At 57.3% G+C, this 131499-nt stretch overlaps 2 protein-coding genes across 18 annotated transcripts; one reads left to right on the top strand and one right to left on the bottom strand.

The window, feature by feature from the left end:
• Positions 1–9153: 9153 nt before the first annotated feature.
• On the top strand, positions 9154–30517 carry TBATA (thymus, brain and testes associated). Of its 12 annotated transcripts, XM_070057793.1 has the most exons (14): positions 9208–9248; positions 13055–13193; positions 18235–18389; positions 18707–18886; positions 19631–19866; positions 21394–21549; positions 22370–22449; positions 23595–23765; positions 24391–24451; positions 24698–25078; positions 25517–25598; positions 26330–26477; positions 27951–28003; positions 28978–30517. In XM_070057793.1, the coding sequence occupies exons 3-14, from the start codon at positions 18343–18345 to the stop codon at positions 29162–29164; spliced, it is 1782 nt and encodes a 593-aa protein (XP_069913894.1). In that variant the 5' UTR covers positions 9208–9248; positions 13055–13193; positions 18235–18342; the 3' UTR covers positions 29165–30517. The 12 variants fall into 12 exon arrangements, with proteins under 12 accessions (XP_051679769.1, XP_051679768.1, XP_051679760.1 ...); XM_051823809.2 differs by lacking the exon at positions 13055–13193 and having other exon boundaries at positions 9154–9248; positions 18713–18886; XM_051823808.2 differs by lacking the exon at positions 13055–13193 and having other exon boundaries at positions 9154–9248; positions 23598–23765.
• Positions 30518–38532: 8015 nt separating this feature from the next.
• On the bottom strand, positions 38533–122083 carry ADAMTS14 (ADAM metallopeptidase with thrombospondin type 1 motif 14). Of its 6 annotated transcripts, none has more exons than XM_051823819.2 (22): positions 122011–122083; positions 110783–111204; positions 87295–87454; positions 82444–82616; positions 66622–66705; positions 65847–66003; positions 64249–64354; positions 62640–62783; positions 61354–61486; positions 59012–59125; positions 56939–57087; positions 55074–55249; positions 52918–53051; positions 52532–52655; positions 51537–51617; positions 49662–49825; positions 47755–47923; positions 47184–47316; positions 45192–45399; positions 42624–42753; positions 42124–42234; positions 38533–40417 (listed from the first exon to the last, which is right to left on the bottom strand). In XM_051823819.2, the coding sequence occupies exons 2-22, from the start codon at positions 111083–111085 to the stop codon at positions 39942–39944; spliced, it is 3429 nt and encodes a 1142-aa protein (XP_051679779.1). In that variant the 5' UTR covers positions 111086–111204; positions 122011–122083; the 3' UTR covers positions 38533–39941. The 6 variants fall into 6 exon arrangements, with proteins under 6 accessions (XP_051679779.1, XP_051679774.1, XP_051679775.1 ...); XM_051823814.2 differs by lacking the exon at positions 122011–122083 and adding an exon at positions 112698–113045; XM_051823815.2 differs by lacking the exon at positions 122011–122083 and adding an exon at positions 112698–113044 and having other exon boundaries at positions 38533–40414.
• Between the last annotated feature and the right edge of the window lie 9416 nt (positions 122084–131499).

Raw genomic sequence — 131499 nt, 5'->3', positions numbered from 1 at the left:
GGGGAGGGTGTTTCGGGGGCCCAGTGCTCCCCAGTTGTCCTTTGGTCCCATCAACAAAAGATGGGGAGGGACTGGAAATGCACCGGGGAGCCAGCTGAGCCAGCCAGCCGGAGAGGAGCTGGAATTCCTGCCGATGACAGAGGCTGGGAGGGGTGGGCCCTGTAGTGAAGAGGGCCTGAGGCTTCCCTAGCGGCTTCTTTTGTTCAGGCTGGGAGAATCTCATGGAATGCTTGCCTCTGCTGATGGTTAAAACAATTCATGCTGGCAAATATGGTTCTGACTAAAATAGCCAAGTCTGTGACGTCCCTCCGCCTGGTTGTGAGCATATACTCTGTATTCTAAAGAGCAGGGGCACACTCCCCCACACTTCCACCCCTGTTTCTTGAGCACCCAGGGGTCTTCTTAGGAAGCTCGCTTCAGGACAGGACTGTACACAGACAGTGCAGCCTTTGCACTTGACCCGTGGAGAAGCAGCCCATAGAAAAGCTCCCTGCAGGAAACCAGCAAGCAGTTGGTGGAGTCCTGAACACCCAGGGAGGCCTGGAGACCAGCAGTCAGCTCCAGCAGCCAGCGGGGTGGCCACAGCACAGCCAGCTACAATGAGAAGGAGAGGCTGAGAGCCAGCCAGCCACGGGAGCACGCACCCCCAGCCCGGAGCAAGTGCACAGACACGGCCACGCCGGAATGAGAAGCGAGGGGCAGTGGGGCCACTGAGTTACGTTGATTGAGTGGGTTCCCTGGCCTTGCGCAGGCACCAGTCCAATCAAAACCAGAGTAACAAAACCCTCAGAGAACCAAGAGCAATTTCCCAAGGAAGCCCCACCTTTCTCAAAGAAGCTCTCCGTGGGCTGCACACTCACTCCTAGCGAAACATCAGAAACAGAGACTTTATCAGAAGACAAACTTCCTCTGGCACAAGGATGCCTGCTGTGACCTGCAGGGACACTGCAGGCAGGCAGAGGGGCCTTTACCCAGAAATCAATGCGTGGCTTTCAGCAAGTTCTTTCTCCAGGCCTTAAAATCTTTCATTTGCATATTGTAAGAAATGCATTTCCGCGATTGAAATAATTTGGGAAAAAATGGCACTGTGATTACACTGCATATTTTAGAGTGCAAGGCGCTCTGGACCAGCCTGGATTTTCCTCTAGATCTGCCATCATCGCACTTGCCTCCTCCTTCACCAGCGTCTACATGTGCTTTTCCGTCCTGCCAGCCAGACAGGCAGATGGGAGAGGCAGACTCAAGCCCCGTGGTTACTGGTTCTCCACTGTGCGGCAACACAGTCCTTTAAACTTAAGCCCCTCTCTCTGCAGCGTACACACTTGAACAGCTCAGGGAAGTAAAATGAGAAGGCACTGCTTGTGGCAATGCACCGTGCCTGCCGGCGGCTCACACCTCATTCTGGTCCTCCTGCTCGCATTTCTGTTCGGCCATTTCAACTGAAGGTAGCAGATTTTGCTATTGCATTTCTGTCTTCTTCCATTTCAACTCATCCTATTTCTCTGTCTCAGCCCTGGAAGGTTTGTCAGGTGTGGTGTGGAGGAACTAAAGCAAGGCCAGCGCGCAGAGTCCTGTCTCCCCCCAAGGTATGTTAACCGTCTGAGCCTGGGCTTCCTCTGTCGTACAACAAGGGTTAATAGCATCTATCCTGTGACTGTTGGGACAATTGCCAGAGGTAGATACATGTACTCAACACATACGGGCCTGACCCACAGTACACCCCGAGATCTGCTAGTCTACCCCACTCCATCTGCATCCAGGACGTGCTCAGATGAGATTCTAATCTGAGCTTGGATCGGTTCCGCCCGCCCAGCCCAGTTCTCACCTTATTGCTGAAGGTCTGGCTTCCATCCCCATCATGATCAGATCTGGACAAGTTGATTACTCCTGCCAACATGCCCCCGCCTCTTACAGCACCCCATGTCTCTCCAAAGCTTGTCTGAGAGCTACAGATCTACTGTGTTCCTGCACCATGCATTGCCGACAGATGGGCAACTCCCAAACCAACTGGATCCAACACAGCCCTGTTAATGACAGCAGTCTTGGGCCAGTGTTGCAGTACAATGGGTTAAACCACTGGCTGGGACACCAGGTTCCCATATGAGCTCTGGTCCACTCCTGGCTGCCCCACTTCCAATCCAGCTTCCTGCTAATGTGCCTGGCAAAGCAGTGGAAGATGACCCAAGTGCTTGGGTCCCTGCACCCCTGTGAGAGACCTGGGCAGTGTTCCTGGCTCATGGATTTGGCCTGGCCCAGCCCTAGCCATTGTGTCTATTTGGTGAATGAACCAGTGGATGGAAGATCTCTCTCTCTCTCTCTCTCCCCCCCCCCCTTCCTATCTCTGTAACTCTGCATTTCAAGTAAATAATTTTTTTTAAATAAAATAACTGTTTTTTCTAACTCCTTTGACTACCCTGGAATCAGATTCTTAGAAACTGTAAGGGAGTGAAACTGTGAGACCTTGTGAAGGTCTGATAAACTGACAGTAAACAGCTTAGCAAGAGAAAAACCATACAATTTATGACGTGCATATGCGCCAGTGTCCCATATGTCTGAGGTTTGAAGGAGGGCCAGATAATTGAAGGGATGACAGCATCCTACAGAAAGGAACAGGAACCTGGCCTTTGGGGATGACAGTGATGTTATGGGAGGGTGAGGGAGAGAAAGTACAGAGGAGAAGTCTCAGGTAATAAGCTGTCCCAGAGCGGCCCTTAGAAGCGCAGGGCCCAGCCAGTGACAAAGTCTGGGGTGTCCACCGCCAGCCTCTTGTCCTGCCACAGTGAGTGGCCCTGGCTGATGGGGTTCCCCAGGGAGGGGAGTTGTGATGACCCTGTGACATGACAGCTGACTTCCTCTTGGAAGCCTCTATCTTTAGACAGATAAGGGAGGCTCAAAGGAAGCTGCTTCCTTGCTTTGGGGTGAGAGAGCGGGGCAGCAGCAGGTCAGAGGAATTTTGGTTCTTTATTTTAAGGCCTCGGCACACCCAAGCGCCATGCTTGGGGCATTGGTTTCTGAGTCCCAACAGAACCCACCTGCACATGTAATTCTTCTTATAACGCCATATTGTACTCTAACTTTAACAGCAAATGTCAGGGCCGACATTGTGGCGTAGCTGGTAAAGCCTCCCCTTGCAGTGTCGGCATCCCATATGGGCGCCAGTTCGAGTCCCGACTGCTCCACTTCCAATCCAGCTCTCTGCTGTGGCCTGGGAAAGCAGTGGAAGATGGCCCAAGTCCTTGGACCCCTACACTCGCGTGGGAGACCCAGAAGAAGGCCCTGGCTCCTGGCTTCAGATTGGCCCATTGAGGCCGTTGCGGCCATCTGGGGATGGAAGACCTCTCTTTCTTTCTCTCTCTCTCTCTCTCTCACTCTTGCTCTCTCTGCTTCTGCCTCTTTCAAATAAATTTTTTTTTAAAAAAAAGCAAAGATCATAATACAATCATACATGAAGTGAGCAGATGCATCGACTTACAAGGCATCAGTGTGTGTTGAAGATCATGATTAGCTGAATGGTGGCACCACTTTTCCCCTTGTGTTAGACCTCTTTTAAAAAGATTTATTTATTTGAAAGGCAGAATGACAGAGAGAGAAGGAGAGACAGAGAGAGAAAGAGATCTTCCGTCTGCTGGTTCATTCCCTAAATGGCCGCAATGGTCAATGCCGGGCCAGGCTGAAACCAGGAGCCAGGAACTATGTCTGGGCTTCCCACATGGGTGGCAGGAACCCAAATACTTGGACAATCTTGCACTGGTTTCCTAGGCCTGTTAACAGGGAGCTGGATGGGAAGCAGAACAGCCAGAACTCAGACCAGGACTCTGATGGGATGATGGAATGATGGGCTGTCTTGCATCCAGCAGCTTAACCAGCTGTGCCACAGCGTCAGCCCGATTGTTCAACATTTTTAAATAAGGCCTGATAAAGGCAGTCATGTAACTATGTTCAATCATCATGAATGGGAAAGCTACAAGTGTAGACCAGGATAGAGCATTGCCACGGATGATATGATTCTCCCAACGCTGTGTGTTAGCAGCTGGTGAAGTTCCAAACGAGATAAAGGATAGCTTACAAGACACTTTCAACAGAGTAGGTGTGCTGCAGGAAGACTGTCTACCAAAACCGTGTCACATACACACACCCCTCCATGCCACACACACACTCCCATCTGTGCCTTGTTGACACAGATGGGAGCTGTGAAACCTGAGTCGCAGCTAAAGAGAGAGCCCATGGGGTCATCACAACCTCCTCCCACAGTTGCTCCTTGCCTGGCCCTGCAGAACGGGTTCCCAGGCTGACTCAGCTGGGTTGGGCTTGGGAAGGCTGCAGAAGCACCTGTACCCCAGTTCAGAGGTCAAGGGAGCCAGGGGTCACCCATCCTCATGGCGCCACGACGGAAAGCCCGCAGGTCTGTGAAAACTGGGTAGAAGGAGTTTTCTCTAAAAGGTTTTTTTCAAAATCTAGGGGCAGAATTACTCTCGATGCTCAGGCAATTGGCCTAGGCAGTGGAATCAAGGTCAGGGTGAGCTGAGAGTGTAGGACAAGCAGGAGTTAACCAGGCAGAGAGAAAACCTGCATGTGCCAAGGCCAGTGGCGGGGACAGGAAGGCCCACGTGGCCAGAGAGACAGTGGGGGAGAGGAGGTGGAGGCCAGCGCACGGACCAGTAAAAGCAGATGTGCAGGCCAGGGCGCCCCATGCACCTGCCTTCAGGGAGCAAGACTTGCCATTTGGGAATAGCGACCTCGGGCTCGTTCATTCGATTATTCCGTGCTGGTTGCGACAGCTTGGGCCTGGAATGGCTCACTGAGTAAAACAAAGGTCTCGTTCCTCACGCAACAGACATTGTGGTGGAAGTAGACAAAACAGCAGCATCAACGGGGAAAGAGCACGATGAGTTAGATGGTGCTGAGGGCTATGGAGAAGAGAGAACCTCCCGGAGCCCGGGAACAGGAAGCGGGGGCTTGGAGCCGTGTGCATGGATATTACCACTTTAACGGAAGGGTTTCTAGACCTCTCAACATTCCAAGGAAAGACAGAATCCAATGTTGTGCAAACTCTTTCAGCTTTAACGTTGTGATGTCCAGGAGCCCGCCTGAGTCAGGGATGTTTCCTGTTTTCTTTGCCAGGGCTGTGTTGATTGCTTGTTTGAAACGACGGGAACAGTTTCAGCACTCCAAGAAACAGCTCAGCCGAGGGCTTGTTGCTGCCCCACACATGCAACCTTCAGAGGTTACTAACGATGCCCTTTTAGCCTTTGAGGGAGAGCACTTCCCTTTTTCGTGTGCCCAAACTGCTTAGGACTTCCATTTAGGTGTGGCATTTGTTACAGGGATTAAGACACCACTTGCTACTCCAGTATGCCATATCGGAATACCTGGGTTCAAGTCCCAGCTCCACTCCTGAATCCAGCTTCCTGCTAATATGCACCCTGGGAGGCAACTGGTAATGGTTCAAGTACTTGGGTCCCTGCTACCCATATGGGAGACCCAGATTGAGTCCTGGGCCCCTGAGTTTGGGCTGCCCCCCACCTCTGTCCAGGTTGTTGCGGGCATTTGAAAAACAAGCCAGTGGTTGGGAGCTCTCCCCCTCTCTTTCCCTCTCATTCTCTCTCTCTCTCTGCTTATCAAATGAGTAAATAAATCAATTTAAAAAACACTTGCCATTTTCTTAGGGCAGACGGGAAGTCAGGGGCTGCTGCTTGCAAGGGGAACTACGCCCTCCCTGCAGAAATGATGCTCGGTGCTGCCTCCCACAAACGCCTTCCCCATCTCCTCTGGGTGCTGGGGCAGGTACCTCATGCAGGCCCTCCTTATTCTCTGCTAGCACCAGGAAATAGCAAGCCAACACAAGGACTGGACAAACAGGCACAGTGATCTCTTTGTCACAATCTGTGTAAGTGGTCTCGTGACCATGAAAAAAGGTCACAAAGGAAATATGACCAAGGGACTCCTAGGACTTTGGACAACTCATCAAAGTTTTGCTTGTCTGTTGATTTAATTGACCACACCACCTGCGCAGACAAGTCGCATATCAAAGGCAGAGGTGGGTGAATGCTCCCAGATCAAGCACAGTTGTCCAGCACCACCTAGATCCAGAACCAGCAGGACATCGCTGCTGCTACTGGGTTTAATTTTTTGTTTTGTTTTTGTTTTTTAATAAATGAAACTAAAGCTGGAATGCAGGCTTCAGGGTCTTGTAAGATACCGTATTTTGATCTTTGTCCAAAGAACAACTGCCATGGAGGGAATTTTCATCAAGGAGCCTAGCAGTACCACATTCGTGTTTGTTTGGAGCCAGCATTATTGCACAGCGGGTAAAACTTCCATCTGCAATGCCATAATCCCATATGGGTGCCAGTTTGACCCCCGGTTGCTACACTTCCAACCCAGCTCCCTGCTAATGCACCTAGAAAAGCAGCAGAAGATGGCCCAAGTCCTCAGGTCCCTGCACCCACATGGGAGACCCAGAACTCCTGGCTTCTGGCTTCAGCCTGGCCCAGTCCTGGCCACTGTGGCCATGTGGGGAGTGAACCAGCAGATGGAAAATCTCTCTCTGTGTGTCTCTTCCCTCTCTCTCTGTAACTCTGCCTTTCAAAGAAATAAATCTTTTTAAGAAAACTGAAAATTTTTTTAAAGATTAATTTCTTTAAAAGGGAGAATTACAGAGAGAGAGAGTGAGAGACATGCAGGGAGACACACACACACACTTAGGTTAATGCTTACTGATCTACCCTCAGTATTATGGGTTGAATGATGTCCTCTTATGTTCAACTCCAAACCTCCAGTACCTCGGAAAGTGCCCTTTCTGTGGGGTCGTAGCAGGTGTCATCAGTCAAGACAAGGCAGGGCTGGAGGAGACTGGGCCCCTGACCCGATATGACCGATGTCCTCACGGAAAGGGGAAAGTTGAACAGACGTGCCTGTACGACAAATGTCACATGAAGATGAAGGCAGAGAACAGGGTGATGACTTTGTAGGCCAAAGAACACCAGATTGCCAGCAAATCAGCAGCAGCAGGGGCAGACAGGGCTCAGACAAACCAGCCTTGCCAAGGCCTTGATCTCGGGCATCTGGATTCAGAACTGTGGGGCAATGCGTTTCTGTGGCTCAAGCCACCCCATGTGGTTACAACAGCCTGACTGTCAGACACACCTGTGTTCTCCAACGTGCCTTGCAGTGCATGAAAGTGTCCCTGGAAGCTCATGTGTTGGAAACTTGAGCCCTGGTGCCAGGATGTGGGACCTTACAGCGACGGTTAAACCAGGAGAGGTCTGCCTTTGTCCATGGGCCTGCGACATGGTCACGGGGTGGCCCCATTATTCCGGGTGGGTTCCTTACAAAAGAACGGGAGCAGCCTCCTCTTGTGTCTGTCGCTCACCATGGACTCTGTGGAATGATGCAGCAAGGATCCCTCCGCGGGTCCTGGCCCCTCCAGTCTGCTCTTCCCAGCCTCCCAAATAGTGAGCCAATACATTTCTGCTCATCATAAATCACCCGGTTTATTATAGCACCTCTAAGTGGACCAAGACATAGCCCCAAGCTTCAGTAGGGTGGCCAAGGAGGAGTGAGAAACAAGGTAACAGAGTCAGTCTCAGTGGCTTCCTGTCCTGCTCAGCATCCAAGTGGAAGAGCAGCGGCATAGGTGTGTGTTGGGGGGAGGCCTCCAGAGTGCTCCTGGGGCCACTGGCATGGCTTCCTGGTGGGCAAAGCTGCCTGCAGCTGGCCCTGCTGGGCTGCCCGGGGGAAACAGACTCTTTCATTTTGGGGTGCAAGCCGCTCCCTGCCACCTGCTGCCAGGAATCACAGGGGCCCTGCTGAGAAAACTGCTCACTGCATTTCAAATGCTCCCTCTTACTCTTACTCTCCGTTATCCATTAGATTCAACTGTTTAAATCACTTCCAGGGCCAGCATTGTGAGGAAGCAGGTGAAGCAGCCGCCTGCAGTGCCGGCATCCCATATGGGCGCTGGTTCAAGTCTTGGCTGATCCACTTGCCATCCAGCTCTCTGCCTTGGCCTGGGAAAGCAATAGAAGACGGCCCAAGTCCTTGGGCCCCTGGACTCACATCTGAGACCTGGAAGAAGCTCCTGGCTCCTGGCTTTGGATCAGCACAGCTCCAGTCTTTGCATCCATCTCGGGAGTGAGCCAGCAAATGGAAGACCTCTCTCGCCCTCTCTCTCTCTCGCTCTCTCTTTCTCTCTCTCTCTAAACCTCTGCCTCTGTGTAACTCTGCCTTTCAAATCAATCAATCAATCTTTTTTAAAAAAAAAAATCACTTCCAGTGTTTCCCAATCACACATCTAAACACCCTCCGTTATTTCATCACCTTAGAGGCAATTAAATTCATTTTATCTGCATTTTCTTACAAATTGCTTCAGTGCTCAGCTCACACCGGTCCTGGAAGACGAATTGTTTACAACAGCAGACCTATTCTTGACCGAGCTGCTCCCCGCAAGGTAAGCCAGCTTCGCTTAGCTGGGGACAGAAGGCCCTGTGGGGATTGCTCAATGTCGCAGCCTCACATCCACACAAACAAGTCAAAACCCAAGGCCGGCTGGCAGAGAATCAGCTATGGGACAAGCACAAACGAGGGTCAGCAGAGGCTCCCAGGCCTCGCCCCAGGCCGTGTGGAAATCACCTGCCCTGTGGGCACCTTGTAAATGATAGCCCACAGCAACAACCCCCTCCCGAGGCGTGCACCATGCGTGCACTATCTGTGACTTACAGCATGTCTGGAGGAGAAGACCGCAGAGGGAAGCCCTGTTAAAACATAGCTCTCCTTGAACTTGACCCACAGAACCCTTTGTGATCAGCACCCACCTCTCCACACCTCTGTCCCTGCCATTTCCGTCTCACCCTCGGACATCATACCCAGCCACACGTAGAGTGACCCAGAGAATGCACCAGCCAAGCTGAGACACTTCTAGATGGAGGACGTACTAAGTTTTCCAGACCAACAGCCATCTCCTGGACCGTGCCAAATAACCCAGGGCTTCTGGTCTCTCTAGCCACACAGAACTACTGAGAGGGCCCACAGCATGCCACGGGCTGTCCTGTGCCCAGTGTTTTGCAGAATCTCCTCCTCATCTTGATCCCCTCAGAGAGAATTCGCAGCCCACTCCTCTGTGGAACCTTCCCCAAGAACCCTGGGTGGGTGTGGGTTCTCTGCCCTTGTGCCTGCACGCTCCTGACACCTCTCACATTCTACCTTTGTTTCTCTGGCTCCCCATGAGGCCGACAACCACGTGAGGACAGGTATTACATCTTTTGATCCTTGTATCCTATAGTCGGTGTCATAGATACCTAACAAATAGGTATCTCATCAATGGTTTTGTGAATTTTACTCTTAACTTCAAGTGGCTCAAGGGTTGTCATGGCAAAGAAGGCCTAGATTAGATTTGTGTGGCCAGAAAGGGTAGAACAAGAATACCAACCAGAAATCTCAGAGAGATCTATTTCAACTAAATATTAACAACTTTCTGTCCAACGGACGGAACTACGTAGAAAACGAATGGTCAGCCTTGGGCAGTCGAGAGCTCCCTACCATCGGAGGTGATTAACTGAAAAATACTAGCAAGCATTTAGTGGGAATGAGGCAAGGACACAAGCACACAGCATGTGAATGATGTGGAGACACAGCTGGGATTCTGTGAATAATTGACTGATGGATTCATTCAGTGACGAGTGGGCACCAGGCTGTACCATGACTTTGAGTAGTTAACACCAAGCCAACATGCCCATGTCATCACCACACAGGTCAAGGTCCTATGTTCAGTGATAAACAAGATAAAGGTGGCCTCTAACCTTTTGGAGCTTACAGGATTGCAGAAGAGATACAAATAATTGCAAGAATTACTGGGCACTAAGAATGCAAGGGGCAAAGGATGCAGAGGGTCAGAAAACAGACATTTAAGTTGAAAAGGAATGAACACAGGAAGCTTGATTTGATCCGTGGGCCTAGACTTTCAGGGAGCCCAGACTGCTTCTTCTTACTCCGATGCCTGCTATTCCAGTCGAGTGACCTGGCTGAGCGCTGGCTTCGACCAGCCCATACATGTCAGCTCCCGGGCTCTGAGCCCTGCTCAGATGACAGGTAACCAGGTGACTTTGGTCATCCCAGGGCGATGGCTGGGTGAGCCATGGTGGGGGGGTCTATAGCTCACCCCCTATTTCCATCCTGTCTTCTCTGAAAGACCATTAGAACTTCTCTGCTAGTCACATAAACCTCAGGACAACAAAGACAGGCAATGCCTCGGCAGGTACACCCCAAGAGCCTGGCAGAGACTCAAACTCTCAGAATGGCCAGCCCTCATCAAAACACCCCATGATGCTGGCCAGAACCCAGAATTCCGTGTACAAAGCAGAAGACATAATAGCAAGTAAACCACGGGCCGTGTGGTCAGAGGATTTTCTCCCAAACACTGATGAGGAACAATATCAGAATACTGCAGCCATTCATGAAAGGTTTGCTTGATTTTGGTAGACAAAAACAATAGGAAACAAATCCCATTCATCAGGTCTTTACCACGGGCCAGGCCTGTGCTGGGCAATCATAGATGTACACCGAAGCTTAGAAATTGTCAAAATTTATCAGAGAAAAAGGGTCTCAGTATCTGCAGAGCTCATGCTTCCGTTGCATGAACACTCTCATAGGATCGAATAAACACCCATCAAAGCAAAGTGAGTTGAACGAGTTATGCTCTCGGAACTCCAAAGGCAGGAGTGAGTTCTCGGCACAGCAACACTTAGCAAGAGAGGAATCCAACTACCAGTCCACAGCACAGGCAAGGGCAAAATAAAAACAACGTAGAACAAAATGTTTTTATTGCTCCCATTATAAAGGGATACTTTTTCTAATATATAAATGTATATATCCAATGACTACCCAACAGAAAAACAGGTAAGAGATAGTTTAAAAGGTCACAGAAAATAGATACAAATAGTGCTTACACATATGAAAACACACTCAAAGGACTCACTGGAAAAATGCAGATTACAGCTACTCTAAGGTGACATCTATCTCCTATGAACGTGAGAAACTCGTATGGTGCAGCCATCATAGCCTTAAACATACAAAATGATGGAGGAGAGAGTGACTGACAGTCAATGACTTAAATATCCATCAATATCACAAACTATATAAAAAGAACACCAAGCTAAACCAAAAGACAAGAGGAGGATGACACGAAGAGGAACAGCAAATAAAAATTGGTTATTTGGAGAAAAAAAGCAGTAAAAATAATCCCAGCAGTACTGATTGAGAGAGAAAAAGAGAGAGGACAAGTCCAGTCCGATATGAGACACCGCTATAGTTCTAGAAACATCACAAATACGTAGCCTTCACTCGATACATTTGAAAATGTACATGATGTGGAAAAGTTCTTAGAAAAATGACTGAAAGTTAGAATTACCTGACAGATATGTTATAGCAGCTATGGTGAAATAGACATAAAGCTTCAATGAGCAATCAGAGCACAAATGAGATGAATGGGAAAAAACATTGTAAACAAAGAGCTGGTTCTTTGAAAAGATCAAGAAAATTGATCTTATTCCACCCCATAAGACTGATAAAGAAGAAAAGAGATAATGCAAATTAATAATATCAGGAACGGAACATGGAATATCAAAGGCATAATAAGAAAATATTACAACAACTTTATACAAATTAACCTAACAGTTTAGGAAAAATGGACCATCTTTTTCAAAAATACAAAAGGATATAAGTTACTCGATAAGAAATAGATCCTTCGAATAGTCCTATAACTATTAAAAAATATAATTTTTAATTTTAAAATTACCAATAAATAGGCGGGCGCCGCGGCTCACTAGGCTAATCCTCCGCCTTGCGGCGCCGGCACACCGGGTTCTAGTCCCGGTCGGGGCGCCGGATTCTGTCCCGGTTGCCCCTCTTCCAGGCCAGCTCTCTGCTGTGGCCAGGGAGTGCAGTGGAGGATGGCCTAAGTACTTAGGCCCTGCACCCCATGGGAGACCAGGAGAAGTACCTGGCTCCTGCCATCGGATCAGTGTGGTGCGCCAGCCGCAGCGCGCCGGCCGCGGTGGCCATTGGAGGGTGAACCAACGGCAAAGGAAGACCTTTCTGTCTCTCTCTCTCACTGTCCACTCTGCCTGTCAAAAAAAAAAAAATTGCCAATAAATAAATCTCCAGGTCCACATGGCTTCACTGGAGACATCCAGCAAGCATTTAGAGAAAAATGAACACAAATCTCGCCAAGAAAATGGAAAAGGAAAGAACACTTCTCAATTCATTTTATGAAGCTAATATTATTCTGATACCAAAACCAGACACAGCTGCTACAAAAAGGAAGTGACAGATCAATACCCCTCACGAAGAGTAATGCAGTAATCCTTAACAAAATACCAAACTGGGACTAGCGTTGCGGCACAGCAGGTTAAGCTATCACGTGGAACACCCACATCCCATAGCAAAGTGCTGGTTTGAGTCCCAGCTCCTCCACTTCTGCTCCAGCTCCACGCTATCACATCCTGGGAGGCAGCAGTTGATGGCTCAAGTGCTTGGGCCCACGCCACCCACAGAGGGTTTCAAGTGGAGTTCCAGGCTCCTGGCTCCAGCCTAGCCCTATCCTGGCTGTCGTCAGCATTTGGGGAGTGAACCAGTGAATGGAAGATCTCTATCTTCCTCCCCTCCCCTCCCCTCCCCCCCTCCCCTCTCCTTCCCTCCCCTCCCCTCTCCTTCCCTCCCCTCCCCTCCCCTCCCCTCCCCTCCCCTCCCTTCCCTTCCCTTCCCTTCCCTTCCCTTCCCTTCCCTTCCCTTCCCTTCTCTTCTCTTCTCTTCTCTCTCTCCCCCCCAACCCTGTCTCATGAGGGGAGAATATATTTGCCATGCAGAGAACTCAGGATTCCTCCGATCATGAATTTCCCCTTCTGTTTGATTAAATGAAGTAATGCATCTAAAGGGAAAAGTAATACCACCCAGGCAGTAATACTTTATATTGCTCCTCTCACAACTGGGGCATCCAGGCTTAGAACAGAACCAAGCTGTTCCCGGGTAGCAGACCTCTCTGCTCTTCCCCACGTTCCAGAGACGAGTCAGGAGGGCTTCTTCAGCTGCTCTTCTACAAACCAGAGTTGAAGACCTATCGTAAGGCACTCCCTTCCCAGCCCCCAGCTGCTGTCCACAGCAGACTCCGCCTTCAGTTCTGGATAACACAGCGGGGGCAGGTATGCATTTAGTGCAAGGTAAGACACTGATGGGGAAACCCACATGCCATTCGGGAGTGCTTGGGTTCAAGTCCCGGCTCTGTTCCACATTCCAGATTCCTGCTAATGCAGACCCTGGGAGGCAGCTGGTGATGGCCCAAGGAGTTTGATCCCTGTAGGAGACCTGAGTTGAGCTCCTGGCTCCTCGTGTTGGCCTGGCCCAGCCCTGGCTGTTGTGGCCTTTTGGGAAGCAACCCACCCCCAGATGGAAGATCTCTCTGTCTCTCCCTGCCTTTCAAATAAAATAAAAACTTGAAGAAGCAATTAAAGAACACAGGCACCCGGGTAGGGTGGGATGGGGTTTCCCTATCCTGTGTGTCAGCTGCACTGTGGAGAGTCCCCCTAGGGGAAGCAGCTGGCCCCGGGACAAGAAGCCTTCTCTTCTTTCAAGCGCAGTCTTGTTGAGCTTGACACTCCCCAGCGAGCCCAGAAGCATGCAAGAGGGAATGTTCAGGCTTGTTTCAAAGAGGTCGCCTCGTCCTTGGAGAGTCAGGCTGGGAAAGTCATAGGGTACCCGGGGCACACACTGACCCCTGTGAATGGAGAAGCCACTGGAACAAGGCCAAGATCAGAGGACCTTCGCTGGGCCACCACAGCGGTTTGCATTCAGCCCTCAGCTGGGAGGCCCAGAACTTGGCCTGGGCTTGGGTTTGGCCCCTGGCTTCCTGCCTTGCCAGGAGCTGAACCCAGTCTCAGAGCCTCGGGACACTGACCCATAGCAGGGGTGCTGACCACCCCCCCCCCCCAGTCTGAGGCTCAGCTAGTAGACACCGATTGCACTCCTAGAACAGCACCAAGTACTGCCACAGAGCTTTCATCGGTTACAGGGCCTCTGATGTCATCCCAGCCCTGTGGGCCGAGGACCAGCCTCACCCCCATTTAAGAGCTGCCCAAGTGGACCTCAGAGAAATAAAGTGAATTATCTGAGATAGCCCTCAGACTAGGACAAGTACCCCACTTTGTGATCCTACTCCATCGAGTTTGCAACAGCAATGTTGGTTTACCTGTTTAAGCATCTCTAAGGGGCCAGAAGTAGGTGAGGGTACCCAATGTTCAGGCTCAGAAGAGGTAATTTTTATTTATTTATTTATTTATTTATTTATTTATTTATTTTTTACAGGCAGAGTGGACAGTGAGAGAGAGAAAGGTCTTCCTTTGCCGTTGGTTCAGCCTCCAATGGCCGCTGCTGCAGGCGCGCTGCGGCCGGCGCACCGCGCTGATCCGAAGGCAGGAGCCAGGTGCTTATCCTGGTCTCCCATGGGGTGCAGGGCCCAAGCACGTGGCCCATCCTCCACTGCACTCCCTGGCCATAGCAGAGAGCTGGCCTGGAAGAGGGGCAACCAGGACAGAATCCGGCGCCCCAACCAGGACTAGAACCCGGTGTGCCGGCGCCGCTAGGTGGAGGATTGGCCTATTGAGCCATGGTGCCGGCTAGAAGAGGTAATTTTTATTTATTTGAGAGGCAGAGAGAGAGAGAGAGAGAGAATCTTCCATTCACTGGTTCACTTCCCAAATGGCCAGAACAGCCGGGACTGGGCCAAGCTGAAGCTAGGAGCCAGGAACTCCATTCAAGTCTCTCATGCAGGTGACAGGGGCCCAAGGACTTGGACCATCTTCCACTGCTTTCCCAGGTGCACTAGCAGGGAGCTGGATCAGAAATGGAGCAGCGGGGACTCAAACCAGTACCCATATGGGATGCCGACATCGTGGGTGGTGGCTTAACCCGCCGCACCTCAAAGCTGACCTCAGCTGTTTCTCTTTTCTAAAGCTTGTTTCTGAAATCCAGAATAACTATTTCAATCTGAATACCTTGCAGACTTTTTAAATCTTACTTTTAAAATTTATTTATTCACCTGAAGGACAGAATGACAGAGATAAGAAGAGATAGAGACAGAGAGAGATATTTTCCACCCACTGGTCCACAACTCTCCAGGTGCCCACAACAGCTGGGGCTAAACGAGGTAGAAGCCAAGAGCTGAGAACCCCACCCATGTCTCCCTCGTGGGTGGCAGGGGCCCAAAGATTTGGGTCATGGCTTGCTGCTTTCTCAGGCACATCAGAAAGGAGCCGGCTCAGAAGTGGAGAGGCTGGGACCCAAACTGGTGCTCCCATGTGCGCTGCTGGTACTGCAGGCAGCAGCTTAAGCCAGTGTTCCACAGTGCCAGCCCCCATAGGGGGTGATACCAGGAAGTGATCACGCTCGGTGCCAGGCATGATTCTGAACACCGTGATACGTATTCTTTCATCTAATATTCCCCATGACCCTGTGAAAAGAAGAGCAAGTATAATCTCCAGTTCAAAGATATGGGAACTGAGGCCCAGAGACATCAGGTGAGTTGTCTGAGGCCACACAGCGAGGAAGTAGAGCAGGGATTTGAACGAAGGATTCTTACGACTATTCTGCATCTCCAGCAGTCCAGGCAATTCACCAAGGTGACAGCTTCTAGAAGGTATCAGAGTCTGGCGAGAACTCCTTGCCTAATTGAAAACCCAGAGTCTTCGTGCCCTGCCGAGAGCCGCTCTGGGTCACAGGCGGCCGCCCCGTGTCTGGGAGCCAGCCTCTGAGGATTCACCCCCAGGCACAGGGTGCACAGAGGCAGATCTCTGTACACCAAGCAGGGCTCCAGCCTGAGCTACACCAGCGGCCAGCTCTCTCCATCTGCCTGCTGCTCGCCGCCAGAGGCCAGCCCCACACTCTCCTTCCCCTGCCTCGTTCCCACTGCAAGAGCTGCTGGGGAGCCAGAGCGGGGCCTTGGAGGGAGTCCTGCCTGCCCTCTGTGCAGGGGGTGAGGGAGAGGGGTGCTGGGGAACAGTTGTGCAGCTGTGGGGAGGAGTAACCTAGCAACCAGCAGGCTCAGCGTGGTCACAAAGCGGCCAGACTTGCCACAGAGCCCACGAGCCTTCCCCCTGTTTGCCCTCTTGCCCATTCCTGCTCTGGCAGCAGGTGCTCCTCACCCACAAGCCATAGCTGGCACCTTCCTTGGTGAGTCCAGGGGTCTCTCGGGAGGGAACAGAGGCCAGAGCCAGGTCAGGCCCCGGCAGAGGGCCCAGACAGGTGGCTATGGGAGGCGCAGTTCTGTGCTGGGAGCCTTTGGAGCCCCTGTGCCTGGCTGGCTGGTGGCCCAGGGACGGAGGCTGGGCGGGACAGGGGCAGACCACAGTGGATCCCATCTGTCCTGCGCTGGGGAAGGGGCAGGCCTGGCCTATTAGAGTGCTTGTCGACCTCTACACAGCAGCTGTGGGTTCTGACTCACGGCTGACTTATTAGATCATTCTGAGTGCCAGTGTGTCTCCCATGGAGCACGGGTGAGTACTGCTTCAGGATGCTATTTCAGCATCACGCTTACGTGCAGGTGCACACACACACACACACACGTGTGAACTGGGTTGTGATGGAAAACTGGATTTCTTCCATGGTCACAGTCAAAAGTATTTGAAAGTCCCGATTCTGTAAGGACCCTTTTCCTGTGGGCGGGTGGGTCTGGGGCTTGCAAATGCCCTGCCCGGAAGTTCGCAGCATCACACACCCTAGCACCCAGCCCTGTCCTACAGGCTGTCCCAGGCTTGCTGAGAAGGCAGCTCTGTTGATTGCTTTTAGAGGAAACATGAGAGGCCTGTAGGTCAGAGTGCCGGGGCTCCCGTCCCTGGCTGTGTCACTCAGCAGACATCTCCTCTTCCATGGTCTCAGACAAAGGGGACTCACCCCACCCCAACCTGACAGTGGCCGGCACTTGAAGGAGGGGCATCGTGAGCTCCCATGCAGGTTCTGGGACTCTGGGGGTTAATTCTCAGAATGCACCCATTTCCTATCCCAACCCCATCCCTAACGCTTTGGTTACGTAGATGTAGATGGACCACAATTCCTGATTTGTTTGGCTTTTTAAATTTTTATTTATTATATTTGAAAGGCAGAAAACCCATCCACTGGTTCATTCCCCTAAATTCCAATAATAGCAGGGATGAACCCAGCTGCAGCCAGAAACCAGGAACTCCATCTGGGTCTCCCACCTGGCAATCGGCAGGAAGCTGGACTCAGGAGCGGAGCGGTGGCTCGAGCTCAGCCGTGGGGCACGAGCAGCCCGAGCACACACACTGTTTCCAGTGCCTGCTCTGCAGTGCTTGGGTTTCACACCCGCCATCTCTCATCTTTTTAATTAATTTATTCAATTCTATGAACAGCCCTGGTGAACGCACCCCTAAGCCAACAACTAGAATGCTGCCACTCAGGTACCTCCCTACCCTCTTTGGCTGCCCTCTCCCCTGCCCCCCACCGAAAGATTTTGCACCCCCTTCCATTTTGTTGCTGTTATCACATATTTATGATTTTTTGTTTGCTTGCTTTTGAGCTTGTATTTTTATTTATTTTTTGAAGATTTACTTTGTTTATTTGAAAGGCAGAGTGACAGAGAGGAAGAGAAAAATCGGCCATCCACTGGTTCAAATGACTGCAACAGCCAGGACTGGGTCAGACTGAAGCCAGGCGCTCCATCCAGATCTCTCACATGGGTGGCAGGGGCCCAAATGCCCAAGTACTTGGGCCATCTTCCGCTGCCTTCCCAGGTGTATTAGCTGGATGGGAAACAGAGCAGCAGGGAACTTGAACTGGTGCTTTGGCATCAGAGGTAGCAGCTTAACCTGCTGCCCCACAACGCCGACCCCTGAAGTTTTATTTTCAAAAAGGGTCTGAGGCTCTTCAGTTCTCTGGAAATGGCCCTCCTTGACTTGACATGTGTTTACAGGATTCACCTGTGTCGCTGTGTTTCCATAGCAATAAAGAATCCCCCCTGTCTGAAGGCACCACAGCTTATGCACTTTTTCTTTTGCCAATGGACATTTGGTTTGTACCAGGTGTTTGCTGCATTTGTGCAACGTCAGTAGGAGTAGTCTTTAAAACACCCCCTATGTACATCGGCAAGCTTCTCTCACATCTGGGAGAGACGTTGCTGGCGGTACAGCGTGCAAATGTTCAGTTCCCAAGCTGCTGCCCTTTGTTCCCGCAAAGCGTCTGCTCCAGTTCATACGCGCCCCCATCAGTCCTCGAAACTTCCTGTTCTGCATCCTCAACGCTGGTGCCAGGGGCACTGGCCTGCACAGCGTCAGGAACTCTGCAATGGCTACGGAAGTGACGGCTCAGCTGGCTGAACACCCACTGCCGAGGTGAGGCCCTCGGAAGCTCCTCTGCCGACTGAGGGTGGCGGGTGGTGGGGAGGGGCAGAAGACCAGGGCGGCCTTGGGGGAGCTGGGTAGCCTGGGGCCCCGACACAGGCAGCTCTTCCTCGCCCTTCCCCGCCAGCCCAGGCCCGTGTTAGCTGAGGTTACGGCAGGGCCCCTCCAGGGCTGGGGAGAGCAGGGGTGGGCAGGCGGCAGGAGCTCAGCGCACAGGCACGCTGGGGTTTCTCTGCAAGGGATTTCCTCTGTTAGCTGGGGGCAGAGGGAGCCAACTGACTGCGATTTTCAGATTTTATTTCTTTAAGTCCCAGACTCTCTAGAGACGAATCGAGACTGGAACAGGAAACCCAGGGGCCGGGCCAGCGGAGTCCCCAGAGGGCCCAGGGGCAGCGAGCGCTGCTTAGCATATCCAGAGTCCATCTGTACTCCTGCAGAGGGACACCCTCCAGCCAGGGCCGCCAGCAGGGAGTGCAGACAGCCATCAGGCAGGTGCTCCCACCAGGCCCCGCCCGAGCAGCCCACTACAGCGTCCCTGCTGGGCCTGACTGGCCTCCTCCACGTCCTCCAGGGGCAATGTCCCAGGACAGGGGCAGGGTGTGTTGGGGAGGGTGGGGGGGGGGGACAGAATGCCAGAGACAAGCAGTCTCCAGCGAAGCCCAACGAGAGCTTGATGCTTCCCTGTGGCCTCTCCTGGGGGGACCTGGTGGGGGAAGGACCTGTCAGCCTTGGCTTTGGCTCTGGCTCTGGAGGCTGGGCATGGGGGTGCACAGCAGGGTGACGGCCCACAGCTGGCTTCTACAGGGCTGCCAACAGTTTGGCTTGGGGAAGCCCTCACTGGGGCCAGCCGCTTGCCCCCAGAGGCCCTATTTAAGGGGGTTTTGCTCCATCCCAGGTGTTCAGAGGGGAAGGTAGGTGTGGGCTTCTGTTTTTGCTTTTAGATTTGGTCTGTGGGAGCAACCAGGGGCCCCGGTTATTCCACCCGAGTTCCCGCTGTGGATCCCAGCTCCCTGTCCAGGAAGACTGAGGCTCGCAGGGGCTGGCGTGCTGCAGCCCCTCGGAAGGGGTTTGGGGAGGGCCCAGCTTTGGGCACCTTGGAGCTCGTGGTGAAATCCAGAAGTCGGATTTCAGGGTCGGCAGAATGGGCTGTGGAAGAAGCATGGAGCTCTGACCCAGGCGCGCACGGCAGCCAGCGGAAGCTCCACGCCCCTCTCTCAAACCCTCTCCTTCAGTCCAAAGGCTGAGCTGAAAGCCGAGAAGAAGCCAGGCCACAGGCCACGGAGCCAGGGGGACGGAGGGCCACAGAGAGAGCTGGTGATCCCAGGAGTCGTGGATTTTGAGCTGATCCCGGAGACGGTGACGACCCCCAAGCCCCAAACCCCTGGCTCCTACCGCTTTGGCCGCCTCAGCCACCACTCCTTCTTCTCCCGGCACCACCCTCACCCTCAGCACGTGACCCACATCCAAGGTAGGGACAGCCCGCCCTGGGGGCTGGATGGGGGCTGGGCGTGGGGGTTGGTCTGCGGACTGGGAAGGAATACGGGGCCCAGCCCCTCTTTCCAGGAGGAGGCCACTGAGTATGGGGCCTGGCCAAATCCCAGGGCAGCTCAGTGGCCGGGTGAGAACAGAAGCACGGGCTGCGAGGGCAGAGCACTGCCGCCCCATGGGAATTCCCTCACTGCCAGGTCCTGCCACCTTACACATCAGCTCTGCTCCGTCCTTGAACCCAGGCCACTCCATCTGCTGGACCACCCGGGGCCAGGCGGGGTGGGGTGGAACGGAGCGCCAGGGGTTTGGTATGAGTGTGAGCTGCCTCTAGAGGTGCTAGATCTGGGAGAGAGATAAGAGTGGGCTTCTAGAAGTTCGTGAATTCAAGGCATGAGTTGGGGCAGGCATTTAGCCTCCTGGGCAAGTTGCTGCCTCCTACGTCAAAGTGGCTGAGTTCGATTTCCAGTCCCAGCCCCTGATTCCAGCTTCCTCCAGTGCACACCCTGAGGGGCAGCAGTGACGGCCAAGTCTTCGGGTCCCTGTCTCCCACGTGGGGGACCTGCACTGAATTCTCAGCTCTCAGTTTCAGCCCGGCCCAACACCAGCTGTTGTAGGCATTTGGGGAGTGAGCCAGGGGATGGAAGTTCACTCTCTCTCAGTGCCTCTCAAATAAAAAAGTAAGTTTTAAAAAAAAGTTTGAGTTCATTTCGGCCCCCAAATTTTTTTCCTAAAATGCATATTATTAAAAAAAACTTGCATGAATTTGTTTAAAAATTTGCATCCAAAGAAACTCATACTTTTTTTTAAAAAAAAGGATTCACTCGAAAGGCAGAGAATCAGAGAGAAGGTGAAAGAGAAATACAGAGAGAGCATCCAGCTACTGATTCACTCCCCAGTGGCTGTTACAGCTAGGGCAGGGCCAGGCGTCATGACGCCAGAAGCCAGAAACGCCATCCAAATGGCCCACATGGACGGCAGGGGACCAAACATTTGAGCCATCATGCACTGCCCGTCCAGATGCATTAACAGGAAGCTGCATCAGAAGCGGAGCAGCCAGGACTGAAGCTGGTGCTCCAAAACCGGAAGCCAGCATAGCAAACGCCACAAAGCTGTCCCTTGAAAGCGTGCCTTTCATTCCATTTCCCGTGACCTTTTGGAAGTCCTGTGTACAGATGTGAGAGCCCCTTGAAGAGCAATGGCATTTCACCTGGTGTGCCTGGATGGGCTCAGGAGAGAAGCCCCGGGGCCTGGGCCCGCGGATCCCAAGATGAAGAGAAGAGCAGAGGCCACTGAGTGGGGAGGGGCCGACAGAGTACAGTCCTGAGTCCCGCAGGCAGGCAGCTCAGGAAGCACCGAGTCGCCTTGTCCTTGAGGGTGAACCATCAGGAATAACCTAACAGTCACCCAGACTCTGTGCCCTCACCTCTGGGCTGCCTGGCTCGCAGCCTTGCCCAGAGCTCCCGGGCGCCCCCACGCCTCCCATCCTACAGCCTGTAACCCTTTGCAGATCTAACCGGGAAGCCCGTCTGTGTCGTCAGGGACGAGTTCTCTATGGCACCCTTGCCTGAGTCCACACCCTTGTCTCGCTGTCTGATGGGGATGCCCACCATCTCCAGCCCCATCGGAGACCCCCAGTCCAACCGGAACCCTCAGCTTCCTTCTGGTGGGTACTGGGGCTCCACCATGGGACTCACCCCTCCTCCCCAGGCCTGGCCCACCTGGCAGGTGCTGGGAGCCCTGAGCAGGGAAAGGCCATTACGCAGCAGTGAGGTAGTTCCTCGGGCAGTTCAGCCCCACATGACTCCCCACCCCTGTCCCCGGGTCCCATTCCACAAAAACGTACCCCTGCTGGGACTGCAGGTGCATGGGGCAATAGCAAGCTAGAGTCGTGTGACTTATAGCTGGGCGGAAATGAGATTTGTGTGTTCAGCTAAGTCATGTGCTCAGGCGCTGGCCAATCCAACAGCCAGCCAGGGGCTGATGCGGCCTGCTGGAGGCCTTACCTCTCTGTCACGGGGCCAGAGAGATGCCAGGGAAGGGGCGGGGCAGCCCGTGCAGGGCAGAGAGACTGGAAGGCCAGCTCCAGGGCCCTTCACCAGCCTCTCCAGGGAGCAAGTCAATATCTTGATGACTCGTGTGGGCTTAGCACTTGGATCTCAGTCCTGACTTCAGGTATCCATGAGGGGCAAAGCTAGAGAAAGCCACCCGCACCTCGGCACAGGCAGCTGGGTGTGTGCCAGTGTCTCGCGGTGATGCCACCGGCAGGGCATCAGCTCAGTGCCTCGAGAAGGGAAGTCACATGATTCCCAATCCTTCCCCACCCAAGCGCACCCTTCCCCCTTTCCCTTGAAGACCCCAGCGGGCCAGGAAGGACAGGAGGCTGCCCTGCCCCAGGCCCTCCTGGCCCTCCCAGGCCTGGCATCCCAGGCAGGGGAGGCAGGGCCCCAGGTCCCTGTTGGCAGGATCTTGTCCCCTCCTCCCAGAGGCCTGGAAGAGGGAACTCAAGGAGCTGTCTTCCCGGGTGGCCACCTTCACCAAGGAGAATGAGCTGAAGACCCAAGAGGTAGGCACTCCTCAAGGGAGCCCCTCCCCTCGGGGAGAGAGGCAGGGCCCCTCCCTCCCTTTCTCGCCAAACTCCTCCCACGCCAGCTCCTTGCAAGGCCTGCTGTTGGCCCTGGGGAGGAGGGGGCCGACGAGTAGGAACACCTGGAGGAGGGTGACAGCGTGGGTGCAGAGCGGGGAGGGTGCCCGTGTAGGTGGAGGAACCCAGAAGGGTCCAGGGGAGACGTGACGCAGGCTGGCGAGGGGGGAGATATCCAACAGCTCAGGGGGGTGTCTGCAGGTGGACGAGCAGCCGCAAACACGGGGTGTCTGTGGGGCCCGGGGGTACAGACGGCAGCAGCCAGGGAGAAGGCAGCAGGGGGCTGGCTTTGCATACAGGGAGGAGCCACCTGTTTCTGATTCCCCGGCTTAGCCAAGAGTCTAATCTCATAAGGAGTGGAGAACCCCTCCAGGTTTTCACCCAGGATGGGGACTGGGCCTGGCCCACGTGGTCAAACAGTCAAGATAACTGGGAGGCTTGCAACTGGTGCAAGGACAGGTCTGGCCCTTTGCCGCGGAGTCTCTGCTCCTGGGCCTGGGCATTCAGTGGCGAGGCAGAGGCCGGGCTCCCAGGCCTGCTTGCAGCTCACTCACTGTGGCACTCTGCCACGCTGAGTCTCAATCTTCCTGTCTTTAAAATGGGGAGAAGGACACTGGCAGTCTTAACTGGAATCCCAAGAGCAGGAGGCTCCAAGCCTTGTGCTCAAAGGCCTGGCTTCTCAGGGCAGAGACAAGACACAGGGCTGAAGTAGGAAGACCTGGGGCTGCTGAGCTAGGCAGATGTGGGGCCTTGGCTCGGGGTGTGGTTTTAAATCTCTGATGGGCTGGGAGCTCCTGTATGGGAGCATCGTGGGGCAGCGTTCCAGGAGGAAGAGCCTGTTGGCAGTTGAAGCTGCTTCTAGTGGGCTTGCTACCGTGAGGGGGTGGGGAGGCCGGCCAGGGATGCCAAAGTAAGAGCTTAGCACGAGGTGGGGGAGGCCTGCGACACAGCTGTGGTGCTGGATTCGGGGATGCCCCGCACCTGAGACCCAACCTCCTCCTCACCCTCTGCCTTGCCCCCCCCCCCCTCCGCTTGCTGCCTGGAGTCTCTGTGCACTTGTGTCCCAGCAGAAGGAAGAGCCTCTGCGGGAGCAGGGGGCAAAGTACTCGGCCGAGACGGGTAGGCTCATCCCGGCTTCCGCCCAAGCTGTTGGCCGCCGCAGCTCCCGCCAGCGGAGCCACCGCGCGGGCAGAGATGGAGGAGTGCAAGGCTTCCTCCTGCAGGATCAGGATCTGCTGGTGAGCAGAGGCTAGAGCGGTTGCCACTCCCAGACTCCCAGCTCGTGGGGGATGGCTGCTCCTGGGGACTGCAAACCCCAGCCCACGTCGGGGTGACTCTTGCCCAGCTCTGGGCCTTAGTTCCGTGTTCCGTCCACACTGGGCGCTCGCACACATTACCATCAAAAGTCCTTCTGGCATTGCAGGCATTAATATAGGAAGCTGCAGGGATGGGCTGAGAAGCAGCAAGGTCAAGGTTCTGTCTCGGGTGCTCCCAAACCCTGCAGCCTGCAAGCCTAGCCCCAGCCAGGCCTCCTGCGCTCCTACAGGGGTTTGGCCTGTGCTTCGCACAGCACAGCACAGAGCCCGCCTCCTCCATGCTCAGGTGTCCCCACCCAGGTCTGAGACGAGCCCATGCCTCGCTCCCGCAGGCTGGAGCTATGGGGGGTGGTCCCTGTTAAAATGCGGATCCCTCCAGAGAAGGCAGCCCCTCGCCACCTCCCGGGGACCCATGCTTCAGGCGTTTGCGCTCTTTCCAGTGAGCAGAGCAGACAAGGGCGGGTCCTCCTTCTGCAGATGGGAGGCCCAGGCCCCCCAGGGAAAGAAGGGCACAGCCCGGCGGGACTCAGCGCTTTCTCCACCATAGCGCGACCTCGCCTCGCCAGGAATTAGGTTCTCAGGTCCCGTGGGGAGGGGGCACAGGGCAGGTAAGTTGGAGGTGGGGGCTGGAGAAGGGCCCGGGGCAGATCAGGGTGGGCCCCACAGCAGGGGAGAGGGGAGAGGAGGCGCCTGGGCGTGAGGGTGGGCACCAAGGGGGGCATAGGTCTGGGGAGACGCCAGGCCCAGTCCCAGTTCTGCCAAGGACGATGATCCCTGCCGGGGCTAGCCAGGCCCCTCTGCACCCCAGGGTGGGGGACTGACATCGAAGGCTGAGGGGACCCTGCCCCTCCCAGGACTCCAGGGGCTCCACCTCCCTCCATGGGCCCCGAGCCCCACCCGCCGAAGCCCCAGACACCCTAAGAAGGCTGGCCTAGGGAGCCCCCATAGCCCATCCGAGCCGGAACTGGACCTTTTCCTGATGCTACTTGGCTGGAGAGCACAGGGGAAGTTGAGCCCTGAAGTAGCAAAGACGCCACAGGAGGAAGAGGATGCGGCCAGGAGGGAATCCCACGCCGGGCATCTGGCAGCGGCAGCAGCCCACCCTGAGCCCCAGGCTGCCCAATGGGGCAGCCCCACCTCCCCACTAACAGCGCCAGACTCTGGGAGCTCCAGGGTGGGGAGGCCTGAGGGGGTCCTGAGATCCCCACAACAAGGACCCAGCCACATGGGACTCGGTGCGTGTCTGGGGGCAGTGGGGGGGTTGCTGGCCAGCTCTGACCACTTTCCCACTGAGGGACCCTGGGGGACAGCCAGCCCAAGCAGCCCCAGGGGCGGGGGCCCACCCATGTGGTGTCCGAGGCTTGGCTCCGCCACAAACTCCCTGCTAGGGGTCCCTGCTCAAAGCCAGATTCTTCCCTGTCCAGTGAGGGGTGCAGAATCCTCCCCCAGGACTGCTGTGAAACAAAGCCCTCTGTCCAGTGCAAAACCCCAGGCACAGGGGAGGAAGGGGCCCTGTGGGGGGAACCGGTTTAGCCAAGCCTATGACTATGGGAGCCCACTTCTGGAAGGGGGCCCCTTAGTGCCCCTGGAACCCATGTAGGCCTTTGCTCCTGGCTGGAGCACGCTATCCGGCCCCACTGACCAGGGCCTGTCCTCTGTCCTTCGGTCGGTAGGTCCTGGAGCTCCTTTGTCAGATCCTGCAGACAGACTCGCTGAGCGCCATCCAGTTCTGGCTACTCTACGCTCCCCCCAAGGGTGAGAACACAGCCATGAGGCCTCCTCTCTGCACAGAGGCTGCCAACATCCTGCCCTTGTTCCGCAACTCTGTGGGACTCACACACCACTCAGTTCCCAATCCAAAGCCTTCGGCCTGGGCCTCTCTTTTGGGGAGCCCCAAAGGAACCCTTTCCAGCAGGACAACATCCCTGCTTCCTCTTCCACGGTTCCTGTCCTGCTCCTTGGAGGGGACCCCTCCTCCATACTGGCCCCAAGCCCTGCCACCCAGGAGGGAGAAATCCAGAGATCATGCCTGGCAGACACAGCCCCTCTCACACCATAGTGGGAAATGCACAAATACACATGGGTGCTAACACACACCTGGATGCACACAAACACACAGGCAGGTGCACTTGGGGACAGTGAGTGGATTGAGTGGGAGGGGGAGGAGTGATGTGAGCCAGGAAGCTGATTGGAGAAGGCTTCTCAGACAGGAGAGTGGGGCAGGGGGCGGGGGCCGTCCCCAGCAGACTTCTCAGAGAGGGCCAGGGGGTGTGGTGGGCAGGATGGGGCAAAGAGCAAGGCACACGTGTGCATGTGCAACAGCAGGAATGTCAGGCGGGGGGCTCTGCACATGGGGCCCTCCCCACAGGGCCTGAGGCAGCATATGGGACGCTTAGAGAAAGCTGCCCTTGGCCTGGCTTGGGCAAGCGCCCACTTAGGGGCAGCAAGAAGGCTGCTGAGAACTCCGCCCGGGGCTCTGCTTTCAGAGAAAGACCTGGCTCTAGGACTCCTACAGACAGCGGTGGCTCAGCTCCTCCCTCAGCCTCTGGTCTCCATCCCAGCAGAAAAGCTCCTGCACCAGCTCCAAGAAGTCCAAGAACCACCACCACAAGAGAAGCCGCAGCCAGCTTCCAGGTGGGCCCGCACCTCTGCCTGCCCTTCTCTTCCCAGGACCACGCCCTCACCTGCAGTCACCTGTCTGCCCAGGCGAGGCCAGCAGGGCCCAGAGGAAGGAGCCCGGCATTGGCCCAGGGACCCTCCAATTCTACGCATGCTGTCCAGGGGCCCACACTGCCAGGGCAGACTCTGGCTGCCTGTGGTGGGGTGCCCAAGAGGGTCACCCATGTCAATTGGAACAAGACTGCTGCATAAACCCTATCAGAGAAGCCCCTGGCAGACGGGAAGACACAGGTAGAGAAGAAAAGCCACGTGAGGCTGGCTAAAGGACAGTCCCGCTAGCACCGTGTCCTAGGAGGCTGGAGGAGAAAGAGATGCATGGCTAACTGGGCAAGGGGAGCCTGCAAGGCAGCCGTAAGCGGAGACACGGAGTGCTCGCTGGTTGCCTGACGCCTGACCGCCGGGTGCTTTCCAGATTTCTGGTCCTTGTGACGACCCACGGGGGCTGTACCACCTCTGCCTTACAGAGGAGGAAGTTCAGGTTCAGGAATGATTGCCCGGAGTCTCCTGGCTGCTCACCAGGGGAGCCTGCCAGAAATTCAGGTTCCTGAGAGCCCAGCTCTGCAGGTGGCAGGGAAGGCAGGGGCTCTGTGTTGTCAGCAGTTATCCGGGACTTGGGGCAGCTTGCAGGGCACTGCACCGATGGATGGGATTTGAATAAGCAAATGTGGAGGTGGGAAAAGGCCATGCCAGGCAGTGGGACAAGGGTGGGGCAGACAGGAAGGCTCACACTCCAGGGAGTGTGAAGTCTGGGGTGGCTGGGGCAGTGGGCAGTGGGCAGGCTTGGTGAGAAGGGGCAGGTGGGAGTCAGGGAGGAGGGCTTAGGTTTGCTGAAGGCACAGGTCTTGCTCTGGCCTTGCACTTGCCTTTCTCTGCCGCCCTGAGTGACCAGAGGAGGAACGGCACAGAGAACAAAGCAGACATCCCTGTGACCTTGGGCAAGCCACAGTTTTACCATCTCTCAAAAGCCCCTTCCTAGAGGTGTAGGGAGGGAGGATGGCATCAGGGTGCGAAAGGGATTGGCAAAGTATAAAGCCTGGATCCGAGACCGGGGAGCACCGCCTATGCCAGTGGGGAGGGGGTGGGCGTGGTCTCCCGCACTATGTGTAGTGAGCGAGGGACTGGGGCACAGCTGGGGCTAGGGGTGCCTTGCAGCTCCAGGGGCAGGAGGTGCCTCGCTTCGCGGGGGGACAGCAGGCAGTGGAGTCTGTAGCCTGGGTCCTGCTGGGGGGATGCAGCAAGGCCACGTGGGTCTAGCCACAGTCAGTGGTGATCCGGTGGTCCAGGGGAGGACCTCTTGCCTCTGGCCAGAGCGGAAAGCTGTCTGCACCTGCACCACCGTCCTGGCCTCCCCACCTCCCGCCACGCAGTCCCTACGGCAGTGGCTTTCCAGCCTGACTCTCCTGGCCTCTGCTCTCTGTTTGGTTACAGTCAATCCCCGAAGAAAATGAAGACCCCACCTCTACCCAAAAGCGAAAAGCCAGGTAAGATTCCACACGGGGGCTCGTTCTGCGGGCTCACCAAAGCCCGCTCCGGCTTGATTCCCCAGCAGCTTGGCGATGGGCCCCTGCCCACAGAGGCTGCTCGTTCCACGTACTCACTCAGTCATCCAACAGTGGGCCCTGCGGTCCTGGGGGCAGGGTCCGAGGCCCTGCTGTCACCGAGCATATGTCCTAGTGAGGAGGCGCACAGACAACAGTAACAGCACCTGTGTGTGTGGCGGTGGGGTGGGAACGCTGTGTGCAAATCCCAGGGGAGTGGGTGGTAGATTCGAGAAGGACCAGTGGGCTGTGGGGACAGCTCCTGGAGCTGCGTGACAGGAAGGCTCCAGGCCCAGGCAGACCTGGGAAGGGCCTGCAAGCAGAGCTCCCACCCGCGTGATGTGTGGGCGGACAGCAAGCAGGCTGAGAGACAGGTGATAAGAGATGCAACAAGGCAGGCGTGCAGGGCCGGCCTGCAGGAGGGACCAGGTGTGTGGTCTCGTGCAGCAAGTGCCTGGGGGTTATCAGTGGGGGTGGGTACCCCCTCTGGCTGCTCTGTGAGCATGGGTGGGGTGGTGTGGGGCAAGAAGGGGTGAGGGGGACCAGAGAGGAGTCCACGGCAGCCTTCCCGGTGCTTCAGACCAGAGGCAGGGTGGGGCAGGAGGAGAGGGAGGAGGACAGGTGTCCTCGAGGGAGCTCGTTCTCCACCATCAGACGGTGAGGGGTTCTGAGTGCCCGGCCTGGAGGGGGCACTTCAGGGACGCTTGTTCCTGGATGCCGAAGCCAGGAGGACGATGAGGCTCAGCGGAGAGAATTGGCTCATCCCAGGTCCCCAGCAGAGCTGAGACTGGACACTGGGCTTGCCTCGGGCCTCCCAGCGGCTCTCCCACATGCCCTGGGGAAGGGGTCTACCAGGGCTCCTGGGCAGCTCTCGCCCTCCTCGTCCTCCCCTGCCTGCTGTCTCTCCCCTCCCCCAGAGTACATCGGGAAAGCGCAGGTCCTGCGGATGCCCTTGAGCCTGGACAAAGGCGAAAAACCATCAGAGGCAAAAGCAGGGAGCTGAGAAGTGCAGAGCCCAGCAAGGCACCTTGGCCCGCCTGGCACCAAGGCAGCTCCCAAGTCTGGGAGAACTTCGGCCCCAACCGCTTCAACAGCAGCTCCTAAACTCCTCGCAGAGTCTTCCAAATAAAAGTCTGTCTTCGCTTCGGGAGGACAGGCCCGCTCCCCCAACACTGAAAGCTCTGTGCTTGTGTTCAGCTGCACAGAACCAGTCCTCCCCAAGGGGCCGACCTGGTTCCAGAATGTTCCAAGAACCGCAGGGCAACTGGTTTAGCTGGGGTGGCCTGAGAAACAGGCCCTGCACCTCCCGCAGTCAAGACAGGGTTCTGGGGAGGCTAGGGCAGAAGTCAGGGAAGGGATGCACAGGGTGCCTTAGAGTGAACATGTTCCCAGTGCCCGAGTTTCTGCGGGCTGGGCACAGAGGCAGTGGCTTGGGTAACGGAGCTGTTTCACACACTGCATAAACAATGGCGTCTCCACAAAGCCCTACAAGGTAGAGGATCAGCCGCTCTGTGCACGTTTTGCTTTTTTTTCTTAACATCATAAAACTTCCACGCTAAGTGCACAGTGCAGCGGCATTCAGTGCGTTCACAGTGTTGCACGACCAGCACCGCCACCCTCTGCAGAGCTGAACCCGCACCATCAGGCAGTAGCTTCCTTGCATTATCTGGTCCATTTCTCAACGCTGCAATGAAATTCCTGCAGCTGGACAGGAGGCGCCAGGGTCCACCTCCAGTGATGCCCTTCCTGCACTGGCACAGGTCATCACATGGCGAGAGACAGGAACACACGTGGGTATAGTGTGTCTCTTCTGGCCTCTCTCCCTTTTCTTAAAAAAGCACCTGGATTCAATGGGGGAGCTCCATCCTAATGATCTGTAATCCTACTTGCCTCCCAAAGGCTGACCTCCAAACACCTTAGTTTAATGAATTAAGTTTCCTCTCTCTGAACACCAACACACGAACCCCAGACGACACACTGAAAATACGGCATCCCGCACCTGGCCCCCAAGGCTCGTGTCCCTTTCACAGTGCAAGACCCAGCAGTTCCTTCCCCAGCATCCCAGAGCCTCAACCCTTGCCAGCAGTCACCCGAAAGCCCAAAGTCTTGGGGTTGGCACTGTGGCACCAGTGGGTTAAAGCCCCCGCCTGCGGCACTGGCATCCCCTATGGACACCGGTTCAAGTTCCGGCTGCTCCACGTCCGATCCAGCTCCCTGCCTATGTGCCTGGGAAAGCAGCAGAGGATGGCCCAAGTGCTTAGGCCCCTGCACCCATGTGGGAGACCCAAAGGAAGCTCCTGACTCCTGGCTTCAGATCGGTGCAGCTCCTAACATTGCAACCATTTGGGGAGTGAACCAGCAGATGGAAGTCTGTCTGTCTGTCTCTTCTCCATCTGTCTCAACCTCTCTCTGTAAACCTGCCTTTTAAATAAATAAAATAAATTTTTTTAAAAAAAGGCCAACTCCTTGCCTTCCAACGAAGTCTCACGGCACGGAAGCAGGCAGCTAGGTCCTTCGCCCCGGTGTGACAGGGACGGCCTTGTCCACAGGCCCCTCATTCCCATCTCAGACTAGCTGCCCAGCCCCCAGTCCTCTAGCCCTCCCCAGAGTCTCTCGGGGTGCCCTGCTCACAGCATTCCAGCCCTTCTGCTCCTCCTCTACACTCTTCCAACCTCTGCCCACTCCCCAGTTCCAGGCGCAGCCACAGCAGCAGCCCTACTCCTCGACACCTGTAGGGGTCCACTCTCACCCGCGGATGAGAGACCCGCAGCTGGGTAACTTCTCATGGGAAGGGGGGTTTGTTTAGCTCACAGTTCAAGGCGTGGAGGGATGGCCTTGCTGACAGAGTCCCGGGCAGCACAGGACATGGCATGGCAATGTCCATTCACTGATGCACACTGGGATTGGTTCTGCTTTTTGGCGACTGTGAATAACGCTGCAATGTACAAAAGCAGTCAATATTTATATTGCAGCATAAATAATAATGAAGTAATCCACAGCACCCAGAGTACACTAAGGCCACAGAGACAGGACGTGGAGTCCTGGTTCCTGGTTCTCAGTCACCAGCAAGAGCCCTGTGTCTCCCCCTGTCTTCTGTTGCCGGAAGAAAATGCCCAAGGCTGGTGTATTATGAAGATAAAGGGCTCACCGAGCTCCCAGCTTTGGAAGCAGAGCGCGCACGATGGGGCAACCCCAAGTGTTCCGCCTGTGGTCAGGGCCTCCTGGCAAGATGGCTCACAGTGGCAGCAGGGTGAGTGGAAGAGACCCCACGGGAGACAGGAAGCCAGAGATGGGGAGGAGCCAGGCGAGCGCTTTCTAGAACAGCCTCCTCTTCAAGACCAGAGTTAACCCCTCCCCAGGCGCTGCCGCCAATGACCTGGCCACCTCCCACCAGGCCCTGCCTCGCCATGGTTCCAGCAGCTCTTGGCCACACTTTGGGGATGAGGCCACCAGCATGTAAACCCCATCCAGACACAGCCCCTGGTGCCTTCCTTCCAGCCATCCATCCCCTCACCCCAGCGTGAATTTTGCTGTGATCATTCAGCACCTGTGCTATTCCTGACTGCTGCCTTTTTTTTTTTTTTTTTTTTTTGGACAGGCAGAGTGGACAGTGAGAGAGAGAGACAGAGAGAAAGGTCTTCCTTTTGCCGTTGGTTCACCCTTCACCCTCCAATGGCCACCACGGCTGGCGCGCTGTGGCCGGCGTACCGCGCTGATCCGATGGCAGGAGCCAGGAGCCAGGTGCTTTTCCTGGTCTCCCATGGGGTGCAGGGCCCAAGCACCTGGGCCATCCTCCACTGCACTCCCTGGCCACAGCAGAGGGCTGGCCTGGAAGAGGGGCAACCGGGACAGAATCCGGCACCCCGACCAGGACTAGAACCTGGTGTGCCGGCACCGCTAGGTGGAGGATTAGCCTAGTGAGCCGCGGTGCTGGCCAACTGCTACTTTCAATTGACCTTTTCTCTGCCTTCAGGACACGTGGCTCTGTTGCCCCGTGATCATACCCATGACAACATGGCTGTGATGGGTTGTACATATAGATACATATACATGTGTTAAATATACACGTGTTGCAATTGAAGATGCTTCTCCATGTGCCACCTAAGCTCACTTACTGGACCATCAGGATAAGCTTAACGTGCCTTGGGAAACACTGATTAGCAATGATTGCCATTTGAAAAATGAGAACCCTGAACTTTATGTGCATGTCAAATATACATAACCTTCATTGGAGGGTGAACCAACGGCAAAAGGAAGACCTTTCTCTCTGTCTCTCTCTCTCACTGTCCACTCTGCCTGTCAAAAAATAAAAATAAAAAAAAATACATAACCTGGAATATTTGTACATTTGTGCCCAGCAGTATACTCCAGGTCATAGTTGTTTAAGCCACACAGGAATCTTTTTTTAAATTTTTTAGATTTATTTATTTATTTGAAAGGCAGAGAGTTGCAGAGAGACAGAGTTAGGCACACACACACAAACACACACACAAAGATCTTCCATCTGTTGTTTACTCCCCAGTTGGCTGCAATGGCCAGAGCTGGGCCAGTCTGAAGCCTGGAGCCAGAAGCTTCTTCCAGGTCTCCCATACAGGTGCAGGGGCCCAAGGACTTGGGCCATTTTCCACTTTTTCCCAGGTGCATTAGCAGGGAGCTGGATGGGAAGTGTAGCAGCCAGGACTCTAACCGGAGCCCATATGGGATGCTGGTACTGCAGGCAGTGGCTTTACCCACTATGCCACAGCACCAGCCCCCACACAAGAATCTTAAAGGTAGGTACCACTGTTAGGATAAGTTGACAGATAAGGCGCTGAACGCTGAAGTCATTTGTTCCAGATCATAAAGCAAAAAACGTGATTTAGGACTCAGGCTCTGGAAGTTACTTATTTTTTCTTAAAGATATACTTTATTTGAGAGGCAGAATTACATATGTAGGGAGGGAGAGACAGAGAGATCTTCCATTCGTTGGTTCACTCCCCAGATGGCCACAATGGCCAGAGCTGGACCAGGCCAAAGCCAGGAGCCAGGAGCTTCATTGGGGTCTCCCACATGGGTGGCAGGAGCCCAAGTACTTGGACCATCTTCCGCTGCTTTCCCCAGGCCATTAGTAGGGAGCTGGATTGGAAGTGGAGGAGCCCGGACACGAGCCAGTACTCATATGGGATGCCGATGTCACAGGCAGCTGCTGTACCCACTACACCACAGTGCCGGTCGTAAAACCTGGCAGTTTAAATGGGAAGAACCAGTGCAAGATACCAGTAGCATGATTCAGAAAAGTAGCCTACAGTTACACAGCTGACCGGCACCTCTCTCACCTGTGCTCGACAGGGGGTCCCGCAGTTCACCTCCACTGCAAATCGGCTTCATTTCTTCTGCATGCCAGGTGATTTTCTGCAGTCTGGCTTCCATTTCACTGCCATGGCTTTTTGCCATGTCAACTACACTCCTGACATCACTGTACAATATTTGCTAACTCCGCAGTGGTTCGTTCTTGGTCTCTTAATCCATACAACTACCTCTCCAACTCCTGGTACTGTCTTGTCTCAACTCTGAGTTTTTGTTCCAAAGAGTTCCAGTTATCTGTAAGTGCTTGAAGATGGCGTTCCTCTGAGTCAATCAACTAGAATTTTCCCCGAGCTCTCTGGAGGAGCAGACATCTCCGCTGGTATCGATTGCTGTGGATCAGCTCTGCTTTCTCCATTCAGCTAAGTTCTTGCTTACTCTCAGAGATCACTAACCTAGAGTGCTCATTGCTTAGCTTCTTTCCTCTGGCCAGCAGGAAGGGGACGATCAACAGTGCCTCTGGGAGCTTTCCCAGATCTGGCCATCTCTGGCAGGCTAGGGACAGGCCACTAAGAATTGGAGAGTTGGGCAGTTTGGGGGCCCACGCAGGAAGGTGGACAACTGTTCGGTTGCACAGACAGCACATCGGGGAAGGTCCTCCCCAAAACCCTGCCCCACACAGCTGTCCCTGGGCAATCCCCTCCTCTCCTGAGGCCTCAATCCAGGCCTGAGCTCACTAAGACCCCTGTGCAACACTTGTGTGAACCCAAGGACAGAATCCATGGTGGTTTCGCCTCGAACGAAAGCTGCCGTGGCCAAGCGTCAGCAGACTGAGTTCCTGGCTGGGAAGAGGCCGTGTGGCCAGGCTTCCCCTGCACCAGCGGCCTCTCGCCCCATGACTGAGCAAACCCTATCCCAGCCTAGAGGAGACCCACAGAGTGGAAGCAAGAGCATCAGGACGAAGGCTGGCTCTGTGTGCCAAGTGTCCCACATGTCCCACGTCCAGGACAGCTTGAGGCACACTGACGCTGCCTTGCTGTGTAACCGGCTTCCTGCACCTTCAGCTTTGAGAAAAAAGCAGTAAACTTTTTCTGTGGCCCCGAGTGCTCGGAGCAGCCATTCGGATCACTCTGAGGCCACCCTCCCAGGTTTCAGCCCTCACCTTGACGTTGAATAAACTCTGAATTTTCAAATGGCCTCATTTTACTTTGGTTGACATTGGATACTCTGTGATTCTAAGTTCCAGCTAGAAAATCATCTGGGGTAACCAGCAATAAAACTCACTAATAGGGCAGGTGTTTGGCTCAGCACTAAAGATGCCACTTGGGATACTCGCATTTCATATCAGCGTGCTGGGTTTCAGTCCCAGCTCCATCCCTGGTTGCAACTTCCTGCTCATGCACACCCTGGGAGGCAGCAGGTGGTGGCTCACATGCTTGGATCCTTGCCACCCACGTGGGAGACCCAGATGGAGCTCCAGGCTCCTGGCTTCCTCCTGGCCCAGCCCCAGCTGTTGCAGGTATTTGGGGAACTTTACCGGCAGATGGAAGAGCTCTACTTGTCTGCCTCTGTCTCTGCTGCTTTGCCTTTGAACTTGTTTTTCAACACTTCATTCATATTTGTTACATGCTTTCTGTGTCCTTGGTCCTACCCCTAGCATTGGACACACATTATTCCATGTAGTCCTTGTAACAATGAGACAGGATATTATTATTTTTCCCATTTTTAAGTACAGAAACTGATGCAGAGAGAGAACAATTAGTGTGATAGAGCTGATAAAGGGTGACCCACGCATGGAATCGACATAGCTTATTATGTCCCTAAGCGTCACGGAGGGGTCAAAAAGAAACCAAGGCACAGTGCCCCCTTCAGGCGCTTCCGGGGCCCAGGTCTGTGGCTTCCCCAGCTGCTCTCTTCTGGCGGCTTTTTCTCTCCAGAGCTTCCAGCTGCACACCTTGCAATCTGGTGTAGCAAGGGGTGCTCTGCAGCCTGGTTCCAGGCCCCCAAAGCCACCCGACTGGGAACTGTACATCCTGGTCTTAAAAGCAAGGTGGAGGCCAGCACCGCGGCTCACTAGGCTAATCTTCCACCTTGCAGCGCCGGCACACCGGGTTCTAGTCCCGGTCGGGGCGCTGGATTCTGTCCCGGTTGCCCCTCTTCCAGGCCAGCTCTCTGCTGTGGCCAGGGAGTGCAGTGGAGGATGGCCCAAGTGCTTGGGCCCCGCACCCCATGGGACACCAGGAGAAGCACCTGGCTCCTGCCTTCGGATCAGCGCGGTGCGCCGGCCGCAGCACGCCGGCCGCGGCGGCCATTAGAGGGTGAACCAACGGCAAAGGAAGACCTTTCTCTCTGTCTCTCTCTCTCTCTCTGTCCACTCTGCCTGTCAAAACAATTAAAAAAAAAAAAAAAAAGCAAGGTGGAGGAAGAGGAGAGGGGTGCTCCAGAGGTTTGCTCCTTTGTTCCTGGCACTGAAAGGGCCCAGCCCGACCGCCTCTGTTCCCACGGCCTCACAGCAGCTTTGCCCAGGTCAGGGGGACCGAGGCAGCGTGCTGTGGCCACAGATCAAACCCAGACCACCGGAAGATTTTTTGATCTCTGGAGCACATACCACTTGCTAACATTTAGAAATCAGTGTTTGATTCTTCTCTCCAAACATCAGGAGGCATAGAAACCCCTGATCCTTGCTCCACTTGGCCCAAGTCCCCCTTCCCATGACCCCCACCCCCCTGACCAGATGAGCCCTGAGTTTGCGGGCCCTGCTCTGGCGGTAACCTGCTGGCCGTGACCGCCAGGCTCCGGCTCACTCATCATCTGCTTGCTTTGCTCTCTAGCTCCCCCACCTGACCGTGCTGGTCTACTGCACAATGGCCTCTAGGCACTTAGCTGATATGAAATGCTTTTTATTTATTTATTTTTCTCTGAAAAGCAGAGCAATGGAAAGAGAAAGAGATCTTTCACCCACTGGTTCACTCTCCAAATGCCTACAGCAGCCAGGGCAGGCCCAGGCTGAAGCCAGGAGCCCGGAGCTTCACCCAGGTCTCCCACATGAGTGGCAAGGACCCAAGTACTTGAGAGTCACCATCTGATGCCCCCAAGAATGTGTATTAGCAGGAAGCTGGACCTGGAAGCAGGTCTTGAACCCAGGCACTCTGACGTGGGACACAGGTGCCACTTGCTGCTTTAGACACTCGTAACATTTCAGTTGCATTCTCTTATCTGTTTGTATGACGGCCCCCTCCTCCCACATGCGTCCCTTCTCTCCTAAGCTCACTCTTTGGAATGCGATTCCTCTGCTTACTTTGCAACCTCCGCTCTGATGAGCTACAAAGCACGACTCTGTAGGCCACAGGGCTTTGGCTGGTTGCTGCAATGCAGCACTGTTCTCTTGCAATGCCCTGCACCCTGGGCAACACAGGTAACCAGGACCACAGACAAGGCTGGGCCTCCCAAGCCCAAACTCAGAGTCAGGCAGCCTCGGGTGGCAGGAGTAGGAGACCCGGAGGGAGACTGGAGAAGGGGAGGAGCTCACAGGCTGAGGTCTGGGGACTCTGTTGCGTGGCCCACAGCTCATCTGTCCCCCAACAGGCCTGGGTCTGTTAAGCCTCACACACTCCAGGAATAACCCAGTGACAGGTGTCCCTCCTGGGAGGCGCTCTGGTCACTACAACACCTCGTGTTTCCTGGGCACACTGAATTCAAAGTGTTCTCACAGGTGAGGCAGGCCAATGCTTTCACCCCCACTTTTCAGATGAGCAGGTGGACTCTGGGACCCCCAGAACCTTAGAGCCCAAGGCTCCTTGGAGGTGTCTCGGCTCTGCCCTGAGGCTGGCCTGTGGAGAGGCTCCTTGAGGTTGGTTTCCCTATCCCTGGTCTTTGATCCAAGCCCTGCAGGCCTGCTTCCAGACGCTGTGCTGACGCCCCAGATGCTGAGAAAGGTCTCCAATATCAGAACATTTTAAATGGCCATCCCAGTGGGAGCAATGATCAGCAGCCACCATGCACAGGACCATGGAAAGAGCACCACAGATTCTTAGGGGAATCTGGGCTCAGTGGAGAATGGGTGCGGTGATGGATTGGCAATGTCTGTTATGGCACGGGAAGGGGTGCATCAACATGGATTTCCACGTGTGATCCCTGTCCCATGCAATGCACAGGACTGCTGTTAGAGGCGGGGTGGTAGGGCTCTTGGCGGGGAGGGCCTATTCTGCACTACACCCCTCCACAGCAAGAGCTGCCTGAGCCAAGTGGAAACACACCCAGGGCCCGTGATCCCCTCCGTGCAGGTCACACTCATTCAGGTCCCTGGCTGAAAGATCCTGAGCCCACTGCGGGGCGGGGCGGGGGGGGGGGGTGCTGTGCTAGCATCACTCTAGGGCCCTCCCCCTGAGGTGTGACCCTTCGCAGTACTCGCACTCCTAGGCCAATGGCAGCTGCTTGCCCAGAGCTAGCTAGCTCTGGAGGGACTGGCGTCTGCAGGAAGATCTGCGTGGCAGGGGGCTGGGAGGGCCCTGGGCTGGCACGTGCAGTCCTGGGAGGCACCAGGAGTGGGGAGGGAAGGGCGAGCACTCCAGCCTGGGGGTGTCTCTGTGCTCTCGGGGGTCCACTGATGATGCACACACGCAAACAGGGTGCAGTGACATCTGACAGGGGTGCAGCAGGTTTAAAATTGCACAGCATGGCCAATGAGACTCACTGCACCCATTCCACCTCCCACCCCACCATGTCCTACCTGGCATCCAGGTGCTGCTTGGGTTCCCCCAGGTAGGGAGCCTGCACCGCCTTCTCAGGAAACCCCCATCTGAACAGCTCTCAACACCAGAGCGCTCTTCTCTCAGCGGGCCCCAAAGTGACCTCCCAGCACCTCCACCCTCTGGACCAAGTCCTGCTGGTGCCTGGCCCAGGACCCCACAGCCCCTCTATGGTGCAGCCTGAAAGGGATCCTGGGCCCCAGCTCTGTTCCTGTCCCGCGGCCCTGACTTGTTGCTCAGAGGACCTCCCAGGGCCAGTGGGGCCGAGCCAGGGAGGCTGAGGGTCAAGGCTCCATGGACGCCAACCATGTCCTGCCCCTCCCCCAGCCATCTTGTGACAATGCAGCCCAGGCCCTTAGCACTTCATGGTCCTCTTCGTCCAAAAGAAAGAGAAAGGAAAACACAGCACAACCTTTTGGGTTCAAAACAACACACCAAGGGCAAGGTTAATAAATACACGTTTACAGGTCTGGATGTCCAAGGCACAAGAGTTCCCACCTGCAGGTGGGCCAGGCCCGCGCCCACAGGCAGAAGCACGCACCCCGGCATCCTGGGTAGGGGCAGGGCAATGGGGAAGACAGCACCCGAGGAGGCCGCGGCACCCTCGGGCTCCAAGGGGATGCAGGCCAGGGGCCTGCCGCTCCTCTTCCTCCAGCTGGCTCAGAACAGCCGCTGCCCTGGGAAAGAAGCACCAACAAGCCTCCCCGGGCCCCTCTCTGAGTGCACACCCTGAGAGTGAAGCCCTAGGAGGCACCCTGAGAGCTAGAGGGTCTAAGGCTGCTGCTTGCCCCTCACAGGTGACACAGAGGGAGGCTGAGCCAGGCAGAGGCCCTGAGCCCCGTGGGTCAGTGTGACCTCCCCACCTGGCCCTGGGGCAGACACTGGCATCTGCCTTGGGCCCTCAGCCCTGGTGACCCTTGTCATCCCCAGGCCTGGCTCCAGAGTTGGAGCCAGCACTTGCCCCGCCCCTCAGAGCACCACACACCTGGGCCCCACTCAGGCCAGGCAGGAGTAGGCCCGGACTCCGGCGGAGGCTGCGTCTGGCAGGGAGCATCTTCCAAGGGGTCCAGCCTGAGACCTCCCATCTCCTCTGTGTCCAGTCCCTTTCGCCACCCAGAGTGATGACCGAAGTTCCCTTCCTGGTCCTGCCAGGGGCCAAGCACCAGCGTAGAACCCCACAGACAATGAGCACTTGGGGTCCAGGGGGTCCTGAGCCTCCTCGGCTGGGAGGCCAGCCTGTAACCTGGAGTCACCAGAAGAATGAGAGGCGACGTCTGTAGGGCAGGATGCGGCCACGGGTGCTCCCAGACTCCACTCCCGGCCTCAGCTTGTGGAGCTGCAAGGAGCCCTTGGCCTCCTACCCACACCAGCCTGGCAGCAGGGAAGGCCCCCTGCCCCCACCCTCAGCCTGCTCTGTGTACAGCCTCCCTGAACCCCCGCCCCTGCTTTGCCTTTCTGGGGCATCCACTGGGATCCCCACGAGTTCTGGAGAAGCAGGCAGCCCAGACGGCTCCCAGTGTGGGTTTCAGACTTGCCTGGACCAGGCTCTGGGTGGGGGGGCAGCAGCTGGCCCTCGGTGCAGGCCGGAGGGACACACGGGCCCCGGGAGGCCCAGCCCCTGCTGGGCCACTTCTGAGGTATCTCGGGTTGGAGCTTTCCCTGATCATCCTCTCGCTCCCACCCCTGTCACCAGCAAAGAGTGTCACGGCCCCACAGGAGAACAAGAAGGAAATAACTTAGAAGGAAGTCTGTGCTTGGCCCGCCCCATTGCATGTCCCCTGAGCTGGGGCGCTGGGGGTGCCGAGGGGCACAGCATGTAAACGTGACTGGCAGGCCAGGCCAGGCTGGGCTCATGTCACTGGGGAGGTGGTAGGAAGGCTGGTGCCTCCATGTGTCGGGTCCTCCCAGGGCTGTCCTGTAACCTCAGAGGCTGGCACAGGTGCCCGGGTCCAGCCCCAAGGCAGTGCCTGGGGAGTGGTAGAGAAAAGGTCCCCAAATTCTCCAGGGCTCAGTTTCGGGGAAGCAGGGCGATGTTGGGTGACTGCAGAGCTCGCATCCAGAGGTCCTGGGGGCTCTGTGGATGGACTGTGCTGATGGTCATCTGCTCCCACCGGTCCTCCGGTGGGCACCGCAGCACCTGGGGAGGGGCCGCCAGGAGTGGAGGAGGAGGGTGGTGAAGCCGGGCTGGGGTCTGGGCTGGGGTCACGGGCTGAGGCCTTCTTGGTGCAGGAGGCACAGCATAGGCGGTGGTAGCCGGGGATGGAGCAGTAGCGATCAAGCACTTGCATCTGGCAGAAGATGGACCGGTCCCCCACGCAGGGCTCTGTTGCACACAGCAAAAGGCCTGTCAGCAGCCACGCCTCCCTCTCACCCTTGCTGGGCTCACCAGAAAGCACTCCCCCCTCAAGCCGGGCAGAAGAAGGGCGGGGCCTCAGGAGCAGCAGTTCCCAACCTGGGAGCCTCAAAACCGGGCATCAGCACCACCCAGAGGTTTCCTGGGAAATGCACCCTCTCGGGCCGTGCAGAGGCAGAAGTTGGGGCAGCACTGCATTTCAACCATACCCTCCAGGTAATTTGTGCACAGAGGAAAGGTGAGAACCACGGCCCTACGCAGTGCATCCTCACACGCAGCTGCACCCTGGGATCCCAAGGGAGCTTCACAAATGGCCAGTGCCCACCCTTGGCCCAGAGCCCAGGCAGCCTGGAGCATGGTCTGCACATGGGGCTGCCGCAGGCCTCGCCTCTCCCAATCGATCGGAAGGACCTGACCCACTCCACCCAGAGTGGACGCCCGCGTGTGTGAGAAGCAGGTGAGATGCCTGCCCCCGGTCAGCACACGCGGGCAGCAGTATGCCCTCCACACAAGACTTGCGATCAAGACTTGCAGGGTTGGGCTCGAGGCCAGGCCCTCCCACTAAAAAAAGGTCTTGGACAAGTCACTGAAGAAACACCAGGCTAATGCTGACGCTTGCCGATGAATCGTAAGTTAGCGTTCATACAGTGCCTGGCACAGAGAAGGACTCGCCATGCTAACATCACCTACAAATGCTTCTGTGCGAAGTCCAGGTTGCTCTTTCCAGACTGAAAGAAAGGTAGAGCTCTGCTTTCCCTGAAGTGTTGAGAAGGAGGGAGGGAGGGAGGAGGGAAGTGTGTAGGTTGCTGGTTTAGAACAGATCAGAGATCGGAAGGCCATGGCCCCTAGAGGGCGCCAGAATTCTGGGTCCAGAACCACCTTCCTTTCCTTGTGGGAGGCAGAGGAGGCAGACCCAGCAACTGGCCGGCCTGAGGCTGGGCAGGCAGCAGGGAAGCAGCGAGGTCAGAGGGCCATGGGACCCTGTAGTTCTACAGATGAGGTCACAAAGCTCAGAGAGGCACAGCGATTGCAGCAGGTCACACAGCCGATGGCCTCCCCACCAGGGGTCAGGCTCTCGTCTTTCCATTGCTCACCTTCCCAGACCTCAGGAGGGTGGGAGAGGGAAGCAGAGGCAGGGCCTGGGAAGGGGGCCCGCACAGAGCCTGGCACCTAGCAGGTGCTCAGAAGTCTTCATCCAAGGCTGGGCAAGCGGAGAGCTGGGAGTGCCGGCTCTCACGCAGCAGGGACCCTGCCGCCCTCCCCACAGCCTGGGCCGCCTTGGAGCACACCCCTGCTTATCCAAGAATCGCAGAGTGAGCTACGGCTCAGAATTCCGAGCTCCAGGGGCCAGAGAATTCACGCTCTGCATTGCTATGACAGCGCACTCACAGGGGGCATCCGGGGTGTCACATTGTCACCAAACAGGGCGGTATCTCCAGATTAAACAAGGAAATGATTGCCCGTGGGTTCAGGTCAGACTCAGCCACCCAGTGAGTGCGGGCGGCATGCTGGCAGTGCTTCAGAGCTGCAGGCACGGGGCCGCGGACCAGCCCAGCATGGGCCCTCCTTCCCTGCCCCTCCGAGGACTCTGAGGCTCGGGGAGGCTGAGCCCACACAGACAGGTGCGAGCTGGGTCTGCCCTGCTGCTCCGCCCACTTGGGGAGCGGGGAGGTACGCACCTGCCAGTATTTTGTCCGTGGGAGGTCGGGGCCCAGAGGGCGGCACCCACGGCTCTTCTATGGTCACAGGCTCCCGGGTATCAGCCTTCACTGTGGCGTTCGGGAGAGTCCCTGCAAGTGGGGAGAGGCAGCTCTAGCCCGACTGGCCCTTGGCCTCCAAGGTCCATGCAGCCGCGGAAGAAGCCAGCTGTGTGATGAAGACAGCTGTGGCTGTGAACTTGTTTGTCCTTTGTCCCAACACTACACAGAGCGACAGGTGCTCACACAGCATCTGCAACGTTAGGGGCTCCGCGGGGCCTAGGGATGATGTGAAGCAGACAGGAAGGCACGTGCAGGTTGTTCGCAAACACAAGACCACACCATTCGTACAAAGGACTGGCATGCCCGCACCAGTCCCCTGAGGACACCTCGGGCTGGTTTTCTCTGGGATGTCTAAGGGGCCGGGAGGCAAGACTGGGCTGGGTGTTGGGGGGCGGGCTCCCGTCGCCCCACCTGCTCACCTCCACAGCGGGGCAGGCTGCAGATCTGCACGGTGTCCGGCTTGACCGCCTCGCACTGCCCGAGACTGTTGGCGCTGCTCCGGCACACCACCTGCCGCTGCTGGATGCCTTCTCCGCAGGTGACGGAGCACTGCCGGGGGCGGGGCAGGTGGAGGGAGGGACAGAGGACGGGCCGGTGAGCTCACGGCCCAGCCCACGCGAGGACAGACAGCACACAAAGGAGGGAGCCCCATCTTCTCTGCACCAGAGGGACACGCAGCAGCCCTGAGTAGCCCCACCAGGACCCCACACCTGGAGCCAAACACGGCAGCAAAGAGCCGCAGCTCCACGCGTTGGCTTGAGAGGGTCCTCCTGAGCCCCATTCGAGCTACTCTCCCTGCACCCACGGGTCCGCTCTGTGCCCGTGTTCTCGGGTGCCTCGGGGCTCAGGCCACAGGCCCCCATTGTCACGCACTGCATGGTGTGACCAGGGCAGGTCCCTTTCCTCGATGACACCCGGACAGGATGCAGTAGGCTGTGTTGTCACGTCACCGCGTTGCTGCTCGGTTTCTAATTCTGGAGACCAGACAGCTGGGGACAGGGTCTTGGGGGCCCTTCTAGTTTTGACACCCAAGGATCTTGTGACTCAGCGACCCCACACCAGCCCACAGGCCCTGTCCACAAGCATCTCCTTCCCCGAGAGGGGAAGGTGTGGGTGCCACCACACACACTGTCCCCTGGGCTGCCCCGTGTGTAGGCCCTGTTCACAGCCTGCATGGGGAAGACCCCGCAGAGCTCCTCTCCCGACAGCCCAAGCCAGACTGAGGGCCAGGGCCACACAGCCCGGAGAAACCAGTCAGCCCGCCGCCAGCAGCAGTGGCAGTGGCGACTGGCTTTGGGTGCCTTTTCCAGTCTCACGGGGGCCAACAGTTTCCACCAAGCCTCGCCTCATTTGTTTCATTCCTTTGAGGCTCAGCAATCTGTCTGTATCAGAACAGACGAAGCTACAGATTACAGAGAAGCGTCTAAAACCTGCAGGCGCTGCATGGGCATTTGGGGTCTTTGAAAGCTGCCATCACTGTGTGATATTCCAAACACACAGAAAGCACGGAGGGCTGCCCACGAAGGCCTGTTCAGACATGGCCAGCACGTTAACAACCCAACCTCGGCACACTGCCTGACACCGTGGTTCAGGGTTCTCAGCTTCTAGAGGGCAGCAGGTCACACTGTGGTATCCTTTTCCAATCCCCTGCAGAGGGACACCTAGGCTAGTGCCTGGTGGTTGCTACGACAACCGGCATGGCTGTGCTTGCTTCCTTGAGCAAATGAGGTTTTAAAAATCAGGATAAAATCTCCCTCACAAGGTTCATCATAATCACATAAGAAAATGTAAGTTGGTGGGATTAAGTACAGTCACATTACTGTACAACTATCACCACCACCTGTCTCCATAGCAACCACTACCACCGCCCATCTCCATAGCAACCATCGCCACCATCTGTCTCCATAGCGACCGCTGCCATCCGTCTCCATAGTGACCACCACCACCACCCATCTCCACAACTTTTTCTTCTTCCCAAACTGGAACTGCAATGCCATTAGACACCAACACCCTCCTGCCTCCCTCCCTGCCGGCCCCTGGCCACCACTGTTTTATTTTATGTCCCTGACTTGCGGAGGGGCCTCACATCTGTGAACTCCTGCACCACTTGTCTGGCTTCTTCCACTTAGCATGGTGTCTTCAGGGTTCACGTCAGGCAGGTGTTCAAGAGAAACCCAAGACCCAGGAAGGCTTCCCTGCGGCAGTCTCTGGGGCCTAAGCCGTGCACCTGCAGGGCTCCACGGCCTCACCACCCACCCCCTTTCCTACTCCAGCCCCCAGCAGAGGGGGCTTCTGCAGAGCTGCCACAGGGGTTTCTGAAGCCAATGAAAGCCTTCCGCTGCTCTTCAAGTTAACACAAACTCCTCACACAGCCCTGCAGTGCTGGCTCCCCGTCCATCCTTGCAACGCTGCCCTGCAGCCCCTGCCCCTTCATTAAACTCCCAGGCCACTGTCCATTTGGTTTCTGAAATGCTGTGACACTGTTCCAGCCAGCTGCGAGACCAGCTCACCCCGCAGGTCTCAGCTTCAGACACCTCCTCTGAGAAGCCCTCCCCCTTGACTAAGCCCCGCCTTGATCACATGACCCTGATTACTCCCCATAATCTGGAGCAGCGTCTGCGATTGGTTGCTTTTCTGTTAGGTCTCCCTTGCTGGGCTGGGAGCTCGCGGAGGACAGAGCTGCCTCGCACTTCTAGGACAAAGCCTCGCCATGTAGCTGGCGCTCAGCAAGTATTCTTGAACGCACAAATGTGCTTGAGCTTCCTCCCCTGGGACATGGGACATTAACACACCCTCCTAGCGCTGGGTGAAGCTTCAGGGACACAGCACAGAGCCACGGGAGCTCTGACTTCGTTCTGAGAAAAAACGGAGCAGGAAGCTCTGTGCCCTCAGGGAGTGCCACTGAATTTCTCAGACCGTTCCCCCACCCCCACCCCCCACAGCCCCAGCTGCTCCCCAACCCCTCCCACCTCCGGAGGACAACTCACCTGAGACCAGGCTCCTGTCCGCCACTGGGCAGGGCAGGGCACACGCAGGCAGGGCCGCCGGGCCTCAGGCCGCTCGCCGGGGCAGGCTTTGGCGGGCATGGCCTTGCGGGTGCTGTTGGAGACCACCAGCAGGCACTGCACCCCCCGAGTCTGCACCCCCAGCTTCCCGCAGCTCCGGCTGCAGGCGCCCCATGCCTCTGTCACCCACCTGGAAATGAACAGAAGGGGAGGTGGGATGGAGGGGATACTTCCTCCCAGGGCCGCCTCCCACCCCCAGAAGAGCTGCAGGCTGCAGTCAGAGTGGGCTTTGCCTGGCTATGGGCCTCACTTGGGGAGTCACTGTTCTCCCCAGCTGCCCCTCATCCGAAAGCAAGTGCAAAGCGTTCTACGTCCTGGCTCCCAGAGTGACCGTGGGTGGGCTCTCAGTGCCTCGCAGCCTCAGCTACCCCACCTTCATACTGGGGGTGTTTGCACGCTCCTTACATAGCTGAGGGCCTACCACACAGAGGCACTGCCCTGGGTGCTGGATTCAGCCTCGCACACAAGAGATCAAAGCCCGGCTTTGGTATTCAGCACTTCTCCTGTGGGCTCCCACGACCATCGCGATCACTGTGATCACCCACAGGGCCATGGCACTCAGTCTCCGTGGGCGGCCACAGAGCGCCCTGCAGCAGCACCGTGATGCACTGCTCATCTGGGGTCAGCCCAGAGCAGAACCACTCTGATGGGAATGGGGTGGGGCAGCCCCAGCTCCTCATCCCCCTAGGCTCCCGGGGACATCTTTGAATGAGCCGAGTTTCCAGCTAAGTCAACCTCTTCATTTAAAAATCAGGACATAATCCCAAGCCAGGGTGAGAATGACCTGCCAGGATCTCAGGCAGAACCAACCCTGTGTCTTCCATGATCAAACAGTTGTGCAGAAAGCAGGCTGGGTGACAGCAAAGGAACAGACAGAAGGGAAGCCGAGGGGGCTGCGATGATGCTGCTGTCCTACGCAGGACAGGGGCTGGGCACAGCGAGGCCGCAGCAGGCTCTCGCCCTGGCCCGGACCACATCTGGCCCTGGGGCTCCCCTGTCTGCAAGGGGAGGAGCTGCTCTTAGTCAGGGAGGCCCCGCCAGCACCGAGGTTCAACCAGTGAGGACCCCAGGGGAAGCAGGAGGACAGAGGCCCTCTGGGGTTCCACCCTCAACCCTGCCTGGGGGACCAGGGAAGCTGGGAGGGGCTTGTGGACACCACGGGGCTGTTCTGCGATGGCTCAGAGACCTGACCGTGAACCTCCTTCCATCACAGCTCTCTCCCCTCCTACACGTAACCCCAAGAACACGACCTTGTGCTTGAAAGTGCCTGTGTCCTCCGGCCAGGGAGGCCCACTCAGGGGCTACTAGATCATGGCCGAGTCCCTGGACTCCTGATGGCCAGGCAGAGGGGAGGCGCCTCTGGGAACCGGAGCCAGGAAGCACTGAAGTGCACTTCAGCTCCACAGGCCCTGCTGGGTCACTGAGGGGAGGTCTCCACACTGGCCCTCAGCCTCCCCGTCTGAGAAGGAACGGCTGGAGATGCACGCAGCAGAAGCGACGTCCTTCTCCTGGAAGTGGAAGCTACTGCTCCAGAGGCCCCAGGGAGAACGGACAGGCCAGGCAGCTGGCGCTGTCTCACGCTGGAGCACTCACGTGGGCTGGGAGCGCTCACGTGGTCTGGGAGTGCTCATGTGGGCTGGGAGCGCTCACGTGGTCTGGGAGTGCTCATGTGGGCTGGGAGCACTCAAGTGGGCTGGGAGTGCTCATGTGGGCTGGGAGCACTCAAGTGGGCTGGGAGTGCGCATGTGGGCTGGGAGCACTCAAGTGGGCTGGGAGTGCGCATGTGGGATGGGAGCACTCACGCAAGCAGGGAGCACTCACTGGGCTGGGAGCACTCACGTGAGCAGGGAGCACTCACATGGGCTGGGAGCACTCACATGGGCTGGGAGCACTCACTGGGCTGGGAGGACTCACGTGGGCTGGGAGCAGGGCCGCAGGTTGCAGCCCCGGCGGATGGGCTTGGGCCTCTTCCTGTGGTCGCACAGGTGTTGCTGCACCATGTGGTGGTCCTGTCTGCGGCGGCAGCCGTACTTGGTGAACTGGATACCTGTGGGGCGGACAGGCTGTGGTGGGCCTGGTGTGGCCAGCACCGCCCCCCCCCATCCCCCTGCCTGGGCCAAGGCCTCAGGACAGCACCCACTGCAGAGCCTGGAAGACAAACCTCACCCTCTTCTCTCCACCTCTGCACAGTCCCTGAGCACCTTCCTTTCTCAGCCCTGATAACCTGACATGGAAGTGGCCTGGGCGGCTGCTTCTCCCACATCCAGGGAGCTCTCAGAGGGCAGCTGCCCGGCCCGGACACTGCTCAAGCAGCCTCCTTAGCCCTGAGCCCCATCCCAAAGACCCTGCCCAGGATGCTCTTCCACACATCAGAAATCATGGGGACACCGAGGCAGGAGCAGGCACACACTGAATGGAGACAACACCAGCCCCCACCCTCCTCTCCTTCCCAGAGCCCCTGGGGTGCTGCCAGGAGAGCCAGTACCTCCTCCACAGGTCTTGGAGCAGGCGGACCAGCTCTTGAGCGCCCACTCGTAGGAGTGCGTCTCCTCCAGGAGCACATTATTGTTCCCTATCAGGGGCAGCAGGTCCTCATGAATGACGTACTTGTAGGCCAGGCTGCTGCGGGGGCCGCCCTCCGCGGCGGGTAGCACCTGAGAGCAGATGAGGGAATGAAAATGTGAGCAAGGCCAGCATGAGAAAGAGGGGTGTGAGGTTGGCGCAGAGCAGGCAACACTAGGAGGCGGCGGGCAGGGGCGCCAGGCGTGGCCTGGGGGCATCAGACTGATGGGCCTGTGGCTCAGCACCTGCAGGGTGCATGCCCACTCCAGAGCCCACAGCAGCCTGTGCGCCAGGGAAGGGCTTCCCACTCACAGACCCGGGCTCTGACGCGGGCAGCGCCGTGTGCATCCACGCACCCGCACCCGCACCACCCAACTCGAGAAGGTGGTCAGCAGGCAGAGTCTGGACACGAGGCCCTCACCGGACGCAATTTGCAGTATTTCTCCCACTCTGTGGGTGGTCTGCTCACTTCCTTGATGATGCCCTTGGATGCACACTTTCAATTTTGATGAGGTTCAGTTTTTTTTCCCTGTTTCTTATGCTTTTGGTGCCATAACTCAGAATCTAAGGTCACAAAGACTCATCCCTCTGTTTTCTTCCAGGACACCTGTGGCCTTCGCCCTGAGATTTAGGCCTTTGAACTAGTGTGAGTTCCTATTTCTGTCTGAAGTCCTGGGGGGATGGAGAGCCACCTTCATTCTCCTGCCCTTAGATCTCCAGTTGTCCCAGCACCTTTGTTTGTTTTCCCCTTGAATGGCCTTGATACCCTTGCTGAAAATCAGCAGGCCACAGACAAGAGGGCGACACATGTTGTATTAGATTAATAAGTACGCTGACAGTGATCGGCCAGAGAGCTCATTCCACAGATCCCGCCCAATGGGTGAGGGTGGCACTGGGAACAAAGTCTGCCCCAGGCCGTGCTGCCACCAGCTGGAACTGAGGGCAGGTGGACACAGCACCTCAGGGCCTGTCTGGGCTGCTGAGTTAACAATCCTTGCCCTACAAGGCCTGGCTGGAGACGGTTCCCATCCAGGATGGTGGCCCCACCTCCTCTCAGGAGACAGCACCAGGGAGTCAGCTGCATTAAGAACCTGAAGGGCCGGCGCCGCGGTGCACTAGGCTAATCCTCTGCCTAGCGGCGCTGGCACACCGGGTTCTAGTCCCGGTTGGGGCGCCGGATTCTGTTCCGGTTGCCCCTCTTCCAGGCCAGCTCTCTGCTGTGGCCAGAGAGTGCAGTGGAGGATGGCCCAGGTGCTTGGGCCCTGCACCCCATGGGAGACCAGGAAAAGCACCTGGCTCCTGGCTCCTGCCATCGGATCAGCGCGGTGCGCCGGCCACAGCGCGCTGGCCGCGGCGGCCATTGGAGGGTGAACCAACGGCAAAAGGAAGACCTTTCTCTCTGTCTCTCTCTCTCACTGTCCACTCTGCCTGTCAAAAAATAAAATAAAAAAATAAAATAAAATAAAAGAACCTGAAGAAGCCACTCCTGGACCCGTCGTGGACCCTGCCATGATGCCCACCAATGCTGGCTGGTGGCAGGATAACTGGGGAGCCAGCCCTGCCCCACACCCATCTCCAACCCCCTATGAAGGAGCACAGACTCCCTGCGTGTGGCCCCTGGGGGTTGCCAGCCAGGAGCCACCCCTGCTCCCTCAGCAGCTTTTAAGCACAAGGGAAGAGCAAAAGCCAGGCCTTACCAGGCTCCTGAGGACCTAGGGGTGGGCGCTCTGCACCAGGCCTGTGTCAACCCATTGTGGACACACTGAGTGAGGCATGGGGGGGGGCAGGAGTGGGAGGGTGGCAGAGGCCACCACCCACAGTGGGACGCACCAGCACGGCGATGGCTTCGGGCAGGGGCCCGCTGGTTTTGAGGCTTTCCTTGGCGTCTTCCACCGAGTGCTCCCACTCCAGGCCCAGCGCGATGAAGGTCCGGCTCGGGGCCGTCTTGCCCTTGGGGTTGAGGATGAAGTTTCCCGTGACCTGGCTCTTTACCGCTGGCCGGGGGTAGCAGGGAGAAGGTCACAGAGATTCCTGCTCCCCTCCAGGGTTCAGTGAGTGTGACGGTCAAGGCCTTCAGTGGGGCCCCTCGGGTAGACATCTAGTCAGGATATCTACCTGCCACCCCTCCCCACTGGGTCCTCCCCCGACAGGTCTGCGCACTGCCCCCACCCATACCCCCACCCACACACTGGCCCTGCCCAAACCCTCGTGCACTCACTCCTCCTACTCTCACTGCCTTCGCTTCCCTTCTTCTGCCCAGAGCTATGGCTCCACACAAGGCCACCCCCAGTACAGGAAGCCGTCCTCAATCACCCAGCCCGGCGGGCATCGTAAGCTGGTGGGGCCGGCCTCTGTCATATGTCGAGGTGATGTTGCAGCCCACCTGCCCCCACTTGCGGGGTCTGAACACAGACACTTGGGGGAGAATGTAGCCACACCTAACACGTGAGAAGCTGCCTGCTGCCCGCTGCCCATGCCTGCCAGGATCCTGCTCCCAACATTGTGCATGGCTTGGTAATTGAGAGAACCACAGGCCACGCAGCGCACCCCAGAGAAGGGTGCAGTTCCGTGAGTTTTTAGTGTCTTAAACCGTCACCAGAACACGTTCATCACCACAACAGAAACCCAGTACTCATCAGCAGTCCTGCCCACCTCCTCCCACAGCCCGGGGCCCAGCGCGTCTACTTCCTCTGCCTCTGCAGACTGGCCTTCTCTGGACATTTTCATGTCTTTGCCCATTCCGTGTCAGCAAAAACAAAACACACAAAACCACCCCTGACATGTTGCTCTTCATTTGCATCTGTGATTTACTTGGGGGTTCTAATTGTTACTCAGCCTTGCCTTCACTGTTGGCAAGGGTAGATATCTCAGTGACTGTGTCTGGGTCTCATAACAACGATTTAAAAGCCTATGTGGTAGACTGCACAAATGACTATGAATTCCTCCTATCCCTGCACGTGACTCTTCTCCCAGCTGGAGGTCATCTGTTTTCCTACCCCTTGAATCTGGACTTGGCCATGTGACTGGGTCCAATGGGACACTGGGAGACACACTGCAAGTAGAGACTGGAAAAGCATTTGCATGCTGGGGCTTGCCCTCTCTTGCCACTCCTGGGGACCAAGTGACCAACACCGTGTGACTAATCTCAGGGTACCCTGTTGGGGCAGGGTCTGTCACCCTTAAGAACCTCAGGTGGCAGCTGGTATCAACCACCTGATGTGAGTGAGGCCATCCTAGACTAACCAGCACTAAACAGACCCACAGCTGATGGCATCTACCTGAGTCCATCCAGGCAGAGCAGAAGAACCACCCAGCTGAGCCCAGCCCAAGCTGATGACACACACAACTGTGAGCTCATGAATAATGTTTGTTTGGAGCCACTAAGTTTTGGGGTAGAAATGCTTGTTAGGGAGCTGATTGATAAACTCTGAAAATGGTTTTCCTTTGAAAGCCATCTACACACCCAAGGAAGTATTCCTAGTGGTTGCTCTGGGAGAAGAAAAATGCCCTGGGAGGCGGAGATGGTAGGGGGACTCTTCTAGCCAGGGAGTGGGTTACCCATTCAACATCCACTTAGAAATACAGGAGCAGGGGGTCCTCTTCCCAACATTCAAGCTTCTGAACTTCTTCTGGCACTAGAATTCTCCCCCAAACCCGAGGGCACAGCTGGGGCCCGGCTGCCCCTTGCAGCACCCCGGCACTCACCGATGCCATGGGGGTTCTTCTCCAGCCCCTCAATCAGGATGTGCCTGGCGCCGGCTGGGATCTGTACTTGCTTGAGATCTGCTGCCACAAGAGAGACCCAGAAACACAGTGGGCGCCCTGAGCTGGTGGCCCCACAGCCCGGTACCCACATCTCCCACTGGGACCCAGGAACATCCCATCAGATCCCGGAACTCTCTGAACCTCTGCTTCCTCATCTGTAAAATGGCGGTGGGGCATTCTCAGGGAGCAAGGAGGATCACTTGGGGGCTTCAAGCACCCCATAAGGGGCCACTGCAGGAGTGGGAGGCACTCTAACTTCCTGCCTTCTCACCTCTCCTGTTCCACTCCTCTTTGCTCCTCTGACTGCCCCTCCCCGCTTGTGTCTCACACCTTCAGCCACAGGAGGGATTTAGATGACACAGGTCACGAAGCCCCTACATGGCCGTTCTGGGCTCTCCCAATCCAAGGCCTGGAAACAAGCCTGGCTCACAGTCACCAACCTTCCCCCCAGAAATGAAAGGCAAGGCCAAGCTGTAGCAGTCCCAAAGAAGAAGCAGATCCAGCTCACACTACAGTGTAAAGGGCTGGTATCTGGTCATTTTCCACGGCAAGTATGGGCAGACTGGAGGTGGAAGGGGAATCAAGGAACTCAGAGATGCCAGACGTTCATACAAGGGGGTGCCACAGGTTTAAAAAGCGAAAGGTGGGAAAGGAGAGAGGGACAGTGCAGCCTTGGCCACGCCTGCAGGCCTGTCTGACGCACAGCCCTGGGGCCAGAGAGATGGCTGAGCTCCCAGCACAACCCACTGCCAAGCAGGAAGACACTCCTGGGAGCTGCTGGGCCCCCAACTGGGCAGCAGCATGCCCGGGAGCTGGCGAGACCTAGTGCAGCTCCCCGCTCACCAGCCCCAGCGGCTCCGGAAGCTCTCCTGCTCCCACCCTGCGGCACAGTGCACAAGGAGGGAGGGGGCGGTCCCTGCCCCAGCCCCACTCACCTGCCTGCTTGGAGGCCTTGCCCAGCGTCCCCTTCACAGTCCTGCAATGGGAGTTGTCGCCACCACAGACTCCACACTTGTCATCCGCTTTCATGGACCCCACTTCCTTGTCACAGCCGACAGGCTGAAGCCAGAGGTAAGGTCAGAGAGAGGAGGCATCTCCCACCCCACCCCCCACCACTACTCCCCAGGCCAGCAGCCCCTGGCTCCCTTCCAGTCTGCAGACCCCAGCCACACATCCCCGGGCAGCGTTCAGAGGGAGACTGGGCACATGACCTGGAGAGTCTGAAACCTGCGTGGGGTGGGGGTGGGGGTGGAAGGCGATGCTTATCTTCCCAGGGAGAAGGAGGGGCCCGCAGTGGGTGGCAGCCCGTGGGGCCACCTACCACACACTCGCCACGAGCGCAGACGCTGTACGGGTCCCGGTAGCTGCAGCGAGTGCCATCGTGCACCACCTGGTTCATGAACACCACGTCCCCCGTGTCCTCTGACTGGCAGATCAGCTCACACTTCTGGGAGTCTGTGGGGAGACGGGCCATGCTGAGCCCCAGGTGCCTCAGAGAAAGCGGCTGGCCGGGGAAGACATCAGCACCAGGGCCCTCTGGGAGAGGTCTGGGGGCGGGGCAGCAGCTAAGACGTGGACATCCCTATCTCATGCAGGAGTCCTGGCTCCGCTTCCAGCTCTGGCTTCCTGCTGATGCACCACACCCTGGGAGGCAGCAGGCCGCAGCACAAGTACTGGCGACCCTGCCTCTCACATGGGCAATCCAGACTGGGTTCTGCGCTCCTAGCTGCAGCCTGGCCCAGCCCTGATTGTTGTGGAACTTTGGGGACATGAACCAGTGGATAAAAGATCTCTCTTTCTCTTTACCTGTCTTTCAAATAAATAAACACAAATAAAAATTATTTTAAAGAAATGAAATCCCTGCTGTCCACTTACAGATCAGCTGTATGACCTTGGGCAAATGACTTGACCAATCTAAGCTTCAGCTCCCCATTTTACAGTCCATAATCAGAAAAATGGCTCTTCAGTTATCGATTAAAATCAAGCAATAAAATAATAATAATAAGCTGTCAGTTAATGCTTACTACACACCACATATTTCTGAAACGCTTAACACACTCTGCTGTGCAATTTTGAACACTTTGCGTGAATTAACTCAATTAACCTCTCAATACCCGCAGGAGGTAGGGTCTCATATGGCAGAGGAGGGAACCAAGGATTGGAGAGGCTAAGGGACTTGCTCAAGGCCACACAGCCACATGGGAAGAGGTTCAGTTCAGCCCAGATTCTCACCCAAGCAGTGGGCTGGAGTCTGCTCTGAGCTCTGCAACTTTCCCAGGCACAAGTGTGTGAACATGTGTGAACGTGTGTGAGCACCACAGGCTGGTGCAGCAGGCGGAGCAGAGCAGTGAGCTGTGTGTGCATCTGAGTAGGGCGGGCCGGGGTGGGGGAGAGGTCCTTTATGGTGTGACGACAAAAAGTTCCCTCTCTGGGCTGTGGATGTCCTAAGAAGGAGGCTCCAGAGGACACATAAACACTCGCTGTGCTTCTCAGAAAAAGCGAGGTCGGGGGCTTAGCTGACTTCCTGGAATTTATCCGAAAGTCCTGGGAGAAGCTGGTGTCCAGCTGCCCATGGGCCTCGGGGCTCCTCCCCGCCTCGCGCTGTGGCTGCTGGCTTGGTTTCTCAACGGAGCTGGAAGGCTCCAGAGCAAGCCCTGGCCACAGCCCACACCTAAGGACCCTGCTGGGCTCCCAGGACACCTGGCGACTTCCTGCCTGCAGCACCCGGACGCACCAGCACCTCGCCCCATTCCCGCCAGCACCTGGGCCACCTCTCTAGAACCCAGCGGATTCTGACTGGGGCACCAGGGCAGGCAGGCGTCCGGCAGCCATGGAGCCGGGCGACGGTGTCAAGGGAGCAGCAAGCTCCCCGGAGTGGGAGGAAGACATTCCCCAGCACTGGCAGGCTTCCAAGGCCCCTCCAACATAAAGATCCGATGATTCCAACCATGAGCAGGGAGCCCAGGGGCCTGGGGCCACGCCTCACTCGGGGGAGGAAAGGTGGTTCTCAGGGCAGCTGTCTGGGGCTGCAGGCTGTGTGGTAGGGAGTGAGGGGCCATAGAGGGGCCGGGGAAAGGCTGGTGGGCGAGGGGAGGACTTGAACACTGGAAAACACTTTGTCGCTTTGTCCCCCCTTCCCTGGCTTCTCCAGCAGCCAACACCGCTGCCAGGCTCGGTGGCACCTTTGGGGAAGGACTCCACCCCAAGTCACTCTCCTGGCACCTGCCAGAAAACTCCTGTAAGTAGACACATCGGGGATGACCTTGATGGGGCTGTAGCCTCAGAGGTATGCCGGGCATAGACCTGCAAGCCAGCTGACTACAGTGCCCCTTTTGGCACCGCTACTGTCCCTCTAGCTAGATGGTAGGCTTCAAGGCTTGGAGGCCCTGCCAGGGAGCAGAGCCCATGGCCGTGGCAGACATCCAAGGACCGGGCGGGTGGAAGGTTGAGGGGAGACAGGCAGCGGGGTCTGCTCACCATCATCAGGCTCGTAGGGGAGCCAGCTGTGCCTGGCATTCTGGTGGACGTAGTAGGAGTTGCGTTTGGCGCACTGCTGGGCCCGGAAGTCCTCGTGGGGCCCTGGGCACTCCTGGCTGTTGCAGACCTGGTACTCGAACATGGGCCCAGAGCATGGGCGGCCTCCATAGGCTGGGCTGGGCAGGCACAGAGAGAGCCGGTGAAACTTGCTGGCTGGGAAGGCTGGGGAGGGCCAGGCTTCCCCACGACCACCGGGAGCAGCAGAAGCATCACAAAGGGCTCTGCTAACTCCTAAGCTAGAGTGACCGCAGTGCGCGGCTGCTGAGTGCAGAGCTTCGGGATCCCTCTTCCTCCCTGACTGCTCCAGCCTTCAGGCATAGATGCCACTGTGGGAGAGAGACAGACAGACAGACAGACCGGGGACTGACTACCCTCTCCAGCTGGCTGGAAGCCTCATCAGTCTTACTCAGCTCTGCACATTCCCTCGCCCGCTGCACACGGGGCCTAGGGTGCAGCAGGTGCTCCACGAATGACCCCTGCACTCATGCCCACGTCCCCTGCCACGTAATGTCGTAATCAGCTCAGTGCTAAAAGAAAGCTGCCTTTGCAATCAGAAGAGCTGGCTTCCAAGTCCTGACCAGGCAAGCTCGGTCAAGTCACTCAGCTTTGCTGGGTCTTAATTCCCCCCTTGAAAACAAGGGACAATTTTATAGTCCTCCTATTGTGTCTGTGAAGAATAAGAAAAGATACTTTAAAGCAATCTGTAAGCTCCTCTCAGATAAGTGAAGAGGATTCTGTTAGCTAAGGCCATGGATACAAAGTGTCCCTGTGCGAAAGGCTGGCACCCTGCTCACAGAACTTCCTGGAAAATTACATGGGCTTAGGCACCCGTGTGCTTGCTCCCCTAGCACAGAGGAAGTGCTCCATACGCTGCAGCAGCAATTTTAACAGCAGCGGTCATCTACCAAGTGCTGAATCTGCCAAGAGCACACCCAGCATATCATTTCAGCCTCAGAAAAGCAAGAGTCACTGTTGCAAAGCTCAATAAATGGTAGCTTTGATCCAGGGGATGACTGTCAGTCGTGATTGCACAGGGGCTCGTCAGGGTGGGTACCAGAGGGCCGTGCATCCCTCCAGCTGTGCTGTATCCCCAACAGGTGGAAGCCATGGGCAGTCAGTCCCTTCGGGTTCACATCTGTAAAAGCCAACGCTTCCGCAGGCAGTGAGCTGCCCAGCCCTGGAGGCAAGAGCAGGATGTGAAGGACCAACCCTGAGGATGCTGGAGTCACCGCAGCCCTGCGATCACACCACCTGGTGCCACAGAGGGTCGGGTGAGGCCCTCTCCCTGGGGAGGGTCCTGAGGCCACCTGATCCCCCACAGCAGCCTCCCCCAGACCCCGCTGCGCATGAGGCTGTCCTCAGCAAGCTGCATCAGCTTGGGAGAGGGGCAGGGGCCTTCGGGGCTCAGAAGTTCCAAAACTACAGAGTAGGGGAGGGGATGTTACAGAGAGGGTGAGAAGGGAGAAACAGACATTTGACATTTGGCGGGGTAGGGAGGACCGAGGTCATCACAGAGCGCTGTGGAACTGGAAGGATCGCGGCCCACCCCACCACTCAGGGGAAGCTTCTACACATGAGAACTTGAGAATCACTAATTTGGACACACTCACAGGGGTCAGACCCAATGGGCTATTAGCAAACACAGGCAGGAGTGCCGTGCCTGCAGCAATGTGGGACCAGCATTCATTAAAATGCACCTGCTACCCTTAGGTGGGTTGAGCAGAAGCCCTACTCTCCCACACCCTGTCTCCCCAGGCCCTCCTCCCTGGGCCCCTGCCCTTCCCACCCCAGCCAAGCACACTCACGGGGGGTTGTCGCAGCTCCGGCTGCGGGATCGCACCCCGCCCCCACATGACCGTGAACAGGACCCAAACTTGGTCCAGGAGCTCCAGCCTCCGTCCTGGCCGTAAGTCTGCTCGGGAGACTTCCAGACGCAGTGACCCTTGAAGCACCACTAGGGGGAGTAAAGGGCACGAGATCACCACGGGCCACTGCAGCGGAGCCCTCCATGGAGGGTGCAGAAGCGGCCATACGGTGCAGCTGGTGGGCACCACGGGAGAGCCCGGAGAACAAGACGCTAACAGCCTGAGCCTGGAATCCCACCTCTGCCGTGCGCCGAGCACCCTCAGCTGCACAGTGTGGGTGACGGCACCTGCCCATGGCATTTTATGTGACAAGGCTGGGGACAAAGCCCTCCAGAGATGCCAGATATGATCACCAGGGAGAACAAATCTGCAGTGACCTGTTTCGTCACCCTGGGAGAAACAAGGGCTGACAGGGAGAGAAGACACCGTCTCCCCACCCTGTCTACAGCTGACCTTGGCTTGTATTTGTACGGCGTTTCAGGGACCATCAGCAGGCAAGCCAGTTGCACAGGAGGTCCGTCCATGCAGCAGGCGTGTCCGGGTTTAAATCCCCACTTGGCCATTCCCAGCCCTGCGTGTGTGGCGGGGGTGGGGGTTCTGCTCCACCTTGCTGTGCACTCATCTGTTAAAACTATGCTAAGAACCCAAGGCAGCAACGCCTACAGAGACCCCAGCACAGGGCCAGGCGCTGGAAGGGCTCAGCTGCCGGGAACTCCCTCGCCTCTTCCTGGAGGCACCAAGCAGGAGCCAGCAGAGCTCCCGGGTCTTCCTCCAGAGACGCACTCGATGGTTCTCAACCCTGGGCTCACTCAGCTGCCGGGCTCAGCATCTCCAGAGGCAGCGACTTTGTGAGAAGCTGTGGGAAGGCATAATTCACATGCCTAGAAATCACTCGCTTCGAGTGTACGACCCCACACAGTTTCACAAATTCAGAGTTGTGCAACCATCACCACCGTCCATGGTCAGAGCATTCTCTCTCCCCTGAGGACGCCCTCTGCCTGGCCACAGCCCCTCCCTAGCCCAGGCTGGGGATTTTGAAAGCTCCCACAAGACAGCAGCAGGTAGCCAAAACCAAGAACCATGGATCAACTGTCCTGTGAAACTGTGACCGGGAGAGCTTGGAATGATGAAAATACCTGGGAAAACCGAGGTGAAGGAAACACCTGGAGCAGGTATAACCGGACTCTGCGAGGACAGCCTGCAGGTGTGGAGCCCACAGGGCCTGGGCAGAGCCGTGGGTTGCCCACGTGAAGCGACAAACCCGGGGGATGCTCAGCATGGCAGATGTGGAGGGGGAGAGCCTGGCGAGGGTACAGGACCCCAGGCAGGTCATGGGGTAGTGCGTTATGGCTGGACTCAAGCAGACACTGAGTCTCTTCCCACCCCGCATCTTCCCAGCACTCCCGGTCACTCTGACCTGGCCCAGCATCTCCAGAGTAGCCCTGGGAAGGGCAGGATGCTTGGCCAGGGCTCAGCAGGGCCAGAGAAGTTCAACCAAGGGCCCGAGGTCACCACACAGTGATCAAGGTCAAGGTCGGCATAGAGCAGAAGCAGCTTTCACACCCCCACTGAGCATTCCCAGACCTAGCCCCCAGGTCACCTGCCCAAAGGGGGCCTGACACTCACACAGGCATGAGGAGCAAATATGGCAGGAAACACGTGTATGTGAAGGAGGATCAGAGACAGCATGGAGTGGGCAGCAGGAGTCAGACCCTGGAGTCTTCCCTATCTTTCTTCTCCCTGTGTCCCCAACACATTTATTAACCTGTTGGGGCCCCGTTCTTCTCATCTGTAAAATGGGAGTAAACCCTCCTGCTGACAGGTCTGTGAGCTCACAGTGTACTCAGCCAACTGTAGAGGCTGAGGGCTGTGGTGTGCGAGAGAACCCGGGTGTTCCCGGGAGACCCCTCACACGTCAGTGGGAACACTGAGTGCCTCCCCCACTGCCCCCCACATGGCAGGGCATGCTGGACGACCCACGCCCCAGGAAGGCCACTCCTGCCACCCACCTACCTTTCCCGGTGCGCAGTCGGTCCCATCCAGTGGGGGCCCCTTCTTGGTCTTGCAGAAGTAGGGGTTGTCGGGGTGGCTGCACCACAGCTGCCTGCAGGGCTCAAAGGTCCTGAACTGCGTGGCAAGGGGACAGGGTCACTGGGCTGGACTGGAGGGGACAGGGTCACCAGGCTGGACTGGAGGGGACAGGGTCACCGGGCTGGACTGGAGGGGCAGGGTCACTGGGCTGGACTGGAGGGGACAGGGTCACTGGGCTGGACTGGAGGGGCAGGGTCTCCAGGCTTGACTGGAGGGGACAGGGTCACCGGGCTGGACTGGAGGGTCAGGGTCTCCAGGCTGGACTGGAGGGGACAGGGTCACTGGGCTGGACTGGAGGGGACAGGGTCACCAGGCTGGACTGGAGGGGACAGGGTCACCGGGCTGGACTGGAGGGGCAGGGTCTCCAGGCTGGACTGGAGGGGACAGGGTCTCCGGGCTGGACTGGAGGGGACAGGGTCACCAGGCTGGACTGGAGGGGACAGGGTCACCGGGCTGGACAGGAGGGGTAGGGTCACCAGGCTGGACTGGAGGGGACAGGGTCTCCGGGCTGGACTGGAGGGGACAGGGTCACCGGGCTGGACTGGAGGGGACAGGGTCTCCAGGCTGGACTGGAGGGGACAGGGTCACCGGGCTGGACTGGAGGGGACAGGGTCACCAGGCTGGACTGGAGGGGCAGGGTCACCAGGCTGGACTGGAGGGGACAGGGTCACTGGGCTGGACTGGAGGGGACAGGGTCACTGGGCTGGACTGGAGGGGACAGGGTCACCAGGCTGGACTGGAGGGGACAGGGTCACCGGGCTGGACTGGAGGGGCAGGGTCTCCAGGCTGGACTGGAGGGGACAGGGTCACTGGGCTGGACTGGAGGGGACAGGGTCACCAGGCTGGACTGGAGGGGACAGGGTCACCAGGCTGGACTGGAGGGGCAGGGTCTCCAGGCTGGACTGGAGGGGCAGGGGCACTGGGCTGGACTGGAGGGGACAGGGTCACCAGGCTGGACTGGAGGGGACAGGGTCACCAGGCTGGACTGGAGGGGGCAGGGTCTCCAGGCTGGACTGGAGGGGCAGGGGCACTGGGCTGGACTGGAGGGGACAGGGTCACCAGGCTGGACTGGAGGGGACAGGGTCACTGGGCTGGACAGGAGGGGCAGGGTCTCCAGGCTGGACAGGAGGGGCAGAGGCACTGGGCTGGACTGGAGGGCCAGGGTCACTGGGCTGGACTGGCTCCGTTGTGGCCCTGCATCTACAGGCTAAGGGCCTCGATGGAGCTGGGTGGGGAGGGTGTACTGGAACCCAGGATGCAAAAAAGGCAGAACCCCACATATCCTCAGGCTGTACCCCAACTGCCAGAGGCCTCCAGGGACCCCTGTCTCCTGACTGAGAAGGGGCCCAGCCCAGCCCACACATTTCCCTGACCCACGAAGCCCCTGTCCTCTCCCTGGGCCTCCTTCCTCGCCCTTGCAGAAACCACTGTCACTGGGCTAGGACTTCTCTAGGGTTTGGGCTCCAGGAAGGACTGGGCCCTGTGCACATGGGTGCACAGCAGAGCCCAGACAAGGATGGCACTCCCAGCCCCTGTGACCTGGATGCCCACAGGCCAGAGGTTGGCAGCAGCGTTCTCCCAGACTGTCCAGGAATGCCTGGTCCCCTCACTATTCTCTCCCATCACTCCCTGCCTCCAGCAGCCCCAAAGACAGTCTCTGGTTATGCACATCCTATGCCCTGTTCCTCCACCCCAAAGCAGGGCTTTGTTGGAGCACGGGCCCCAGTGCAGCCTGGACAGGGGAAGGGGCCACATACAGGGGCCTCTCGTGGTAGCAGCAGGCCCTCCTGCTCTGAGGAGGATGGGAAGAGAGCTGTTCTCTCCTCCCAGAGCCTGTCCCTGCCCTGGCCTCGGCCTGGGCCATCCGCAGCTGTCAGGATCTCTCCTGGGCAGCTGGAGCTGATCTGGAAGGGGGGACAGGGCTATGCTCCCTGTCTCTACGTCCTCAGGGGCATGGACAGCGTACAGGCACAAGAGGCAGGGATCAGCCAAGCCCTTTGGGTCGAGCAGCATCCTTCACAGAGAAGCTGCCAGGCAGCCAGCCCGGCCAGGACCCCCTTCCCACCTTTCCCAAGGCCACTGCACACACCTATCCCCCACAGATGAACTTGGCAGGCCCTGTTCACCTGGCATCCCCCATGGTGGCGGGCTCTAAGTGGGTCTGCAGGCCCATCCCCAGACCCACTTGCTGGCTGGGTGGGCGGGCATCCTGTGAACGAACAGCCTGGCATGCCTGGCTGGGCAGAGGCTGGGTGGGTACTCACCGCCAAGCACGTCTGGTACCCACTGCCGAATTCGAAGCGGCACTGCTCGTCCATTGGGTAGTTAATCCCAGGCAGCTCCGGGGGCTGGGGCCAGGTGGGTTCAAAGGGGTCGTCGAGGAGGCAGTCGTAGGAGCTGCCAGCACAGACCAGGGAGGTGAGGCAGGCCAAGGGCAGGAAGCCCCAGACTCCCCTGCCTGGGGGCTGGACATTTGAATGGGCACAGAGGGCCAGCAGGAATCTGAACTCTGTGCCCTGTACTTGGAGCTGTCTCTTCCTGTGCTTGCTTCCACCAGTGAGAGCAGGCAGGGGTGGGGGCAGTGGGACTGGGGTTAGGTACTCTGCAGATAGCTGGCTGGGGGTCTGCTTTGCCCACAATTCAGGGATACACTATGATCAAGGTTAAGAGTTGGCTTGTATGTTTGTGGCATAACAAGTAAAGCTGCTGCCTGTGATGTCGGCATTCTATGTGGGTGCTGGTTCAAGTCCTGGCTGCACCACGTCTGGTCCAGCTCCCTACTAATGGCCTGCAAAAGCAGTGGAAAACAGCCCAAGTGCATGGGCCCCTGCCACTTACATGGGAGACCTGGCTCCTAGCTTCAGCCTGGCACTGTACCAGCAGTTGCAGCCATCTGGGGAGTGAACCAGCAGATGGAAGCTCTCTTTCTCTCTGTCTCTTCCTCTCTCTGTAACTCTGACTTTCAAGATGAATAAATAAATCTTTAATAATAATAATGATAAGAGTTGACTTATGGACAGTGTGAAGCTCCTTCTGCACTGGGGGAAGAAGGGAAGTCCACCTACCAGGCAGGACACCCGCAGGCGCCCTGGCCAGCTGCTGCACAGGGTTGGTCTGCCTCCACCTGCCCCATGCAAATCCACTCTGACCCCCATTCTTGGGCCTTGGGTTCCAGAGTCAAACACTCATCATATAGTTATCCCTGGAGACACAGGAGCTGACCAGCCAAGCCAAGAATCGAGTGTGTGTGGCTTGAGCCAAGACTGGGGTTAAGGGAAGGGACGGGAAGCGAGCACCCTCCTGCCCCTTCTCTGTGGCCCTGGGGGACAGGGATACCCCAGCCCCCATGCTGTGGCTCCTGGCCTTCAGCAAGTGCTCAGTGAATCCATTCCCCCAGCAGATTCTAAGTCAGCACCAGGGCGTCTGTGCTCTTACTGAGTACCTGGGCCTGCTTATGAACACGAGGCCTACCCCCTTGGGGGCACCTGGGGGGCAGAAGAGTCAGGTGAAGCGGGGCTGCGGGTGGCAAGGGCACATGCGGGGGACCTACGGGAGGTAGCGGCTCAGCTCCAGCTTGCTGCAGCGGGACCAGTGGAAGCGGTGGAAGGAGGCCTGCACCAGCGGGGCCATGACACTGCCCAGGCTGGTCTCATCTGCGCAGTCATTCCCCTGCCCGTCATGCTCCATGCCGAGCCTGGAGGGCGGGGGGAACAGAGGGAGCCCTGAGTCACACTTAGAAGGCTGCCCCTGGGACACAGGCAGGTGGGCCCCGGATGGGAGACCCTGCCCTGATAGGGAATCCAGGGTGTGCCTCCTGGGCCAGTTTCCCCACCCTTCTCCCTGCAAGGCCATGGGGCGGAAGCAGCCCCCAGTGAGGTCAGGTTCATTCCATTTGCAAGGCTTTGTCCCACTGTTCTCTCCTCCCGGACATCTGCCCCCTCCTCAAACCCCATCCACGTCTTCACAGCTTCCAAGGCCAGTCTGAGCCTTGCTCATGCTCCAAGACCCCAGCTTTCCCTGGGCTGGCCAGAGCAGACACCTGCCCCAGCATTAACAACACGTGACACACACTGTCTCCTAGACCAATGGGAGCAAGGGGCGGGTCTCCCTCAACTCGATTCAGCCTCATGCATTGAGCCCCTCTGAAGCCTCTCAAGACCCCATGGGACTAGCGCTAAGCTAGCTCTTCATGGTGGCACCTGCCATGACGGCTAGCACCTAACAGTTCTCTCCTCACCAGTAGCATTGAATGCCAAAGTCCAGCACTTCTACTTCTTAAATACTCCCACTAGACAGACTCGGGGACCCTGAGCTCAGCCATATCTCTCCAAGGTCAGGGATCTCGGCCTTTATAGGAAGACAAATGCCTGGCTCCAGAGTACTTGGAACCATGGCTTCCCGGGCAGGAAGGGACCCCAGAGGTTTCCCTGGTGTTGGCCTGCATGTTGCAGATGGGGAAACAGACCCCAGGAGAGGAGCACAGCTGGGATAGAATCCTACAGGGCCGATGGCATCCCTTAGCCTGGCCTCTGTGGGCAGACAAGGCTGGGGGCATGGCCGTGGTCTGTCACCGGACAGTGGCCCATCTAGGTTCCCATCTAGCACGTGGCTTCTCAGGGGCTCCTCTGTCCAGTTCTGCACTGAAGCCCCACCCTGGGCCACAGTGGGTGCTCAGGAAACATGACTGAATGAATGGGCAAATGTGCTGTAAACAGAATCCAAACCCGAGGATGCCAGTCCCTGCCTGGCCCTGGTGCGCCTGCTTAGGATGGGCTCGGGTCAGCCCTCCAGTGAGTGCCAAGTGCTGGAATGGGCTGGGCCTTGAGGTGTGGATGGGATGGAGGGAAGCCAGGGAAGGAGACCACCCAGAGGGCAGGCCCCGCCCTACGGCAGGGACAGTGTCACTGACCCACCCTTCTGCTCTCCGTGGTTCAGGGCAGAGCCCTAACTGTCACAGGCCTCTTGGCACCACCCCCCAACACTTCAGGGCAGGGTCTCCCGCCAGGTACTGTTCTCCCAGCTCGGTTGTTATCTCCCAGGACAATGGGACTGGAGGCTGGACCTGGACACAGCCTCCCCCTCATAGACCTCGCCAGAGCTCATAGCACAGCCCATAGCACAGAGCTGCCAGTCCTGCCCACCTTCCTGGCACCACTTACACGTGGCCAGTCTCGTGGGCCACCACGAAGGCGGAGGAGAAGCCATCCTCATGGCTGAGAGCACAGCTTCTCAGGGGGTGGCACATGCCGGTGACAGGTGCATACCCTGGTGGGGAGAGGAAGAGAGTGCGGAAGGAGAAGTCATGGGCAGGTGAGGTGGTCCCGGTCTGGTCAGCGCGGGGGGCCGTGGGGGAAGAAGGCTCCCTAAGCCCCACCCACAGCCCAGCAAACCCAGGGCCCAGCTGCCCTTGCATGAGGCTTGGTGGCCTCCCTCCTGGCTCCAGGCTTTCCCAGCCTCCCCCTGAACAAGGCAGTAAGATTTCTAGGCAGGACCCGAGGCTGTGCACTCGACCTCCATGCTGCCTCCCCTAGTCCTGCAGTCAGTCAGTCATCAATCACGTTGGGAGGGCTTTCTACATGTTTGGGATGGGGGGTCAGGAGTGGCCCTGTCTTAGACACTGGGGTAGGGGGACAGAGGAGAATCAGACCCACCCCCAACGTGGCCCACAGCCGCTACAGGAGATCCAACTTAGCAGACAGACGGGTGATGAGCATAGGGGGTGTGGGCCTCGAGGGCCAGAGTTCAGGGAGCAATGTAGGGTACAGGGGTGATCTGGAGGAGGGGGACAGGAATGGCTTCAGCTGAGGGGGTGGAGAGGGACCTAGAAACAACTGATGGGGGCAGCAGATTGGGCTGGAGGACAGGACTCGCGGGAGGTGGGGACACAGGTGAGGTGCAGGCGAGCCACATGGGAACGGGCAGGACAGCCAGGCTGGACCAGAGCAGCAAGGGCAGCAGCCACTGTGTGCACAGCGCAGCAGGGTGCAAGGCCTGGGTGCTGAGGGGCCCAGGCACAGGCTGGGAACGTTGCTGGGCTGGGGAAGACCCCTGAGGCGGAAGTGACAATGGAGGGGACTAATCATCCGGCCTTAATGCTGACTGAAGGGGGAAGTGGGCTTTTAGTCCACAGCCGGTGGAGAAGTGCCATGAGCGGCTGCAGTGGGAAGGCGGTCTCGCGGCCTCTGTTGTTCTAGAGGTCTGGGATCTGCTCTAAGTGTGGTGCAATTACACGCAGGAGCCTGTGTGAGTGTGTGTGTGTGTGTGTGTGGACAGTGTGTCTCTTGTGTCTATAGTACTGTCCTTTTCACACACGTTTCTGGCTGCATGTGTGCATCTGTGCGTGCAGTGTCTGGGTATATGTGCATGTCTGTACTTTCACGGCAGTGTGTGTCTGTGTGTGCACAAAAACCATACCTGGGATTTCAGCGCCCTTTGGGTAGGCAGGGCTGGCTGACTCGTTTCCAGCATTCCACCAGAAACAAGTAGGAAGCCTCAAGCAGTCAGTTCTGGGGCAGTAGGTACAGGATCCAGGGTGTGCCCACTCATAGCCCTCTGCAGGCTCCATGGAGACAGGAGGCACCAAGTCGGGCCCTTTTCTTGCCCTGTTCCCCACAAAACTATTCCGAAGCTTGCTTACTTGTCACAGATCTGGTCCTCCCTGTGTCCCTGGAGAGAGCTCATCCATTTCCAGGCCCTGCCCTGAGCCTCTGCCTCGACCCCACCAGCTGCACACACCTGGCCACGGCAAATACAGTACCTTGCATACCTGAGGGCCCAAAGTTCTGCCGGGTGAGGAAGATCATGTGGTCGTGGTGCTCAGCATGGCCGGGGTCCTGGCGCTGCTGGGAGTGAGCCCAGCGACACACCTGCTCCAGGCTACGTGCAGGGTTCCCACGCTCGATCAGGCTCAGGGACTGCGGGAGCAGCAGAGCAGCTGGGTCAGAGCCCGGGACGCAGCAGGCCTCTCTCCTCCCAATACAGGTAGAAGGGAACACCGAGGCCGGGGGGCTACAGGGTCCGCCCACTCAGCAGCTGCTGGCACGTCTCCCTCCCCCATGCCAGGGCATGTGTCATTGGAAAAACCTGATGCACGATGACCTCACAGGGTAGGTGCTGCTCCGAGCGTTTCCCCCATACTTCCCATTCCCTGTCTTACAGAATCTCTACTTGGAGGAAGGTCAGTTGTCGCCTGCCTCCCCCCAGAGGAGAATGAGTGGCAGGTCTAAGACTGCAGAGCCCAGGCGCGAGGGCTGGACCACAGCAGGCTGTGTCTCTGCAGCCGCCCATCCAGGAGCCCCAGTCTTCTCATCCGTCCCTCAAGGAGAGGGGTCTCTGAGCACAAGGATGCAAGCTCTCAGCTTCTCCCTGAGGCCGTGCTCACTGCCTCCAAACACCTATACCACTGCGGCCAGGGTCTCTTGGCCTCAGGGTCGTGATCCTGGATGCTGGTCCCTCCAGGTCACCCCATGACTGCTCCCATACTCTGGCCCCACAGCCCATCCCCCTCCAACCATGACAAGCCAGGTGCGTACCTGTCGGTAGCCGACCATGACCAGGCGGACAAGAGCGATGTTCACGTGGGTCCCCAGTGACTCATCGTGGTAAATCTCGTCCACCTACGAGGAGCCGAGAGCGCGGTGTGAGAGCCAGCTACACGCCGGGTCCTGTGCCAGGCACCCAACATACCCCAGTTGCACCTTCACCATGACCTTCTCTTAGCCCTGCTGCTGAGGTGGAAGAGAGGCGCGAGGCCATGTAGCGAACCAGCTACAGAGCTGGGATTCAAATCCTGGGCTGCAGCTCAGTCCCAACCTCAGGTCTTTCCACAAAGCTGGAGTATGGGGCAGCCTGATCCCAGAGCCAGCAAGACAGAGGCTCATCTTTGCACATTTCTGAAGAGCACCCTCCAGAAATGTCCCCCGGCCCAGGGACCCCCGCGAACGCTGCTTGCCCTAACATCTGTGTGCCTTTCCACATGCCACAGGCCTGGGGAGGCAGCACCAGGCTTCTCTGCAGGGCAAATGGCTTGGACCAGCAGCATCAACATCACTGGGAGCCTGTTGGAGATGCAGAGTCTTGCGCCCCACCCCAGGCCTCCTGCAGCACCAGAACCTCGTTTGTGCCAGATCCCAGGTGCTTCCCAGGCACAGCCAGCGTGAGGGGCATTGCTCCCTCAGGGCTGGGGTCTGTGGGCAGAGCCTCACACAGCTCATGCAGATCCACTCTCCTGTGGGCCAGGAAGCCTCCGAGCAGTGGCCAAGGCCTCGTGTCCACCTTCAGGCCAGGGAGCTGCTCCCTACTGAGGATGCCCTGGTCCCCTGCACTGTCCCACTACACACTCCAGCTTTTTTTATTCTAAATAACTTTTCCCCTCTAAGTATAAAACATTTCACCATAAAACAAAATTGAGGGGCCAGTGCTGTGGCTCCGCAGGTTAAAGCCCCAGCCTGCAGTACTGGCATCCCATATGGGCACAGTTCGAGTCCTGGCTGTTCCACTTCCGATCCAGCTCCCTGCTAATGCACCTGCAAAAGCAGCGGAAGATGACCCAAGTGGTTGGGCCCCTGAACCCACGTGGGAGACCCAGAAGAAGCTCCTAGCTCCTGGCTTTGGCCTGGCATAGGCCTGTCTGTCACAGCCATTTGGGGAGTGAACCAGCAGATGCAAGATCTCTCTCTGTGTCTCTCCTTCTCTCCCTGTAACTCTTTCAATAAATAAATAAATCTTTTTTAAAAATTGAAAAATACAAAAAACATGAACGCTATTAGCCAGATTTAGAATACTCACAACTAACACGCTCCCTGCCAAGTGTACACGTGTGAATCCCATCTTACAAAACCATGATCGTACTGGAGACACTGTTCTGATTTTGTCTGTGCTATGAGGCAGGACTCTGTGTAATGTTAAAGATTTATTTTATTTATTTGAAAGGCCGAGATACAGAGAGAGGGAGAGATGGGGGAGGGGAAGAGATCTGGTTCACTCCCCTAAATGGCCACAACAGCTAGGGCTGAGCCAGCCCAAAGCCAGGAACCTGGAACTCCATCAGGGTCTCCCATTTGGGTGGCAAATACCTAGGCCATCTTCCACTGCTTACCCAGGCACTTCAGCAGGGAGCTGGATCATAAATGGGGCAGCCGGGATTCAAAGCAGTGCCCGTATGGGATGCCAACATCACAGGCAACGGCTTAACTGACTGTGCCACAACTCTGTATTTAAAAGTGTGCTAACACCTGCATGTGAGGGGCTGTCACTCATGTAACCAATCCCCTAATTGAACCTAAGACACTCAGAGAAAAGAGATTTTGCCCAAGAGGAACAATGCACCCAGCTCAGGGGGTCCATGATAGGACACAGTTGTGGGTCAGCACCCGCTGGGAGTCCTGAGTTCAAATTCCAGCTCTGCTTCTTATAAGCACAGAATTGGGTGGCCTGGGGCACAGCAGGGAACCCCTCAGGGCCTCTGTCTTTTTCCGCAGATTTAGAATCATGATGGCCGGCACGGTGCTGGCGTGTGTAAATGACTGGGAACCACGAGTGAGCCACAGAGTACAGGGGCCCAGAGGCGCTGCCAGCGGTCAGCACTGCCGAGTGGAAGCCAATCCCTGGCTCCTGGCCGCTGCCTTCCCGGGAGCTGGCACGGAGCCTCACGCGTGCGCCTGTTCAGCCACCAATTCTTTTCCACTCCTAGGCAAAGGAACCAACCTACAACCCACAAAGGGACTGCTGTCCATCAAGCAAGGAGGAGCAGCGCTTCCCAGCACACGTGTGTGAGCATTCCACGGGGTGGGGGGCCAGCAGGGGACTGGACACCTGCTCCCGTGCCCATGTAGCCCTCTGGGCCAGCCAAGGACAGAGCCAGGCTGTGGGCAAGGAGCCTCACGGTCAGCAGAAGCTGCAAGCACCCAGAGCCCCAGCCCCAGCCCCCTCATCTCGGGGCCCAGAACTGGCAGCTGCCCCAGTGCACGAACGCGCAAGCTTAGCAGCAGCCAGAGACAGACTTCCGGCCCAGGCCTCCCAGGCGCCCACGGCGGCATCCAGCTGAGCGGTGAAGACCAAAGCCCACGCCCACCCCCTGCCACAAGGAATGATGGAATGACGGAGAGGCCAATAGGGTAGGGCTTCCTTCCTGCCCTCCTGCCCTCTCTGGCGGGAGCCAGGACAGCTTGGGAGCAAAGAGCTCCAATGCACAGCAGCTGTGTCCTTCTGACCTGCACGCCCCAGACTTATCCTGGGAGGGACAGACGGTGGGGGCGGGGTCCCGCCAGCCACTGAGGCTTCTCTACTGATGCATCTGCAATAGCGCCACTCTGAAGCCGCCCGACTTCCCATCCCACCAGCACTGCAACACGCCTTCTTTCCACACCGGGGTGCGGTCTTTGGGGAACTCCCTGGTGTGCTTCGTGAGTAGACCAAGCAGGGATCACAGGCAAGACACACTGTACACAGCCATGTCTGTGCAACACACACACGGGGAGTCCAGCCATCACCCCAGGGCAGCAGACGGGAGGAGGCTCCAGGACCTTTGGGCGGGGGGAGCATGTGCAGGGCCGCTGGGAGTCTGCAAGTATCCCAGGGCCACTGCCCTCTAGGTGTCCATCTCACAGTAACTCCGGAACAGCTGCCCCACCCAGCCAATCCACTCCTCAGCCCCCCAGTGACCCTCACTCCAACAGCTGCCACCTGCAGCTTAGACGGCGGGGGGTGGGGTGGCTATGTCTGAGTAGGAGGTAGAACCGACTGTTCAATGCCAGCGGGAGGTTGGATGGGGTCCCCAAATGCCCTGCCACTCTTGGAGGCGTCAGGTCACGAGAGAGGAGACATGATGAGGGGTGCTCAGGTTCTGTACAAAGCGCCCAGAGGCTGAGGGTGCAGCAGTTAAGGGGCTACTTAGCCAGGAAGTGGGCTCTCACTGACACCTGCTGGGGCCCGGGTCTCAGAATTCCCGCCTGCACAAGTCTGAGAAACAACGGTGCTGTTCAGAAGCAGCCCGGTTTCCGGTATTTGGGGAAAATGCACCCAGGCCTCAGTGCCTCATCAAGCCGGCTATTTCTTCCCAGCCAGGGCTCACACAGCTCCAGCAGTGCAGAGCGCTCAGCTTCTGGGAAGTTCTCTGGGCCCAGAGTCCCATCGGGCCTCCCCATCCACCCCCTCCGCTGGCTTCACGTCTCCCCACTGAAGTTTCGCTGAGCACACCTGCCCCTTCCTGGGCACAGATGGTGGCCAGTCTCCCAGGGCTTCTCCCTGAGCACACTTCAGGCAGAGAGAGTCTGACAGATCGCTCGCCCGGGAATGCCCACTGCGTTGGTGGAAGACACTGAATTAACACCATCAAGCACCAAGATAAGAAGTTGCCAACCTGGAATCCTGTACCCAGCAAAACTTTTTTTTTTTTAAGATTTATTCATTTATTTGAAAGGCAAAGTTAAAGAAACAGAGATCTTCCATCAACTGGTTCTTTCCCCCAAACAGCCACAACAGCCAGGGCTGGGCCAGGCTGAAGGCAGGAGCCAGGAGCTTCATCTGGGTCTCCCACATGGGATCAGGAGCCCAACCACTTGGGGCCATCTTCTGCTGCTTTCCCAGGCCATCAGCAGGGAGCTGGATCAGAAGTGGAGCAGCTGGGACTCAAACCGGCACCCATATGGGATGCCAGTGCTGCAGGTAGCAGCTTAACCCACTGAGCCACAGTGCGGCTCCAGCAAAACTGTTGAAGAACCATGATGAAATGAAGACAGTAGCAGGGAACCATGCTGTGGCTCCGTGGGTTAAGCCACCACTTCAGACACTTGCTTCCCATACAGGACTGCTGGCTGGAGTCCCAGCTGCTTTGCCGCCAACACAGCTTCTGCTAAAGCACCCGCAATCGGCACGTAAGCCCCTGCCACACACGTGGGAGACCAAGATGGCGCCTGGCTTCGGCCTGGCCCAGCCCCAACCATTGAGACCACTTAGGGAGTGAACCAGCAGTTGGAAGAACTCTCAATATCTCTCACTCTTTCTCACTCTTTCTCTCCCTCTCTGAATTTCAAATAAGTAAATAAATTTGTTTTAAGAAGGAACAAAGACAGCATCAGAAAAACAAAAACTGATAGAATTACACAGGCCCCCATTGCAGAGTCTCCAGGAAAAGGACCCCAGAAACAAAGCCCAACAAGGTGGCCGGCGCCACAGCTCACTAGGCTAATCCTCCACCTGTGGCGCCGGTACCCTGGGTTCTAGTCCCGGTTGGGGCACCCGTTCTGTCCCGGTTGCTCCTCTTCCAGTCCAGTTCTCTACTGTGGCCCGGGAGGGCAGTGGAGGATGGCTCAGTCCTTGGGCCCTGCACCCGCATGGGAGACCAGGAGGAAGCACCTGGCTCCTGGCCATTTTGGGGGTGAATCAACGGAAAAGGAAGATCTTTTTCTCTGTCCTCACTAACTCTGCCTGTAAAAAAAAAAAAAAAAAAAAAAGCCCAACAAGGTGCAAGAACGAATACTGCTGAGGCTTGGATTCAGCAATGAGCAATGCGAGGCGGCCTGCTCTTTCTTACTAGCAAAAGGCATATTATGAATAAAGTACTTATCTTCGGCTCCCTTTCCCTGCCACTAAAAAAAAAAAAAAAAAAAAAAAAAAAAAAAAGTGAGGTTGGCTCCACCATTCCGGGCCCCTGGTGCAGCCCTGGCACACTCGCCTGCCCACAGCCTGCCAGGCCAGCCGCAGGGAGGTGCTAGCTCTGACTCCGCTAGAGCTGCCTCATGCTTCGCACGGGCCAAGGAGGTGGCTGGACGGCTGCAGCTGAAGAGGCCGCCTGGCACACGGAGTCACGGTCAGGGGTGTGGCTCCCAGGGAGACCCTCCTGGAACACGTAGAGGCTCCCTGCCTGGCTCCAGCCTGGCTGCGCACCCAGGGCCTGGCTCTGTCAGCCCCGGCCCCCATGACTGCCTTCCAAATGCCAGCAATGAGGTCAGGGCCTGCTCAGGGCAGATCAGGAACTGCTTCCTGTGCTGGGCACAAGGCAGGATGGCCACAGACATGCCCACGCCCACGCCCACACCCAGAACTGTGTGTGTCTGCTTTGCTTGCTTCCCACCTCTGAGCATGCTCAAGGCCCCCCGCTGCCCCTGGTTAGAGTCTGACATCACAGGCTGGCCTGAGAGAGCTGGAGTGTGTACCAGATACACAAGCAAAGACCAGGACTCTGACCAGGAGGAGCCAGACAGCGGAGGGAGAAGAGAAGAGAGCTCCAGGGTCGGAGGATGAGCTGAGCACCTACCACGTGCTAGGCACTGTGCTGAGACAACTTCACAACCACCTTCTAAAGAGAGTGATTTTCCCATCTGAGGTTCAGAGAGGTGAAGCACTTGCCCAAGGCCACCCCACTGGGAAGTGGGAAGGACAGGATTTGAACACAGCTCTCTGTGACTTTAAGGCCCCTCTTCTTACCACTGCAGCAGCCGCCCAGAACCCATTTCCAGGGCAGAGTGGCCAGGGTGGGCTGACTATGGCCTAGGGGAGGTGATGAGGAGAGCTCATGGCTCAGAGCAGGAAGCTGATCCTTCCCCTGGACGCACAGCAAGCAGGCAGGACTGAGCGCCGGAGGCCTGGCTGTGAAGGTAGCCCTGCCCGTGGCCTGGCCGCTCCATCAGCTGTGCTCTTCCACCCAGATCGCCTATCCTGACGCAGGAGAACGAGGCCCCCAGGCTCAGGTGGGGGCCTGGAAAGAACCCTGCCTCAAATCACGGCAGTTACTGAGTGCTTAAGTCACACTGAGATGCGCAGAGGTGAGCAGGGCGCAGGGGAGGGGAGATCAGGGCGGCCAGGAAGCTGTCCGTGCCTGGAGCCAGAATGCGGGGTGGCCTGCAGAGGGCAAAGGCTGTCCAGCGCAGAGGCAGGCCAGGGAGGGAGAGGACTGCCCAGGGGGGCAGCAGGCAAGGAGGCGCCCCAGCGGGGAGGGGCAGGGCAGGCGCTGCTCCCAGCGCCGGGGCCAGGGTCACTGGGCTTCTCAGCCGGCTTCACGACACCCCCTCTGTTGTCCACGTCCATGCTGTCCTGTGACTCACAGAAAGGCCTCCTTGGTCCTCAGTGTGGGAGGATGTGGGATTCCCCTCCCAGTGAACAGCAATGTGGTCAGCCAGGGGCACTGGCGGGAAGCCTTTCTCTGATCTGCCATCGCCACACGTGGCCAGGCCCTCCCAGGTCTCCTGGTCAGCCCCAGTGGTGTGGGAGCTGGGCACCACTTTCCTGCCCAAACAGAGAGTCAGACCCAGCTCCAGCCTGGGGCTGGAGAGGGGAGCCAGGCCCCCAGGGAGCCTGTGGGAAAGTAGCAGGACCTGCCTCTCTGTGGCAGGATGTAGGGTCTAGGGCCAAGCCAGGACGTGGCTCTCTGTGACAGAGGGGGCAGGGGAGCTGGGCAGAGAACGGCCTCAGGCCACCCCAAGCTCCCTCCCTACTAGGGCGCATTCCCCACCCCACCCCACCTCAGGAGCTCCACAGCAGGAAGTCCACCTCCTGCCCAGCAGCCGGGCTGGAAGCAGGGCCCTGGGTGGGAAGTCCACCTGCGCTGGAACAGAAGTGGGCACACAACCTCCACCGAAGAGCTGGCACAGCCCAAGCTGTCACCTGCATCACGGAACCCTCCCAGCCAGCTGCCCGCGCGGCAGAACTCTCCCTTTGATCGTTTTCATTACGGGCTGAGCCTCCCTGATCTGAAAACCGAAACAGCTCCAAAATCTGCAACTCTAAACACTGACAGGAACCACGGGTGGGAAATTCTACACGCAACTGTCCTTCCTCGAGCCTTAGGACACAATAACGATGCAGAGTCTCAGGCCCTCACACCAAGCCCTGGATCTGCAGCCCCGGCCCTTCTCACAACACACACGCCGTCTTTCCCCAAGTCCACGGCGCCCTCTCTGTTCACATGTGCAGTAGCTCCTGGTGGCTTCATGGAGACAGCTCCAGCCCTCATCACTTCAAGCAAGGAACGACTCGAGGAAGAAACTCAAGTCCCAGCCAGCCCTGGAAGGCACCAGCATCGGGGCCTGCAGGGTGGTGCCCGGGCCTGGGCAGACACATGGAGAGAGCGGGGCCCTCGGGTGGCACCATCTATGCTCCTGGTGACACGGGGGACACAGCACCCGCTGTGTGCTCACCAGTGACTGGGAGTGACCCAGAGGTGAGGAGGCTGTGGGAACCCCTTCTTCCTTGTGCGGTCATATCTATACACACGAGCAACTTGATAAAAGCCCAAGTCTAAAAGAGGCTAAAAGGGGTGGGGCGCAGTGGCACACTGGGTTAAGCCTGTGACGCCAGTATCCCATATGTGATCCATCTCCCTGGTAATGTGCCTGGAAAAGCAGTGGAAGACGGCCCAAGTACTCGGGCTCCTGGCTTCAGCCTGGCCCAGCCCAGCCATTGCAGCCATTTGGGGAGTGAACCAGCAGATGGAGGCTTGCTCTCTCTCTCTCTCTCTCTCTCTCTCTCTCTGTTTCTAACTCTGTCTTTCAAATAAGTAGATCAATTTTTAAAAAAGAAATAAAAGAGGCTAAGAGTACTCTTCTAATAAATATGAAAATGCTAAGCAATGAAGCATTACATCAGAATGTATTTGGAAGGACTTTTTTCTTTAAGTGCATATATTACTGGGGCTCTGCCTCCTGGTGGGGTCTTAGGTATGATGAGACTGCCTTCTCTGGTCCTCAGGGGATGACCACACAGTCACCAGGGCTGGGCCTGCTTCCCCTCCCCAAGGGGCCACACTCCCTCATGAGGCACAGCACAGGCTCAGCCTCCAAGGTCACCCTGAGATCCCGGAGGCTGAGGCCACGCTCAGGGCAGCAGAAGGATGGTGCTGAGCCTCAGATCTGTTTCCCAGTTGCCCTAGTTCATGACCATGGCCCTGGTGTGGGCTACAAGTGCACACTTTCCTTTTGAAGGTGTGGCTGCCTCTAGGGCAGGCCGGCGGGGGCCTGGGAGGTTCTCCTGGCATCCGCCTGCTCAGCTCACCTCACCACCAGGCTGTTTGGGCAGGGTGGCTCCAGCGGGCACAGGGACGGACCCACCCAGCCCAACAGAGTCTCTTTCACGAGGCCACAACGCTCAGCATTTATCCCCACGGCCTGTTTGAAAAACGGAGCGGTGCTCCTGTCGTGGGCCGGCCTAGCTGTGCGGAAACAGGGGCAGGGCGGGGGCCTGGAGAGACCCCCGCTGCTTGTGCTGCATGAGCTCAGCCCGAGCTGGCTCTGCTCCCGTGAGGGGGGCGCATGCACGCCCTGCAGAGCATGGGGTCGCGGAGGGCAGGCAAGTGTCAGGCATGGACAGCAGGGCTGGCATCCAGCACGGGCTCCATCCACAGCATCTGTGGATTTAAAACTTCCGCTTGCCTCTCTGGGAGCTGAAAAGATCACCCTAGGAACAGGTTTCCGGGGGTCTCACCTCCAGTCCACCGAGTGAGGTGCTGGATATAACATGCTTTGTGCACCGTAAGGCTCCCTCCACCCGCAGGGACCTCGTCATGACCGCGTCTCGGGGGCCAGGAACCGCAGCCTCTGTCCTTCTGTGATCAGTACCTTCCCTGCCCAGTGGCCTTGCTTTGAAAATATAAATACCTGTGCGTGGCACCTCCAGCTGACGCCCTCCATTTGGGCTTGCCAGTGGGCCCCTGTGCACAGTGACACCGATCACCCTCTGTGGGGCTGTCCTGGGCACCCGAAGCTGTTCTGTACCATCCCTGACCTCTGCCCTCCTGAAGCCAGCAGCACGCTGCCCCTCCAGCTGTGACAGCCAAAAACTAACCCCAGACATGGCCAAATGTCACAGTTAAGAATCACCGCCTGGGGCTGGCATTGCGGCACATCAGGCTAAGCCACCACCCATGGTGCCAGGGTCCTATATCGGTGCCAGTTTGAGTCCCTGCTGCTCTACTTCTGATCCAGTTCCCTTCTAATATGCCTGGGGAAGCAGCAGCAGATGGCCCAACTGCTTGGGCCCCTGCACCCACATGGAAAATCCAGATGGGGTTTCTGGCTCCTGGCTTCTGTTGCAGCCATTTGGGGAGTAAACTAGCAGATGCAAGACTTCTCTCTCTGTGTCCCCTGAAGCCCCCAACATGGTGCCCTGCCTTTCAAATAAATAATAACTCTTTTTTTTTAAATCACTACCCTTGGGGCCAGCACTGTGGTGTAGCTGGTTAAGCCGCTATCCGCAGTGCCAGCATTCCATATGGGAGCCTGTTCGTGTCTCAGCTGCTCCACTTCCAATCCAGCTCCCTGCTAATATGCCTGGGAAAGCAGTGGAAGAGGGTCCAGGTACTTGGGCCCCTGCAACCACATGTGAGACTTGGAAGAAGCTCCTGGCTTTGGCCTGGCCCAGTCCTGGCTGTTGCAGCCATTTGGGGACTGAACCAGCAGGTGGAAGACCTCTCTCTCTCTCTGTCTCTCTGTCTCTTCCTCCTCCATAATTCTGCCTTTCAAATTAATAAATCTTTTTAAAAATCGCTGTCTTCAAGCAAACACATTTTTGCTTTTAGTAAGAGCAGTGGAAGGTTCTGGGGGACAGATGAGAAAAAGACCAAGAGGAGGAGCCGTGATCTTGGGGCAGGCGGACAGGCTGCCTCGCAGCTCTCTCAGGAGTAAGAGGGCAGGCAGCGCCGTCCGCTCATCTGGGAAGCCGTCTGTGCGGTGCTCTCGGCAGCCTTCATGATGGCTCTCACACACATCCGGCGCTGACGGCCCCACCCTCCCATGCACCCCAAACCTCCCGGGGCCAAGAAGGGGTGCTGAGCTAGTCCCTCTGCACAGGCCTCGGGATGGGCAGGTTGGAGCTGGGAGGACGCGACTGTTGGCACAGGCGGCCACCAGTGTTGCCCCAGCAGCTGGGCAGGAGAGCATGGGGAGCAGAGGGGGCCAGGTCGGCTGCCAAGAGGGGTCCCCAAGAAAACACAGAGCGGAAGCTTCTGGCTGCAGACTGTGTTCTTCCCCCTCCCTCTGTTCCAACTCTAGGCCCTAATAGGACCCCAGTATCTCCATGTCCACGGGGGTCCTCATCCCCAGGCAAGGAGAGGGCCCCAGCTGGCGGAGCCAGGCCCAGCAGCAAGGTGCCCAGGGAGAAGTCCCGGGAGCCTGACTCCACCCGAGCCTATCTCAGAGAGAGGCTCTCCCGGACAGGGGCTGTGCTCCTCCCAGCTCCCTCCCCACAGCCCAGGGTCTGCAGCCTCCTGCCTGCCCAGCCTGCCTGGTCCCAGGCTCTGCCACCGCAGCCGGGGAGGAGAAACAAGATCAGAATCCTTCAGATCCAGATTCGAATGCTGAGGGGCAGGGCCGACCTGAGCCGGTCCCTCGGCCCCTGGGCTGCAGAGGTTAAGAGGATCTGGCCATCCAAAGTTGCGTGGTAAAGATTGTGTAAGCCATGTGCAGGGTGCTCAGTTCTGCAGCTGGCGTAAGACCACACTGTAAAGACAAGCAGTGGTGGACAGTCCCTCCCTCCGGGGCCTCTCCACTGGGCCCATCGCAGCCCTAGCCAGCCCCTATCTCCATCCTCTCCTCCCCGCAATGCAGCTGGGATCCACCATGGAGCTGCTCCTCAGGCATGGAGCTGCTGCCTCACGCACCTCCCTGCCACAGCTAAAGTCCCAGGAGCTCACAGCAAAGCCTCTGCCACCCGCACCCTCCTTCCTGCCTCCACAGCCCTGCTGCCATCACCACGCTCAGCCTGCACCCGCCCTGCCCAGCCCTCCTCTCCTCAAGGCTGGCTCAGCTCTGCCTGCCTCTAGAAAGCCTTTCTCTCCTTCTGAGCTCTTTCTGCTCCATCCCCCATGTTCCCTCTTCAATCCAGGGCACCAGGGTTGGTTTTGCAGCCAGATCAAAGCTTCTTACAACAGTCTGCCTGTGACGCTCGGTACATAGCAGGTGCTCACTAGGTGCTGAAAAGAATGATCCCCCTCAAGTTGTAAGGGACTCACGGGTACCCCAGTCCTGGGATTTGAAGAAGCCTCAAGGAAAGGGACATGGTAGAGATGGGTAAACTGAGGCACAGGGAAACACAAGTCCATCCAGGGAGGGATGAGGGTGGGGCCTTGCACCTGTCTGCAGCTGCAGGAGTATCCATAGCTTGTCCCTGGGTGGATGGGAAAGAAGGCGGGAGGCAGCACAACACAGCTGCCCCGACACCCTCAGAGCCAGTGCGGGGGCCTCATCTCATCATTCTCGGAGGTTCATCAGCGGCCTCCAGCCCCTCCTCCCTGGGTTAGCACAGCGGAGCCATCTGTCCTAGGAACCAGATATCTTCCCCTGATCCTGCCCTGGCCCGAGAAATGAGAGGGCTTCCGTTTTCAGTGGCTCTGGGAACCCCCATGGGGGTCCATGCTCCAAGCATCGCAGGGAAGTCAAAGCGCCCACACGATAGGCAGGAAGCTGCTGCCCCTCGGGGAGGGAGAGGGTGTCCGAGGCCCAGCAGCTCACCTGCAAGGGCAGGGCCTGCAGTTTTGTAAGGCAGCCACTCCGGAAGCCGAGCCCCTCTCTCCCCTATACTACAGGACAAGGCAGCCAGGAGCTGAAGCCAGCCCCGCACAGCCTCCCGCAGCCTCTCCTCCTCCCCCGCCTGCTGGAGGCTGTGAAGAGAGCAAGGGAGAACACAGAGCAGCTCCCTGGGGAAGGCCTCAGGCAGGGTTTTCCCTGGAAACTCCTGATTCCAGCCCACCCTGGCCAGATGGAAGCCCAGCAGTCACCGCCAGCCTCCACAGCCCGGCTCTGTGCAAGGGCATTGAGGACACGCAGACCTCTCACGGGGCCCCTGGGAGACTTAAGTAAATGAAGCCCCGTTTATGGAGTCTGGCTCTCACGCTCCTCCAGTGATGCCCTTGGCCATTGTCCTGGGCACCCAGCAGTGGGCACTCCAAGGGCAGAGGCTGCCTTTTCTTCTCTGTGTCCTGTGTGTGGTGGCCCTTCCTTCTGGGTGCCTGCCTGCTGGGAACAGCCCCTGCCTCACCTCACCCCCACGCACCAGGCAGGCCCAGGCCAACCTGGAAGTCACACCAGTGACTCCAGGGGAGCCCCCAGGAGCCACTCTTCCACAGGAGGGAAGAAAGGGTCCCGGTATTCTTTGGTCCTAAGAGAAGGAAGTGTGAGGACCTGGGGTGCCCGTTTCCCACCAAGCACAGGCCAGCAGGGCCGGGGGGAGGGGCATCCCGATGGGCCTGAGGCTGTCCTGTCCTGCAGCTCTTGCACTCTCCCAGAATCTCCTGACACCTCGGCCACTACGAGTCATCCAAAAAGCTGAGCAAGAGGATTTGTTCAACAGGGGTAGCCCTGGGTTTCTCTGAAAGACCAGAGCAGCACACAAGCTCTGTGGTCTTTCTCGGCTACTCATCCTCGACCACTCCCCACCCTGGATGCCGTCTCACACCCGGGCTCCCAGCCAGAACCCAGAAAAGGGAGCAGCAGGTGGCAAGGGAGGGGGGAATGCAGTCCTTGCCCCCCGCCACCCCTTGGCTCTGCTCAGGGCTGTTCTAGGATCGGCACAATCCCCTGGGCATCCTTTCCCTTCCCCTTTCTGGCCCCTGCTCCTGCTCCCCACTTGCTGGCCCCAGGGGCCCACCCTGGCTCTGGCTAACAGGATTCCTCCTCCGCTGTGTGGTCTGGGGCTGGGCCTGCGAGTTACAGAATCTGGTTGGGTGGTCAAGCGTTCCAGGGGTGGGGGGGTGTGTGCTCCACTCCAGCATTCTCTCCTCCCCCATCAGCTCCAGGAGGCAGCAACCACACACCAGGCTAACGGGCCAGGACAGCAAGAACCCACACAAGGAGGCCCCGGGCCAGACTTCCCAGGGAGCCTGTGGCGCCGAGCCTCGCTCCCGCCTGTGGCAGGTGCTGGCAGTGTGGGTAGGAATCTGCCCTCTGCTCCTTTCCAAGGGCTCTGTCACAGACACCATTCTCTCCCATGCTTGCCCACCACCCACAGGCTTTGGACACTGCACCGTGCACCGTCGGGGCCGCAGCCCATCCGGGAAGTCGCCGTCACAGACTCAAGCACACATTGCTTTACCCAGGACACCAAGCCAGCTGATGGCACCAATGCAGGGACGGAGTGCTCACCCTGCCAGCACCGTGCTGACTTCACACTTATCTAACCTTCACGACAAACCAAATGGCAGCGGCTCCCCCCAGCGGTTAAACTTTGCAGCAGAGACAAGCTGGGGTGTCCATCCACCTCAGAATGGTTTCCCGGGGGCCATATCCCTCCCTACATTTGGAAAACTCTTTCCCTGACATGGTGATTGGCCAAAGGACAGTCACGTGACCACATCAGACCAATCAGAGTCTTGCCCCAGGAATTTTGTCTGGGAACTGGTGGGAAGGCTTCTTCTGCCTCTGACCACAGAGCTATGAGGATAGGAGTTGGCCTCGTGTTGCTGGTGGTCAGGCTCTGCCTTGCAGAGAACTTGGTCAGAATTCGGGTGTTTTGTTTTTCTCTCTCTCTCTGCCTTTCAAATTAAAAAAGGAAATCTTAGAAGCAGGAAGAAGAGACTTTTCTAAAGAGCCCTGAACAACGCAGGTCCCACAGGTCCCCCCGCGAAGCTCACGCAGCCCCGTCCCGGCAGCCACAGCACCTGAGGTGCAGGCCCAGCCATGTTAGCCATCATCAGATCAGCTGCTCCCAGCAGTGCCCAGAAGTGCATCACCACCGACTGCTGAGCTTCAGGACGGGGCCCTGCTCTGCACCTGGCCCTCTGGTAACGCCCCCCAGAGCCCCACATGCCACTCTACCGGGGCGGCAGGGGAAACCCAGGGGGATCAGTAACATGCCCAAGGTCACGAAGGCAGGAAGGGGCAGAGTCTCTTCAAGGCTCGCACACTGCTCCTAGACGGAGGGTAAGCTGGCTCTGTCCCTGCCCGGGCCCCAGGAAGTCATCCTGTGGCTGGTACAGAATGCCGCTAACCAATTTCTTCATCCTCTCCCAACAGGCCCGAGGTGCCTAGCTGTGTCGGTGTGGGACCCGAGCCCCTGGCTTCGGAGACGGGTGCCACTCAAGCTCTATGGAGGCGCCAGTTTCCCTCTGGCCTCCTTCTCTCGCATCCCAGGTGAAGGTTCATGATGAGCCATTAGCCTGGCCACCGGCACAGACTCAAGCTGACGGGCACCTGCCCTGCTGCCTTGTGTGGATGTGGCATTACCCAGCAGCCCTGCGTGCTGCGTGGGGTCTGAACCCAGCACATCACCTGCCTTCTCCTGGGGGCCTGCTCACCTTGCCAGCGTCTGGCCCAGGCCTGTGCTGGTCCCACCACGCCCCACTCCACCAGATCGGTCCCATCCTTCCCAGAGCCACCTGCCCAGGCGTCTGCCCAGAAGACAAAGGGGGAGGGTCCTGCCATCCATTGCTTTCTCGCGTCTTCCCTTCCTGACCTCCCCTCTGCCGCTTCACTGTGAGGGGCTTCCCTGCAGGCCGGATGTGGCACACAGCTGTGTTTTCATAGGTTTTCTTTGATTCCAACACTTAAAAAATTCAGAGTTTTGGCCGGCGCCGTGACTCACTAGGCTAATCCACCGCCTTGCGGCGCTGGCACACCGGGTTCTAGTCCCGGTCGGGGCGCAGGATTCTGTCCCAGTTGCCCCTCTTCCAGGCCAGCTCTCTGCTGTGGCCAGGGAGTACAGTGGAGGATGGCCCAAGTGCTTGGGCCCTGCACCCCATGGGAGACCAGGAGAAGCACCTGGCTCCTGGCTCCTGCCTTCGGATCAGCGTGGTGCGCCGGCCGCAGCGCGCTGGCCGCGGCGGCCATTGGAGGATGAACCAACGGCAAAGGAAGACCTTTCTCTCTGTCTCTCTCTCTCACTGTCCACTCTGCCTGTCAAAAAAAAAAAAAATTCAGAGTTTTCATAGGACTTAAAATCTTGAACCCTTTTTTGAGAAACTTCATTTCTAATTTTTCTTGGGAAACTGGCCTTTCCATGTCTCTGCAGGCACAGCCACCAGCAACACCAGCATGTTGGGCCAGGCAAGGGCTCTCTGCTTCACCCCAGTCTCAAATCTGCACCTGGTCCTATTCCCCTTGCCTGTCTGGTCTCTGGGAACAGCCAAGGCCTAGGCCGGGGCTCTGGGAACCCCTGCAGAGACCGCCAGCTTCGCCAGCCTGGGACTGGGCATCCACCTCCAGGTGCCAAGTCTCAGGGAAGAGACCCCAGGCCAGGCCTGAGCCAGACTCTGAATGTGTCCACACACGGAAGCTACCGTGCACAGGCTATGTCCCCGATGGCCAGTGGCCAGCTCAGCATAGGCACGCACACACAGGTCACTGCAGGGCTCAGCCAGCCAAGGCCTCCCTGCTAAACACCAGGCCCAAGAGTCCACCCGGCCCACCCAGCCCTGGCCACAGGGCACTCACGATGTTCATGAGGGTGAGGACGTAGTTCTGCACATGCTCCCTGCCATGGAAGCGCACCACCGAGTCGTCTACCGCCAGCAGCACCTCGATGCTGTAGCCACCAGGCCTGGCGTGCCGCCGCTTCCGCTCTCCCACCGGGCCCAGCAGGTTGGGAAGGTCACCCAGGCCGAAAGCTGGAACAGAACAGGAAGAGGACGAGGAGAGACCCATGTGAGAGGCCGCCACTGCGCCACAACCCGCCACGCACACCCCGCCCTGCCTCCAGGAGCCACACCAGACCAGCACAGGGGCTCCACGCTCTTCCTAGCAGGAGGCCATGGCTGAGCCTTTGATGCAATGAGTAGTGGAGGAGTGAAGAGCGGCCCAGATGAGGGACCTGGGTTCCAGGGACCACTCACCCCGTCTCCCTGTGTGTCCCGACCTCTATCTCCTCGCCTGTACAATGGGCAGGAAGAATCCCTGATCTCTTCCCTGCCCCCGGCCCCGCAAGGATGCATTAGAATCAAAAGTGGTGGTGGCAGAGGTGTCTTCATAAAGAAAGAAAAGCACAGGGGGACGGGACCCACGCAAGGCGTCTTGGGGACCCACCCGCACCTCTCGGACCCCCCCAGGCACTGCCCGCTGCCCAGCCTTCACTGTCTCAGCTTCGCCCACCGGGGAAAAGTGACACGTTTCCTTATTGTGCTAGCACGTACTGACTGGCATTGCATAATCCAGGTGCTGTCAAACCTTTTTCACTAAATTTCAAGGTGGTGACATGGTTCTGAGTCACCCGGTCTGTGTCGCGACTCTTAATGGTGCTGTTGGAACACAATAGCAACCGCGGACGTACACTCATGCGTTGACAGCGTGTGTGTCTGCGCTCCAATAGGACAGCGTTTCAAAATTCAGGCAGCAGGCTGCTTGTAGCCAGCGGGCCATGGTTTTCCCGTCTCCTGATCCAACCTAATCCTGACGGTAACTCTGCCCACCATACAGGTGAGCAGACTGAGGTTCAAAGACGTCACACACGCAGCACACCCGGGTCTGTCTGAATGAAAAGCCCATGCTTTGTGGGGGGCTTTTGAAAGAGCAGTCGGGACATCACTGAGGATGCCCACGTCTCCCATCAGCATGCCTGAGTTAGTCCTGGCTCCACCCCCAGGTCCAGCTCCGGCTGATGTGCGCCCTGGGAAGCAGCAGGGGATGGCTCAACTAGCTGGGTCCCTGCCACCCATGTGGGAGACCCACATGGAGCTCCTCAATCCTGGATGTGGCCTGGTTCAGCCCCAAATGTTGTGGGCATTTGGGGAATGAACAGAAAATGGGAGATTTCATCTCATCTCTCCTCCCTGCCTCCATCTGGTGTGTGTGTGTGTATGCACATGTATCTGACTTTCAAATAATAAAACAATACGCCCATGGTATGAGACATCGCCAAACGCAAGACCACTTATAAAGGTAGCACCTTACACTACTGTCAGTCATTTCCAGCTTAAATCATTGTCAGTCATTTCCACTTAAACTGTTGTCAGTCATTTCCACCTTAACTCATTGTCAGTCACTTCCACCTTAAACTGCTGTCAGTCATTTCCACCTTAACTCATTGTCAGTCATTTCCACCTTAAACTGTTGTCAGTCATTTCCAGCGCAGCCCCACTGAAGACTGGCAGTGGAGTGAGGGTACTCAGGAAGCGGGGAAAGCTCAGGGAGAGGATGGGGGGCAGGGGTCCCTCAAGAAGGCTGCAGAGCCTTTGCCACCATCCACCCTTGTGCCGCTGATTCCTAAGAGTGGTCACTGATCCACTGTTAGCCAGGACCCCCCGGACAGAGGCGTCAGGGCCGAGGACATGAAGCCGCTGCCACCACCCCACCAGCCTGAATCAGGGGTGAACCCACCCCTAGGAGATGGATGGGCCATGGGTGATAAAGGGAGCCCCCTCACCCCAGAGCCCGCCAACTACACAGCAATGTCCAGGGCGCTCATGGGACCAACTAGAGAAGACGTCCCCAGCACTCCAGCTGGGGGAGGCGGGTGGGGAACACCTTAGCTGGAGCTGATGGGGAGCAGGAGGCGCCCTGCTCCGGCACGGGGGTACAGAGGGAAGCCCCTGGGCGCCCTGCTCCGGCACGGGGGTACAGAGGGAAGCCCCTGGGCGCCCTGCTCCGGCACGGGGGTACAGAGGGAAGCCCCTGGGCGCCCTGCTCCGGCATGGGGGTACAGAGGGAAGCCCCTGGCAGCTCCCGTGTGGGTGCAAACTCAGGCACAAGCCTGTCTGCTGGGGTTCTAGCCACACTGGGGTGGGAAGGAACAGGAGCCTCTGCAGAGACCCCAGCTCTGCGTCCAGGCTGCCCGTCCACATGGTACCGGGGCAGTCTGAGGACAGAGCGACAGGCAGCCACAGGGCTTGGCGGCCGTTTCTTTTCATTTCCTCTTTGGCTGGCGGTGTGTGGTGCGGAGGAAAAAGTACCGGACTCCAGGGCTGGAAGAATGAACGCGTGGCCGACGGCCTGGGGGGACGTGTGAAGGGCGGCTGGCCCCTGGGAGACCACAGCCTGGCGGGTTTGGCTCCCACTCAGCCCTGAGGCCAGCACCTCTCTGTGCAACAGCATCTGTGTTCTGGCATCAACACCCAAGGGTGAGCACAGCCCACAGGTTCCTGGGAGAAAGGAGGAAGGGCCGTCCAGAGGGGCTGAGCAGCGCCTGGGGGTTTACGTGCTGCAGGTGCAGTGCTGAACCTCAGTCTTCACAGACCCCCTGCCAGGTGGAGCCCAGGGCGGGAGGGCAGGAAGTCCCTCACAGCCACAGCTGGGCTAGAGAGCTGATCTGATGGAGCCCCTGAGCCTTCCAGAAGGCCAGGCACCCCACACCAGGGAGAGGGGCCACAGGAGCGACACAGAGGCAACGCGGTGTCTTGTGCCTTCCAGCCCATGTGGAGGAAAGGGAGAGCCCAGAGCATCCCAGCATCTGAGGGCCCACGGCAGGGGACACCTGCACAGGGCCAGCAGGTGCCCAGGCTGAGGGAGAGTCCTCAGAAGCCTCTTGCTGGCTGCCGGGCAGGCTCAGAGGCTCTCCCGATGTGCAGGGAAGCAGGCCCAAGGGCTGGGCTAACGCGCTCATCTCGAGGGTGCATGTTAAGCAGAGACAGGCACGGCCCGAGAGGTGCCACTGCAGGCCCACAGACAACAGAGCACAGGGTTACAGCACCAGGCCTGGCCCTGGCCCCGCTCACTGGCCCCTGGGAGTTTCCACCACATTGTTCCCCTGGGCCTGAACTCAGCTACCAGCCCCTGACCATGGGCCAGGAGAGGCTGCTGGCTCCCAGGTCACGGCCACGGAGCTGGACTCTCCCAGGGTTATGCTCAAGAAGGAGATGTAGGCCTTTTGATTCCGAACTAGCCTCAGATGCACAGAGCCCCCAGGAGACTCTGCTGCTCTTCCCAGCAGTGGCAGAGGGAACAGTGCCCCCCCACCCCCCAGCACAGCCTGAGATCCTCAGCCCCAGGGCCTGCAGACGCCTCCGCCGGTCTCCAGTGAGGGGCACTGGAAAGAAGCTGCGGCTTCAAAGTCGCACTGGGGCAGGGACAGCTGGTTTCCAGGCATTCCGTCACACTAGGCCCACCCCATAGAGCCCTGGCGTGAGGGTGTGGCCCACTCACCACCCAGTTCCGTCCAGGGCCTCGTCATCTCCTCCTCGCCAAAGGGGCTTCATGAGAAAACTCTGAAGTCGGCCCTGGGCCCAGGACCCACACCCATCACATCCACCGTTGCACCTGTTCAGTCACATGTGCTGAGCACCACCTCTCTCTGCAGAGCAGGGGCGCCCCTGCCCTCGGGGTCTCCCACCCTAGCACGTCTGCGGTCACCCAGGGACAACACCGAGATGAGTGCTGCCACTCACCAAGCAGCCACGCACGTGTGTGCCAGGCTGCATTCTGGGATTTGCACACACACTGCCACTGACATACACACACGACGGCTACAGCACTGATCACCCCCATTTGACTGACCAGGAAACCGAGGCTCAGGAACGTTAAGGAACTTGCCTGGGGTCACACGGCAGACACAGCCAGAAGCAGGACTTTAACATGGTGTGTCGAGGGCTGGCGTTGTGGCGCAGCAGGGTAAGCCGCTGCCTGTGACACCAGCATCCCATGTGAGCACGGGTTAGCATCCCAGCCACTATACTTCCACTCCAGCTCTCTGCTAACGTGCCAGGAAAGGCAGAGGCAGATGGCCCAAGTGCTTGATCCCTGTCACTCATCTGGGAGACTCAGATGGAGTTCCTGGCTCCTGGCTTCAGCCTGGCCTAGCCCTGGCCATTGCAGTCATGTAGGGAGTGAACCAGCAGATGGAAGATTTCTCTCTCCCTCCCTCTCTCCCTCTCTCCCTCTCTCTTTTGAATAAATAAATACTCTTTAAAATAAAATTCCATACAAGGCTCTATTAGACACAAAGCTGACCCTGATGCCCTGACACCAAGCAGCCTCCCTCCCAGTTCCCTGAGAACAAACTTCCTGGGGATCCCACAGGACTCGGGAAAGAACACGGCTTTTCCACCCTGGCCCTAGCTCAGAAATAGCCTGGAGGAGCAGTGCTGAGCACCCCCAACACACACACACACACACACACACAGCCAGCTCTGGAGTCCAGAGGCCGAGACCACAATACACGTGGCTACTGGGTCCCCAACTCCAGCTGCTTGTAGCAGCTCCTCAAACCCAACAGGGTTTCTCTGCTGGTGAAGCAGGTGTATACACGGCCCAGTTCCGCTTTACGAGAAGACTGAGACCAGGCACTGGGAGCTTGAGGCCAGAGGTCACCCGGGGGTGTGCAGAGAGACAGCGCTCCGGGCCCTGCCCACAGCCTACCTTCATTGTGCAGGTCCCCGTGAGGCTCTGCCCACGGCCGCCGCACGGCTTCCCGGCGGTACACCACGTGCGTCCTCCCGCCGGCCTCTTCCTCCTCCTGCCGCCCCCGCTCCAGAGGCTCGATGAAGTAGTCGGTGCTGTCAGTGCGGATGAGGCCAGCCTGGCAGGGACACAGCGAGCCGGAGAGGAGAGAAGAGAGGTATGAATGCACTACACGGGTGAGCATTGAGAATACAATCAGGCGTGGCTGTATATGTGAGCAGGCTGCTTCTCCAGGGCCTCGGGGGCTCTGTGGAGGCCCTGGCTGGCGGTGTGTGGGGGGGGGGGGGCACTGGGGGAGTGCTGCTGAGCCTAGGGAGCCCACCCACATTGGAGGCCAAGCAGATCCACTTTCCCTGTGCTGTGCACCTGTGGATTTCTGGCTAAAGCTGCATGTTAACAAGGACTTCCAGTGCTTGAAATGGGGACAGGTGTGGAAGCCACTGCCACCAGGGACATGCACACACCCCAAGGCAGTGCGTTCCAAGCCCAGGCACAGTACGTGGCTCTGGCCCTACTCACAGCAGAGGGGGACGTCCCGGCTGCAAAGGTTAATGATCCCTGGGGGGTGCTGCCCCCCACCCTGACCCGAGGTGCTGTTATTTCAGATTTCGAGCACGTGAGCAGGCACGGGGGTGGTCAGCCACTGCTCGCTGGGGAGAGATGAGCCAGTGCAGAGCACCGGGAGCGCATGTTCTGTTTTCAATCTAATTTTTACTTGCATCAAAATGTTTCCTTAAAAAGAAATCAGGTGTTGGCCTTAGAAATAAAAACACAAAAGCACAAGCTGATCCAAGCCCAGTTATTAGTTACTGATGAAGGCAGTAGTAAACAAGCCGTTAAAACACATAAGCCAGGGTGAGAGCATTGGCGTGCTATGGGTTAAGCCGCCGGTTGCAATTCCTGCATCTCATATCAGAGTGTCGGCTCAAGTCCCAGCTACTTCCTGCTTCTCATCCAGCCCCCATCAATGCGCTGGGGAAGCAGTGAAGATGGTCCAAGTGCTTGGGCTTCAGCTACCCATATGGGAGACCTGGATGGAGTTTCTGACTCCTGGCTTTGGCCTGGCCCAGACCTGACTGTTGTAAGCATTTGCACGGTGAACCAGCAGATGGAAGATTTCTCTCTCTCTCTCTCTCTCTCTCTCTCTCTCTTCTCTATCACTCTGACTTCAAATAAATCAATAAATCTTAAAATAGCATATAACTGGGGGCCAGCACTGTGGCATAATGGGTAAAGTCACAGTCTGCAGTGCCGGCATCTCATATGGGTTCTGGTACAAGTCCCGGCTGCTCCACTTCCGATCCAGCTCCCTGTTAATGTGCCTGGAAAAACAGTAAAATATGGCCCAAGTGTTTGGGCCCAGGCCACCCATGTGGAAGACCCAGAAGAAGCTCCTGGCTTCAGATTGACCCAGCTCCATCCACTGAGGCTACCTGGGGAGCAAACCAGTGGATAGAAGATCTGTCTCTCCCTCTCTAACTCTTTCAAAAAAATAAATAAATCTCAAGAAATGCATAACTAGATATGAATTAATCTACACATGTCTGTGTACAAGCACATATACCTCATTGCTATAAAGTAGTAAGATCTGCTCACCTAGATTGCATGGAAAATAGTAAGATTTAAAAAAGAGATATTTGCTGGGTTTGTTCACCTATTCAACAAATACCTACTGAGTGACACCAGGCCCTGGGGGTCAGGCTGGGGACACAGAGCAGCAAGCACAGCCACTCCTGGAGAAGCCAGCGGCACCTTCCACCACCACCCCCCAACATGGGGCCGCTCCTCTTCCAAAGCTGCAGCATAGCGCATCTCCGTTCCGCCCACGTGCCCACCCGCTTTGTTCTGTGGGTGCACCCGAGAAAGCCCCTCTCGGGCCCACTGAGCACCCACAGCAGGAGCGGCCCCGTTCATGCCCCTCCACATCCTTCCAGCAAACTGGGCAGAGCATTCGGCCCAGAGCCAAGGCTGCTTTCTGGGCCTCATAAACAGACCTGAAGCAGAGGCCGAGAAAGGCGAGGAGGAAACTACAGCGCCATCGTTAACAGGTCTGCGGCCTCCACAGCCAACGCCTCACCCGGTGACGCTGGGGGGCGTGCAAGAGTCCTGGAGCGCACATAAAATGTCAGCACCGAGCCGACCCTGGGCACAGGTCCATGCATTCAGAGCCCTCTGACTGCACCTGCCATGCACCCCGCACAGGAAGCACAGGTAAACAAAGCCCGGATCACCATGGCCAACCCGGTCCGAGGCTCCATACATCAGCCACATCCCCAGTTCAGGAAGCTCCGAGTTCTGCGGGGATGCCTCCCTCCAGTGACAGAGTCCCCCCTGCAGGTGTAACGCACCAGGGCGAGCATGGGTCTAGGAGTTAAGACACTCACATCCCATCTCACAGCACTGGGTCCCAGTCCCGCCTCCAGCTTCCTGCCGATGCCACTCCTGGGAGGCAGCAGTGACGGCTCAGGTGCTATCCACACCAAGACCTGCACTGAGTTCTTGGCCCCTGGCCTTGGCCCAGCCCAGCCTTAGCCATGGTGAACATATAGAGAATTTCTGTGTCTGCTCTCTCTCTCTCTCAAATAAATGAAAACACATAAATAAACATCATTGAAACATATATGTAACATATTCTGCATAGGGACACTCCTAAATTTTATTGTATAGAACACAATCCCCTTCCTCTCACCCCTTACAGGGATTCCTGTTCTTTTTTATTAAAGATTTATTTTATCTGAAAAGCAGAGTTACAGAGCACCTAAAAGGAAACCTGTTGAAGTGAAATGGACACTATGAGAAACAGTGACTTGATCAGCCCTTGTCCTGATTGTCGAGGAACAACTTAATACTTTATTCTTTTTAGTATTTTTTTTTGTTCTACTTAATACCATTGGTTGAATTCTTTAATTAACACAATTTTTAGGTGTTTAAATTGAACTGAAAAGTGATCCCTGTTAAATGTAAGAGTGGGAATAAGAGAGGGAGGAGATGCACAGTTCGGCACATGCTCAATCGGACTTACCCCTAATGGTAGAGTTAGAAACATGCCAGGGGGCCTGCTCCTATTTCTTAGCTTTTTATACTGACTATTCTAGTAATTAAAAGTGATGTATGGCCGGCGCTGCGACTCACTAGGCTAATCCTCCGCCTTGCGGCACCAGCACACCGGGTTCTAGTCCCAGTCGGGGCACCAGATTCTTTCCCGGTTGCCCCTCTTCCAGGCTAGCTCTCTGCTGTGGCCAGGGAGTGCAGTGGAGGATGGCCCAAGTGCTTGGGCCCTGCACCCCATGGGAGACCAGGATAAGTACCTGGCTCCTGCCATCGGATCAGCGCGGTGCGTGGGCCACAGCACGCCGGCCGCAGCGGCCATTGGAGGGTGAACCGATGGCAAAAGAAGACCTTTCTCTCTGTCTCTCTCTCTCTCACTGTCCACTCTGCCTGTCAAAAAAAAAAAAAAAAAAAAAGTGATGTATGGCCGGCGCTGCGACTCACTAGACTAATCCTCCGCCTGCAGCGTCGGCACCCCGGGTTCTAGTCCCGGTCGGGGCGCTGGATTCTGTCCTGATTGCTCCTCTTCCTGTCCAGCTCTCTGCTGTGGCCCTAGAAGGCAGTGAAGGATGGCCCAAGTGCTTGGGCCCTGTACCCGCATGGGAGACCAGGAGGAAGCACCTGGCTCCTGGCTTCAGATCGCACAGCGCACCGGCCACAGTGTGCCAGCTGTAGCAGCCAATGGCGTGGTGAACCAACGTAAGGAAGACCTTTCTCTCTGTCTCTCTCTCTAACTCTGCCTGTCAAAAAATAAATAAATAAATAAATAAATATAAATTAAAAAAAAGAAATGTGCCAGGGGATTCCAATTCAATCCCATCAAGGTGGCATGTGCCAATGCCATCTCAAAGTGATCAGTTTCAGTTCAGAATTGATCATAATGATAGGATTAAGTGTCAAAGGGATCACATAAACAAGACTAGTGTCTGCTAATACTAACTGACAGAATTAAAAAGGAGAGAACAATCCAACATGGCAAGTGGGATACACAGCAGACTCAGAATGGCAGATGTCCTAAACAGCATTCTGGCCTCAGAATAAGTCCTTAAGGCATTCGGATGTGGCTAAAAAGCCCATGAGAGTATTTTAGGTATGGAAAGCCAAGACACTCTGGCAAAAAAAAAAAAAAAAAAAAAAAAAAAAAAAAAACCACCACCACCACCACCACCACCACCACCACCACCTAAATCAAAGATCTCTGTGAGTGAGATCCTAGCAGAAAGAACGGGCCATCAAAGAAAGAGGTACCTTTCTCTGAAGGGAGGAGAGAACTTCCACTTTGACTACGGCCTTGTCTAAATAAGATCGGAGTTGGCGAACTCAAGAGGCTTCAATAGCCTTGGCAGCTCATGACAAGAGCCTAGGGTGATTACTGACATCATAAGTAAGAGTGTCAATTGCTAAATCAACAACAGGAGTCACTGTGCACTGACTCCCCATGTAGGATCTCTGTCCTTAATGTGTTGTACTATGTGAATTAACGGTATAACCAGTACTCAAACAGTACTTCATACTTTGTGTGTCTGTGTGGGTGCAAACTGTTGAAATCTTTACTTAGTATATACTAAATTGATCTTCTGTATATAAAGATAATTGAAAATGAATCTTGATGAACAATGGGATGGTAGAGGGAGTGGGAGATGGGATGGTTGTGGGTAGGAGGCTGGTTATGGGGGGGAAAAGCTGCTATAATCCAAACGTACTTTGGAAATTTATATTTATTAAATAAAAGTTAAAAAAAAAAAAGCAAAGCAGAGTTACAGAGAGACAGGGAGACACAGAAAGAGCTTCCATCCACTAGTTCACTTCTCAAACAACCACAACAGCCAGGACCAGGCAAGGCTGAAGCCAGGAGGCTGGAACTCCCGGGTAGGTGGCGGGGGCATAAGCTTGGGCCGTCCTCCACTACCTTCCCAGGTACATTAGCAGGGAGCTGGATGAGAACTGAAGCAGCTGGGACTCGAACTGGCGCCCAAATAGGATGTCAGTGTTACAGGCAGTGGGTTAACCTACTACACTACAGCACCGGCCTTAATCTTCTATTACTACTACTATTAACAACACATTACTAGTGCCACTTCTATTCACATATATTTTCTTATAATTTTCATTTTAGCAGCCCTATAAGGTAGGCCCATTTCACAGATTAGAAAGTAAGAGGTTCAGAAAGGTTAAGTAACTTCCCAGAGTTACCCAGCCAGTAAGGCTCAGCACTAGAACAGGTGCCCAGTTCTGAAACCTGGCTCAGCCCTGTTACCTGGGCCTGCTTCTGCTGTGGGAGCAACCAGGAGCAACCCTGGGGCCCTGGTCTGCTCTGACAGATGCTGCTGACTTCCCACCTCTACACAAAACCCTCCTCCCTCCATGGACGTGAGAACAGACCTCCTGGCCCTTGGTCCTCAGGGTTCGCAGCCCCACACAAGCCTTCCTGCTCCTCTGCAAAGAGGAAGCCGCAGGCTCCTGGGCCTGCTCTGCCCTGCGCAGATGGCTCCCCAGGAGGCACTGAGGATTCTGCCTTTGCCACCGCAGCTAACTGCTCAGGACAAGAGCTGGCCCAAGCCCTGGAACTCGCAACCTGGGACACCATTTTGTAAAACCGTTCAGGACTGTGGGTCCCATCAGCCCCCCAGGGATTCAGGGCCAACCCTGCCCTCCGAGATAGTCTTTGTCCCATTTTGTGCATTTTGCCCCAGCCTTGACAGGCCGGTCTTGTCCCAGGCTCCCCTGGGCCTTGGCGACAGTCCTCCTGGACACAGGATGGAAAGGCAAGCTTGACCTTCAGAGCAGGAGGGGGCTCAGGCCCAGTCCCATCCTCTCCAGCCTTGGTTTTCCCACCTGCACGACGAGAGGCTCGGCCCGAGTTCTCGTGAACCTATGCCCTGGCCAGGAAACCAGGCAGCACGCAGGGCAGGACGACGGGCAGGCAGGGAGAACTTCCTGGCTCTCGGTCTCCTCTCATCTCTCAATTTACAAGATGTTTATATTTCTGAAAAGTGGTGGCTAATTTTAAAGCACTAAAAAAAATCAAATTTCTGCATTAAAAATAATCAAGGAAAAGGGAGAAAATAAATCCTAGTAGGCTGCAAAATAAATAGCAGCCCTATTTATTCCCACCCGTGCTGTATTCTGTGTAAATGGCACAGAAGTCGGAAGTCTAGACTAGCGGGTTCTTCACGTAGCACGAATCCAGCACAGAGCTGCCGAAGGCGTCCAGCGGAGCCTTCAGCCAACCCTCCAGGGCAAACCCTCAGCCTCAGCCTCACGCTGAACTCCCTTCGGTGTGGCTGCTTCCCAGACGCCTCTCCTGGGGGGGGGTGTGGCTGGCTGCGGAGGGGGAGGGCCGTTTGAATCGTCCAGTGGGGCATCTTCTGCTGCCTCTTTATCCAGAGACCTCCAGCCTTGCTGAGGTTTTCCAGATTCAGGGGAAGTCCAGGCATCATTTCTGAAGAAGGCACGGCCACATGGCAACTGGGGGTGGGCGGTGAGTCCTGGCTGAGACGTCTGTAACTGGACAAGTTCAGCTGGTCACCAGTAGGTAGCCGTCTACCAGCGGGATGGGGTCTCTCAAATATTTTTTGCAAATAACTGAAGCCAAATTATTTTGAAATTTGTATGTATGGGTGCATGTGTGCATATATAAGTGTTTGTTCTAAAATTGCATGTATGTCATGTAAACTCGGGCGTGAGGGTACATGAAGCCAACAATAAACAGAGCTCCAGGGCAGCCACAGGAGGCCTGGGGTGGGGAAAGCCAAGCTGGGACATGGGCAGGGCTCCTGCTAGGCCAGATCAGGTACAAAGACAACAAGCAGAGACCGAGCCTGGGGGCCTGACAGGTGCAAGTGGCCTGGCTCCGGAAGGACAGGTGCAGGCCCTCTGGGGAAGGGGGATCCTGAGACCCCCTGCCACCCCCTGCACTTCCAACCTTCACTAAAGACCCAGGAGCAAGGACTACATCAAGACAGCAGCTCCAGTGCAGCCAGCTGAGGGGTGAGCCAGGCCTCCTCTTTCTCCTTCCAAGGCCAGCCTATCTGGAACACGGCAGGCCACCACTCAGCCACCTCCCAGGGAGCGTGCATTCTTGGGCCTGAACTGGTCCTAGAAATTCTGTTACCAGGGTTTCACTGTCACGGGAACCCATGGCCAGCTGGGCTGGGTCAGGTTCTAGGCTCCCAGCAAGTCCAGCTTGCTGCTCCACTGAAGGAGACAAAAGCAACCCCACAAGTAGAGGTGAGTGAGGATGAGAAATGGCTCCCAGCAGATTGCAAGGGGGTGCCTGGCTTGCTCCATTCCAGCAGCCACCAAATACCTGCACTACTCCCAGCCACCCTCACCAAACCGTAGCACCTGCTCCAGCTACTGTTAAACTCCATGGGTCGGTGCCACAGCTCAATAGGCTAATCCTCCGCCTGCAGCACCAGCACCCCGGGTTCTAGTCCCAATTGGGGCACCAGATTCTGTCCTGGTTGCCCCTCTTCCAGGCCAGCTCTCTGCTATGGCCCAGGAGTGCAGTGGAGGATGGCCCAAGTCCTTGGGCCCTGCACCCCATGGGAGACCAGAAGTACCTGGCTCCTGCCTTCGGATCAGCGCAGTGCGCCGGCCGCAGCAGCCATTGGAGGGTGAACCAACAGCAAAAGGAAGACCTTTCTCTCTGTCTCTCTCTCTCACTGCCCACTCTGCCTGTCAAAAAAAGAAAAAAAAAAAAAAAACCTCCATGAAGACCTCCAGGCGTGACCCACTGCTTCACCCTCCCTCCAAGTCCCCACTTCCCTTCTCACCACCTTGGTCTAGATACACAATAATTCTCACAAGCATCCCTAACCTGCTCAGCTCCTTCTCCTGTCCTGCTCCCCTAGGGAAGTGTCTCTGCCCAGCTAAACCCGCCCGCCTGTGCGCTGTGCACTGAAGGAGATGACACACACATAGGTGCCCACTGCTCTCTGGTGAAACTGACGACCACAGATCTCCTATGATTGCACCACTGGCCGGGGTCTCTGCTGCACCCCAGGGGCCCGTGTGCTCCACCTCTCCCAAATGGCTCAGGTTTCCACCTCTACCCCACCCCCACCATCCTGCTGGGGACAGCCCCCATGCAGGGTCCCTCACCCCTCCACCCTGTGCTAAGGGCTGCCTCCTCGAGCACCCGGCTCCTGCAGTTGAGGACCTCTTCCCAGCACCAGCACGCACCCCTCCTCCCAACTAGACCCTTCCCTTCCCGCCAGCAGGCAGGGGCACTAGAGTAGCTCCCATCTTCGGAACTCCCTGTCTGACACCTGCCCCCGTCTCGGCTTCCCCTCTGCAGTGGTGAAAGGGTCATGTGTGCTCACTGTCTGTGCCCCACCGCCCTTCCTCCCCCTGCCCCACACAGTCTTCGAGAGCCACCACTTCCTGGAAACTGGGAACCTGTGACCATCATGCAGCCAAAGCCGGCTGTCCCCGGTCTCCTCTGACCACACCCCCACCCCAGGCATTTCCCCAGCCTTTAAGGATCAGGCACTTGCTAATAACTCCCAGGTCACATCTGCCGTCTGCCTGCGCAACAGCCTCCCAGACAGACCTGGGCCTCCACTGGGAATCTCAAACCCTCAAGCCGGGCTCTGCGCTCCTGTCCCAGATTCGCTCCTTTCCTGTCTTTCCCATCTTAGCACACAGCACTACCTTCTTCCCAGCTCACTAGCCAGAAACAGAGGTGGGATGGGCTTTAGGGACCTGGGTCTCTTCAAGTCCCCTGAGCACTCTCTGGGACAGGGCAAAGTCAGCTGGGCAGAGAGCAGCACCCTCTGTAACCCGCGGAATCCCGACCCCGGGTTCAGCCCAGCACAGACCCCACCCCCTGGGACCGTGCCTCCTGCCGGCCCTCTCCCAGGTGGCCAGGATCTCCTCCTCCTTGGATTTGTTCTTTGGCCTGAATGAAGCACTTACTGTGTGCTAGGCTTATGGGGGTGGTGCAGAGGGTAGAATATGAGCCTCTGCTCTCCTGGGAAGGGACTTGTGTCTGCAATGTGTAAGGAACTCCGACAACGCGATCACTAAGACGCCCCGACTTTAAAATGAGCAAAGGCTCTGAAGAGACACTTCTCCAAGGAAGACACACCTGCAGCCAAAGCACTCGTGAAAACAGGATGGGGGCTCCTCGGGGCGCTCTGCACCAAAGCAGAAGCTGCGGCTGCCACACATCCAGCTTTAGCTTCCCAGAGTCTCCCTTGGCCAAAAACGCACTAAGTTGTCTCCAAGCCAGAAGCCTTCGACAATGACAAGACAGAGCCACCAGACACACACACCCGACAGAAATGGGAAGATGGGGTCAGCTATGGAGCCACTTTCTGACTGCTACAGGGACCTACGCAAGCAGCACAAACTAGAACAGAGCAGAACCTGTCCCCTGCAGGCACAGTCACCCCACAGGGATGGAGACACCAGTAATCAGCCAGCCAGTGTGACACTGAACGCTTCAAAACCAACACACAACTGATGCCAAGTAAAAGTGCTGCCTACCCTTAGAAGACAGCAATACTGAAGAAATGAAGTCCATTCTAAACCTTAAAAACAAGACGCTCGGGGGCTGGCATTGTGACACAATGCATTAAGCTGCCTGTAATACCCGCCTCCCACATGGATGCTGGCTGCTCCACTTCCGATCCAGTTCCTTGCTAATGCGCCGGGAAAGCAAGAGGAAGGTGGCCCAAATGCCTGGGCCCCTGCAACCACAGGAGAGACCCAGATAGAGTTGCAGGCCCCTGCTTCAGCCTGGCCTAGCCCCGGCCATGGCAGCCATCTGGGAAGTGAACTGGAGGGTGAAAGCTCTTTCTGTCCCTCTCTCTCTCTCTCTCTCCCTCTCTCTCTGTAACTCTGCCTTTCAAATAAATAAATAAGTTTTTAAAAAGAAAAAGGTTTTCAGCATCATTAGTCTTCAGGGTAATGCAAATCAGAACCACAAGGAAATACTCGTTCACACCCCCTAGGAAGGCTTGAACCATGAACCCCAGTGGCAACAGGTCTGGCAAGGAAACTGGAACCCTCATGTGTTACAACTGGAGAGAGGGGGCCGGCGCCGCGGCTCACTAGGCTAATCCTCCGCCTAGCGGCGCCGGCACACCGGGTTCTAGTCCCGGTCGGGGCGCCGGATTCTGTCCCGGTTGCCCCTCTTCCAGGCCAGCCCTCTGCTGTGGCCAGGGAGTGCAGTGGAGGATGGCCCAGGTGCTTGGGCCCTGCACCCCATGGGAGACCAGGAAAAGCACCTGGCTCCTGGCTCCTGCCATCGGATCAGCGCGGTGCGCCGGCCACAGCGCGCTGGCCGCGGCGGCCATTGGAGGGTGAACCAACGGCAAAAGGAAGACCTTTCTCTCTGTCTCTCTCTCTCACTGTCCACTCTGCCTGTCAAAAAAAAAAAAAAAAAAATATATACAACTGGAGAGAGGGAAATAGGGCAGCCTCTTGCAAAATGGCCTGGCAGCTCCTCAAATAAACAGTTACCGTGGCATTCAGAAATTCCACTCCTAAGTATAGACCCAGGGAAACAAAAGCTCGTGGACAGAAACTTACAGAAGCACTAATCATAGTAGCTCGGGTGGAAATAACCCGAATGCCCAGCCGTGGATAAACAATGGTATATGAACAAAATATGGCCCATCCATTCCACAGAACATCATGTAGCCATCAAAAGGAATGAAATTCTGACATGTGCTTCAAGAAGGCTGGACCTAGAAAACACTAGACCCAGTGAAGGAAGCCACCCAAAGAGACCACATGTGGTAAAAATGCATTTCTGTGAAACACAGAACAGAGACATCGACAGGTGGGAGGCCAGTGGTTGCCAGGGCCTGGAGTAACGAGGGCGTAGGAGGTAGCAATGAAAGGGCACGTGTTTCGGTCCCAATGAAATGTCCCAAGATTGATGGTGGTGAAGGTTGCTCGTATCTGTGAACATAACAAACATCCTATGAACTGCACACTTTGCATGAGCGAACTCCATCTCCACGGAGCGGTTCACGCAGAAGATGGGGGGAGGGAATGCACACTCAAATGGCACACGCGGCACAGAGCGGCCGCCGGCCTCAGAGGCAGGAGTCAGCGTGGCTCAGACGGAAGCCTGTGGACACGAGGATGCCATCTAACTCACACCCGACGTGGGAGCCCAGCCCCGGGAGCCCTGCTCGAGGCTGGGGCAGCCAGGGCAAATCTGACAGCTGATCAGGAGCGAGCTACCGTCTAGGGCTGGGCAGAAGAAGGAGCCTGCAGTGAGCCCACTGTGCCTGGCCCCACACTGGCCACGTGGCAACCCAGAGGCGGCTCAAGGCGCAGACACGACCCCAGCAAGCCAGCGCCTCCACCGGCTCAGCTCCTGGGGACAGGGCCTCTGTGGGCCCCACACCCTGGGATGGGCTGGGTGAGAGGCTACCGAGGTCTTGCTGGGCCCCACCTATTTGTAGCAAGAATCCTTCTCAGAGGAAAAACAATATGGTGGGTGTGCAAGGTAACAGCAGAGACCCTAGACCCAGCTCTGCCACTCCCAGACCACGTGATCCTGGACGGGGACGGGACACCTCCCACTCCTGTACTTGCGAATTACAGCAGTGCCTGTCCGGGGGGTTGCCCTGAGAAAGTGGCATCCACAGGGCACCTAGAGTTCTCCAAACTTGCAGCAAGGACTGTGTAACTGCATTTGCTGTCATGCTTGTCATGATCATCAGACAGTGCCTGGGCACCACAGAGTCACAGGAGGGTGCTCTGCACCGGGCTACATCGTGGCTGGGCTTGGACACGCTCAGATCCACTCCCCACCCCCGGCCCCATAAAGGGGAAGAATGCTCCAAGGAAGAGACACCAAGGGTTAAGCATCTTTAAAAAAAAAAAAAAGATTTATTTATTTACTTTAAAGTCAGAGTTACACAGAGAGAGGAGAGGCAGAGACAGAGAGAGAGAGGTCTTCCATCCAATGGTTCACTCCCCAGATGGCCGCAACAGCCGGAGCTGTGCCGATCCGAAGTCAGGAGCCAGGAGCTTCCTCCAGGTCTCCCACGCAGGTGCAGGGGCCCAAGGACCTAGATTATCCTCCACCTCTTTCCCAGGCCATAGCAGAGAGCTGGATTGGAAGAGGAGCAGCCAGGACTAGAACCGGTGCCCACATGGGATGCCGGTGCTTTAGGCCAGGGCATTAACCCACTGTGCCACAGCGCTGGCCCCATAAGCATCTTAAGGGGACAAGCACTTGCCAAGGAAAAGAGCCTGGCTGAAGGAGGTTTTCAAGGAGAAAAAGGAAACGTGGAGAAAACAGGTTGGAGGGATGTAGCCTACTATTGGGAAGGTGTCTCCTCCTCTTCACGCCTGCAGGTATCTTTCTAACTTTTCTGATCTCCTGATCCGAGAAGCAAGCCCCTTCCGCACAGGACGTGCGCCCTCTGCGAGGGACAGGCAGAATGCACCACTGCCCTCCCCTACGACGAAGCTCTCTACAAGGAACACAACCCCGCCCTCCAAACTTCCCTGTAGTCACAGGAGCTGCACTGGGGAAGGAGACAGCAGTGCCCCTCCCCTTTCAAGCCTCAGTCACAGCACCTGAGGCGCACGGAGTGAGGTCAGCAACAAGGAACGCCCCTCCTGGGGCCAGGCCCCGAGGGAAGTAGGGGCCATCTCCTCGCCTGCCCACCTCGGCCCCTGTAACTGACCCCAAGTACACGGCGGACTCTGCAGGAGGCCAAGCAATGGTTCCCACTCCACAATGCTCGTTAAAGTCACTGGGGAATTTGCAAAACGACCGCCACCCACGCCACAGCCCAGGCCACAGGGCCAAATCTCAGTGGGTGAAGCTTGGACATCAGCGTCTTGGAGCTGTCCAGGCGATTCTGATGCACAGCCCAGGCTGAGAACACTCATGTCAATGCCAGAGGCTCCCAAGCCAGGGGGCGGCACTCAAAGGAATGTGTAAGTGGTCACCGCGTCTCACAAAGAGGGCAGCAGCCGCAGAGCGATTCCTCAGAATGGATGAAGGGAGAGGAAGCGAGTGGACAATAGCGATGGCCCAGAACAGGGGCAGCGGGGGGAGCCCAGAACAGGGGCAGCGGGAGGAGCCCAGAGAGGCTGGCTTGGCGCACGCCCTGTGCATTATGAGCATCTCCCCAGGCTGAGCAGACCCGAGGGCCATCTGGACATAGGTGCTTATCAGAGCCTAACCCCCCACCCCCACAAGGTGCAACACCTCCCAAAATTGCCCCAAGAGGAAGGCAGTGGGTGGGGGTGGCAGAGGAGGGTCGGGAGACGGCAGGGGCCCAAAATCTGCAGGGGAGCCAATCGCAAGTTAGTGACGTCACAGCTACCCAAGCCGGGGAGTCCCCAGGGCAGAGGAGGTCAGTCATCAGGAATACCTCTATGCCAATGTCATTGATGAGGATGGTGATGATGACGAAGGTGACAAGGAACTCTGTCCTCTGAGAACAGGTCATCGTAAGCTTGGTAAATGGGACTGAAGGAGGAGTGGTCACTTTGCATTTCTACCCTCACCCCACGTCCCCAGCGGCAGGGTCCCTGCATAGAGGCAGGGCAGCATTCATGTCTGAAGTGCTCAGAGACTCTGCTGCCACAGACCCTGCCCTGGTGCCTGGCCGCCGGCAGGGCAGACCATGCCAGACTGGTAGCCACCCCCAGTTTCCATTCTACAGGGCTCAGGAGTCACGTCGCCTGAGGCTTTGCTTACCCCCACCAGCCCCCACCCCCCACCATCACCACCACAGCCCACCCTGCTCAGGCCAGGCGCTCTGCCTGGCCCCCTGCTTGGCCCTGAGCCCTGGCAGTGGCTGTGGCTCCGGGAAGAGGAGACAGGAAGCAGCCCTCAAGCGCCAGGAGGCAGCATGGCTGCCAGGCCCTGGCTGAGGACCAGCTCCCTGCTTCCAGACCCTGCAGTCTGCATCCTATGGCTCAGATGCAAGCCAGCGGGCGGTGGCACAGCACCAGGGATGGGAGCAGCCGGTGCCTCCCCAGCCAGGCCTCCTCTCCAACCCAGCCCTACAGCAGCCTGCCCCAGGATGGGGGCGACTGGGCCCTGAACCAGGCCTCCCCCGGGTGAAATCACACATGTAAATGTTTATCACTGCATCTGACACACACCCAGGTCTGCAGTGAGCAAGAGAGGGCCTTGGTGGTGTCTAGGGCAGAGGCTTCAATGGGGAGCGATGAAGCCCGAGACACCTGGGTCCCTGCACCAGCAGCTCTGCTCCACAAGCGTCGCCCTGACAACACCTGACTCAGGGTATCGCTGGTCTCCCTGGCAGGGCTTGAGAGAGATAAAAGAAACCTGCTACCCAGAAAGCACCGGCAGACGTGGCACATGACTGTCCCCAGCCGTGTGCAGGAGCCGGCCCCACAGCACGGGTTCCAGATGTCCGAGAACTCTGATACACGACTGTCAGCAATGAAGCCAGCAGTTCCCCGCCCACTGTGCGTGCTCACGGAAGTCCCTGTAGTTTACTTCTCTTCAACCTTTGCCTGCAAGAGCCCTCAGGTGTCAACCCATTCATCCACGGCCAAGCAGGCTCCGTCCTAGGTGCCGGCAATGCGGCCAAACCTCCCGCTCCACAGGGAGTCAACAGAAGTGCGTGAATAAGCAGAACTGGGTGACGCCGAGTGGAAACCGCCACAGCAGAAAGGAGGCAGAGGACAGAGAACCGGAGGTGCAGATTTTAAATGAGGTCACGGGGAGGCAGTTACCACGAAGGTGATGTCTGAGCAGGAGCCGGAGGGAGCTGGGGCCGGTGCTGTGGCACAGTGGGATAAGCCATGGCCTGCCACACTGGCCTCGCGTATCCAAGTTCAAGTTCAAGTCCCAGCTGCTCCACTTCCAATCCAGTTCCCTGCTAAAGCACCGGAGGGAGCAGTGGAAGGTGGCCCAAGTGCCTGGGCCCCTGCACCCACCTGGGAGCCCCAGATGGAGCTCCAGGCTCCTGGCGTCATCCTGGCAGCTGCTGCAGCCATCTGGGGAGTGAATCAGTAGATGGAAGATGTCTCTCTTTCGCTCTCTCTCTCTCTATTTCTGTCACTCTGTCATTTAAATAAATAAATAAATCTTGGAGAGAGAGTGACAGTTTAAGGGAGCTGAGGGCAGGCCTGGCAATACCCAGGGAGGAGGGTCCCCTGCAGAAAGACAGGAAGGAGACAGGGACAGTGAGTCACCCAGAACCTGGCCGCCTCCCCCACAGAGGACTGTGACTCAGGGCAGGACCCGGACGCTGATGGTGGCTGAGACTGCAGGGGGACAAGGAGGCCCTCAGCGCCATCCCCGGGGCCATCCCTCTCATTGTGCCCAGCTGGTTTCCCTGTCAGAGGCACCAGCAACAAAACCCCCAGGAGAGCCACACAGGGCCTGTTCAGCACCGAGAACCACGCGTGCTTCCTTGTGGCCTCCACACCTTGTCTACCGTGAGCCCCACTGGCCATGTCCTTCCAGCCCACTTAGTGTCACCCAGCCCCTGCTGCCTCCCAGTGGCTCCCGGCAGGGTGTCTATCCCTGTCCAGATCTGTCTGTCTCTCTTCCAGACGGGCACAGACACTGCTCCCTGTCCCACTACCCCTTTGGAACGAAATCACGTTAAACAAGCATGTTGTGGGCCAGGAAGAATGTTTGCAAAGGTGGCTGCAACTGCTCCTCCCGGTCCTGTGCACGAGCTCTTTGCACACCTGACCTCAGAGGTGGGGTGCAGGGTGGGCACTGGGCCTGGCAGCTAAGATACCCAAGTCCCACACTGGACTGCCCGGTTCCACACCACCTCCGCTCCTGGCTCCAAGGTCCTGCTAATGCTCACACACCCTGGGAGGAACAGTACTGGCTCAGGTAATGGGGCCATGCTATGTGGGAGACCTGGATTGAGTTCCAGGCTCCTGGTTTTGGCCTCAGACCAGCCCTGGCCATTGCAAGCATTGGGAGAGTGAAGCAGTCAGTGAGTCAGCTCTCTTTCTCTCTCTCTGTGTGTGTGTGTGTGTGTTTGTATGTGTGTGTATGTATATGTCCCTCTGTCTCTGAAATAAACAGACTTTACAAAGATGCAGAATCCATTTCCCCACTCTTGGAAAATCCCGCCAGGCTTGTGGCTCTCTGTCCAGCAGAACACACGGGAGTGGGACACACAGCCTCCCCAGCTCAGCCCTGAGAGTTCTCCCCACAGCCACCCTCCCCCTGAGAGGAGCACTACCTGAGCCCCCCTGGAAAGAGCCAGTCTCACCTACTGCAGCAAGGAGGCCTCCCAGCCAACAGCCAGCTCCACACAGGGTGCGTGAGGGAGGCCGGCTTGAAGGCTCCAGCCAGCCCAGCCCCCTGCTGACTGCACCCAGGAGCAGCCCCCCTCAGCCGACTTACAGAGCGGCAGGAAGAACACCATGACTAACAGACATCACACAGCTCCCCGACACTGCCCAAGTGCCCATCCACCCCAAGAACGTAGCCAGAGTCCAGGTACCCCCACCACAACTGCTGCCTTGGCCCGTGGTCCCCAGGCCCCCTTCCACGGTCACTCTGGTTGGGGGTGGGGGCATGAGAAGCGGCTCCCTTCCTCTCCAGAGTCCATCTCTTATTCACATGCCGCGAACACAAATTCTAACAAGAGGTGCGGTGCTTCTCCGGGAGCAACCGTGTCACACAGCAGCCAAGCCCGGAGACAGCCGCCTGCAGGGAGCCACTGCACGAGCAAACGTCGGGAGGGCTCCAGGCTCCCCACCTGACCCCCCTGCAGGGAGCTCTGTCACAGCAGCGTGGGCAGGGCTTGGCCTTGGATTCGTGTCAGATTACGCTGATGATCTGCAGGGCACTGCAACACAAGGATCTCTAACTGCGCGCAATACATACATCACTTTTAATTCCCAGACTAGTCAGTGTAAAATGGTAAGAAATAGGAGCAGGCCTTTGGTCCAAGAGTTAAGACACCAGTTAAGAAACCTACGTCCCATAATGGAGTGCCTGGGTTTGACTCTCAACTCCAGCTAATGTGCACCCTGAGAGGCAGCAGTGCGGCTCAAGTACTTGGGTCCCTGCCATCCAAGAGGGAGACCTGGATTGAGTTCCTGGCTCCTGGCTTCAATCTGGCCCAGCCCTGACTATTGTGGGCATTTAGGGAATGAACCAGTAGATGGGTTGCATTCTCTCTCTCTGTCTCTGTCTCTTCTGCCTCTTAAATAAATTTTAAATCGGCCGGCGCCACAGCTAACTAGGCTAATCCTCCGCCTGCGGTGCCGGCACTCTGAGTTCTAGTCCTGGTCGGGGCGCCGGATTCTGTCCCGGTTGCACCTCTTCCAGTCCAGCTCTCTGCTGTGGCCAGGGAGGGCAGTAGAGGATGGCCCAAGTGCTTGGGCCCTGCACCTGCATGGGAGACCAGGAGGAAGCACCTGGCTCCTGGTTTCGGATCAGCGCGGTGCGCCGGCTGTAGCAGCCATTTGGGGGGTGAACCAACGGCAAAGGAAGACCTTTCTCTCTGTCTCTCTCTCTCACTAACTCTACCCATCAAATAAATAAATAAATAAATTTTAAATCAAACATGTTACTACTGGGGCCGGTGCTGTGGCACAGAGGGTAAAAGCTCTGCCTGCAGTGCCAGCATCCCATATGAGCACTGGTTTGAGTCCCGGCTGTTCCTCTTCTGATCCAGCTCTCTGCTATGGCCTGGGAAAGCAGTAGAAGATGGCCCAAGTGCTTGGGCTCCTGCACCCACATGGGAGACCTGGAAGAAACTCTAGGCCCCTGGCTTCAGATCAGCCTAGCTCCAGCCATTGAGGCCATTTGGGGAGTGAACCAGTAGAGGGAAGATTCTCTCTCTCTCTCTGCATCTGCCTCTCTGTAACTCTGCCTTTCAAATAAAATAAATAAATCTTTAAAAAAAAAAGAAATATATTACTATTACTAAACACTGAAATAATCCCCATGTTGAAGGTCCCCACAAACCAGATCTCATTGTACCCTCCCATAGACAGCTGCTCGCTCCCCTCCTTAGAGACCAGGGTGCACGGCTGGCGGGCAACAGCGTGACCACAGCCTGCACCCCTGCCTGGGCTGTGTCTCTCCGAGAACTGCTAGCTGCGCTGTCCCGGGGCCTTTCTGGAACAGCTCTGTTGGGACAGTCCACACACCACACAGCTCACCCGCTGAACACGCACAGCTCAGCAGTTTCTAGGACATGCATGCATCATACAACTGCCACCACCTCAGTGAGCTCTAGAACATCCTCAGCACCCCGCAAAGAACCCCTTACCCCGCGGTCAGTGCCCCACTCCCTCTGCAGTCCTACTGTTTTAAAGGGTTTATTTATTTTTGCAAAAATGAAAGAGAGATCTCCCATCCTGTATTTCACCCTCTGGCTGCAATGGCAGGGGCCAGGCCACGCTGAAGCCAGGAGCCTGGAGCTTCCTCTGGGTCTCCCACGTAGATGCAGGGCCCCCAGATATTTGTGCCATCCTCCACTGCTTTCCCAGGGCATTAGCAGGGAGCTGGATCAGAAGTGGAGCAGCCAGGACTTGAACCAGCACCCATGTGGGATGCTGGTGTCCCAGCGGCTGCTTAACTCGCTGCACCACAGCTCTGGCCCCTGCCATTGCCACCTTAAAGATGTAGGGCTGCAGGGCTGAGGCTAGAGAGTGTCCGTGAGTGTTCCCTGCCTCCTCCCCACGCCATCTGCCTGGGTCTACTCCATGTAACCCGTCACAAATGCAGGACCTCCAAGTAGAAAATGGAACCAGATGTGCTAAGTCCTACACGTGCGGCTGCTTCCACGCCAGGCCCTGACTCCCAGAGGCACTGCAGGCAAAGGGGGAAGCCCCAAGCAGCCAAGCACAGGGCACCGAGGCCCAGGACCCAGGGAGACCAACAGGGAAGCTGCCCTCAGGAGGCTGGTGGCCCGGGATCCAGAGGGACACAGTGAAGGCACAACCCCATGAGAAGTGGGGACCCCTCTCTGCCAACCCCTCCCTCACCCTGCAACCCCTCGAGGACCCACAAAGAGCCAGCCCTCACCCCAGGCTCCCAGGTTCCTCCCAGAGCATCCGCAGCTATGGCACATGGCCCATCAGGTCGTTGCTGTTCCCCGGGCACAACGTCTGGGAGCCTCAGTCCCGATAGCATCCCTGGCCAGCTGCTCCCAACCCCACAGGGAACTGCAGGGAGGACCGGGCCTCCCCCATCAGGACTGCCTGGGTCAGTGTTCTCCCAGAACTTTCTTCCACACTTACATTTGAACGGGCTGCAGCCAATGCCACCTCTACCATGTGGCCCACCTAGATGTTCCAACCAAAAGCAAAGGGTCCTTCAGCTGCTGCCTCTCGCAGGACGGTAATCGGTCTGCCTTTATGTCAGGCTCCCTGCCTCTCCATCCCTGGATCCCTGTCTATGGCGCCCCCCAGCTACGCCACAGTGGTCCTCCAGAGGAGTGGGTGGGAGGCAGTATAAGCAGCTCTGGGCATGAGTGCACTGCCAGGCACAGAACCCTCCCATGTCTGTCCCAGGCTCCCACAGGTGAGCAGTCCCAGACAACAGCAAGAGAAGAGGAAGGGGTGACGGCCGCTGCCACCACTGAGGCTTCCACCTGCAAATGAGGCTTAAGCCACCAGTCCAGGCCCCACACTTCACAGCTGAGCAGCAAACACGCCAGACAGCTGCAAGTCTCTGCCCACTCGGGGGTGTTCGTGCAGACTGGGGACCACCACGTCGTGCATCTGGCTGTGAAAGGCTAGCCCGGGACTGGCCACGCTCTTCCCTGAAGCTGCAGCCCAGCCCAGGCCTGGCACGGAGCAGGCCCAGGGACCAGCCGGGGAGAGAGGGGGTCAGCTTCTGGTTTACAGACTCCTCCAGCCAGGCCTGCACTGAGCTCATCCACAGCAGGCCACAGGGGCCCGGAGAGGGAGGGCGCTGTCTCAGAGGCACACAGCCAGGTCACCGAACCCAGCCCAGCCTCTTCCAGAAACAGGCTGCCCTGTCCCTGCTCCATGCCCCTGCCAACCCTGCCCTCCCTTCCAGGTCAGACCAAGGCCATCTGCCCCGCGTGCCCTCTGGGATCCCCCCTCCAGCCCCCTGTGGCTCGGCGCACCCTCCCCTGCCTGACCCACACCCACTTGCTGAAGCTCTTCCCTTCGCCCACCCTCTGGCCCCAGCAAACTCCTACTCAACTCTCAAGGCCCAGTTCCAATGTCACCTCTGACACCCAAGAGGACAATTGCTCCCTTTTACTGAGCACCCACTCCACTGGGTCCTAGAGAACCAATAATGAAAGTTAAAGCTGTCAGTGGGGCCCCTACTCGGCACCCAAGTTCCTCAAGGACAGGGCTGATGCCCTACAAAGCAGGGGTGAGGACCAGCACTGTGCACACCTCCTTGGACTGCGGGGCAGCAGAGGGGCTCTGCAGACCACCAAGGCCCAGCTCACAGGAGCCGCCTCCCTCCCACTCAGTTTTCTCATCTATAAAATGGGTGGTGTGAACGAATGCACTGGACAGGACGCCTCCCACACCTGGGCCACGGGCAGCGCTCACTGCCCTTGCTGCCATCTGTGTTTCTCTCATTTGCTTCTGCTCTCCCCGTGGACTTTGCCCGGGGCCAGCACCCAGTACTTGCTCTGGAAAGACGGAGCATCTGAGACATGAGAGGAATGAGGTTAAGATCCAGGGGCCACGGGAAGGGGCAGAGTTAAGTCTTATCAGGCACACTGCACTGTGGCCCCTGAGTGCAAGCTGAGCTGAGCTGGGTCACTGTGAATCTGCCCCTTGCTCTCCAGGGCACAGGCAGCTCTGCGTGCGTGGGCTGGGAGTGAGGGCTCAGCCCCAGGACCTGTGGGGAGGCACCCAGATGCCAGACTTCAGGGCTGGCCTCTGTAGGCGGCTAGGGCATACCAAAGGCCTGGGCAAAGCCTCAGCCCAGAGAGGACAGGAGCCCCCAGGAGCCCATCCATGGCGGCCTCTGGGCCTGACGCACTACTGCAAACGTCAGAGACCCAGGCCCCCTCTGACAGGGAGTAGCGGCTGCAGGCCCATTTTGGGGGTGCTTGCCTGAGGCCACCAAGCTAATGAACATATCCACCCAGAGGGCTCCAAACATCAGAAATGGCATCTGGGCAATCTCATTCCCAGGCCCAGCCAGCAGCCCACCTCCACCAGACACCAGCCGCAAGCCCAGTGCACAAGCTGTCACTGCACACACCGGGCCGTACAGCTTCCGGGCTGCATCGGGGTCCTGTGCGGCCTGGGTCCCTGCAGCACCGAGCAGCCAGCCATCACCTGCCAGCGGGGTTAACAAGGTGGGTGGGGGGTGACCTACTGGGGGCTATGGACACCTTTCACCCCTGAGGTTCGGAGCGTGTGTTGCCCACCTCCCTGTCCACATCTCACTGCAGGGGAGCCGTCAGACAAGGGCGGCCCGAGCCCTGTCACCCAGGGGCCGCGGTCTTCCTGTGTGACAACTTCAGAGAGAAGCCCCGTGTGAGCCAGCCGAGCTGCCGGCCCCCACCAGCGCCTCCTGTCTCTCGCTGCGTGGACACTCCGTGAGTCACCTGCACCTTCACTGCAGCTCTGATCGAGGGCTCCCCCTGCTCAAGCTTACAACCTGGTCTCAAACACTGCTCAGCAGAACCCCTGCTTGCCCACCTGCAAATTTCCATAAAGGACGCAGCCCTTGGGTTTCTCCCCCAACAGGCAGATTCTGCACCCCAGCAGGTGCTCAGTGATTCTAGCACCCGCGCAGCTTTGAGCCCAGCCACTGCCCAGACCAGGCCTCTTAGTGAGGGCCCAAAAGCCTCCAAGGAGGTACAAACTGGTTCTGCAGAAGGCAAAAGAAAACGAGCTCTTTTATATACAAAGTGCCCGCACTCACACACGCATGCACACACGTGCGCACACACACCCGCATACACGGGATCTGAGACACTCAGTGTATCTCAGGTGTGAGATACATAGGGAGGCAGAGATCGTGGGGAAACGGTCTGGAGTGGCTCCCAAAGGGATGATCATGAAAACAAGGCTGACAGGCACTGGCCTAGACACAAACAGCAGACCCGGGCTGGGAACTGTCTTGTAGGGATGGGGAGATGGGGACGAATGCTCCCCTTGAACCACCCTCTCTCAACGGTCAGAAGGGCGGAAGGACAAGTGAATGCCTTCTTGGAACCCATCAGCTCACACCTGATGTCCCCAGCTAAGTAGAGACCCGGAAAGAGCCGCCCACCAGCGTCTCAGGCTGCCACACCCGCTCACGAGGGGCTCACATGCCAAGGAGGGAGCCACACAGGGAGTGAAGGCTGGCAGCAGTGGATAGTGAGAGAGAGAGAGAGAGAGAGAGAGAGAGAGCAGCCCACTGTGTGGCCCACATCGTGGCACAGTGGGCCAAGCCGCCAGCTGTGCAGTCAGCATCCTGTCTGGAAGCACCAGCTGCTGTGCTTCCGATCCAGCTCCCTGCAAAAGCACCTGGGAAAGCAGTGAGGATGGTCCGAGTGCTTGGGCCCCTGCACCCACGTGGGCGACCCAGATGGACTTCCGGGCTCCTGGCTTTGACCTGCACCAGCACCAGCCTCAGCCATTGTGACCCTCTGGGGAGTTAATCAGTGGACAGGAAACCTCTCTCTCTCTCTCCTCTCTCTCCTCTCTCTCTCTCTTTCTCTGACCGATAAATAAATAAATCAAAAGGAAGAAAGCCAGCCAGCCGGCAGCCCAGCCAGCCACTGTGGTTTCTGGTTTGTAACATGGAGCCAGCTAGCAGGGGCACTGCGCTGTGTGGGAAGAGGAGAGGGTGCTAAAAAGCCTGTGCAGCTGGGACCAGCAGGCTGGCTCTGGGCAGAGAAGAGCAAGGACGTAACACAACAGCAGCAGCAATAACCACATTGGTGACACGACTGAGCCTCGGCCATGCGGCAGTCATGGGCCAGCCCCCATTACATCATTCACATCGGCGAGACAGCCACACGAAGGCAGGGACCAGGTCTGCCCCAGGCACTACAGATCCCTAGCGCCTGGAACAGTAACTACGTGCAGCATGAGGGAGCCCTCCTCTTATGCACAAGGGGAAGAGCCCCGGAGAGGTCAACTCGCCCACATCCCCACGGCTAGTGGGAGGCACAGCCGCCATTCAAAGCCCAGCAGCCGCCAGAGCCCGCCTCCTCCCCCTCCCCCAGTGGTGTTGGGGCCCAAAGCCAAGCAGCCTGAAGTCCAAGCAGGCCCATGGAGGGTGAAGGGTTGCCCCACCCCCGCCAGACAGAACGCAGCCCTGGTGGCCAGCAGACACATGCGCACTCTCTCTCGGAGGCAGCACTGCCCCTGACTTGGGCCACACTGTACCACATGCCCATAGGAATCCCAAACACAGCAGAGGCAAGGAGGGAACCGTGTGAGCCGGGACTGGGTGGGGCAGTTCACAGCTGAACAAGAGAAAAAGTCGTGTCTCATCCCTTACCAATCCATCACAGTTGCTGATGGCAACAGCTGCCCCAGGCATGCCGGTGACACCGCCAGTGTATACACAGTCCTGGTGCAAAGGCTGCCGGAACAGCTCCCGAAAATCCTCCTGCCACTCCACCGAGGCTCCTGGCACCACCAGCCTCCGATTGGGCCGCAGGTGCAAGTGCAGCTGTTCCCCGAAGACAGTCACGTTGAAGTAGAGGAAATAGCGCCCGGCCCCGGTGGTCCGCAGGGGGCTGCGAGGCACCCGCAGGTGACCGGAGTGTGATGGTGGTGGGAGTGGACCGTCCATGTCCATACTCCCCACAGAGGCTGCCGCTGGGCCGGACACCACATGGGAGAGAAAGTGGCCCTGGGAATCCGTGCTGCAGGGCACGGTCACGCCGAAGTCGCTGAGCTTCCCAGAGAGGCGCAGCTCTGTTGAAGGTAAACAGAGTCAGCTCAGTGCAGCCCGCACAGGGACGGGGGCAGCCCCAAGCCCAGAGGACAGCCCTGGGCATTGTCTTAGAAGGACCCCTTAGCCCAGGCTCATTTTTCTACCCGTGGATTCCCCAGTGACTGCCTTTCCACCCATAGATGAATGGTGTTCAGATATGTGGAGAAAAAAATGGCTCCCTGTAGCCCCCAAGCCCTTTTAAAACTTATTAGAAGAAAACAAATGGTGCCAAGCAGAGACTCGTTACTCTAGCAACAAGGCTTCTGATCCTGGGCATCACCCAGAAACGGTCTGAAATTCCACGAAAGCCCCGGTAGCCAGGAGAGAGAGAAGGCCAGGTCTGCCCAAGCCGCCCCAAGGTGCTGAAGTCACCAGCCCGGCCTGGGGCACAGCCCTCCTCGCCAAGCTCCCAAGAATGCAGCTGGTAAAACAAACACACCTAGAAACCCAGGGGATCTCAGGCACGCGACAGGGAGAGGGGCGGGGCGGGAGGGAACGGCCACTCTATTTTTCCAAGGTTAGAAAGAAAACTTTTTCAAGCGCTATAGTGGCCGCTGAGACTTCTGAAAAGCCCAGCCCCAAGCTGGCTAAATATAGATCTTCAAAAATAAAGAGACCCAGGGGGTGACCTGCCCACTTGGGCTGAGTGAAGTGTGAGGTCACGGCCCCATGCTCCAGGCCACAGGCCAGCGCCCCATCCTCACACTGCTCTCCCTGAGCCCAGCCAGGCCAGGGCAGGAATGACAGCTCCCTGGCTTCCAAGCCTGGTGATTCATGGATACGCGTTCGGGAGGAATTTTCATTTCCACACAACCCCATCTCTTGCCTCCGGCTGATAAAACATAGAGAATGAAGTGCTCTGAAAATCCCCTCGGCTCAGCGGGGCTACAGGAGTGCTGATCCCCCACTAGCTCTGCCCCCCCACCATTTTGGCAAAGGACCCCCAAGACTGCTGCAAGAAGGGTCCCACTTTGGCACAGGAACAGGACTGACAGACCAGTGGGCACCCTGCCCAGAGCCCCTGGAGGGCACCCAGCTGCGCGGCGAGGGTGGCGGGTCTCAGAACCCTCTGCTGGCCCGAGGGAAGGGCGCGTGGGTCTGCAGGCGCGCCAGTGCCCGTATTTTCCCGGCAATCACCTGCTAGCCTGCCTCTGTGTGGGACAGGCGGACACTCACCAACATCAGTTGGAGACAGAGCAGTTAGCGGGGGGGAAAAAAAGACACACAGAAGAATAGACGAGACAGATACCAGTCCCTAAAAAGAGACTCGGTGTTCCTCAAATTCTGTCCTGCAGAGAAACCTCGGGGTTGTGCGGATCGCACACGGAGAAGAGAAGAACTCAGCTCTGTCCCGAGTGTGCGCCCTGTCTCGCACCCTTCCGACCGCTGCTCGGCTGGCTCGCGCACCCTCAGGCTGTTCTGATCGCGGGCACCCCAGACCCCTAGCGCCCCTGTGCGCCCGCCCCGCACGCACCTGGGGTCCCGCTGCCCGCGGCGGCGGCACAGAGCGCGCAGTGCAAGGGCAGCAGGCAGGACAGCAGCGCGCCGAACCGAGCCATGTGGCCGTGCGGGGACGCGGGCCCGGCAGGCGCCGAGCCCAGAGCCCCAAGCCGCGGGCTGTGGGCAAAGCTGGGGCGCGCCCCGGGCTGCCTGAGAGCCGCTGAAGGCCTCCGCGTCCTGCCCGCTCGCTCCCGGACCCCCGCGCGGCGCCGCCGCCTGGACCGTTGGCTCCGGGTGCCCCAGGCTGCCGGCGGGAGAGTGGAGCCAGCTGCCGGCCGGTCGCGGTCCGCCTGCGCCGAGAGGCTCCGGGCCGCGGCGGGAGCCTACAAGGGCGGCGGGGCGGGCCGGGGGTGGGCACACCGGGCGGGGCGGGGCCGGGGCGGGGGGCGCCGCGCACCCGGAGGCGGGGCGCGAGGCTGGGGCGAGCGAGCGTGCGTCCGGGATCGGAAGTGCCACGCGGAGCCCGAGCAGGGGCTCCTGCGCACGGGGGCGGTTGTCACCGCAGACGCCTGGGCTCTTCAGGCTCATGGCCCAAACTGGCTTCCCAAAGCCGCGGCGCCCCGTCTCAGCCGCAGGGCCCGCTTGCTACCTACCGTTCCAGAGCCCCGTTTGGGGGCCGAGGGACGGTGAGCCCCCAGGAGCAAGCCTCTCATTCTTTCTCTCGTGAAATCTTGATGCTGCCACCAACCATCCACCCCTTCGATCTACCCATTCCACAGACTGCGGCTCCCTGGGCCCCAGGGCACACAGGCTGGCCTGTGTCCTAGCCTAGAGCAGAGCTGCGCCGGGCCAGGAGCACGCACTCAGGCCTTCACAGACAGCCCTGATTCAAATCCCAGCCTGTGTGTCTGCCAAACGGGGGTTACCTGGAGCACAGAACAGAAGCTCAGTAAATGACAGCAGCCCTCCCCTTCCTCCCCTGGCACCAAGGTGGGAAGCAGCAGGAGCCTGAGAGAGGAGGGCCAGCGCTCATGTGGCCATGGTGTGGAAAACAGTTCAGCACTCAGGGCCACCCGCTCAACAGAAAACCGATGCTTTTGCTTTTCTCGGACAATTTGCAAACAAACTGTATTCCAGAACTCCGGAGGTGGGGATTGGAGATAGGAGGTTTGGGTTTGTTTTTTTTTTCCTGGAAATTGGCATAAAGACTCCTTGGAGTGGTGCAGAGGCCCCGTGGGGCCAGCACGCTCATGCAGCAGGTCACGGAGCCAGAGGCTGGGTGCCAGGCAGCACCGAGATGCCCGCTTATTTGGAAATGGCACAGCCGGACGGCTCCACGTTAAGCTGGGAAGAACAGAGTTCCTCTTCCTCCTCCTCCTTCTGCCCCTTTAACACCTGAGGACTCCAGAGCTGGTGGGGTTCTGTGTGTGTATGTGTATGTGTGTGTGTGTATGTGAGAGAGAGAGAGAGAGAGAGTGAGAGGTGTGTGTGTGTGTGTGAGAGAGAGAGAGAGAGAGAGGGAGAGGTGTGTGTGTGTGTGAGAGAGAGAGAGAGGTTGTGGGGGGGAGGAGAGAGAGAGAGAGAAGGAAAGGTTATGTGGGGGGAGAGAGGGAGAGAGAGAGGGAGAGATGTGTATGTGTGTGTGTGAGAGAGAGAGAGGTTGTGTGTGTGTGCGTGTGTGTGTGAGAGAGAGAGAGAGAGAAAGGTTATGTGGGGGGGAGGGAGAGGGAGGGAGAGAGAGAGGAAGAGAGGTGTGTGTGTGTGGGAGAGAGAGGGAGAGGTTGTGTGTGTGTGAGAGAGGTTGTGTGTGTGCGTGTGTGTGGGAGAGAGAGAGAGGTTGTGTGTGTGCATGTGTGTGTGTGAGAGAGAGAGAGAGGGAGAGAGGTTGTGTGAGTGTGTGTGTGAGGGGGGAGAGGTGTGTGTGTGAGAGAGAGAGAGAGGGAGAGAGAGAAGGAGAGAGAGAGGGAGATTGTGTGTGTGAGAGAGAGGGGGGAGAAGTGTGTGTATGAGAGAGAGAGATAGGGAGAGAGAAAGAGAGAGGGAGATATGTGTGTGTGTGTGTGAGGGGGGAGGTGTGTGTGTGTGAGAGAGAGAGAGGAAGAGAGAGAGAGACAGGGAGAGGTTGTATGTGTGTGTGAGAGAGAGGGAGAGGTGTGTGTGTGTGTGTGTGAGGGGGGAGGTGTGTGTGTGTGAGAGAGAGAGAGGAAGAGAGAGAGAGACAGGGAGAGGTTGTATGTGTGTGAGAGAGAGAGGGAGAGGTTGTGTGTGAGAGAGAGAGAGAGAGAGAGAGAGGGAGAGGTGTGTGTGTGAGAGAGAGAGAGAGAGGGAGAGGTTGTGTATGTGTGTGTGTGTGAGAGAGAGAGAGAGACAGACAGAGAGAGAGAGAGAGAGAGGGAGGGAGAGACACTGACTGACTGTAGGAGAGGCTGGGACATGTCCAGGCTGGAGTCATTTGATTCTAGCCCTTCCCTTCTCAAGGTCTCGGTTCTCCAAGCTGTCAGGTGGGGACAGGTGGCCCACTGCTTCAGGCCATCACAGAGGAACTCCTCTAGAAAACTCAAGGGCCCCAGCTCCACTCTACCCCCTTCTTCCTGCCTCAAGAGGGCCAGATGGCAGCTGGGACCCCAGAGCCTGACTCAGGAGCCGAGAGCCCGGGCCTTCCCTGGAACAGCCTTGGCAAACAGCAGGCAGAACCTCATCCTGTTTCTCTGCCCCACCCCCTTCCCAGGGGCCACAATGGCTGCTTTTGTTGGCAAGTGTTGGGTGCCTGATCTCCCTCCCACTGAGCAGGGACTCATTAGGACGTGGGGCATAACTCAGAGTCTGGGACAAAAGTGGGGAGAGAGCGGGGTGGCCCCACTCCTGGGGCTGAACAGGGCCAAAGCAAAGAAACGGCAGGCGTTGGCTGGGGATACCCCTGGGAAGCGAGGTCTGGGTTTCCCTGCCTCCTGCTCTTGGGCTGTGCATGGAACACAACAGCTTGGTTGTCTCTGGCGGCAGTCTCCCAACACCTGCCCAGCACCCCTTCTTTCAGTCCCAGGCCCAGGGCAGGAGGATGTAAGAAGCAGGTGCTGCTGGGAGCCAGCACCCAGTTGGAAGATGTGGCGCCTGCATGAGAAAGCCCAGAAACCAGGGGAGATGGGGAGGACAGTGCCGAGGCTGGACAAGCAGCATCACCTGTCCTCATTGGGGGACTTCCAGGACAGAGGCGGCTGTGGGGAAGGGTTTGCGGGAGACAGAGACGGGAGCTGAGGCATCCATGGGACAGGCGGTGAGGAAGGTGCTCCTGGCCCAGGCATAGCCATGAGGACTGTGGACCTGAGTGGGTGTCCCAGGCAGGAGATGGGCAGGCCGCACTGGGTAGCGAGGCGACCCCGGAAGAGCCCTCGTCCAGGCAGGCAGGGGAGAAGGATGGTGCTGAGAGGAGGCTGTGTCAAGAGCTTGAGGAGTGGGGAATGAGCTGCCCGGGGCTCCGGCAACCCCAGGGCTTCACCTGAGGAAGCAGCTGGTCCCAGCCTCCAGCTGTGCTCCTCTGAACACAGGCCAGGATCCAAGACTTGGAGCTACAGGGGCTCTGAGACAATCTCCAATCCAGTGCCCAAGCCCCATTTTACAGTTAGATAAACTGAGGTCTGGAGAGGAAGGGGGACACGCCTCTGGTCACGCTGCCACTTAGGAGGAAAGCCAAATCTCCTGACCTCACACCCGAGAGCACTGCACTCTCGTCTGTAGAAACACCAGGTCCCTGCAAGGTGAAGATGCAGCGGCTCAGGTTAAGAACAAATGTCCCCAGCTCGGGGGGAGAGACACGATGCGTCCCTCCCAAGGAAGCAGGCGTGTACAGCTGAGACAGGTGTCTGCAGCAGAAGCCGGGGTGACGGGGGGAGGAGCGCAGGGCTGCCCCGGCCCAGGCACAGGTGGCTCTCGTTTGCTGAGTACCAGTGGCAGAGGGTCCTCATCCCAGAGCCCTGGTGTGAGCAGTGACGAGTGGGCTCGGAAATACCCAGGAGGACAGAGAAGCCACCACCGTCCACCCTACCCAGCCTGCTAGGCGGCGAGACAGCCAGGCTACCCTAGCCACCTCCCACCTGCCACACCCACCGCCTGCAAGTCCAATGGAGTCAGGACCAAAGGGTCTTCCACGCACAGCTACTTCTTGCCCCCTCAGACGCACGCCTGCCCAACCCCACCACCAGCACCCTCTCCAGACACTGCCACGGTCATGTCCTGATGGTTCTCCCCACTACTGTCTGGCCACAGCAGCTCTTCCGCAGTTGCATCCAGAAAAGGCATTTGAGACACACCTCACACACGCAGCACTCTTTACTATCAAACTTCCAGAGGCTCTGTCACCCTTGGGATGGAGACTCCCGGCCACCCATCCTCCGGCCTCCGCATCCTTCCTAGCTCCTCGCAGGCTTTGTGCCTCAGGGTCTTTGCACAGGCTCTCTCCTCTGCCCTGAAGACTCTGTCCTTCCTCTTCACCCAGGCAATCCTGCTATCTTCAGATGCTCTCCTATCAGTAGTTGCTTCCTGAAGTGCCCCCAGCCTCCCCACGGGGTCAGACGCCCCTGCTGTTGGGCCAGCTCCCCCCAGCCTCCCCACGGGGTCAGACGCTCCTGCTGTTGGCCCAGGTCCGATCTCCTTCACAGCAGCTCTCATGGTTGACTTCCACCTGCTTCTGTGTGAGCCACAAATCAACACCTGCTTCTCTCCAGGGAGCAGACACCGCGGACCACACGTCCTCACCGCATCCCCAGTGCCTGTCTTATATTGGGCACACAGGAGACCCCCAGTAAGGATTACGTTAATTCTCAGATGAAGGGAGTGAGAGAAAGAATGGCTCCTGGAGAACCTGGGGAGTTCAGCGCTTCCCCGAGCAGCCGTTCAGGGAACGCTGCAGACACGCTTGGAAGTTCTGAGTTCACCATCAGCGAGACAGGCACAGCCTCCAGCAGAGGGCAGGAATGGGGGGACGGGCTGCTCCTCTGCTCCCCCCAGCCTTGGAATAACACCTCCACAGCTAGCACTCGCCGGCCAGGCACTCGACACGTGTGCCTCAATTCCCACAGCAGCCATGCAAAGTCAACATCCTCATCCCCAAGGGTGGGCGAGGCCAAGGCTCTGCCCCAGTGATGACAGCTGGTGAATTTCAGAGCCATGTTCAACCCCGAGATGGATTCCAGCTCACAGGCTCCCTCCGGCCCCTTCGAAATCACACAGTTCATTGTGTGTCCCTTTTGTGTGCAAAAATGATAACATATTCAGACACACACCACCCTCCCACTCTACAGATGGGCAAATTGAGGCCCAGAGAGCATAGGTGGCTTCATGAGGCCACACGGTTTGATCATTCAGGGGCGGGATAATACCCCAAGTCTCCTGGTGGTCTGAGACCACCAAAGATACTGGTTCCTTCCACCAGGACCTCGACTCCTTTGCCCATTCAGGGTTGGTTCCCACCTCAACCCAAAGGAAGAGGAGGAAGAGTCTGGAAGACTTCCTCCAGCCACCTGTGAGCTGCAGCCCTATAAGTCAGTGGCTCTCAAATCCAAGTGTCGCCGGCAAGCCCGCATCAGCACCACCTGGGAGTTTGTAGGAATGCACATTCCCAGGCCCCTTCCCAGACCTTCTAAAGAAAAAACTCTGGAGGTGGGGCCCAGCACTGTGTGTGTGTGCATTAAAGATTTTATTTATCTGAAAGGTGGAGTGACAGAGAGAGAGAGGGAGATCTTCCATCCGCTAGTTTGCTGCCCCAAATGACTGCAGTGGCCCCGGCTGGGCAAGGTTGAAGCCAGGAGCCTGGAACTCCATCGAGGTCTCCCATGTGGGTGCAGGGGCCCAAGCACTTGGGCCATCTTCCATTGCGCCAGCAGCATTAGAAGGGAGCTGCATCAGAAGTGGAGTAGCTGGGCCTCGAACCAGGGCTCGGATAGGGGATACTGGTGCCTCAAGCAACAGCTGTGCAACAACGCCCCAGCAATCTGTGCCGTGACACTTCGCCAGGGGATTCTGATACGTGCGCAAACTTAAGAGCCTGTGTTCTAAGCAAAAGCCTTGAAAACAGGGACAAATTAGAGAACAAACTCACGCACTGAGGCCCCGCGACCTGTACCTAATTAAGGGCCGCGCTGGCCACGTCCCGTGCACAGTCTCCAAAGCCCAGCCGGCTGTATCTGAACTCCAGGAGCCGGGCAGAGCTCCAGGAGCGAGCGAATGAGCCGGGAGAGGCCGTGCCGGGGCCTTCCTCCGCATCACCCCTCTCCTCGTCCCCCAGCGCTCCCTCTGCACAGTTCTTGGCAAGTGTCTGATGACTGTATCTAGGCGACCCGGATGGGTTAAGTTAACCACAGTGATTTGTCACGCATTACAGAGCAGCCGATACCCCCGAGGCCAGCTGCACCATGAGCTCAGTGAGCAACAGCGCTGTCTGTGCCTGCGTGTGGACGTGGGGTGGGGGCCGCGGGCAGAGGCGGGAGGGGAAGGCAGGCCAGCTGTCCTTCCGGAACTCAGGTTCTGACGCCTTCTTGCCTGTAACTGCAGCTTTATGGCTGCCACATCAGCGTCCTCCTGAGCAAAGTCCAGGGAGGCCCCTGGTACTGGCCCTCTAGATTCAAGGGAGGCAAACAGGAAAGCAGAGCCTGTACCCATTTCTCGGAGTCCTGGGGGGTGAGCGAGGGACTCGGGGGGAGCCTGTCCCTCACAAGCCTTTGTCCCAACCCTGGTGTCCTCTTCAGCACCACGTGTGGCGTCCTGCAGCCACAAGGGGCCAGACCACCACACTGTCCCTTCCTCCAGATCAGTCAGAGTCCTCTGGGTGGCAGGTAACAAAACACAACAACAAAATAAACACGCCTCAATTTCTTATCTCATTTTATCAAAAGGAATTCTGGAAAAAGTGCAATTCTGGGTCTGGTTACTTTGGCAGCCCAACAGAATCTCCAGCACCCTGGCTCCTCCCTCCTTCCACTCTGCCAGGCCTGGTGGTTAGCTTCCTTCTCAGGCTGAGCCCCTCGTAGTAACAAAATGGCTGCATTTTCTTCAGGCCATGGAAGATGGCCCGAGTGCTTGGGCCCCTGCACCTACATGGGAGACCCGAATGGAGTTCCAGGCTCCTGGCTTCAACCTTGCCCAGCCGGGGCCACTGCAGTCATTTGGGGGAACAAACAAGCAGATGGAAGATCTCTCTCTCTCTCTCTCTCTCTCTCTGTCACTCCACCGTTGACACACATTCACCAAATGCAGTAGTGACCAGAGGCAATGCAAGAGGAAGTTCTTTCTTACCTCCCCCCCCCTTTTTTTTTTCAGCCAGAGTTACAGAGAGAGAGAGAGAGAGAGAGAGATCTTCCATCCACTGGTTCACTTCCAGATGGCCACAATGGCCAGCACGGGGCCAGGCCGAAACCAGGAGCTTCTTCTAGGTCTCCCACGTGGGTGGCAGGGGCCCAAGCATTTAGCCCATCTTCTGCTGTTTTCCCAGGCCATTAGCAGGGAGCTGGTTCAGAAGTAGAACATCCAGGACTTGAACCAGTGCTCACTTGGGATGCTGGCACTGTAGCCAGCGGCTCTACCTGCTGCGCCACAATGCTGGCCCCTCTCCCCATCTTTTAAAAGATTTCATTATGCTGATGCTCAAACAAGCACAGAAGACAGAAGAGTACGAAGCCCACCCCCCAAGTACTCATCACCCAGTTTCCATCACTGACCACAGGGCCAGCCTTGTGTCATTTCTTCCCTTTCCCCGACATACCCGGGTTGTTTTAAAACTAATCCCAGAAGCACTTCACACAGCAGACTCCTAGAATGACATTTGCTGTAAATAACACTCTGACCTCAGAATCAACCCTTAAGGCTTCCTGGTCTGGCTGAAAGACCTGCGAGAGCATTTCAGGCATGGAAAGCCAAGACTCTGTGGCAAAAAAATATGCTACACGGAGGATCTCTGTGAGACCTCAGTGGAAAGAAAGGGTCATCAAAGAAGGATGTACTCTTCTCTGAAGGGAGGAGAGAACACCCACTTTGCTTACAGCTGTGTCCAAATACCGATGGAGTCTATTATGTCACAAAAGGCTTCCATAGCCTTGGTAGTCCATGGCAAGAGCCTCGGGTGATCACTGACGTCATAAATTAGAGTGTTAATTGTTAAAGGAACAACGGAAGTCACTGTGCACTTCCTCCCCACGTAGGACCTCTGTCTCTAATGAGTTGTACTATGAGAATCGACTGCAAATTTTGTTCCCAAACTGTGCTCTATATGGTGTGTGTGTGCATGGGTGCAAACTGTTGAAATCTATGCTAATCCTGGAGTTGGTCCTCTGTATATAAAATCAAACTAAAAATGAGCCATAATGAAGAAGGAGATGGGAGAGGGAGATGGAGGTGGGATGGGAGTTGGGTGGGGGGAGGGTGAGTATGGGGGAAAGAACCTAAAGTTGTATCCATGAAAAAATGCATTCATTAAATAAAAACTAAAAAAAAAAAAAAAAAAAAATCCCAGACTGCACCTCCCATTTAGGATCAGTAACTAGCAGATACAGACTCTTCTTCAAAAGCAACATCAAAACAACATCCATGACAAAAACCACAATGTCTATGTCACACTTAACAAATGTTATTCACAAGGACCCCTTCAAGTCACACAAGCCAGCCCGGCAGGTCTCCCCAGCTGCCCCACCACATCTATCTTATCTCATTTTGCATCAGGATCCAAACCAAGTCTACACAGGGCATGGGGATGCTGTGTCTCACGCAGTGGGTGAACTCCCCCTGGAGCCAGCCCCAGCCCCTGCCTGCTGTGTAAGGGAACTGCACGGGAACCCAGCCACCTCCACTGTTTATGTGTGCTGGGGTTCACCTTATGCTATGGAGACAGCACAGCTGCAAAGCCCAAAGTGTTGACCACGTGGCCTCTGCAGAAGACATTTTCCAGCCCCTGATCTAAAGCACCCCTTCCCATTTATTACCCCAGGGTTTTTTGCTTGCTTGTTTGGTTTTGGTTGGCGTTTTGGCTAGATAAACCAGGACATCTGTCCTATAGAATTTCCCATACTCCTGTGCCTCTTTCCAAGGACAAGGTGAACCTCAGAGGGCCCTGGAAGCAAAGTCTGCTCTTACGTGTCAGGGTCAGCCCATCTGACGAGGGGTGAGATTCCTCTCAGGACGCAGGAGGCTGCCCACGGGAAGATGAACCAAGCTGGGCTCCCATGGGAGGGGAGGAAAGGGAGGGAACAGTTACAGGGAGGGAAACCAAGGGTGATTCCAGCCTCCCCAAGGAACACTGGGCTGGCCGAGCCTCCCTTGGCTCTACACACTCAGGGCCCTCCAGCCCAGGACACTTCCTGTCTCACCTTCCAAGTCAGGTTCTGTGGTGGAATGAGAAGGCCATGCCAAGATGGCCGCTGGCAAGCGAGTGTCAGTTACTCAGGAGTGGCTTCAGAAACCCCCCTGGGAAACCCCCTGGGAAACCACCTGGCAACAGGCTGTGATTGGATGGCTTTGGAAACCACATGGCAACAGAGCCTGCCTGGCAACAGGCTGTGATTGGATGGCTTCGGATACTGCCCGGCAACAGGCTGTGATTGGTTAGGGATTAAACTGCCCCTTGACCAGATTGGCTACCTTGGCTATTTAAGCATCTGCACCAACTGAAATAAAGGAGTCTGCGGGCTGCGTGCCTCTGGCCCGCTTTCACCTGACTCCCGGGGTCTGTGTGGTGACTCCGCACCTCTTGCCCCCACCACGCTCCTCCTCTCAGAACGAATCCACAGCAACAGGGTTCCACATGTGACAACACAAACTCCAGCTCTGTGCTGGACATCACAGGTGCACAGGTGGCCAGGGCAGCCACTCCATGGGAGGGGATGGCTATTCCAGGGTGGGGTGACATGCGGGGACAGGACACAGTGCTGGAGGAGAAATGCTTCCTGGAGGAAGTGTATTGCAGCAGAGACCTGAGGATGATCAGGGGACAGCTGATAAGAGGGAGAGGTCTCAGCACGGAGAGCCACGGGGCTCGTGGAAGAAACCAAAAGGAGGCCAGGGGCCAAGGGGCTGCAGGGGGTGGTGCGGTCAGAGCCTGAAAGACCCCATTCGGAGCCCTGGCCCATTTGGGGAGCTCTCAGCAGTCACTAGAGGGTTCCTTGAGGGCAAAAGTGGTGTGGAGATTTGGAAAGCTTGTGAGATGTAAAACGTCTTCTCAGGGCAGACTTTGGCATAGCAGATGCCTCGCCACTCAGGATGCCAGCATCCAGGCTAGAGTACCTGGTCTGAGTCTACCTGCTCCCTTCCAACCTTGGGAGGCCACACCCTGGGAGTACTTGGGCCCCTGCCACCCATGTGGGAGCCCTGGATGGAGCTCCAGGCTCCTAGTTTCCCACCTGGCCCAGCCAAGGCCATTGCAGGCATTTGGGGAGTGAACCAGCAGATGGAAAATCAATCTCTCTCTCTCTCTCTCTCTCTCTCTCTCTCTCTCTCTCTAATAAAATGAAAATGAATGCAAAAGTAAATAAAATGTTAAACCTCACTTGCGCTGAGGCACTGCAGTCAACCAGGGCTGTGTGTGGCTGTGCTGAGAGCTAACAGGGGTGAAGCTGTTAAGACAGAGTGGGAGGACTGGGGCCGGCACTGTGGCATAATGGGTTAAAGCCCCAGCCTAAAGCGTCGACATCCCATATGGGCACCAGTTCGAGTCCCAACTGCTCCTTTTCCAATCCAGTTCTCTGCTATGGCCTGGGAAAGCAGTAGAAGATGGCCCAAGTCCTTGGGCCCCTGTACCCACGTGGGAGACCCAGAAGAAGCTCCTGGCTTCAGATTGGCTCAGCTCTGGCTGTTGCGGCCATTTGGGGAGTGAACCAGCGGAATGGAAGACCACTCTCTCTCTGGCTCTACCTCTCTCTGTAACTCTTTCAAATAAATATAATATATATTTAAAAAAAAAAAAGTGAGAGGGGCCGGCACTGGCGTAGTGGGTAAAGCTGCTGTCTGTGATGCCAGCATCCCATATGGATGCCAGATCAAGTCCCAGCTGCTCCACTTCCTATCCAGCTCCCTGCTAATGGCCTGGGGAGAGCAGTGGAGGAAGGCCCAAGTGTTTGGGCCCCTGCCACCCCTGTGGGAGACTCAGAAGAAGCTCCTAGCTCCAGGCTTCAGCCCGGGCCAGCCCCAGCCATTACAGCCATTTGGGGAGTGAACCAGCAAATTCTCTCTTTATCTCTCTCTCTCTCTGTCTCTCTCTCTGTAATTCTTTCAAAATAATAAATCTTTAAAAAAAAAAACAAAGAGTAGGAAGTGTGCCTATAACAGTGTCCTGCCTTCTTAAAAGACAGCAAATATGTATTAAAGTCCATGTCTTAATTTTGCAGCTGTATATGTAATTTCTATTTTAGTATTTATATAACACTATGCATTTCATTATGTAATATATAAAATCATATACTACCATATAGTAATATATTAGTAATTGAATATAAAGCATATGCTATCATTAGGTGTACACATATAAGTTATATATCAACATAAAATATAACAACACATAATTTGATGCATGCTACATTTCGCCAATCCATAGGAAATGGCTGTGCCGAGGCCTGTCTTTGGAAAAACTAGAACTAGAATATTCTGTGCTGCATATTTTCAGGGCAGTGGGGAAGCAGCCCTGAAATAGCACCTCGGGGGTGGTTTCCTGTCTGTCCAAGCCAGTTTTGCACCAAGAGGCACCCTGGGCCATGACCCCCTGTGGAAAACGAGCACAGGAATACACACGCCCTGCTGGGAGGGGCACGAGGACAGCAGCCTGGCCCATGTCCAGAGGCTCGGTAAGACCCAGGGCCCAGGGAGGGCTGCAGTGCCAGTGCTGCCCTCTCTCAGGCCTGAGTGGCTGGGAGGACCCCACCAAACACAGGCCAGCCAGGTGGGCACCTGCCCTCTTCCGCACTGGGGGAGGCAGCGATGGCCACATGCAGCCCTGGGGACTCACTTTCACAAGCCTGACCTCAGATGGCCAGAAGTCGAAAGCTGCCATCTGTGTGTCCTCTAAAGGGACAATTGTTTTGCCTTGGGGGCCAGCACCATGGTTCACTTGGTTAATCCTCCGCCTGCGGCGCCGGTATCCCATATGGGCGCCGGGTTCTAGTCCCAGTTGCTCCTCTTCCAATCCAGCTAGCTCTCTGCTGTGGCCTGGGAGGGCAGTGGAGGATGGCCCAGGTGCTTGGGTTCCTGCACCTGCGTGGGAGACCAGGAGGAAGCACCTGGCTCCTGGCTTAGGATCGGCGCAGCGCTGTCCGTGGCAGCCATTTGGGGGGTGAACCAAAGGAAGGAAGACCTTTCTCTCTCTGTATCTCTCTCACTGTCTGTAACTCTACATGTCTAATAAAAAAAATTAAATTAAAAAAAAAGGGACAGACGCCTTTACTTGCTAGCCACGGACACTGATTGAGCACCTGCTGTATGCTGTATGACTGGCACTGGGGAACATGCCACTCAGACCCCAGCAGACAGTCTGCTCCCACTCTCTACCCACCAGTCCAGTTCAGATGCCTTGAACGTCCACCTGCCCATGATGCACCAAGCGGCAATGATGGCATGGCGTGTGACGTCCACCATTCGCTGGGAGTCAGGGGGCCGTGGCCAACCAGCTGGCTGCTGTCGGCAGCCCCTCCAAGCCCTGCATCACAGCTGTGAGTGGGCAGATGAACTAGCCTCTGCGGCCTCGGAGCCCTGAGGGGCCGTGAGTCAGCCCCCAGGCCTCGCCCAGCCTGGGATTCCTCCCCCCACCCCCCGCCTCCCGCGTCTACCTGGCCAGCTAGGAGAATACCTCCCAGTCCTTGCTCGGCGGCCCCTTCCTCCCTCAAACTGTGGTGGGCACAGACGCAGCTACTGTCTCGCGCCAGCGAGCAAGCGCTCGGTGCTCCCGCTTCCGCCCTGCGTCCGTTCCTCGGCCACGAGCTTCCGATGCTGCCAGTGCTATCACTCACAGGCTGACGATGGCAGCCAGAAGGTCTCCTTTGCTTCCTGTGCAGCACAGAGCAGGGCTCCATGGGCATCTGGGGAATCAATGGACGAGTGCACGAGGGAACTCTGGGCGGTTCCTGAAGCCTGGCACAGCGCCAGGAGACCCCTGACACTTCTCGTCACAGCGTTCCCTATGCTTTCTCTCAGATGGGTCCCTCCTGCCCTGACACTCAGCCCAGAGCCAATGTCCACTAAATGTGTGTTGCACTGGACGTGCTGAGATGTGAACCCTCCCCCAGCTCTCCAGCGAACAAGCTCTCCAGGGGGACAAAGGATTCCTCTAAGACTCTGAATGGTCATGAAGTGCATGTGGACTAGGGGTTAGGTCAGGGTACGCCGCCTACACTGGCTCTAGTGTGGGGACCTCCTAGCCAGGCTCTGGGAGGCGGGGCAGTACTGGCACAGAATACCCGGCCCGCCCGGTCAGTGTTCCCGAGAGAATCATCCCCACCATGGTCGAGGGACCCAGGCTTAAGCAGAAAGGCCCCCAGGGAGAGACCCCATCCCACCACACGGTAACAGGCAGAGCGATACACTGGTGGAGCCAAGCGTGGGCCACACTGGCTACTAGGAGGCAGCTCACCCTCCCCCCAAAGGGCTGGCCATGCCCCTGGTACAGGGAGAACATCTTTCCCAGGGACACACCGTCAGGTAAAATCAATTTTGCTGTTTTTATTCAAGCAATCCACACCCAGTAGGTATGGTTCCCCACTGTACAGACAAGACAGACCGAAGTTTGGGGAAGTTAAATAACTAGTTCAAGGTCACACAGCTAGTAAGTGGCACAGCTGGGATGGCAGTCAGCTCATCAGACACCAAAATCCACCCTCCCTGTGCTCTGGTGGGGTCTGCAAACAGGCAGGTTGTCAGTTCTCGCCACACTGTGAGCTGCGAGGCCTGCCACAGAGCCAGGACGGGGCTGGCCCAGAGCCCAGGCTCAGGAGGGACACTAGGTGCAGAGGAAGTCCTGTGCTCGGGGCAGAAATGGCCCTGCAGCCAGAGCAGGATGTAAGACAGGGTGTCATGGGCCTTCGAGGTCAAGCCTCGGGAAGTAAGTGGGACTCAACAGCCATCTTCTCACCCAGCAGCTGACTGTAACAGCCCACGTGGCCACCGTGAGTCACCACCCACCACAGGCACGGCTGTGCTTTTTATAACCCCGAGCAGCTGAGCCCGGCCGGTCCTCCAGCCGCCCCACATCCACAGCCCTGCAGACCCCGGGGGATGGTTCTGGGCAGGATCTCCGGGCCAGTTGGCCAAGTCCGCGCTGGGAAGCTGCGAGGTGGTGGGGTGGGAACCAGGACAGAAGTTCCTCCCCAGAGCCCCTGACTCAGGCACCAGATGACTCCCCAGGAGCAGGGCAGCCGAGCGGAGGCCTTGGGTGGAGCATGACAGCCACAGAAGACAAGGTTACGGAGAGAGCAAAGTGCACGGAGAATGACAGTACAGTGAGGCGCAAATCTGGAGGGAGCTGATCAGACTCCAGATTGCACGTTACAAGACCCAAAACCAGCACCTTGGGCTGTCACTTCCCAGAACCCACCCCCACGGGGCAAGAGGACGCCTCCTCCCACTTGGAAGCAATGACCTCACTGAATTTTCCAAACAGGTCCACACACCCCAGCCCCAGGACCAAGAGAGCAGCTGAGATCTCTCTCTCTCTCTCTCTCTCTCTCTCTCTCTCTCTCTCTCGGCCACCACTGCAAATGACCTAAGCTAACCATTAACTACGTAAGGTTTGAGCGCCTGGGAGGCAGGGGACGAGACATTTACAGGGGGCCACTGTTTTGTAGGCAGCTCCTGCAGGAGACCCCAAAAGACCAGACCAGACATCAAAATGGAGTCACTCACGCCAAAGTTCCGTATCATCAAAGACACCCCTCCAACACCAGAAACCACGAGAAATAACGTTCCCCAACTCCCCCAACAGGCCAGCCTTGATCAGCCTGGCGGTGCAGTATCCTCTGCCTTGCATTCTTGTGCTACTTAATCCTCAAAAACGAACCTCAAATTACCTGATGTGAACCCACCAGATGTTCTATTGTTCTGCCTTCCTGCTCCGGCCTTACATGGAAAGCAACATTGAAATGACTGATTCAGGGGCCACAGTGGTGTAGCAGGTGAAGCCACCGCCTGCAACACCAGCGTCCATACGAGCGCTGATTCAGGTCACAGTCACAGCTGCTCCATTTTTTTTTTTTGACAGGCAGAGTGGACAGTGAGAGAGACAGAGAGAAAGGTCTTCCTTTGCCGTTGGTTCACCATCCAATGGCCGCCGCGGCCGGCGCGCTGCAGCTGGCGCACAGCGCTGATCCGATGGCAGGATCGGAAGGTGCTGATCCGATGGCAGGATCGGAAGGTGCTTATCCTGGTCTCCCATGGGGTGCAGGGTCCAAGTAGTTGGGCCACCCTCCACTGCACTCCCTGGCCACAGCAGAGAGCTGGCCTGGAAGAGGGGCAACCAGGACAGAATCTGGCACCTGGACCAGGACTAGAACCCGGTGTGCCGGCGCCGCAGGGTGGAGGATTAGCCTAGTGAGCCGCAGCGCCGGCCTGCTCCGTTTCTGATCCAGCTCCCAGCTAATGGCCTGGGAAAGCAGTGAAGGATGGCCCCAGTGCTTGGGATCCTGCACCCACGTGGGAGACCAGAAGAAGCTCCTGACCTTTGGCTTCAGACTGGCCCAGCTCCTGCCATTGCAGCCATTTGGGAAGTGAGCCAGTAGATGGAGGACCTTTCTCTCTGTGTCTCTCTCTGCAGCTCTGCCTTTCAAATAAATAAAACTTTTTAAAAGTAAGCAGAAAAAATAGAATAAGGGACACAGACTATATGAGGTGACAACAGCTGAGATTTTTCTAGAATATTGAACACCACTCTCAGCTGCTCTGCATCCCACACTCACCCTGCGGCCGCCAAGGAGCTGACCCCAGGCACATTCCCCCAGCAGGTGGAGGTGTTGGACAGGGGGCTGGGTATGGCTGAGACAGGGGTGCTAAGCATGCACACAGGTTGAGAGGAGGGAAGGAGACCAGAGGGGGAGACCCGCCTCTCCCACTCCCTAGCGCCCCCTGTCTGTACCCTCCTCCTGCTGCTGCCCCCGTCTACCCTGGCACATGCTCACATGGTCGTGTCCAGCTCACAGATGACCAGGGAGGGTGTGAACATGATAAGCCTTCACCACTCTGCTTCCTTCCTGGTGGATACACATGGGTTCCTTCCCAGCGGACACACACAGGTTCCTATGTCCCTGTGGCACCCACACCCAATGTGAAAACCGCCTGCCGCAGGGCGTCTCACAGCACCTGCCCCTGGTACTCACCCACTGGTGAGCCCCGGGATCCAGGTCTCCTGAGAAAGTGGCCAAGGATGAGATTGCTGGCGTCCGCCATGATGGCTGGGTAAGGCTGGACACGAGCCCCATGCCATGGGCCGGCATGAGGGCAGCTGTGCTGGGCCACGTTCCATGGCTGCCAGCTTCATGGCCCATAACATGTGCTGTTGCCCACACAGCTTCACACGCACTTGGCAGAGTGGGGCTTGTACAGGGGAGTGGGCACAAAGGTGAAGCCCGCAGGGCTGGGGGAGAGGTCTGGATGAGCACAGGTCAGGAGGAGGGAGAAGCCATAGAGACCAAGACACGGGCGGGGACAGCGAGAGCCCCCACAGCGCCACCCAGACGCCTGGCCTGGAGTCGCAAGGAGCCACAAAGGTGCCTGTGGTGAGCTCACCTCTCTGGACGGGAAGGCAGGGAGGGGTTCAGGAGTCTCCCTGCAATGTGGGTGACTGCTCTGAACCTCCTTTGTAGAGGAAGGCACCCGGGACGTCCCTAACTCTTCCAACCCAGAGGAGTGACGCTTCCCCCCATGACCAAAGACTACCTTCTCCCCACCCTAAGTTCTGCCAGCACCTTGGGAAAGCTGATGAGTGCAACAAAGCCGTCCCAGGGGCCATGGCCCCCGCCCCCACCCCGCGATCTCCCCTCTCTATCAGTGCCCCACTCCCCTTCCCCTCCGGCTCCCATGGCTGCACCTGACCACAGCACTTAACCAAACTTTCCTGGCTGCTCAGAAATTACAGGAGGCAGTCATAGCCCGGCAAGCAAGTGGACAGCTGGACACCATGCACAGGGAGCCCCATACTTACCCGCCTAAGGAGGCCCCACTCACCACCCCAGCCCCACCTGGAGCCCAGCCACACTGGGCTCCTCACTGCCCACCTCCGATCTCCTCCAGGCGCTGTCACACGTGTCTCCAAAGGTGTGTTTGTTATTTACTTTTAACAATAAATCTGTCTATACTAAAAAAAAAAAAATGTTTTCCAACTATCCCAGACCAAAACAAACGCCGCTGCCTGTACACTTAAAATGACTTTTACTCACATTTCTTTTCTGACAAATAATGATCCACACCCAGCTTTCCTTACTTTTTATCCTAAAACCTGTATCCCTCCCACGCCTACCTGTACCTAGTAACCCACATCATGTGGTCAGAGTTGACTTTTTAAAAATTTCGGAGCATCTCTTGACAACATTCAAACATAAAAGGACTGAAAACCTCCCTTTTAGACTGAGAAGTGGAGGGTAAAATAACACACTCGCTCCACGGACACGCCACACGGGAGCCAGCCAAGGACACGACAGACCCTTGTTCTCTCTCAGTGCGCATGCTCCAGCAGCTGCTCGCCCCCTCCCCAGTGCGCAAGCTTTAGCAGCTGCTCCCCTCCCCCCACACACACACAATGCGCATGCTCCAGCGCTGGGTTCCCACCCCCAGTGCGCACGCGCCAGCAGCTCCCACCCTTTCCTCCTGGAGAAATATCCACTACAAAAGGGTGTCATTCTTGTGAGAGGACAGCTTTTTTCTTTTAATAGTTGTGGTTAATTTATTCCTGATAGTTCGCAAATCTGAAAGTCATGATCAGAGTGCGTAACGAGGATAATGCAACAAACAAGCTAATTTGGTTTGTATAAGTAGCGTGAAAAAGAAAATTCTAAAACCATTCCCAAAACCTTGTGGTAGAATGTCAGGACCACGGTTAAGCCTTTTTGCAAAAGAGCCAGTGAGTATTGTGTCTGCTGTATGAAGTTAGATAGGTAACATAATCCCGAGACATAATACAGGCATCCGCTAAGAGCAGGCTGATGTCTCCAGCGAGCAGAGCTCTCGGGTCCGTCTGCAGCACAGCAGAGACCTGAGTGTTGTCAGACTGCCGCGGCGGGATGCGCACCCGTTCTGGCTTGGGAAGGCCTGCCTCCCTTCCACCTGAGGGTCTAGCCTTGAGTCCGGGCACCCAGGGCTGGCCTCCTCCCTCTGCTGCGCGGCTGCGCTGGACAGCAGTGAGGAACCCCCCCGCCACACACACACACACACACACACAGCCACACCCCTGCCAATGGTTGCACAACGGAGCCTGCCAGTTCCTAGGGCATTCCATGGGCCCCAGCTTTGACCCTCACGACAGCCCTGGATGTGGACAGGACGAGAAGTGGACACCGGGAGTGGTCTGGTGCCTGCATGGATCTGCACAGCCTGGACACCGGCTCTCCCGTTCCCTGGCCAGCAGCACCTCGTTCGCTTCATGAGAGTCCTGCTCCCAGGGAGCTCCAGGGCCACACGCAGGCTGTGTCTGCCCCAGCTCTGCTTCCTGGCGGCTATACAACCTGTCGCACTTCCCTCAGCTGCAGAAAGGGTAACAGGACCACACAGTCTCCAGGCTCATCACCCCAGCTGCTCGAAGTGGCAAGGGTTAAGGGCAAGGGTTCTGGATGCAGCCAGTCGGAGCTCAAATCCCAGCTATGTGACCTTATGTAGGCTTCAAGATTAAACGAGAT

This window comes from Oryctolagus cuniculus, chromosome 15 (genome assembly GCF_964237555.1).
Source record: "Oryctolagus cuniculus chromosome 15, mOryCun1.1, whole genome shotgun sequence".
Lineage (NCBI taxonomy): Eukaryota > Metazoa > Chordata > Mammalia > Lagomorpha > Leporidae > Oryctolagus > Oryctolagus cuniculus.
Note: the sequence above shows the minus strand (reverse complement) of the source record. Positions and strands in the feature narration are given on the sequence as shown.

Excerpts from the sequence above, each read along its gene's own strand:
- ADAMTS14 (XM_051823814.2), bottom strand. The coding sequence starts at position 112,782 with ATGGCTCGGTTCGGCGCGCTGCTGTCCTGCCTGCTGCCCTTGCACTGC. Across the intron at positions 82,617-87,294 it reads CGGGGACCTGCACAATGAAG|CTTTCGGCCTGGGTGACCTT; the intron begins GTAGGCTGTGGG and ends GTTCTGTTCCAG. Across the intron at positions 61,487-62,639 it reads GAGCTGAGCCGCTACCTCCC|CTCCTACGACTGCCTCCTCG; the intron begins GTAGGTCCCCCG and ends CTGTGCTGGCAG.
- TBATA (XM_051823800.2), top strand. The coding sequence starts at position 18,343 with ATGGCTACGGAAGTGACGGCTCAGCTGGCTGAACACCCACTGCCGAG. Across the intron at positions 22,450-23,594 it reads ATGAGCTGAAGACCCAAGAG|CAGAAGGAAGAGCCTCTGCG; the intron begins GTAGGCACTCCT and ends CTTGTGTCCCAG. Across the intron at positions 26,478-27,950 it reads AAGCCGCAGCCAGCTTCCAG|TCAATCCCCGAAGAAAATGA; the intron begins GTGGGCCCGCAC and ends GTTTGGTTACAG.